The following is a 141,935-nucleotide window of genomic DNA, read 5'->3' as shown; positions in this document are numbered from 1 at the left end:
GCAGGGCTGGAGCCGGCTCCTGCCTGCCCGGGGCTGCCTGCCGGGGAGGCCAGAGGAGCCTCAACAAGGAGAGCTGGGGAAAAAAAATTAAAAAATGAAATCCCAGAAACAGTCAGGAGCACCGCGGCCAAAACCTGCACATTCAGCAAAGGCTGGATCTGGGATATCAGCAAGCGGATCCCAGGGTGCAGGGGCCCTTATCTCCCCCAGACCTGCTGAGTGACGGAGCAAACCCATGGAAAATCCCGTTCCCGCTGCTCACACAGCACTTTCTCCTCCGAAGGGGGGTCCGAGTCTCCTCCCCGTGGCCTGTGCCGGGCCCCGGCAGCTCCGGCAGATGTGGGAGCCAGATGATGCTCCCGGCTCCTGCCGCTCTCTCTGTCCCCGTCAGAGGAAGAGCATCCCTAATCCCACTCGCAGATGGTGCCGGCGCATTCCTGCAGTGGGGCTGGCACCTCCCGGGGTGTCCCTCCTTGTCACAGGTCACCGGTGACTGGGGAGGTGCTGCCGGAGGTGCAGGATGGTGTGGGGGGGTTAATCCCGGCCGTGCCTCCCGGGATCCCTCTGGCAGCAAGGGCTGGGAGATTAATGTGATTCTGGGGGGGCCTGGGGTGCTCCCACCTCCCGGGGGGCTCATCCTGGGGAGGAAAACACCGGAGTCAAAGAGAAATTGGGTCATATCCCCCTGATTGTCTGAGTAAATGGGACACTGTGTACATTTTATTTACCTTCCTACAAGGCAGATGTAGTGAGCATGTAATAAATCACTTGTGCAGCTGCTGGGCAACCTCCTGCTGCAGACCCAGCAAAATTCACACAACCAAACCTGCCCTAATTACAGCTCCCTCTGCTCTCCACTCCTCCCAGCTCCTCATGCACAGCCACTTATTCTCCCTCGTGCTGTCTCGCTCCTCCTTTTCTCCATCTGCTGCTTCCTTCCCTTTGCTATTTCCAGAGAGACTCGTGGTCAGCACCACCGCTGCTCCTGCCCTCAGCTGCAGCTTGGATAATTCCAGGCAGGATGTGGGTGATTGAATCCTACCGTGGGACACCTCCTGAGTCCCTCTGGAGGGCACAGACCAGCTGACATCCAAACCTTTCTTTGGAAAGAAAGATTCTCCTTCGGGTTTGGTTGACCCGAGGTTTCCTCCTCCTCAAGGCAGAGCTGAGGAATCCCCCTGGTTTAGATTGGGAAGGAATTGTTCTCAGTGAGGAACACAGGCTGCCCAGAGGAGCTGTGGCTGCCCCTGGATCCCTGGAAGTGCCCCAGACCAGGTTGGGCAGGGCTTGGAGCAGCCTGGGATAGGGGAAGATGTCCTTGCTCATGGCAGGGGGTGGAAGACAATGACCTTGAAATGTTCCTTCCAACCCAAACCATTCCATGGTTCTGTGGTTCTTTGGGATGTCAGCAGGATGGGGGTGACTCCCCAGATGCCTGTGGGAGCCTGGGCAGAACCAGACCCTGTTCAAACCTCAGGTTTTCCCAGCTTCTCATCCATGAGAGCAAAGCAGCTGGGGCTGCCAGGCTGGGACCTGACAATGGTGTGAGATTGCAACAGAAAAGATCCAGATTTGTGTTTACAAATCCTTTCTAAGGATAGAAATGCACTGGAGCAGATTGTCTGGGGCTGTGCCAGGGTTCCCAGGGCTTGGATCTTGTGGGAGCTCAGACAAATAGCTGGGAATCAGCTGGGAGGAGCTGGTCCTGCCTGGGAGAGGGAAGCGGGACAGGATGGGGGAACCCTGTGAACCCCAGGACACAGCTTGGAGTCTGTCCCTCTGGGACAGGCTGGGGAGATGGGGCCTGAGGCCTCATAGTCAGAATGATAAAATGGTTTGGGTTGGAAGGGACCTTAAAACCCATCCAGTGCCTGCCATGGCCAGGGACACCTTCCACTGTCCCAAGGTGTCCCAAGTGCTGTCCCAACTGGCCTTGGACACTTCCAGGGATCCAGGGGCAGCTGCAGGTTCCCTGGGCACCCTGTGCCAGGGCCTGCTCACCCTCACAGGGAAGAATTCCCTCCCAGTATCCCATCCATCCCTGCCCCCTGGCAGTGGGAATCCTGGGACACAGCCTGGAGTAGCCAGGGGTGCAGCAAGCATCGCTCTCCCAGCGGAAATGGAACTGCTGAGAGCCCTTGGTCCGTCAGGACACAGAGGAGCAGGAGCAGCACATCCAGGCAGGCACCGGGACCAGGGGGACGTGACCTTCCCCATCCTCTGCCATCGGAGCTGCTGGAGAGGGAACACCCATGCAGCACATGGAGCTCCTGCCTCTGGAGCTGTGGGGACCTCGAGGTCCTTAAAATAATCCCAAAGAAATAAACAAACAAACAGCCAAACGAATGCCAAGAGCAAATGGAGAACAGACTTTTCCAGTGCTTTTCTCCATTCTATTCAAAGCTTGGAGAGAGGATGACACGCTGGGCCAAGGCAAACAGCCCTGCAACACATCCCAAACAATGGCTTCCCAGAGCATGGAGCCAGAGGGAATCTTGTGGTCATCCCCTCGGATTTGCTGCAGAACACATGCCATGGCTCTTCCCAGAAGTCATTGTTTAAACTTGACAAAAAAATCTTCCCTCTTCAGCTTTTCCAGGGAGGGTGGATGCTCTGGGATGCACAGGGAAGAGCAGGGGGGGGAATTTCTTCCTTTAACCAGTCTGGGGACTGTGTGTAACTGGAGTGAAGCCTCATTGACTGGAAACAGCAGTTCCAGGGAGATGGAAACTATTTGCAATTTTGGGCTAAGACCAGACTTAACTGGGACGGGCATTTTTATCACAGACTGCTTGGACTTCTCATCCTGAGTTTAATTCTTCTCTGGAGAGGAAGAGGGACAAGGGAAACTGCCACCACCTAAAGTGAATACTGAATATGCTGTTTGAGTTTGAGGGTGCTCCCTCCCTCCCCTTCCCTTTTATATTTCCCAATCTCCATGGATTTTAGCCCGGGGCCAGGGAAGGGCATTCGACTCACTGGAATTACTCTCCTTGCTCTCCATGTCTCCCCAGCAAGGATGCCAACTCATCATTCCTGCTGCACCCTGCATTCCAACACCCCATTTTCCAATCCTCTTCCTTGTCTGTTGTCTCTGGTCAACAAATATGGCAATGCCAGAGAGGGGAGGATCCCCTTTGGAATTTCTGCCATGGAAATCGAGACACTTCCCAGAGTTATCCTTGCTTTGCCTTCTCTTTCAGAGAGTGTTTTAATCCAAAATATTCCCTAATTTTAGGGGGTAGAAGGATTTTCCCTGCACCTCAGGAACCTGGACATGGCTCTGCAGGGCAGGGTTTTCCCAGGCAGAGCCAACACCAGAGGAGCACCACATGGAGCAGAGGGAAGGCTGAATTCCATGGGGGAGTGGTGCCAGAGGGGCTGTACCCCCAGGAGATGCACATGGAGGTTTCTGGGATGCATTTTGGGTCTCCTCCTCCTCCTCTGAGCTGTGACAGGGATGAGCAACCTGCTCATCCCCCACTGCTGCACAGCAGGGTCAGGGATGGGACAGGAGCCAATTTCCCTTCCAGTGTGTCTGGGCACAGGGAAACTAAGGAAAAACAGAGGAGAAAAACAGAGAACGTGGGGAGGATCCAAGAAACAAAAGGGCAAGCAGTGGGCAAGGGGAGGGAGCCCAGGGAAGGAGTCCTTGCCAAACCCCTGCAAACACAGCGACGAGATTACACTTGGATGAGGCTCCTGGAAAAACCAGCTGAGGGAGGGAGGTGAATGTGGCCAGGGATTAATGAGCTGAAATCCACTTCCCGTGCCAGTGCCCGGTGGTTGTGGAGATGCCAGCCCTGCCTGAGTCAGTGCCCTTGGAGCGGTGCAGCTCCTCAGCCAGGCCAGGCAAGACACCCAGACATCATCCAAACCACGGGATGCCCACCAAGCCCTTTCCCAGAGCAGCTGGGAACCTGCAGCTCAGCTGACCCCAAGACCAGAGGGAAGGGGAGTGGGGGGGTTTAAATCTGGCAGGAGCAGAGCCAAGAATCCTGCTCAGCAGGAATAACCTTGGGAATAACACAGGACTTCACCCAAAAGAAGGTCAGAGTGTGGGTGCATCCGTGTGAGGACAGAGAAAGGGAAAAAGGGGTCAGGGGGGAATGTAGGGAGTTCTGGACATCCAGGGCAATGGGGGAGTCCCCACCCCTGGAGGTTCCCAAAGAATGATTGGATGTGGCACTCAGTGCTCGGGCTGGTGACAAGGTGGGATCAGGCAGAGGTTGGAGTCAATTACCTTGGAGAGCTTTTCCAACCCTGATGATTCTTCGTGAGGCTGGGGGTGGAGCCTGGGGTGTCCCAGAAGAAAGGGATGCACTGATGGGATGAATATTCCTGTTTTCTCCCAAAGCAGCAGCTCTGGGGTCCATGTGAAAGCCCCTCTCCCCACCACTGCCCAGATCCTGCTCCAGCCTCTGCAGGAGTGGCATCTTTGGAAGGACAAGCAGGAACCAGGAGCAGGCCTTGGTGGAGGCCAATCTCCAACCGGGAGATGGCTCTGGCAAGGGAATTCCTGAGGTGAATCCCGGGCTGGGGCAGGACCCTGGAGAAGCTGAGCTCAGGAGCTCATGGCACCAAGTTCTGAACGATTCCAAGTCCAAGCCCTGCAGCAATTCCTCTGCAATGACAGGAAAATCTCTTTTATTAAGGGCAAACCACTAGACAGAAGCCCTGATTTCAGATGAACAACCATTCCAAGCAGAGCCAGGGAAGCCAAAGGCTGTCACCACGAGCCCTGGGCTACTTCCAGGGGTCTGATGGGTGTCGGCTGCGACCAGTCTGAAACACACTGGATTCCCATTTTAGTGACAGTGATTCCTGAATTTCGGGTAAGAAACATCCCCATCGGCGCTGCCGCCCTCGCCCTGATGAAAGGGAAATAGATCCATGACTATTTTGTCAGTAAATGTTTTTCCTGGCAACGGGACCTGCTGGCTCTTCAAAAGCAAGTGAAAATGTGGTTCCATCCAGCTGTTCCCATGTACTGGGAGCAGGGCTGAGGTGGGAAAGCAGGACTGGCTGGGAGCAGCCAGCCAGGGAATGACGGGCTGGGGAACAAAACTCAGCAATCACTGCTCAGGACCTTCCCTGCTCCCAGATCTCCCTCTGGGAGCAGGCTCTGGGAGCAGTTGCAGCAGGGAGGAGCCCCCGTGGGCCCTACATGGGCAGGGGGGTCTGGGCTGACATTCCTGGGGAAAGGCTCTTGGGGGCCTCTTTATGGACACCCCAGTCCAGCCAAGGTCCAGGATTAGTGCTGAATGCCTGGGGGAGATGCTGCCCTTCCCAATCTCTCTGGGAAACAAATCCTGCTGGTGGTGGAACCTTACCTGAGCTCATTCCTGCCACCTGCCCTGGAGAGGGACTTTGGGCGTGGAGTGATAGGAGAGGGAGAGGCTTCCCACTGCCAGAGGATGTTATTATTATGTATTAGATGGAATATTGGGAAGAACTGTCCAGAGAAGCTGTGGCTGCCCCATCCCTGGAAGTGTTCATGGCCAGGTGGGTCAAACCCTGGGATAATGGAAGGTGTCCCTGCCCATGGCAGGCTTGGAAGTAGATGGTCTTTAAGGTCACTTCCAACCCAATCATTTCACAACTTTATGATTTTTCCCTTCCTGGATGAACCTTCTCCCATCACTCATCCGGAGACTCGGCTGTAGGGAAATATAAAGATTTCTCCCAGGGAGCCAAAGGCTGCCTTGCCCGGGAAGCCACGGGAAGCCAACGGCAGCAATGGAGTCAAGATCCAGTGAGCCTTGACTGCAGGAGCATCCTGGATGCCTCTCACCGTCCTGAATATTCATGGAAAATCAGTGTTAACAGCTCAGCAGGGAGCACGACCGAGCGCTGCCCAGACACTTTGCATCCTGGCCCGGGAATCCACATGGGGCTGCTCGGAGAGAGCCAGGAAGAAAATGAACTGAAACCTCAGCCGCCAAACCTGACAGTGGCTTAATTTGGGAAGGCAACTTGCCCCAGGCCCTGCCTGCGGGGCTGCGAGAGCAAACGGCTCTAAACGCTCCCCAAACCCCTCCAGCCTGCGCCTCCGCCCCTGGAGACTCAGCCTCGGGAGCGGCTCCGGTGCTCTCCAGCTGGGAATGTGCCGGACCGAGGGAGCATCTCTGGGAGCTGTCACTGCCAGCAGGGCATCACTCCCAGCTAATTGCTCGGGATGACTCTGCAGGGCCACGGCTGGCGCTGGAAAAACCGATCCATCAGCCCTTCCCTTCGGGAGGGCGGCGGCGCGGAGCTGATCTGCATCCCCTGGGACGGTCCTGGAGCAGGTGAGGAGCCCGATTTCCCTGTTCCTTCTGCTCTTGGCCGGTTTGGCTGGCGCTCTGCAGCCCCTGGGTGTGATCTGCCAGCTCTCCTGCCATCCATCCGCACATTCCGTGTCCTCCCCGTGCCTTTTAACCTTGTGCAGATTTTAAACGATGCCGTTTCCTTTGGCTTGCACAGCACTTTATTTGTTCTTTATAGCCCCAGCTCACACAGGGGGGATGTTGCTCCAAGAAAAATCCTTGCTGCAGGGAGCAGAGGACGGGCTGGCTCTCGGGGTGTGACCCTGCCTCTGACATTGGCTCTCCACAGGCCAAGTGTCCCCTCTGCCTGTAAAACACGGCCGGTGACATTCACCTGGCTGCTGGAGGAGCTGGGAGGGGGCATTGACCACCCCAGATAAAAATCAGGTTTTAAAACCCTAAAAGTGCAGGGAGAGGGGAATTATAAATCATGGAATTGTTAAGGTTGGAAAAGACCTTTAAGGTCACCAATTGCAATCATCAAACCAGCAGCAGCAGCAGCAGCAGCAGCAGGGTGTTGTGAGTTCATACTGCTCATGTCATGAGCACATCTGGGGTGACAATGCTCGTATGCCTCTCAGCCATCTCTGGTGCAAGATCCAGACACCACCCACAAAGCCCAAGGCAGGGAGGAGGCTTCTCCACTTTCAGGGATTAAGGAATTTGGCTGAATTCAGCCCCAGCTCAGCCTCAGTCCCAGTGCTACTCCCATGCCAGAGAGGATGAGGAACCAACAAACTTTCCTGGCACTTGCTCTTTTCCCTGCCAACAAAGTTGCAAGAGGTGCTGGATGCTGCTTTTCCATGCTCAAAAGGTGAGGAAAGGTGGGTTCAGCATTTTCCCACATCCCAGGGAGCTGAGGGAATGCTGAGGCTGGAGCAGGAGGGATGGGAGGCACCCACCAGTGAGATCTCCCACATGTGGGGCAAGACATGAGCTCACACCCAGCTCCTGGAAAGCCTCTCACCCCTGGACCATTGTTTGGCATCAGCCAGGAGGCAGCCTTTTTCATTAGGCTTTGGCCGTTCTGTCCCAGTTATTCCCTTTGTCCCTCCTCCTCCCGCCAAAACCCATTCCCAAGGGATCTCAGGCCAGATTTTTCAGCAGTGGCAGCCCCCAAAAGTAGCTCTGGATCTCTGCTGGGTAGAGGAGGAGGAAGAGGAACTGATGGATCCCAAAGGCTCCCACTCAGCATCAACCACAGCGATTAACTGGGAAGTGGGAGGGAGTAATTGGGCATTTAACTCAATGCTGGCACCACAGGTCTTGTGCTGGAGCTGGAGAGAGGGAAGAAAGATCCAGTCCAGAGCTGCAGGATCCTCTCCTGAGCCCTGGGATGTAAGCAGATACCCCCTGGTCACATCCCAGCTTTCAACAGGCGATTCGTCCCCAAGGGATGCTCATATTGCTTGGGGGAATAGAGGAGAGAGGAGCTTCATGGAAGTTGACATGGATAAAAACACTCCCCAGCCTGGTTGTGTTTGTATTTTTTTGTGAGCTTTTCTTCTGTTTTTTTGTGTTTTTTTTAATTCTCAGAGAAAAACAGGTTTGGAGAGATTTCAGCCCTTCTCACAGTGCTCCAAACACAAATGTGGCAGCTTCAATTGTCTCCATGTAAACAAGCAGAGAGCCAAGGCCACCAGACTGGACTCGGATGATCCGAAATTCCCTGCAAACTGCTTCCTTTTATGTCACTGCCCGTTAGTCAGGGTGAGGCAATGGCTGCAAACACGGGAAATCCATGGAAGCTGTAGAGTCACGGCAGCTCCTCCAAGAACAGAATTCCAGAACTGTTTGGGTGGGAAACAGCCTTAAAGCTCAGCTTATCCCTCCATGGGCAGGGACACCTTCCACTATCCCAGGTTTGTCCAAGCCGTGTCCATGGACACTTCCATGGATGGGGCAGCCACACCAAATGCCACATGAACCATCACATCAGCCTGACAGTCCTGGACTGGACAGTTCCCAAATCCACAGGCACTGTCCTGATAACCACTCCAGCATTCCCATCACACATCAGCACTCAGGAGAGTCAGTGTTTGTGTCCTTTGCTGTCCATCAGCTTCACTATTGAATTTTTATTAGAGCAAACGAGCTTTTATCTCATCCTCCCACAGGGCCCTTCTTGTTGGCCACATCTTCCCCCAGACCCATTTCTGAATTCCCTGCTCCCCAGGGAATTAAAACCTCAGGAGTGAACATGAAAGCAAAACCTCTGGGCTGGGATGTCCCACACCAGCCACCTGTGGGTCCCCTGGCAGGGACATGGAACTGTTTCCTGAGGGCACAAGTGTTTGCTTTTAACCTCAAATATCCTGAGCAGCAGCATTTTTACAAACCCCAGATGGAAAAGGAAGGGTTAATCCCACCACAGCCCCAAAAAAAAGAGGTGGAAATGGAGATACAGGAGGATAAAAGGGCTCTCAGAAGGGATCAACCTGAGAGGAAGAGAAACAGAGGAGGGAAAAGGAATTTGCTTCCACACAAACCCCAAAGGGTTTGAAAGCATTTGTGAACCAAAGGGCCAAAAGGATTGGGACACATCCTGAACGAGCTGGGATGTCCCCAGGAGGGGACGGGCAGCACCACCCACACACAGCCCTGGCTGGGTGCTGGGACAGGGGACAGCTATTTCCTGGGGGAAAATCCTAAATGAGGAGGAGGATTCCAGCCTTATGGATGGGGAAGGCAGGAGGCTCCAGCAACACCTGAGCAGCAGCAGCAGCAGTTTTCCCTTTGGCCTGGGATCATTAGGCAGAATATTGGCTCCAAACTGAACCTGGGGGCATTGGTATGCTCCAGCTCCTGCCTTTCCCTCTCCACTGAAGGCTGGCTCCTGAGCTGGTTGCTATGGGGAGGAACGAAGCAGTGCCCTCATGGATGGAGGGGAGATGGAGGAGATGGAGGAGATGGAGGAGATGGAGGAGATGGAGGAGATGGAGGAGATGGAGGAGATGGAGGAGATGGAGGAGATGGAGGAGATGGAGGAGATGGAGGAGATGGAGGAGATGTGCTGTGCTCAGGGACCGCTCTTCGTGGCAATGCTAAATTTGGCCTGATGGATTTGGAACAGATGAGACTCCGGGGACACGGAGCCTGGCGTTCAAGGTGATACCTCTACCCTTGAACACAAAAGTGCCTGGAAATATCCTGCTGGATGAGGGAGCTGATCCCACCCCATCATTTGGGGCATGGCTGAGAAACAGGGAGAAAAAACGGGGAGCAGAACTGCAGGGAGAGTCTGTGATGGATGCAGCACCTCAGTCCAAGCCCAGCTGAGCTCTGTGGGCACAGGCCATGGGTTATTCTGGCACATCTCCCTCCTCTTGGCACCTCTGAAGCACATGGAACACCCGGCAGAGCCCTGGAGCCGTGAGCCTCCATGCCAGGCAGCCGCTCCAGCCGCCGGGAAGCGATCCCTTCCCTGGCACAGCCACAGCTGAAATATGGATTGAGGAGAGAAACGGCTCCAAAAGGAAAGACAGAAAGACAACTTTGTTGTCCTGGCCAAATCCGAGCTTGCCAAATCCCACTTCTCTAAAATGCTGCCTGCATTTTCAATAAATAAGGAGAAATCAAAACAAACCCCCAATCCCTCCCGCTCCGGCGCAAGCTGATTCCCAGACACCTGCCACATCCAGTGCTGGCATTGTCGGGAGAATGGATCTGCCCGTATCTCTTGCACATTTGTCTGTAAAGCTCATTAAGATCGGGCGAGATGAAAGGCAGCGCCGCAATGTAAGATCATTATCGTTATCAAAAGGAACACAGCAAACTGCTGCTCGAGAGGCAGATCTGTTTCCGTGTAAGAGCTGTTCAAAGTTCGCCCCGACGCTCCCTAATAAGGTGCCTGTTCTAGGAATCAACTTCAAGAGCTTCCCTCATGCTGGGGAAAACTTCCAAGGACCCCTTTGCCTCTTGCGTCTGTCGCACCAATTCTCCGAGGCGTTTCTGACATAGCGGAGGCGGTTTGGATACATGGAAGGGGATCCTGTGTCCCAGAGCTCCCAGCTCGTGGTGCTGGTCACGCATGGCCACGATGCTCTGGTGAGAGCAGGGATGGGATGGACATCCCATGATGTGATCATGCACATCTTTGATGTGGACACATGTGATGTGGTCATGGAATTAATTGTGTGATGTGGCCGTGGATTTGTGTAATAGGGAATTGCGTGACGTGGCATGGACATGTTGGACCTGATTGTGGGCATCTGTGACTTGACCATGGGCATCTGTGACGTGATCATGGATGTGTGTGATGTCACCATGTGACATGGACATGGTGACATGATGTCACAATGGAATTGTATGACATCACCACGGACATGTGTGATGTCACCATGAATGTGTGTGATGTCACCATGTGACTCGGACATGGTGACATGATGTCACAATGGAATTGTGTGACATCACACCATGTGTGTGATGTCACCACAGAATTGTGTGATGTCACCATGGACATCTCTCAGCTCATTCCCCATCTGCCTCCCCTCATTCCATCCCCGTGGAATGAGCATTGGCAGAAGCTCCCATACGTGGGATGGAGCCCAGTGCTCAGCCCAGCCCCCACCAGATGCCTTCCAGAAAGTTCCAGGTTGGGTTTCAATACACAAATCCAACACAGAGTGGTCTCCCCAGCTGGAATTCCTCATGGAATCGTCCTGGTGGGCACCACAGAGCAGAGCAGGGACCCCCACTGCCATCAGCAGACAACACCACCATGTCCCACCTCCCACCACTGCCTCCCAGTCACGCTGCCAGAGACTCATCTGTGGAGTCCTGCCTGGCACAGGTGATCCAGGAGCTTCCAAGGAGGGGTTTCCATGGGGTCACAGCCGCACCCACAGAGCCTGAAAGAGAAACTGGCCAGTTTAAATAGCCTCCTGTGCCGGGAGATTGCCAGAGCCAAGCCTCAGGCTCGGAGCTGACTGATGGGAATTTGAATGCAGAGAATCCTCTCCTGCTTGGAGGAAGCAGAAGAGTTAAACTCGCTCAAGGCACCATAATTTTTCCAAGAAGAAAACCGTTCTTCCCACACAGGGTCAGTTCTTTTTTGAAACCAGCCTCCCTTTTATCCCCAAGAAAATCTGCTCATAATTATAAAGCAGGGAAAGAGAGGTTTCTGGAAATATTCATTTGCAGCTGAGCCATTTTCACCCTGGCACAGGCGGAGCGAGCCTTCCTCGCTCCCATCTGTCGCGTTCGCGGCGCCGCCGATGCCAGCCAGGCTCTGCCACCCAGCGTGGCACACTCGGCAGGGACAACGTGACACCGAGCTGGGAGGGGGCCGGGGGGCCGCCAAGAAAGCGGGAAGGACTCGGAGCGCACGTCCTGCCCAAGATGTTCTTCTTACACATGAACAGCTTGGCAGCAAGAGGGGCTGGGAGCGGGGGAAGAGGAGGAGGAGGAGGAACAGTTCAGGCATTGTTGGGTGCTGTTCGGGAAGAGATGAATGGAAAAGCTCACGGAGCCCAGTTTGATGGAGTCGACAGAGTCCAGACCATCTCCACCAGCATCGTGCTCTGAAATGGAGCACCAGGGGCCACTCAGCCCAGATCAGGCATCCCACATTCCCTGTGTCCTCTCAGCACCTCCACCTGCCTCCAGGTGATGGGATCCATGCTCCTTCTTCAGGGAAACTGCTCTGGCTTCTCCCATCCCTCTTCCATAGCCTCATCTCATTTCCACAGCCACAAATAAATCAATCTGCTGCTGGTGCCTCCACCTTCAAATATTTATAGAGTGTTATTACACTTTTCACTCCCTGCCTGCACACACGCGCCCTTTCCTTTAAACATCTCCCCACCCAGCTCTGGATATTTAGTTCTTTTAATCCCTCCCCATAAATCTCCCCTGATCCACTCCCGGTGCTGTATCCATTCATTTCTCTGGATGAGAGGCCCTGTGATGGATTGGCACGGCAGAGCTGTCCAGGAAGGGGCTGTTGTCACCTCCCTCCATGGCACAGTGCCTGGGGACCATGGCTCAGAGGGTGTTGGACACCTCCAAGCATCTCCTGGGCTCCTCCTGTAATTCCTGGCTCCATCCAGACTTCAGATTTCTGCCCTTGTTGGATTTTACATTTTCTTATTTCTCCCTTTTTTCCCTCCCCCCACTCCCCCCCTTCTCCCAACTACAAATGACAAAATTGCCAGCAGCTCCCAGACAAGCTGCAAACCCAGGAATCAGCTATTTGTGGAGACGGAATTTTAACTTCTTTTCTTGATTTGCAAATTGCTGGGGAGCAGCTTGCGAGGCCCAGGAAACCGGGAGTCAGGGAAGGCTGCAAGTTCACACATCACGTGGGGCGAGGTCTGAGCCCTCAGGAGCAGCATTCCCTGGGCTCAACATCAGCTTTAGGGAATCAAGGAATTGTTTGGGTTCAACTGGCCCATTTCATTCCCCTCCTTACCACAGGCAAAAACACCTTCCACTCTCCCAGGTTGATCCAAGCTTCATCCAACCTGGCCTTGGACACTTCCAGGGATGGTGCTCTTGCCCTGCAGCACCCCCATGGTATCATCCCCACCCTCTCCAAGCTGGGATGGGGATGGGATGTGCAGGGAAGGAATGTGCCCAGCCCAGCGGCTCTGCCACGGCCAGCACAGCTCAGGGAAAGCTGAGGAATGGAAAAATAAAGTTTATCTTCAACAGGGAAGCAAAGAGGGAAATGGGAATGTTCTTGCCAGGTGGGCCCCAAGCAGAGCTGCAAATTCTCCTGGAGTTTATAATTTGCTGGAATAAAGCTGTTTCAGGCAACAAATCCCAGGTGGCTGCGACTGATGGAGCCGGTGACACAGAGCCTGGGATTACAGCCCGCCACGGAGCCCTATCCCTGCCAGGATAACCCCCAGATAAGCACAGAATTGCCCAATTAAACAGCCTGGGTGAAGCCATGGGAAGGGCTGAAGGGATTTAGGGAGCTCAGGGTGGTTTTCCAGTCAAGGGCTCAGATGAAGGCACTCAGCCCTACAGAAAGCTCTGTGGGCACACAGAGCAGGCAGGGCTGGAAACAGGATGCCATCACTGCTCAGTGAGGCACAACAGGCTCAGCAGGGACACAGGGTAGGAGTTCTGCAGGGAATTACAGGGTCAAAAGCACTTGGATCATCCCTAAGCCTACAGTGGAACATCCTCCACAGCTTCACCAGTTTTGGCCCAGCTCAAACCTTCTCCAGTGCAGGAGCCATCCCAGTCCTCTTCCCTGAAATCCCAGCCCTCACTTCCACAAGCAGCCTTCATCCCAAGCACAGGGGTGTCCTTGCTCCCAAAAAACCTGGAGGGAGGGCCAATCCTTTATCACTGTGGGGTGAGGGACTGAGTGGAGCTGAGTTCCTGGCTGGGGTTAAATCCCAAGCCTTCAGCTCCTTCATTTCTGAACCACCCAGCTCCATTTCCCACCCATCAGGTGCTGCTTTTTTTTGGCTGAGCAAACCCAGCTGTGCTGGAAGCCCTCATGCCATTAATCCAGCCTCAGGCCCCTCACAGATGTTTCTGTGACCCTCTACAAATTTTGGTGTTGGGCAGAGCCCTTGGCAGAGGAATTGTGTTCACCTGCAGGGGTTTCTTGTGCTGTTGAACAAATTCCACGTTCCTTCTGCCATGGTGAGCTGGGATGTCTCAGCTCTGTCCCAGTCAGCTCCAGTGAGCTGGACTGGTGTCCCCAAACAAGGGATGGTACCCCTCTGTGCGGACAGGAGCTGCTCCAGGTCCCTGATCCACGGGAGCTGTAATTATCCCTTGGCTCTGGCACAAATGGCTCATTTGACTTTGAACTCTGAGTGCTGACACGCCGGCTGGGCTTGGAATCGGGGTTTAAATCAAGGAGCTTCCCTCCAGGGAGCAGGGGGAGAAGGAGACAATTAGATTTGAGCCCTGAAGTTTTACAAGTCTAATAAATTTCCTGGTAGCCTGCGGCTGCTGGGGAGAGCCGGGACGGAGCCCTTGGTGAAGGAAAACCGGAATTTCTCCAGGCAGGAAGCCACAGAGGCACCACACTGCCCTGCTGGTCAGGGGGGTGACTTCTATGACCCCCCCAGTGCCACCCGTGGCTGGGGCTGAGAGGTGGGGATGGAAACACCACCTCCTCAGGAATGGCAATCCAGCATTCCTGCTCTGCCCATTCCCGGTGGCCTTGGGCTGCTCCGCGGCAGAGGAGAAGAGGAAGGTCAGAGCCAGCAGAGTGCAGGGAAGCAGCTGCTGGACACAGCAGGGAAAAGGCAGCGTCCTAATTGTGCTTCACTGCTGGAAAAGGGTCATGGCAGGGAGGCGATGAGGTGTTGGCACCAGCACAGAAACACCTGGCAGGGACAGGGCAGGGCAGCCAGGGAAGGGAAGCAGGATCACCCCCGAGCTGCTGCAGCCTTTGGGAACCCAGCCTGGCCTGCGGCTGCTCCTTAACCTGCCAGAGCTGCTCTTCCTCCAGCCAGGACCTGACACTTCTCTTCAGCAATGCTAATGGAGGAGGATGGAGAAGGAAGCTCCTTTCTCCAGGAAATGCAGCTTCCCAGAGCCCCTGCAGCCAAGGCTGCTCCCACCTGGGCTGGCTTCCATCTCCTCCCACGGGCAGGTGAGAGGGAGCAGCTGGATGAGTTGCCTCTCTGGGCTGATCCCAAGGGAAGCACGTACGTGGCACAGTCACCTGCCTGCCTGGACTCTCTGGGGGCTCTGTGCCACAGGATCATGGAATGCTTTTGGTTGGAAGGTTAAGGCCCATCCAGTGCCAGCCCCTGCTGTGGGCAGGGACACTTTCCACTACCCCAGGTTACTCCAACCTGGCCTTGAACGCTTCCAGGGATGGGGCACCCACAGCTGCTCTGGGCAACCTGTGCCAGGGCTTCACCACCCTTGCAGGTGGTGAGTATTTCCTCCTAATATCCCCTCTAAGCCCGACCTCTGGCAGTGGGAAGACATTCCCCAGCTGGGGTAGCACAGGAGGGGCTGAGGCAGAGACACAGCCCAGCGAGGAGAGGTCCAGGTAAAAATAAAGAGCCCTGGGAATTCTCCTCCTGTGCTGCTTCACCACAGGGGCGATGCCCTCTGTCCCTGCCCTGGCACTGCCAGGTGCAGCTGTCCCACTCCCAGGATGTCGCTGGGGAGGAGCAGGAATGCCACTCCCAGCTGATCCCTTTCTCCATGCTCCGGAGAATCCCCCATTGCTGCCCAAAGGGAAGCAGCTCCTCTGCTCCATCTCTGCTCCCGTGGCCGCCTCCGGTGTTTGTTTAACATCCTTTGACTGTAAATTACATATTCCTCTGACATGATGTAAAATATGTTTTATGCTCTCATTTTCCCCTTGTCTTCCCACTAAACCTTTTCCAATTTGCGCTGGATACGCTGTGCCGGGATTAGCTGAGCTGTGTTTAAGCAGCTAGTCAAGCCTCAAACGTTGCTCGTAAAACCTGGAGATCTCTGTGAGTCCTTTGCACTTGTCCCAAGTGACCATAAATCCCCATTTCCTGGGGACCTGTCTCTCCCTCCCCTTTTCTTTCCTCTTTCCCACTCCAGGCAGGTGAGGGATGTGGAGTGGCCGGAGTTCAGCAGCGCATGGAGAAGGTTCCAGCAAGGACTCAGCTCACTGGAAAGGGGCTCAGGGCTCATCCCCCCGTGGTTTTCCAGGGTGGAGGCCCAGGTGGATCTGGGGGTACCTCCAGGCATCAGTGAGGAGCTGAAACTTCTCCCACCACATCCCACCAGGATGTGAGCCGTGGGATTCCAGGAGAGACGCAGTGATGCAACACTGAGGTCATCCAGTCCAGGCACAAAGTCTGGGGGAGACCTGGCACAGCCTGGAGACACCCCCACATTGCAGAGGACAGTAGCAGGGCTATGGCATGAGCTGGCCACTGTCCCCTGTGCCACGTGCCACTGGCAGTGTGCAGGACACTGGGCACAGCCTGGTCATGGTGGCAATGGGGAGGAGACAGCTGGGCTGGGGACTTCTCCTCCTTTAGAGCAAACTTTTCCTGGCAGGGGCTTTGCAAACCCCTCATCCCAGGCTGAATTCCTGCACTTATCTCCAAACACAAATTTCACTCCGGATGAATTCACAGCACCCGCTCCAGGGCTGGGCTGAGGCCGCCTGAGCTTTCCCCACTTGTGTTTTGTCTTGTGTTTTTGGATGGAAACGAAAGTGTTGGAGCACTGACAGAGAACAGCATATCCTGAACAAGCAGAGCCTGGGCTGGGTCCAAATTCTCCGGCCAGGATGTGGGGGAACAAACACGGCCCTTTGCACAAGAGGGTTCTTTTTCCTGGGGATGGCCAAGGATGGCCAACCTGGAGCTGAAGGGACACCAGCAGGGCTGTTGGCAAGTCCTGCCTTCCTTGAGGTGGGCTTTAAAATCCTTCCAACCCAAACCGTCCTGGAATTCTTTGTTGATCTTCGACAAGAAATCCACTGAAGCCATAAGGACTTAAGGGAGTCAGGCATAGGAGGAGATATCTCTATATATGGAGATATTTATAGGAATTTAGGTATTTATTTATATAAATGGGTAGCAGGACCCCTCATTTTCACCTGGAGCATGGTTGGGTCCTGCTGCAGTGTAAAAAAAAACAGGGAAAAGGGCTGGCACTGTCCAGAGGAGGAGAATTGGGACAGACGGTTCCAGGTTTTGCTTCTTCCAGGCAGGTTTGGGATTTTCTATTTCTTTTCTCCCCAAAGGTGGGTGCAGGTGGGGAAGGAGCAGGATATGCGAATTCTCCTGGGCAGCTTGACCTGGCATTGCCCTGACAATGCAGAGAGCGGGGTGCAGGCAGTGGGGAGCACCCACCATCCCTCCAGGGAGGACACAGGGGCTGCTCCCCCCAGCAAACCTCCCGGTGCCCCCTTGGGCACCCCCGTCCATCCCTGGGGATGAAGGGACCAACACCCTGGGATCAGAGGGCAGCCGGGAATGAGGAAGCTTTATCACCTTTTCCTTTTAATTTTCCAAGTGCTCCATTTAAGAAAAAAAAAACCAAAAAACAAAAAACTTGTCCCGGGGACATGTGTAACTAATTAAATGGTACAGGGAGAAGAAAAACACGGCTTTTTTTTAAGAGCCTTTGAATTATGGCTGGAGGTGAAGGAGGCGGCAGGCTCAGGGGATAATTAATCACCAGAGGTGAGATGGCCTGGCTCCCTGTGCCAGCGCTCGCTCCCGGCTGCCAGAGCTCATGGCCCCAGCGCTGGGAGCGGCCATGGAGCTGGCATGGGGAGCTGGGGGAGCTGCAGAGCCCTGGGAAGAGCCAGGAGCCTGCGGAGCTCAGGACTCTGCACCTCCACCACATGGGAAAGATCTTTCCCAAAGAGCTCCGAGCAGGCTCTCGTGGAGTCCATCCATCTCTTACCATGCTCCCCTCCACTCATCGCGCTCATCCCAATTCCCGCTGTGTCCCAGCAGGAGCACAGGGAGCCAAACATCTGGATTCTGCTGCTGCATCCCTCTGCTGGAGCCTAGCCTTTCAAAAGCATCCCAAAACTAGAATGGTCCAGGTAGAGAGGCTGAGAAGTTTCTAAAGGGAGAGAGAACGTTGTGGCACCTCTGAGCTCACCCCACCAGGGAGATTCCCATCTCCTGCCTGAGCTGAGGAAGCCATGGAGGTGGCACTGCTGCCTCAGACCCGAGATATCCTGGGTGGGTACCTGGAGCAAGGAGGGTTCATCCCTCTGACCCCCTGATATCCCACTCTGGCTACTGCCTGTGGAGTGGAGAAACCTGGTCTGATCCAACACATTTTGGGATCCCAACACAGCACTGGAATCTTGGGAGAGCCTGGGAGGGAGTGGCTGGGCAAGACAAGGTGTCCCCAGCTTGGTAACAGCCCTCAGCCTTCTGCTTCCCAGCAAGGAAGGAAGTTAAAATTATCTACCTGAGCTTCTCCAGTATTTCCTTCCCTCCCATCCAACGTCCTCTGCACAGAGCTGGGGTGGGAGCAGCAGCCTGGGTGCTCCAAGGAAAAGGACAGCAGGGGCAGGGTGGGTACGATCAGCTCAGAGAAGGCATTTTTGAGAGGTGACCAAACACTTTCCAGTGGAATGCTGGAGTCAGGAAATGCTGATTCCACACTCTAGAAGGGCTTTGTGGAAACATTTATATTTCATCGACGTGTTTGGTGAATAATTATGAAAACACTGCAAGGTCCAGGGGTCCCAGTTCAGTTTTAGCATTTTTTCTCTGAGTTGAAACATCAAAATCAAACCAAAATGCTTCAAAAAACACTTCCAAGCTTTGTGACTGAGATTTTTTTAAAGACAATTCCTTTATTTATTAAATGACAGTTTTTCCAGCTTTATGTTCAGGTGAAATTTGTGGATTTGAACTCCTCCCTCTCCCAGGGATTGAATAAAGAGGCATCAAGGCTCCCTGGCTTCACCTTTGCTGTGAACCTGACCCTGAGCTCAGCGAGACGTGGGAATGCCAAGGACTTGTGGCCTGGTGTGTTTGAGCAGCAGCTGGGTCAGGGTCCGCAGTGTCACATCCTGCATGTCCCATCTCCCTCCTGGCTCTGTCCCTCTCTGCTGGCTTTGACCCTTCTCCCGGTGGGATGTGGCCCTTGCCCAGCAGCCTGGGGCTTTCCCCAGCTTGGTGCCGTGTCCAGGGGCTGGCACTGGGGGGACATTTGGTGGCCATTTCCCCGTTGTCACCTCACGTTCCCGCAGCTCTCAGAGCAGCAGCAAGCAGGGCTGGAACTTTGGACCTTCCCAATTAACACTTCGCTCAGCTGATGTGAGGTGTGAGCAACCGGCACCTGGCCCTCCCAGCCCGCCTGGACAACCATTTCCATCCCTGCCCGGAGTAATTGATGTCCTATTTTTCCTTCATTCGTATGCGGGTGGCATGGGAATGCTGGAGCAGGCAGCGGGATGGCGCAGGGCTGTCCCTGCACCCCTCCCTGCTGCCCACGGAGCCCAGCCCATCACGCTGGAATTCCTGGGGCTCTGCTGGCTTTTCCCTGCCCCAGTGCCACCCCCGGAGCTCTGCGGGGTTTGCGGTGTGGGGGCCAATCCCGCAGCCGCTCCATCGCGCAGGGAGGGATCCCCAAGGCTGTTTTAACATTCCGCTCAGCCAGGCGGAGCAGGAGCTGTCTGCCAGCCCTGCGGGGGGATTGTCCGATCGCTCCCGGTCCTTGTCACAGGTCCTGGCAAGGTGTGTGTGCTGCGCTGGGGGCACCAGCGGAGCAGGGACCCCGCTGCCAGGACAGCCCCACGGGGACCCAGCCAGGCACAGATCCTTGCTCACCTCCAGTGCTGGGACAGGCTGGGTGGGCAGATCCCACATCCAAAGGGACAGAGGCAGGAGCTGCTGGTGCCAGCTCTGTGTCCCTCCAGCTCTTGGTCAGGCCAGCCCTTGCAGAGGGCTCTCCAAGGAGATGTGCTGCCCACGGCAGAGAGCCCAGGCAGGCTGGATGGAGCAGGGATGAGCCACAGTGCATGGCAGGACAAGTCCCTGGAGACCCTTTCCCTCTGCCCCCAGTGGGCAGTGGCTGAGGGATGTGCTAGGATTGAAGGAGTGGAGGAGAACATGTGGAACAGGGCTGCTCCAGCGGGATGGACTCATGGCAGGGAGTGAAACTGGGTGAGCCCTAAAATCCCTTTCAACCCAAACTATTCCATGAATCTATGACAGCACAGATGCCCCCACTCAGCTGTGGATCAATGACATGAGACAAGGACACTGGTGACAGTGGCAGCTCCAAAGCAGCACTTTAGGAGAAGGCAGAGAGGGACACAAGGATGAGCAGCCTGGATGCTGCAGGGACCCTGTGCCATCCCCAGCCCCTCCCTGGGGAAAATGCTTGGCCAAGAGCTTTAGTTCTGCTTGACCCCTGTCTGTGTGCAGGTCCTGGGACTGGTCTGGCACTGGGCAGGTCCATGAGTGCCCTGGGCTGGCCACAGCAGGGTCTGGGCAGGTCCATGAGTGCCCTGGGCTGGCCACAGCAGGGTCTGGGCAGGTCCATGAGTGCCCTGGGCTGGCCACAGCAGGGTCTGGGCAGGTCTGTGAGTGCCCTGGGCTGGCCACAGCAGGGTCTGGGCAGGTCTGTGAGTGCCCTGGGCTGGCCACAGCAGGGTCTGGGCAGGTCTGTGGGTGTCCTGGGCTGGCCACGGCAGGTCCAACAGCCCTAGACCCCTCCTGCTGCCTCTTGCACAGCTCTGAGTCACAGCCAGCAGAGGAGCAAGAAGGGCAAGGCTTGTGTTGAGTGAAAACAAAGGAAAAAAAAAACTTTTCCAGCTGCTGAGGAAGGGAGGTGTTTGCTCCTGAGGGGTCAAGGCAGCTCCCAATGGCCTTGGAGCAGCGGGGTCTGTGCTCCCATGGGCTCTGTGCTTGGGCATAGAGCAAAGTGTGTCTGCCATGGGGCTCAGCTGGGCCCTGCCATGGATTTTCCATGTTTTTCTCCTTCTCCCAGGTCTCAGCAGGCACAGGGTCTCCCTCAGATCGACCCCTTGTGCCTGTGCCACAGGAGACCAAAGGAAGGCACTCCCAGCTCACCCTCCTCCTCCTCCCCATCCCCATGAGGAGACCATAAATTAGATTCCCAGAAGGAAGGGAGATGGAATATGAGCCCGGAGACTCTGGGGCACCTCCTGCCAAAGCTCCCAGAGCATCCCAGAGACATGGTCTATATTCCCTCTGAACTTCCCACAGCTTCTTGGGGCTCTCCTGGGAGAACAAATTTATTTAATGCAATTTCATTTTGTGGTAGTATTTAAGTAATTAAAAGAGGCGATGGAAGAAAAGGCATAAAATCAAAGGAAGGATTAGCAGGGCTGTGAAGGAATTCCCCAGGGAGGACGTAGCCAGTGCAATGGTTTTAAAATCTTCTCCAAGCACAAGTGGCTCTGCTGAACCAGGGGTGGAAGAGTTTCTCCAAGGCATCAGGCACAAGGTATTGCCAGAGCTTCGTGTTCCTCTCCTCCAGTGGGAAAGGGAGCAAATCCTGCCTGCAGGAAAGGTGCCAGGACTTGCCTGGACTCCCTGTGGAGCTGAGGAATGGGAACTGAGACAGCAATCCTGGTGGGCAGCAGGTCACTGTGCATGGTGAGGTTGGCTGATCCACTGGAATTCAGCAGGATTGCCCGGGAACAGCGAAGTCTCCCCACTTGGCCGAGCGTCTGGGACGTGCCTTGATGGAAATCAGTGCCAGGATGGCTCAGACAAGCTGTGCTGGGGTCACTGCACAGTCCAGGGCAGTCCCTCGCCCAGGGCTGTGTGCTGAGGAAGCAGAAGTCCCTGGCTGGGCTCCAGGAGCAGATAAGCTCTTTGGTTATACGATAACCGGATTAACCAGGCTGTGTGGGGGCAACAGCTCCCAACTGCTCTGCCAGAGCTGTGGGGCTGATCTGCCCCTTGGCCTGCAATGATAAGGCAGCAGGTTCCACCTGGAGCAAAAGGAAAGGTGGGAAAATCTGGCTGCAATGCCAGGAGCAGCACAGGCACCCAGGGATCCAGCTGACACCTTCTGTGACAGCTCCCAGAGAGGTGGGGTTGGTACATGACCCATTCCATGACATCCCATCCCCTCTCCCTGTCCCTGCTGGGCTGCTGGGATCACATGGAGCTCCTGAGGCTCCAGCTGGGCCAGCCTTTGGAAGCCCCAGACAGCAGCAGTGCAGGTAGGAGGGTGCAATGAAGGATCTGTGGCCACACTGACGTTAATTCGGCTCTAACCCCAACCTTCCTCCCTTCTTCCTCCTCCTCCTCCTCCTCCTCCTCCTCCTCCTCAGTCCCCCAACTCCAACCTCAGTCACCAGCTTTCCCAGACTGCTTCCCAGCTTTGTCCCACCTCAGAGCTATCCCAGCCTTTGCAGTGGGAGCTGCCACATCTCCCTGGAGGAAGCACAGGGATGGGAATTGGTGGCCCAAGTGACCCAGCTGGTTTCACTGCTGGCCTTGGATACGGCGTTGAATGCCTTTGGCTCAGCTCATCCCAAATCCTGGAAGCAGAATGACAGACTGGACATGACTGACAAATTAATGCTTGGAGCCTGCTCAGTAGGCACCATTCACAGGAGTTACCTGAAGGACAAGGCTGGGGAAAGACTTTTCTGACTCATAACAAGGGAATCTGGGACGAGGAGAGCACCTAAAACTTCCTACAGTTGTAACAGCTTCCCTGGGATTAGCTGGGGAAGGGAGAGCCTGCTCAGCCCGGGAATGAGCAGCTCATTTGCTAAATTAAAGGACTGAGCAAGAAACCAATGTTTTGGGGTGCAGTTTCTTCCTCGGCTGCAGGTGGTACTTCCCCTGCTCATTCCCTGTGCCCAGGGTGAGCTGTGTGGGATGTGGTCCCAGCCCCCAGCTCTCTGCTGATCCCTCCTGCATGGAGGAAGGGCTGAAGGTCATCTCCTTCCCCAGGAGACAGGAGCATCCTGCCCGCTGAGGAAGTGCCTGCTCCCAGGACATGATCCAGACAGTTCCCTCTTGGCATCCACACCTGGGCATCCATCAAGATGTTTGCTGGGAGTCTCTTTTTCCAAGCCATCTTTGTCCCAACTGGCTCTCCCATGAAAGGGTTGTTATGAATGAGGATGATTTCAGAGCCTGGGGTGTGAGGCTGGGCTCAAACCCACAGCCAAATCCTCTCCCCACAAGAGGCAGCAACTTTTCCACAGTCCTTCGAAATTCCTCCAGAGGACCTGGCAGCTGTGTGTCCATCCTCCTGCCCCAGGCCTTTGGATATCCTTCATCCCACTGGATTTATCCTTCTGGTCTCACTCTTGCTCCAGGCTCGCTGCATCCAGGACTCAACCAGTTTGTCCTAACTTTGGCCTCGACAGCGGAGCAATCCCTCACTCCACAGGAGACGCTGCCCTGTGGAAAACAGGCACTTCCATCCTCCAGACCACGGGATGCAGAGGAATGGACTCCTGGAGATGGAAGAGGTGTGACGAGATGGGCAGAGACACAGTGCTGGCTCGGCTGGTCCCTGCTCCGTCACGTCCTGCTCAGTTTTCCCGGTGGGTTTCCCCTCCCAGCCTCCCGGGGTGTTTTCCTTGCACCGAAGCCGTCTCCACTTTCCCCACAACACGAACTGAGGCGACCACACAAACCAGAGGCTGGGAGTGGGAGCGGCTCCGAGTGCACCAGGCAAATCTGATCCTGCCAGATTAGGGAAGGTTTTAACGAGGCTTTGAGCCCTTGCCTGGCTCTGGGGTTTATGTATGGCCACGGTCACCGCTCCGAGAATGCCACCACCATCCATCAGCCCCAGCACCTGGCACCCGGCCAGGCACCGGGAATTTTGTGCTGAGTGATATCAGAAGCCAAAACGAGCCCCACATACTTTGGGTAATTCCCAGAGGCCGTAAAACACCTCGGCCGTCTCCCATCCAACATTTATGTGTTTGGCATTAAACTTCCCCAAATTAGTGCTAAGTGCATTAAAGTTGTAAAACTACGCGGAGTAAAACCCCGTTAAATGCTCAAAGGGGCGGATGTGGTGCACCCCCAAACCCCTGGAATTCGGGTTGAAATGCAGGAGCCCCGTGACGCCCAAGGCTTGCACCAGCACCAGGAGCAGCCGGGAGTGCCGTGGTGGAAGGGATGAACCATTCCACCACCAGCTCCCGGAGCAGCTTTTCACAACAGGGGATTCCTTTGAGACGTCAGACATTGCAACTCTATTAATACTTGCTGGAGCATCGGATGCAGACAAGACAGGCTGGGGGAACAGGAGGGGAGGATGCAGGAAACATCCAGGCTTGGATTGGTGTCCCAGCGTCCCCGGCATGTCCGGGGACAGCGGGGTGGCAGAGAGCCCCAGGGGCTGAGAGCTGGCCGGAGCTCTGCTATTGTTGGGCTGCAGGAACCTCGGTCCTGCCCCAGCTGCTCAGGATGGAGCTGCTGCCACATTCCAGGAGGAGCCCAGAGGGCTGCCAGCATTTTGGCAGGAAGTTTTGCATGGATCCTCTGCCCCCAGCTCGGGTTGGAGACCTCCCCAGGAAGGCTGGGGGACCTGGGAGACCCAAACCACAATCCCCAGAGTTCCCCAAACCCTCCAGGCATTCCCTGTCCCCCCAAACCCTGTGCCAGCCCCAACCTCCATGTGCCACTGGGAAGCTGGCACGGAGCCTGTGCTATTCATTCCACCCCCTCTCCTCTGGCAGCCCTGTGTGTGTTTGGTGTTTACATCCCGGGATCCCTGGATACTGCCGACCACACTCGTGGTGCTTCCCGTCACTGGTTGACATCTTCCTCCCGATGCCGCTTCCATGGGCAGGAAGCGGCTTGGCTCCTGCAATTCCTCATATGCCAGACTGTCCATGTGAACCCAGTGATGGCAAGGATACAGCACCAAGTCTGGGAAGGGAAATATCCCACAGAATGCCTGCAGAAGGATGGAAGGCAGGGAAATTGCCGTGATTGCCCTGGGTGAAACCAGCTCACCATGGGCAGGGGTTGCTCACGCAGCGAGGGAAGGTCATATCTTTGTTTGTTTTTCCCACATATTCCCAGAAAGGTGGGGATCTCTTCCGAGCTTGCTCCTGGCTGACGTGATCCAGGAATTGTGCAAACAGCCATAAAATCCCACAATCTGAGGAGGAAATAGCTCTGCCTCCCTGTTGGATTTTCCTAAGCCTGCAGATGAAGGAAAGCACTGCAAGGGTCAGGGACAGACATTTGTCTTCTTTGATCCAAGTCAAACTCCAAAGGCTCTGTCCTGTTCCTTCCAGAACTCCAGAACTCCCATTCCTTCCAGAACTCTGCTCCTGCCTCCACTGCACATTCCACACCTCCCACCATTTCCAGAGGCCCAAACAGAGCCGAGCTTAGTAAAGAGGCTTCCCAGTTTCATCCCATCCCATCCCATCCCATCCCCTCCCATCCCATCCCCTCCCATCCCATCCCATCCCATCCCATCCCATCCCATCCCATCCCATCCCATCCCATCCCATCCCATCCCATCCCATCCCATCCCATCCCATCCCATCCCATCCCATCCCATCCCATCCCATCCCATCCCATCCCATCCCATCCCATCCCATCCCATCCCATCCCATCCCCTCCCATCCCATCCCATCCCCTCCCATCCCATCCCATCCCATCCCATCCCATCCCATCCCATCCCATCCCATCCCATCCCATCCCTTTTCCTGCTACCCTTTTCCACCCTGGACCCTCTCTCCCTTGCCCTGCTCCAGAGGCAGGAGTAGGATGCAGGGCCAGGTCCATGTAGCCCCTTGGCCATGACATCCCATTCCTGCTCTCCAAGGTACCTGTCCAGTTTTATTACTGTCCCTTCCCAATGCTTTGGAAACCTTCCCAAGATGTACTTACGGAATTACTGTTCCTGCTCTGAAGAGAGAGGAGCCAAAGCCTTGTTTTAATTCCTTCCCGTTAACATCTGAAAGGGGGATTATCCTTCCCACAAAGGGCCAGGGTTTGGGTAAAGCTGTTTTCACTCATTTAAAAGTGAATTTTATAAAGTCTTTCCCTCCCCCTGTCTCCTCCTTCGGTTCTTTCCATCCCTCCATCCCATCTCTTGGCATATGGAAGGTCCCAGGGTGGGTATGGGATGGAGAGAGCTGCTGCCGCTGATCCAAAGAGAATTCCAACATCAAGAGGAGAAGAATCCTCAGGTCAGGGTTAGAGAACTGAGCCCAGAAAGGATTTGTGGTGCCCTCACTATTTCAGTGCCAATTCCAGCAGTGCCGACAGGATCCAGCCTTCATCCAGGCAAGACAAGGACGGGAGCACGTCAAGAACGGATTTCCCCACAGTCAGGAACAGCTGCACAATCAGCTCCAGGACACAAAAAATAGGGGGGAAACAGGAACAAAATTCCAGCTCTGAAAAGCTTCCAGCACACTGGAGTGGCTGCCGACATCTCCCACCCTGAATCTCTCCATCCCTCTGGCACCAGGCACGGAGCCTCCGAAGCTTCCTGATCAACGGTGTTGTTCTTTTCGAGCAGCCACGCTATTTATAAATGGTTGGTAAAATATTTATGTTAGGAGCCACTTTGCCTTGCTGCCTTAAAAAATTAATACGACATTAACTGGGCTCCAAACATTTTGGGTTTTCAAAATCGAGCTGAAAATTAAACAATCCTTGGATCTGGGGTGGGAGCAGCAAGGCAGCAGGAGGATTTATCACATGGAAAAGCAACGGGGCCACCACTTCTCTGCCAAAGCCATCAGAATTCAGGGGTATTTTTATGCCTTGAGTAAATATTCCTCTTTTATTTTTTTTGAAACAGTTAAAAAAAAAAGAAGAATAATAAAACCTGGTCGTTAAGGACAATCAAAGCCAAGCCGAAGACGTTGATGTCATATTTAAAAAATACAGGAGGCTTCAAGATAAACTTTTACATTGGTCAAATATAGAAACTAATTAGACTTTCCCAGTCCCTACAAGGATTTCTCTGGAAGGTCCCTCTGGTTTTGTCCTCTTTAAAGAACTGCTGGTGTTTCATGGAAAATACAGATAAACAATTTGTTCTCAGCCCAGCCTGGCTCTTCCCTTTTCCCTCTTTTTCTCTTTTATCCTCTTCTGTTGAGCTCAATGATGGAATCAGAGGCCAAACTCATTTTTGGTGGAGCTGCTCTTAAGGGGTCATTCCAAAACTGTCCCACCACAGCCATTCCCAGGCAGTTTCTGCATCCCCTCCTTTACCACCCTCACCAGGCCAAGGAATGCCAGCAGAAATGTGTAAAAACTCAGGAAAATACTGCTTTTTCCTCTCCTTTCCAGGCCCTTTCCAAGCCCCAGGAACCTGGTCTTGCCAGAGGTGCATGGGCAGGTGGAGAAAGGGCAGAGTCAGAGGAGGAAGATGAGGAGGAAGAGGAGGCTCTTGGATGGTTCCCTCCTGCCCTGGAGGCAAATCTTTCCCTTCAAGATGGGACATGCCGGAACCTGCAATAAATCTTGGAGCTGGCTTTCCCAAAAGAGTCAGGAAGGGTGAGTGAGGAGACAGAGCTCATCCTATAGGGATGAATATCCAGTTGAGTAACCCTCATTTGAGTAACCCTAATTAAGCTCTTCCATCAACGCGAGCTGAGTCACTGGGAGAGCAGCAGAATCTTCAGGAATAACCAGGGATTTGGGAGCCCAGCTGGAAGACGGCACTTAGAAAACAGTCAGTGCTGTGTGCTTGTCTTCCCGACCTCAAGAGACTGGAAAAGGTGTGGGATGGGCACCCCAAAGAGCCCCTCTGCTTTAAACTGCCGAGGAAACGCTCATGGTGAATCCAAGGAATGTTCTCGTGGAGCAATTGTGCAAGAGCGGACTTGTCCATTCACTGTTGGCCCTGCCCATGGTTATAAAGCCGGAGGTGAAAGGGCTGGGATGGGGAAAAGGGGGATAATAAACCTCAGGGAACACCACAAAGGAGAAGGCTGCCCCAAGTACCAGGGATCAGCTGAACCACCACGGGAACCAACCAATTCCTTGGAGAGAAAGGACTGAATGGAGAAAGTCAGGGTGGATTGTCATTCCACGGATGTGCTGAGGTCAAGGAGAGGGAAAAACAAGCCCGAGCAAGGCGTGGCAGCAGGGAAGGAGTCACCAGGCTCCCCTACTCCTCACATTCCTTGGATACTTAAAATAACACCAACCAAATCCAAACTCAGCTGAAGACACTGATGTCATCCTAGGAAAGATTTTCCAGACCTGCATTTTTTATCCTAATAAAATAAAGGCAGCGATTAATTAAATCCCAGCAGGCCTTAAAAGGCATTTCTGCGGCCGGCATGTCTGGAGGCCACGGGGTTGGTGTGCAATGGTGGTGACACAAGGAGAGGGAACAGGATTATCCTGAAGGAGAAAGGAGGTCACGGAGCTGCGGAAGGGCGAGCTCTGGGAAAAGGAGGTGAGAAAAAGTGGGAAGGCTGTGTGGCACAGGAAGAAGGGAGCAAAGCATGAAATCATGGAATCATTCAGGTGGGAAAAACCCTCTGAGACCAAGCCCAACTATTCCCCCAGCACTGCCAAGGCCACCGTTAACCCATGTCTTCAAATGCCACATCCACACCTTTTTTTGGACACTTCCAGGGATGCTGATCCATCATTGCCCTGTTCCAGGATTTGACCACTTTTCCTATGAAGATCTTTCCTAATATCCAATGTAATTTTCCCCTGGCACATCTTGAGACCATTTCCTCTTATCTTGTCCCTGTTCCCTGAGCAGATCCCGATCCCCACCTGGCTGTCCCCTCCTGTCAGGGAGTTATGCAGAGCCAAAAGGGTCCCCCTGAGCTTCCTCTTCTCCAGGTTGGAACCCCCCAAGAGAGAGACTGAGACCCCAAAGTGAGCAGTGAGAAAACCAGCAAGGGACAGCTCCCACTCCAGGTGTGCGGAGCCAGGGAGGCAGCCAAGGTGTCCCTTGTGCCACCCTTCCAACCACCCAGCACTGCTCATGGCTGGGACAAGAGCTGAGTGGTTGGGCCACCCAAGGAAGCCCAGGAGGACGTGCTGGGGCCACCACCAGTGCAAGGACGTGTGGCATCATGTGTGAGGGTGGACCTTGTCCCCACACCTGCCCTTGGAAGGCAGCTCCACCCTGGCCGAGGAGCAGCTCCGTGGGGCCGGCAGGGCAGAGGAGCCCGTGCCGAAATTGCCTCATTGACTCCATTGTTCAGCGGACTCCGTTGAAAATGGAGCATGTAATTGTTTCCCTGAATAGAGTCGAACACCATCAAACGTTGGGCTGAAGCTTTGCCATCCAAAAAATATTCCAGCTGGCTGGCGATCCTCTGGGATTGGCTCTGCATCGCCATGGTTACGGACTGGCCACAGCTTTATTCCTACAGTTAATTAAAAAGCCCCTTTTCCGAGGTGGATGTGCCCGGTGGTTCGCTGGCATGACGGCGCTTCTGGTGCCCATCCATGAATTCTGTGGCTCTGGGAAGGCACCGGACACCCACAGAGAGCTGGAGATGGACATCCCATCCACAGGGATGTGAGCTTTCCAGAGGAATTTGGGAGGTTTGTAAAGCCAGGTGAAGGATTGCACTGTCTGTCCCGTCTGCTTGTCCATCTTGCACGGATTAGACAGAGGTGGTCCTTGAGCAATGTGAGAGCTGCTCCCAAAGGATGGGGACTGAGGGAGAAGTGGCTCTGAAGGACCTTTGTCCTTCCACAAGAAACTGAGGTGGAAGCACAGCCCAGCTGCCACAAGGGGGTTGTGATGTCCTCAGGCCCCTTTTATCAGCAGAGTTGTAAGATCAGCCTTGCCAGCAGGGAGTGCAGCCCAGGGAGAGTCTGGATTTCAGAGAATCATGAATAGCTTGGATTGGGACATTTGTTGCCACAAAGCTCATCTTGTTCCACCTCCTGCCATGGGCAGGCACCCAGGTTGCTCCAAGACCCATCCAACCTGGTCTCGGACACTTCCAGGGAGGAGTCAGCTACAGTTTCTCTGGAAAAGCTATGCCAGAGCCTCTTCCCTGTCATTGTGACCAGCTTCTTCCTTATATCCCATATAAATCCCCCCTTTTTTAGTTTAAAACCACCACCCCTTGTCCTGTCATTCCAGGTCCTGCCAAAAATTCTATTCCCAGGTGGAATTTGGGAGCCCAAGGCAGAGATGATGCCAGGATGGGAAAGGAAGGGGAAAATCAAGAAAGCAAGAGAAAGGAAGGGAGGGAGGAAGGGAAGGAAAGGAAGGAGAGACACAAACATTGAAGGAAAGCCTGCACACAAATGAGCCTTAATTATCCTAATGACATGGAGCTGATTATCAAAGCCAACATTTAGGGCTGGGGATCGGATACCATCTGGTGCTCTGCAACAGCCTGGGAAGGGCTGGGACTAAACAAACTCGGGTTAAATCCCTGGAAGTCTGACTAGGGGGGGTGCTGTGTCAGGGGCTCAGCTCCCAAACCCACCCTCAATCCCTCCCTCAGGGGTTGAACACCACCAGCCCCCCAGACCACCATCCCCAGCTCCGGGGCTTTCATCCTCAGGTTGTTTCCCAAGCAGAGCCTGCCCTGCATGAGGAATTCCAAGCTTAGATTCTGGGAGTGAGCCTGGCTGCTTTATGAAAGAGAATTTTTGAGTCCTTTTGTCAGCAGCTAAATGTTGCAGTTGACAAAGTCAATGCAAGATGCGATAGTATAAATATTAGATTAATTGTATTGTATGGGATTTATAGCACCTAAAGATCCAAGGAGTTATTTTTACCTCTGTGAAAAATAAAGCAAGAGAGTTAAAGTGATTTGTTCAGACACATTCCTCTAAAAAACTTTGTCAGAACCAGCAGATTCTCCGGGAACACTTTGATTTCCATAAAACTGCATTTCTCAGTAGGAAAACCAACCTGTCAACAATTTCAGGCTCAGCCCTCCCACAGAACCAAGCTGGCTCCAGAGAGATGCTTCCCAAACTGTGGAGCCTGTTTTCCATCCCCGGGGTGTGGGGGTCCCCCCAGGCTGCCCTGTGTCCCTCAGGGGTTACACACTGTGACAAAGCCATGTCCATCCTGTCCCCATGCAGACAAAGATTTGGAAGTGCTGCTCATTGCTCTGAAACCTTGGTGCAAGTTCCCACTGGGATGGGATGCAGCAGCCAGGGGCTGATCCCACATCCCAGGAGCTTCCCAAGCCCTGAGACCCCCCCAGGGATCTGTGCACACCTGAGGGGAGAGGTGGTCTTGGGGTCCATCCATGCATGGAATGGGCAGGAATCACCAATGTCATTTCACCAGCTTTGCTCTCCCAGCAATAAAAAATAACCTACCTAAAATTCCAGGAAGTTAGGGATTAGCTCCAGCCTGGAGAAGCTCATGTGCCCACCCTGGTGCTGTCAGGGCTCTGCTGTGCCAGGCTCCCCCAGCTCTCCCCACACCCAATTTCTGCTCTCCATCCCAGCCCAGGAAACACTAATTGGATTCAAGGCACATCCTGGGATACAGCAGGTTGTGCTTGGCAGCGCCGAGCCTCCATTCCAACAGGCACAGGGATGGGATGTGTCCTCCTGGGATGCAGAGGGATGTGTCTGCCAGCTCCTGAGAGCCTCCAGCCTCCACTTCAGCCATTTAGAGGTGCCAGACCTCCGATCCCTGAGCTGTGTCCCTCTGTCCCTGGTGATGCTCTCAGGCAGGTCAGCTCCCTGAAGGGGCACGATGTGCGTGTCCGGAGCACCTCCAGCTCCTTGGATGCACCTGGAGCACAGATGATGGTGTGTTTGATGCATTTCTGAGCAACCACTTTGCTTCCCGTGCTGAGCCTTGGGCTGGTGATGCCCCAGCCCCCTCTGCTCCCACCTCATCCAGGTTTCCCAGAGCCCCTTCCTGGGGCTGCTGGGGCCATTTCCCCTCCACTCTCTGCTCTGGTGGCTGCTGCTAAATTTAGCAAGGAGCTTCTGTCCATTCTAATACTAATAGGCCCATTTTTAATAATGATGTTTTCACAGCAATTTCAGCCCATCACGGTGTCACAGGGGGATTGAGGGAAAAAGCCTCTAATCCCTGTTAATAGATTCCATTTGACAGCGAACGTGTCTCGGGGTTCCTTCCCAAAGGCCCCGCTGGGTTCGGTGTCACTTCTGGCTGACCTTGGAGGGGAACAAGGCCTTCTCCAGAAGAATGGCCCAGTGTCCATCTGGAATGGGGCTCACAGCCCCCTGATTCCCCTTCCCCGTGTCTCAGATTTCTTGGAAGGTCTATTTTGGGAAGTCCCATAGGGTGGGGGTCTCATTTGCTTTTTCTTCTTTGCTGGACACAAAGCTGGGTGCTTCTTCCTTCACAGATCAGGAGATAGGGAAATTCTCCTCAGCCTTGATGCTAGGAAGAGCAAAATCTTATTTTTGCACACTAGGAGGAAGAAAGAAGAGCCAGGAGTATCAGAGTGGTGCCTGCTCAGAGGAACCAGCAGGAGCTGCTGATCCCTGTGGTCCCAAGTCACTGCTGGACAGACATGAGGTGGGTGTCGGTGACAAGGAACTCCCTTGGAGCCCCACAGCCCCCCCAGAGCCAGTCTGCCTGACCTGTGGACTTAAATATCCCAGGAAACACCTGCTGGAAGGTGTCAGCCAGCACCTCACCAAGCTGCAGGTCCAGAAATCCTTAAACAGGGAGGAATAATTGGCAGTTCCTCTCCAAGCATGGGGAGCTCAGGCAGCACCTCCCACCTGGGAGTGGGCCCCATTTTTCCAGCTGTGGAGGGGTAGGATCCATCCCCCAGCACCTCCCAGGATGGACAAACAGGGAATGCAGTGTGGTGGAAGTGCCCCGTGGCCGGACACCTCCTGCTGCTCTGTGATGGGCCGTGAAGGTGTGAGAACCCCCCCACCCTCCTACACTGCCCCTCTCCCCCCTCTCCGAGGGTTCCTCCAGCTGGAGGTGGTCTGGAAAGGGGCAGGTCAGCGACCCCTGACCCCTGCCAGCCCCCAGCCCTGACCCCTGCTCCCCCTCACTCTCCCCTCGCTCTCCGCACTGTCCGGCTCCTTCCCCTCCTGTCCCCTCCTTTCATCCTGCCGGGATGGAGCAGCAGCTCCGTGTGTGTCCAGGGGCTGCAGGCAGGACCCTGGGACCCCTGGCAGTGTTTTGGGGGGCAGGAGGAAGGGCAGAGCCCTGCTGTAGCTCACAACTAAATGGTGCCTTTCACTCCAGCATTCCCGGGGAAAGTAATGAGAATAATTAAAGGTAATTTCATTTCTTTCAGCTCCAGCGTGTAAAGCAGACGGGGTGGGGGTTTCCAGCCTCTCACTGAAGGAGGGGAGGGCAGAAAGCAGAGCCCCAGTGCCGAGCTGCCTTCAGGGATAACAGGGAAGCCCTTTTCCCTCCTGAGACCACAGTCCCTCTCTCCAAACCCGGCTGTTCGTGCAGCTCACCTGGAAGAGGAGATCCTACGGTGTCGTGGGGCCACTCGATGAGTGGTTTTAGCAGGGGGAGAGATGGTCCCAGAGGGAGCCTTCCCTTTGAGAGGCCTGTGCTGGATAAACCTGTGGAATTACCCTGGAGAGAAGCACGGAACAGGGAGAGTTTCCCTGGAGCTGGGCTTTCCCCATCCTATGCCCAGGGAATGCGGAGTGAGGCTCAGCCCAGCCTGGCAAGGTGGAGCTGTGCCTGGGAGCCCCGCTCAGAGCAGGGCCCGTGGTTCTGGGGAGCCAGAACCCCCTAGAAAGGCATCAAGGGCACTTCCACCATCCTGATTCCAGCGAATCTGCACTGGGATCCGGGATCAGGGCTCCAACGGGCTGTTAGTCACAGAAATGCCCTGTGTGGAGGGACCTCACAAGGTGGTGATGATGCTGAGCTGGGTCATTTGGAGCCCATAAAGCAGTCAGCGCACAGCTCCTCCAGCAGCACATTCCATCCCTGCTCCAGGAGCCAAGTGATCCTCCTGAACCCTTCTGTGTCACACGCAGACATTTCTGGGGATTACAGCAACTTCATCCCGAGACTTCATCACCTACCGCATCGCAACAGCATCGCTGGGTGGCTCCAGCTGATGGCAGAGCAGAGGAAACCCCGCTTGCCAAGCTGTGGCTGTGTTCTGATGTATTCCAGCACAGGGATTTGTATTTCAGAGCATCCCAAAGTACGTCCCTGCAGGTGGGGACAGGGTGACAGCGCTGCTGGGTGCTGGAGCAGCCTGAGCAGAGACACCCACATCCCACGGTGCCTGTTGTGACACAGGGATTCTGTGACTCGCATGAGCTCCCGACCCCATTGTGTCTCTTCCGCATGAATTCTGCACACAGGCTCATGAAATATAAATTGGATCCTCAAATATTCAACAGCAGAGTTTGGAGTGGCGTGTTTGGGTGCGTCTGGAGTGTTCCCTGTGCCAGGGAGTGACAGGAGCCACCCAACCGCAGGAGAGGAGAAATGCCAGGCCATGCTCGCAGCTGAGTGACAAGGATGAGTTTCTGAACATCTGCTCTGCAGGGACTCATGGCCAGGGATGAATGTCAGGGAGAAATTTGTAATTTCATTCCTCACAGTAAATGTGATTCAGAGAAGTGTCCTTGTCACTGAGTCACTGAGTCACTGAATCACTGAATCACTGAATCACTGAATCCCACAATCCCGGGATGGTTTGGGTTGGAAAGGACCTTAAAGCTCATCCCATCCCACCCCCTGCCATGGGCAGGGACACCTTCCACTATCCCAGGTTGCTCCAAGCCCTGTCCAACCTGGCCTTGGACACTTCCTGGGATGGATCAGCCACAGCTTCTCTGGGAATTCCATCCCAGGCCCTCACCACCTTCACAGGGAAGAATTTCTTCCCAATACCCAGGTCTGAAGTATCATTAGAAACCAAAGAAAGGAAGAAAGGCAAACATCCTGGCAGAAATGCTTTCCTTGCCTTTTACTGTCTTCACATCACCAAACCCACATTGTGGCTTTCTGGCCTGAAGGCATCCCTGGAGTGGGACATCCATGTCCTGGGAGCGCATCCAGGACAAGAACCGGCTCTTGCCACTTTTGGATACTTGTAGCTCCTCATCCCAGGAGTTGTGAAGATCCATGGAAGCTCAGAGGGCACCACCTCACCCTCCAGCCCCTGGTGCTGCCGCTCACCCTTCTCCCGCTCCCAATTCCCGAGGCGACTCCTTGAACCCGCTGCCCTTTCCCGGTGCCCCCAGCCCGGGGGAGGGTCTGTGGGGGCCGAGGGCTGGCAGGGAGCCCACGAGTCCCCTCGGTCCCAATCAGCTGTGATTGAAGGCAGCCCTGAACCCCCCGTCCCTGCGCGTTTCCCGACGAGCATCCGTGGAATCTGCAAGCCATTAGCTGTGTGTTATCTTTCGGGAGATGCTGAGGTGAGCCATATGGAAGCACTTACTCGTCAACAGCCTGGGACAGGGTTTGGTGGGGTGGCCAGGACTCAGCCCTTTGTGAACTGCAGAGAAGCTGGAACGCGTCCATTGACCCATTTAATGAGCTCCGGCAAGGGGAATTTCACACTGTGCCTGGAGCAGCAGTAACCTTATATGTAGGGAGAGGGGGAGATAATTCCTAATCTTGTCAATCACTCCGTTGTGAAATCCGCAGCAGGGTTTCTGGGAGCGGGAGGGCCAAGGAGAAGGCAAGGGCCTGATCCAGCTCCTCGCAGAGCGGGACTGCACAAGAAAGGCCTTTCATTATTTTTCTTCGCAGTCTCCTCATTTCCTCGCTGCAAAAAACAACAATATATTTATTAACTGTACAAATATTTGACTGGGACAACATGCTGGAGTGACCTGCAAACGCCTCCTCGTTCCCACCAAGAGGGGTTCCTGCTCCCACCCGTGGCCCCAAACCCTGCAGGGCCTCCAGCAGCTCCGGTCACCCCCTCCTCCTTTTCCAGAGGAGGAGGAAGAGAGGGAAATACCTCCCCCAGGTATCCCACTAGCTAAATCCTGCTTGCCACTTGCCAAACTTTCTTGGAGGGGCTTGCAGGGGCTGCTCCGGGCCACCTCAAGGCACATCCTTGGGCTGGGGGCACAGCTGGACCTCAAGGAAGGCCAGAGGATAAGGGTTTGTATTTAGGGAAGAGCAGTGTTACCCCATCCAATTCCTCTCACATCACAGAATCCCAGAATTATGGGATCATTTAGGTTGGAAAAGACCTTTAAGCTCATGGAGTCCAAGCATCAGGACCTTCTGATGCCACAGTGCTGCTGCTCCATGGTCTTCACCACAGGGAACAGCTCCAAGATTGAGCTCCAAGCTAAAGAAACAAACAGAGCCTTTTTTCCCTGTTGTTTTTCCTGTTTGCCTAAGAAACATAATCTTGCCCCAAAATGAAAAAAATAATAATAACTCACAGGAAGGCCCCGAGCATGAGGCACTTTCTGTGCGATTTCAATCAAAACAGGCTTTAAAAAACAAATTCCTTCGATATTCATCACATGTGTAAAACACATTAAAGGGGGACGGTGGCCTAGGCCAGAGCAGCAGAGCCCTCAGACTCCTGCCCATGCTGGAAGACCTGACCAAGCAGCACCCAGAGCTTTTCCAGCCTGGAGATTCCCTGTCCTAGGGAATTTAGAAAAGCTCTCTGAGTTCCCTGTGCTGCCAAGGCCACCACTCACCCATGTCCCCAAGTGCCACAGCTTTTTAAATCCCTCCAGGGATGGCTCTGGACAAAGGGACAAGCTGCTGCTCCAGAAAAACACCTTACAAATCTGTGTGAGCAGAGAAAAGGAGAGATCCATGTTTTCCTGGCCTAAGCAGAGCCCGGGAGATGGAAGATTTTAATTCCACATTTTGGGAACTCCACAGAATAAATGTTAAAATTTCCATCTCATGTTCTCCTTTGAATCCCTGACTTCCAACAGCCTAGTGGCTCCAAAAATTGCCACATTCCTGGATTTCATCCTGGCAGAAGCCACAGTGCTGGGCTGTCCCTGCCCTCCACAGGTCCTCGCAGGTCCCAGCTCTTGTGGCCCCATGAGCCACCTCAGTCACACTCTGGGCCACATTCCCAATTCTGCTTTGTTTTTCCCTCTCATTATGCTGTATTCAGACTTATTTGCACATAAACCAAAGCGAGGGACACAGAAAGAAGCCCCCATGTCCCCCTCAGGTCCCGCTGCCTCTGGCAAGGTCCCTGTTCCCCGTGGATCCACAGCAGCTCCGTGCTGGATCATTATCCTGGAGCAGCCCAGCCTGGGTTTGGTGGGTTCCCGTTTTTATGAGGTGTGATGGGGAAGGAATGCTGTGCAGAGTTTAATTAGGGATTGAGAGCCTTGGGGGCAGTGGGAAGCTGCAGATACCCCGGGCACAGGTCATTAACTGCCCCTTTGATGTCTGCAGTCCCAGGGTCCCACCGCGCTCTGAGACCCATGGCAGGAATTTGGGAATTTGGAGGCTGCGCTGCCCAGCAGGCCTTGGTTTGGTCCCTTCTCCAAGAGGTTGAAGCTCCATTTCCCCCCCACTTCCTGTTATTTTGTCCAAACACCTCTGGGAGTGGGAACCAAGAGTGAGGACAGACAAGTTCCAAAACATCCGAGGATAGCAGGATGTTCCAGCCAGAGGCTCCTGACTCCCAGGAACTCGGGGCTGGGTGCTGCTCTTTCCTGCTTGGGTGCCCCCATTCCCTACGTGGGCGCCCCTCTTTTCTGTGTAATGCCAAACAGTGACAAAGAAATGGGATTTAAATTCCCAACACCTCCCCAGCAGATCCCTGGCCCTTCCAAGGAGGCCCCTTTTCCCCCTGCAGTCCCTGCAGTGAGGGGTAGCTCCCAATGTTTGCCCCACCTGGAGGCTGCCCAGAATCCCAGTGGGAGCCAGGCAGTGCCAGCATCCCACCCAGACTGGGAGTTCTGCTCCCACATTCTGGGGCAAAAGCTGCCCCTCACTCCATGACTGTGCTGGGTGCAGGATCCCAGGAGGCTGAATCAGCACCCCGAGGGCAGCAGGGGGCCCTTCCCTCCCCCTGCTCCCGGGAGGATGCGGTGTTCCGTCCGTGTTCCATCTCCCGACTCGTTGTGGGCTGCAGGAGCATGCTGAGGGAATTCGGGATGTTGTGTCAGTGGTGGCTCACACTGGACAGGGAGTGGGGATCATGGGGAATCCCACAAGGAGAAGATCCAGGTGATCCTGGCCCGTGCCAAGGGGCTGAGGCCTTTGGAAGCAGTGAGCTGTCCCAGCAGAGCAGAGGGGCACCAAATCCCTTGGCAATGGCTTGGGATCTGTGCTCCGGGATGTTCCCTGGGGTGCAGGACACATTTGGGATGGGCTGAGGGTGATGGTGAGCTGAGTGAGACCCTCCTTCACCCCAGTGTGACTCCCCCCACCACAGCCCTGCCTGAACAGATCCTGGGAGGGGCTGGGAGCTCCTGGTTACCCACGGGGTGCCACACTCAGCTCATCCCATGGGAAATCTGTGACAGGAAAGGCAACTGAGCTCAAGAATCCTGTCCCTGGTGGGCAGGGTGTGCACTCCTCTTCCTCCTTCTCCTCCTCTTCCAGGCACAGCCACCACAGCATCCCAAATTTCAAGGTGGCTCCAGTGTGACAGAACAGAGTGAGAGGAGTCAGGGTTGATTCCAGCCCCCCTTCCTCATCCTCATTGCTCCCCATCCCCACGGGGCTGTTCCCAGTGCCCTTCCTGCACAGACACCCAGCACTGCTCCCCTGCCTCCTCCTCCTCCTCCTCTCCCTCGGTGTGACTCCTCCATTGTGTAAATAATTCCCATTTCCATTTCCTAGCGCCAGGGTGACACATGCAAGTGGAGATGTGAACTCAGCACACACACAAATGCCTCCCCTGATTAGGACAACTTTTAAGTAGGTCAGAGCCTGGATTGGAGCTGCCTGACAGCTCCCCTATAAAACATCCCGACTTTAATGCCCTGGATATTTTTTGTGGTGTGGAATAGGAGCAGTTTGCAGGGGCAATGTGGGGGAGCAGATGTTGCTGCCGTGCTGGGGGAGGGCAGCGCTGGGGAAAGTGACTGCTGTAAATGGACTGGTGATAAAGGTCGTTAAAGAATCTTAACCCAGGGGCATTGGGGGGACAGGGAGGGGACAGTCGGGCTCCATCAGTACTAACAAGCCACTCGCCAGCCATCCCATTCCAGCCGGTGCTGGCAGCCACAGCTTCCCAGAGTGCTGAGGAGTGTCCCCACACACCTCTCTTTAGGTATCAGTGGGCACCTTCTGACTCTATTTATAAATTCCCTTAAATCTCCAGCTCCCAGAGCCCTGTGATTAGAGGAGAAAGGTCATTTTTAGCACTGACTTTCCCTTCCTATTTTTTTGGGAGTAAAAGTAGTAGGTCACCTACATTTGTGGCTGGGAGAAAAATACATTTGGGAACAAGATCCCTCACCTGGCATCTCCCAGCTCACCCTGCAGTGCCCACGGGCAGCTGTCCAGGGACTCATCCTGCCACCCCCAGCTCCCCCAAACCTCTCCAGCCCCTCTCTGCCGCTGTCACTGATGAGAAAGGAAAGAGGCACGATTTAAACGTGACCTCTCACCCCAAGCTGTGTCTGTAATCTGACGAGCAAACTTTAATAGACCGAGCCAGGCAGCGGAGCCCAAAGCCCAGATAAAACCCGGCCTCGCCGACAATTCAATTTCCTTCCATGAGATCAACTTGCAGCTTTAGCAAACCCACTTGTGCGGGCGCTGGGCTGAAACAATCTGGGCTGGCAGGCACGGCCACGCTGCCTTGGGCTGCCACCACCTAAGCCCAGCACCCTCCCAGGGCTGCAAACCAGCCCAAACACCCTCCTGGGACCATCCAGCACCCTCCCAGGGCTGCCAAACAGCCTTGGCACCCTCCTGGGACTGTCCAGCACCCTCCCAGGGCTGCCAAACAGCCCTGACACCCTCCTGGGACCATCCAGCACCCTCCTGGGGCCATCCAGCACCCTCCCAGGGCTGCCAACCACCCTCAGCATCCTAAGAGGGCTGCCCAGCATCCTCCTGAGACTGCCAACCACCCCCAGCACTCTCCCAGGGTTGTTCAGCACCTTCTGGAGCTGCCCAGCACCCCCAGCACCCAGCACAGCCCAAGGACACCAATCCCTTGGAGCAGGAGCACACAGGACTTTGTGCCTTGCAGGGCAGGGATTTATTTCCAGGAAAAGCTCTTCCATGCCCCAGGGGGTTTGTGGACTGCCCCGGGGGGGGATCCAGGCTTGTCCCCCTCCCCAGAGGAGCCATGGGCATCATCAGCCAGGTTGGCCGAGGTGGGAGGGTGGGAAGGTGCTCCTGGGGCTGGGACAGTCCTGCCTCCAGGCTGGCCTTGCTGAGCTCTCCACAGGCACGCAACCACCACCTCCTCCTCCTCCTCCTCCTCCTCCTCCTCCTCCTCCTCCTCCTCCTCCTGCTCCTGCTCAGCCCGGTGTGGAAAAGCTGAGCCTGAAGTGCAGGGGGGATGTGTTTTCCGTGCCGAGCAGCAAATAATGTCCGCATGAAAGGCGCGCTGCTGGCTTTTGCTTTCTCTCCTCTTTTTTTTTATTGCTGTTGCTAATCTTTGACCTAGATAGCAAAGGAACTTGCTGGGAGAGGAGGAGGAGGGTGCAGGGGCTGGGGCACAGGCAGGGCTGCAGCCGGAGCCTCCTGCCAGGGCACGGCGTGGGGGGCTGCATGGGGGAGGCCCCAAAACCTTCGTGAGAGCAGGAGCAGCAGTTTCGGAGAAAAAGCAAATGAAAAAAAACCCTCTCAAGCCAAATGTTCCTGAAGAGCGTTCACATGGATGGAGTCCATGGAGTATTGCTGTGTTATATCATTGCAATGCCAAGTTTTCAGTGAGAATTGGAGTTTCTTAACGTCTTTGTGTGTGTTCATTGATGGAGCTCACATTTATAGAATCACAGTCCCAGAATGATTTGGATAGGAAAGGAACTTAAAGCCCATCCAGTTCCACTCCCTGCCATGGGCAAGGACATCTTCCACTATCCCAGGTTGCTCCCAGCCCTGTCCAATGTGGCTTTAAGCATTACACAGATTCATTTTCATTTCACATCTCATGCACAGGAGCTATGTGGGCAGGAGGCAAATCTCTGCCAAGAGCCAAAGCCCCACTTTAGGCTGAGGGCTGGAGGCTGCAGCATCACCCACCTCTCCTTTCCCAGCCCAGCCTCCATCCACACCCAGTCCCCCCCACTCCCAGGTGGAATTGCTTTGATTTCTGGCATGTGAGCTCTCCTAGATGCCTCCCTTTACAACCCACTGCCGCCCATTTCCAGCCCACTGGCACCAGTTTGGTCCCTATTTCTCTCGTCTGAGAGCACACAGGGATCCTTTATTAACAAAGCAGATCTGCAGGAGGAGGCTTTTACTTTAAACGTGCCCCTCAATAACCACAGAAAGACCAAATGTAAAACTCATCATCCCAAACCTCAGCCCTGCATCTTCTGCATCGGCTTTGCTCAGCGATCCCAAACTCCCTCGTGTGCCGCATGCACAACTCCAGCAATCCCAGTCTCAGGGAAAAGATTAGCTCTTAATTCCCTGAAGCCAAATCAGGACACGACACAGCCCATATTGTTCCAATTTACACCTCCTTATGAGCTTCCTCAGCTCCCTTTATAGTCTCAGTCTCTGTGCTGTGAATCTTCCCCATTTCCAGTCGTTCCAGTCTGGGGGCCCAGCAGCCCCAGGGTCCCACAGCCCCGGGGTGGGGCCACTCCAGAGCCCCAGAGCCTCCATGGGCTGCACGGGTGGGACTCCCAGCAGCTCCTGGCCAGGTCCTGGGTCCCCCATCCCCTGCACTCATCCCAGGATGAGCATCCCAGACAGGGAGATGGGTGAGCACAGTCATGTCACAGCTCTCTTGGGGACACAGCTGGCGGTGTGCAGGGGTACCTCAGGCATCCTCCCGCAGTCCAGCACCCAGAGCCCCGTGGCCAAGCTGTGCTGGAGGGCCCTGCCCGAGCAGAGCTGGGGTTCAGCCTTGCCCAGGGTGCTCCACACTGGGAATCGCAGCTTCAGGCACAGAGGGGTTTCTCCTACTCCAGGCTGTTGCTGTTCTGAATTGGAGGATTTCTTAATTTCTTTTAATGAAACATGAGGATCTGATGAACGAGACAGCAGCCTCAAATAACCTCTAGCTTGGCGTGAAGACAAGTCACGGCTGCTTGGGATAAACACAAGCCCTTTCCCAAGGCCAAAGCAGGGATGCTGTGGGAGGGGACGCTGGGGAAGTTGGGATGGAGCCATCCTGCTGTGGGCTGAGGAGTCCTGGGCACCCAAATCTGCTCTCACAGCACCTTCCCACCTCCGTACCTGCCAGCAGGTCAGGTCTCTGCTTCCCTGTGCTTTCATGGTCCCCACACAAGGTGGTTGCACCCCCATGGGTGCTCCCTGCCTGAAGTCCTGGTCCCCTCTGTGCTGGGGACCCTCCAGCCAAACCACGGGCAAACACCGTGAAACCCCTCTGTGGGAGAGGGGCAATTCATTCCCAGATTCAGCCCTCTGGCTTAAGGGGTCTGATCTGGCATTTTCCACTGTTAAGCAATGGGATGAGAATAGGGAAAAGCAGCAAAGATCAGGAAGTTTTGGTGAGCCTGGCTGGGCTGAGGGCAGAGCCTGGTGTCCCTTTCCCTGGGGGAGAAGCTGATGGTGATCCCCATGTACACGCTCTGCTTCCCACAGCTGCCATATTCCCACGGGATGGTTTTCCCCATGACCTTTCTCTCCCTCCCTCCATGTCCCAAAACTCACCAGCTGCTTCCCACAGCTGCAGCGCCCTGGCCAAGGCTCTCAGCAGAGCCCTGGGCTTGATGTGGCCATGCTGGGGTTTCACCCTCTGTGGTGCATGAAGGAGTTAACGTGCTGAAAACCCCACATCCTCCTCCGGGGGGTTTCCAGGGATGTGGAGCAAATCCTATTACAGCAACACTTACCTGGGGAGCCGTGGGGAGGGCAGCCATGCAGCAAACCTCAGTGGTTTGCTACTTGATTTGTTCCCCAGGAGCGGAGAGCTGGTGGTGGAGCAGTCCAGGAGCAGCTGGAAAAAACCCTCACAACCCCTGGGAGCTGCTCTTCTGCTCCAAATCCCATAATGGGAGGCTTGGAGGTGACATCTCTGGACGGGCATCACTCTCCTTGAGCCAGGGAGCTGTGTACAGTGGGGGTTGTGGCTTGTTGTGGCTCACAACCACCCTCGTGCCTTAATTTTGGAGGGATCTGGACACCAAACTCATGGTTCTGGCTTCACCTTACCCAGCCCCATCGAGGAGCCACATCCTGGCCCAGCCAAGCAGGGAGGAGAGGAAAAAAAAACAGGAGAAAAGAATGGAAGTGAGAAGAGGAAGGGGAAGGCGGGAGCAGCCTTTTCTACAACCTGGAGACAGCCGGGAAAGAGCCTCGGCACGGCAGCGACTGCCGGGCTGTCAGAGCTCGGGATGGAGAGGGCTTGTTTTGGGCAGGCTAATAGAGACCTAGCGGGATAATTGGCAGGAGTGAGAGAATGACATAGCCCTCTTCCGGAGCACCGAGCCCTCCTAATGGGAGCCAGGTGGCAATGCCCCTCCAGCCCTGACCCCGCAGCGGAGCCTGAGCACGACCCCGGCCGCGGGATGAAAGCGGCCCCGCCTCAGCCGGCCAGCGCAGACAGGTGTGGGGTGGCCGTGTCCCCCCGCTCAGGCTCCCCCTGACACCGGCAGCAGCTGTGTCCCCAGGCCGTGGCACGTTTCCTGATGGCCGGCAGGACACGCCAAGCTTCCAGCGGGTCACAGGCGGAGAGCGGCGGAACGGCTCTGCTGGAATGTCAAGGACGGAGAGGACAGATGGTCCGTGTCCATCAGGGAACGGAGAGCTCCTTGGCCCTTTCCCCCCACGCTGCCGGCAGGGATTTGCTCTCGGCTCGGGGGCAGCTGCCGGGGAGTGGCAGGGGATGGGATCCTGGGACGAGCCACCCGCCACAGCCACCGCCACCTCCGGCCAGCCGTGTGGCATCCTGCTCTGCTGCTGCCAGCAGGGACCTTTTTTGGGAAAGACGGGTTTTGGGATCAGGTTTTCTGTCTGGATAACCTACCCAGCCCTCCCAGGAGCTCTCTCCTGGCATTGAAACAAGAAATGGCACCAAACCAGCCCCTGTTCTGCTCCCCAGCCCTGGGAACAGTGGGTGACTGGGAAGCGCTTTTCCTTTAACCACTGTTTCTGGAGGTACAGCGATCCAAGAATAGAGTTTAGGCATTAAATTGGCCTCCTCAGTGAGGGTATGGAACAGCAGCCCAGCCACTGGCCCATAAATCATGGCTCATAAATCCCCGATAATGCAGAACCTGCGTGCTGGCTGCAGCCCAGCTCCAGGTACCTCGGCTTGGAGAGGAACCAAACTCGGAGCAACACGGAAACCAGGAACAGGACAGACCCATCCCATCCCCCCCAGCCCCACCACACCTTACACTCAGAGCTGCTCTGCTCTGACCTGCCCCAGCTGCAGCTTCTGGGGACACTGACAGCAGAGATGGCAAATGGGATGTCCCTGAACTCAGGCTCCTGAGGTCAGCACTGACTGGAAATGCAGGGAAGGGCAGGAGAGTCTTCCATAGGCAATTCCCTCTTATTAGGAAAAAATTCCCCCCTGTGAGGGTGGGGAGGCCCTGGCACAGGTTGCCTAGAGAAGCTGTGGTTTCACCATCCTTGGAAGTTTCCAAGGCCATGTTGGATGGGGCTTCGAGCAGCCTGGGATAGTGAAAGGTGTCCCTGATGAAACAATAGGATCTTTAAGGTCCCTTCCAACCTAAATTATCCTGGCATTCCACAATTCTCCATCTGGTATCACCATTCCGGCTGGTGAGCAACAGCCCCTGGTACCAAGGGAGTCTTCAGACGTTTGGTTATAGCATCCAAAGGCAGAAGTTTTTATCCAAAGTTTCTCCCAAGCACATGTCAGCTTTCCAGCAGAAATCTCATGAGATTCCCATTAAACCAGATTCCCATGAGGATATTCTCCTCACAAGGCATTTCCGGTTCTGTTCATGATACCACACTCCAAACTGCTCAGGAAGTAAAGGAGCCACTTTATGCCTCCATTTGGAAAATACAAGACCCCTCTCCCATCTGATCATCTTAGGGGTATAAGAAGCACCCTCCTAGCAATATAGGGAATTGCCATTTCCAGCCCAGGATTCCTAAAGTATTCCTGGGAAAACTGGATGTACCTCCCACTGGCCAATAGGCAGGAGTTGGTTATCAATCCCTCTCAGTGGACCACATCTGCCCAAATCAGGGTTATCTTCCCATGGAACACATCCTGCCCAAGTCAAGGCTATCATCCCATGGATCACGTCCTGCCCAAGTCAAGGCTATCATCCCATGGATCACGTCCTGCCCAAGTCAAGGCTATCACCCCTTGGAGCACATCCCACCCAGATCAGAGCTGACTTCCCAGCAGCTGGAGTGAGGAGGAGGATCCCAGACATTTCCTCTCCATAACTGTGCAGGGGCAGAAGCTGACTCAGCCTCACCATTTCCATTGGGAAGGAGGAATCATTCCAAAAAAGCCATGTAATGCCAGGCAAATGCTGTTTCCAGCCTGTGCATGCCTGTCTGTACAGTGGAGTCAGAGAGCGGAGCTCCCAGCACCAACATCCCAGACGGAATTTTCGTTGCCCTGCTGCCTTGCACGTATTTGTTGGGTTTTATAATATGAGGTGAGACTGTTTCCATCCTGGCTTCCAAAAAAAATCCCATTAACATTATTTGCTTCTCACCAGGGACAAGCAGAGCAGCGTGGCTGGCAAACAGCTCAATTGAAGCTTCCCAAAGTGGGAATGGTCACATGGGCAGAGCTTCAGCCATGGCACCTCTTCCCAAGGCCCTGGATTGTGCCAATCAGGCATTACTTAGATCCAGCATGGTGCCAACAGTGCCCTATGATGAGAATCCTGAGTGCCCCAGCAGAACCGAGGATGTGGGTTTTATTCCTCCACCAAATGGACACCACTAGTGCAGAAATTGCAGCTCCTTTGCCAGATGTGCCCCACTGCTGTTATCATGGAATATTAATCAGCAAAGCCTGCGTGTGATTTTGGAGTTTTGATTAGAGAAATCTCCCTTACAATAATAATCAGGCTGGGGCCTGGATAAATACCAACGGCCCCGGGGTTGTTGTTGGGATAAAGTGGCACGTTGATTGCTCCACTCGCCTGCTCATCAATCATTCACATTGCCCCCACCTCTCCATCCTCCTGGACAATCCCCTTCTTCCCAGCTCCCCCCAAGCCTGTCCTTTCACTAAGAGCCACCTTCCTCCTCCCCTTCCTCCTCCAGCCCCGCCGCCGTCCCCTTCCTCCTGGCCTGCTCCCTGATCCCAGCATTCATCTCCCATTATATAAAGTTTGGCTGCCTTGAGTAAAATAAATTGCAAGTTTTTGAAGGGCTGGGTCTCTGTATATTTTTACGGTTAATGAACCTTCCTGTTTGAGTTTGGGAGATGGGAATGCTGCTTTTCAGCTGCCATGGGCAGCTCTGGCCAATTGAACCGGCAGGGGCTGGACACTTCACCCCGGTGCGGGAGAGTTGGGTCAGAGCTGGGTGGGAGAACAGCAGGTGGGAGAATGGCAGATGGGAGAGAGTTGAGTGGAAGAGAGTTGGGTGGGAGAGCATTGGGAGAGAGTTGGGTGGGAGAATGGCGTGTGGGAGACCATCAAGTGGGAGATCCCCTGGTGCAACATCTGCCTCCTTCTCCACTGGTCCCTTGACCACAACCCTCCACCCTTGTGACCAACCCACAGCCGCACCAACACATGACCCCAAGCTAGACTCAGGTAAAAGAAGACCAGCCCAAAAAAAGGATGAGGAAGAGGCTGCTCGTGGCCACAGCGATGGTGCCCTGGTGGCAGCCACCCAGGGTGCCCTGCACAGGTTGCAGCAGCTCCTCCTGAGCACAAGCTGCTTTTTTTCACCCATGCAAAGCCCTGAAGAAGCAGCACAGAGCCTGCTCAGCCCCCGGGGCCACCAGGGAGAGCTTTGGCTCGGAGGAAAAGCGAGCTCTGGGCGAGCTGCGTGCGTGCCGCGTTTCTCCTCGTCGGCCTCTCCGAGCCGCCTATGGGCAAACTGCTCCAGCCCCTAATTTATTCATCATTGCAACTGATTCATCATCTACGTTTTCTGTCTGGTTCCTTGGCCTGTAGATTATCCGCCAGCAGTTTGTTGAGCATATTTGACATGTGAAACTCAAGCTGTGTTTACTTGTAGTTCATGTACCATGGCGTTTGCCTTGGCCGTCTGCCATCAGGCACGTGGGGCCTGCGCCGTGCCCGGGTTGGCGGAGCGCGGCTTTTCCATGGATGCTCACACGCACCGGCTCAGCCCTTCCCGGCTGCAACATTCCCTGCTGCTGGTAGCACTCTCCTGGCTCCTCCCGGCTCTCCCCCGCTCCGAAGCCGTGTGTCTGCCAGTGCTCAAATGCATGAAATCCCATCAAACCTGGAAGAGGAGCCGGGGAGGACCTGCCAGCCCTGGAACAGCTTTCTTCCTCTGAATTTTCCGAGCTATACAGAGCACAAGGGAGTCTCTGAAGGTGAATTTCCACTCTTGCTGCATAGCCATGACCTCAAGTGAAGGAAAGGAAGCCTGTCCCGGTGCTGGGTCCCAAGAAGAGCCGGAGGGGGGCCTTGCCCTGGTTGTGAACCCATAAGGGACTCCAGTTCTCTCCACAGGGCTGACCCAGACAGGGGAAGGGGACTCGGTCCCCCGTGTCACACCCTGCCACAATAACCCCATTAACGTCTCCACACATCAGAGCCAGGCACACGCCGAGGGAGAGGCGAAAAAAAGGAGCCTTTTCTGTCTGATAGGCTTCAGAAATATGTATTTGATTTTCAGATGTGAAGCTGGAATTGCATCCAGATGGACTGGGGGTCACCCTCCCTGACACTGGCTTCCCATTACATTGATATTGGATGCAGATATGTTTTATCCAGATAGCTGACAAATACAACGTGCTGCTGGTTCTCCTGAGTTTTTTAAAGCCATTTCCCCTGCCAGTGCCACCATTCCCAAGTCTCTGGTTCCCCGTCACTCCCTGCTTGGTGTCCCAAACCCGTCCCAGCTGGAGCAGGGAATGATTCCCTTCACCATTCAGCCCTCACAGTCTGGCTGTTTATACCCCCTTGCTTATTCCCCTCCATCACTCTGGAGATGGGGCCCAATTTTCAGGGACAAATCTGACTTCCCTGCCACCGGCATCATCCTAAACACAAACAAACCCAAAGCAGGATGAAAAGCAGCATTTAATAATATGGCAAGATTTGTGGGATTAATGTATAGTGTTAAATGTGGCCATAAAAGTATACAGCTATTAATTGGGTCGTTCCAGCTCTGAGGCCCCCAGGCAACTTCAATCCTTGCTCCTGTGTTTTACGGTGTCCCCGGGATCTGTTGATGGAATTACTGCCGTGTTCTAATAGGAATAGTAATAATAATAATAACAACAATAGCAGTAATAATATAATTCCGTGCCTCCTGCCTCTCCCAGGGTACTTTGCAATTAGATCCTCGGAGAAGCCACAACTCATAACCATCTCTTCAGCCTGATTTCCTCGGGAAGGGATGAGCCGAGCGGCGGAGGGAGCAGCGAGCACGGAGGATTTGCCCTTATCCATCCATACCCATGACCTGCCTTTCCCAGGAGCCCCATGGATGGAAGGGGATGCGTGGGCCCAGGTTGGATTGGTCTCCATGGGAGGTGTCTCATGTTGATCCCTATCTCTGTGGGAGCTGCAGCCATGAAGAAAAGGGTGTTGTGTGTCCCTCAGCTCCCACCATGTCTCCGGTGGCCGGGGAGGAGCAGATGTGGAGCAGGAAAGATCCACTCAGGTTGTTATTTACAGCCTCTGCCTGTGCTCCGGGAAGTTCTGCTCCTTTTTTTCCGCTCATTGAGTTATCTGGGAAAGGATCGCTGTTTTCTCCAATGTATTCATTATCCAGAATTATTTGGGGCCTAACATAGGGGGATCTTTCCACTGACTTAGCTGGGTTTTGGATTAGGCCCTTAATGAATAATTTCTGCACATAATTCTTGGCCTGTGTCTTGTTCACAGGCAGTTTACTGAGAGAATTCCAAAGTCAAGCTGCTTTATTGGCCCTATAGGTCAGCTGGGATTATTTCCCTTCCCTGAGTAGATGACTCTGAGCACCAGGGCTTCAGCACACACATTTTGTATTAATTCAAAATTTGCTTTCTATGAATATTTTACAAGACGGCCTTAAAATTCACTGTTTCCATGGCCATTCCTCCTTGTAACTCATTCTGTTTGCTTGAATATTTGAGAGCAAACAGATCAGGGCCATGTGGGGATTGGAGCCAGAGGAGCGGGCATGGAGACTGGAGGGGAATTCCACTGAGGAGCACTCCACAAATGTCAGTGCAGATGAAATAAATAATCCTGACTGCTCCAGCCCTCACCTCAGCTCCCTCCTGCCTCTGCATCCCACCGGTGCTCTCTCCAGCAGAAAGGGAAACAATCCATTCTCACCTGGCAATTCCGGCTGTCCTTCCTCACCGGAATGCTCGGAAGCACTAATAAAGTGTGGGAAACGGGGAATGGTGATTGTTTACCTGGCAGAGCATCTCCCTGCAATCCCCACCACCCTGCACACTCAGGGTGTTTTGTTCCTGGGATATGTGTGCTGCTAGGGAATGGACAGGGCCACCCATCCAGCATCTCCTGCTGGCAGCGGACCCTCAGGCAGGAGGGTGAATCCCACCCATCTCCATCTCCAACAGGATGTCCAGAGAAGCTGTGGGAGCCCCATCCCTGGAAGTGTACAAGGTTGGACAGGGCTTGGAGCGACTCGGCAGAGTGGAAGGTGTCCCTGCCCGTGGATGACCTTTAAAGGCCTCTTCCCACCCGAACCATTCTCGGATTCCATGATCCTGTGCTGTGTTACTGGGAGCCAGCAGGGAGAGGAACCAAAGCCGCTGACACCCCTCGGGGTCGCATCTCCGCTGGGCTGTGTCTGCAATCCCAAAAGCAGCATTGGAAAACCAGTGGGAATAGAGCCTGCTGGTGCTGGCTGGAGGGGCAGGCAGGTCCTGAAGGAAGAAGAGCCCCTGGAATGTCACCCTGGCAGGCCAGAGTTTTGCAGCATCCCCTCCTCTGAGGGAGCCAGAGCTTTAGGGTGACATTCAGCTCCCAGTAAAGCGAGGAAAAGCCAGAACACCCCAGCTGTCCTCAACCTTTCCAGTGCCTATTTTCACCAGAGCTCTCCATGGGGGAATCTGGCCAGCAGCTTCCAGGCTGTCAGAGCCATCCTCTTCCCAAGAAGCCGGAGAAGAAAGCACATGTTTCCTGGCTGTCATGGAGTGAGGAGCCGAGGAACGGGGAGGGCTCTGCCTGTCGGAATGTGCCTTGCATTTGGGCTGGGATTCTAATGGATTCTGATGCGATTTTTTCCCTGATTTGTACCAGGCCATCTGGATTTGTTTCTGCGAGATGCTGCTTTAATACACTTCAAATTTCCCATTGAGTCTCAGGCACCAAAGAGAGGGGGAGGGGGGTGAATGAAAAGCAAATTTAATAACAGAAAGACCTGAAATCTATTAAATCTACATTAAAATACATTTGGTTTCCCAGTGGGTGCAAAGTGCCATAACGTTTTACTGGGTTTATGACGCTGGCAGAGGCTCTGGATGAAAATGGAGGAGCGAGTCCAGGGTCCCTGCTCAGTAGTTCACTGAGGTGGAGAGAAGGAGTCGTCTGCAGTTTGCAAACGCAGCAAAAACGGAAAAGCCTTCTCGGGTAGATCCGCAGAGAGCTCGTTCCACATGTGTTTCCGTTAAGGATGTTCACAAAACCTGAACAGCGAGAGACGGTCAGGTTCTCAAATTATTCGGGACTCTCGTTTTCCCTCTCATGCTCCAGCTTTGGCAGGGCCCCTCCACACGGCCTCCCCCCGGCTCCCTCCCGCTGCTCCACAGCCGTGGATTTGGAAAGCTGTGTAGGGACTCAGGAAAAGTGCCACATCCAGACACAGGGCTGGATCCATGGGCTCAGGTTTTCTCCCCCAGCAGGAGCAGGGAGCACAGGCAGGAGACAGCAGCTCCCTCATCCCATCCCGCTCCGTAATAACAAGAGTACATGGCATACATGTGAGACAGCCTCTGGAACCCTGAGGAGTGTTGCAGCTCCATCAGCAAACACATTTTCAGAGGATTATGGCCCCTCTGTGCATTGCCAGGAGGTAAAACACCAGCACAGGCTGCCAAGAGAGGTGGGAGATGCCTTATCCCTGGAATCATCCAAGGTCACATTGGGCAGGGTTTTGAGCTCTGTGGTCTAGTGGAAGATCCCTACAGGTCCCTTCCAACCTAAACCATTCTAGGATGGCTCTCTATGGACCCAATGTGCATCAATCCCATCCCCACAGCATCCCACTTCCCTGCTCCTGCTCCCACCCTGCTCCTGGAGCACCTCCTGCGCAGGTCTGTAGCCAAAGGCGCTGCTGGTTTATCCTGCCCTGCTGGTCTGGCTGCTCCATGTCCCACCCCACTCTGTGCCTCACTGGTCAGGACCAGCTCAGGGGCTTAATTCCTCCCTTCACTGATCCAGGCTCTGGCACTGTTATCCAGAGTGTCTGACCTGCACGGAGCAGAGTTTGTCAAAGGGCTGAGAGGAATCCTTGGATCTTTCAAGGCAGGATGAAGTGATGTCCCAGGTGAACAGCCTTCCCCTTGTAGGCCCCTCCATGTATGCTGAGTCCTTCTGCCCCACATCCCAGGCTTTGCCTGCTGTCCCAGCCCCAGGAACGGCAGGGCATGGCGTGGGGAGGCTGTGTGTGTTCCTGTGTGTGTTTGTGTGTGTGTTCCTGTGTGTGTTCCTCTGGATGCTCCTGTGGATGTTCCTGTGGGTGTTCCTGACCACCCCACGACCGTGCCAGCTGCAGCCCCGCTCCCGCCAAGCCAGCAGCAGATGTTTAGGGCAGAGCGAGTCATCCCCCGGCCAAATTTCCATGCTGGGAGGGAGACTCCTTCTTCTGCCAAAGCCAGGCCGAAGCTTCCCCCAGGATGGGGTTAGCCAGCAGGCCGGAGATAATGGGAAGATGTTAAGGCAACACAGCTGGCAACCATCAGCAGCTGCTCCGGCTGCTCCAGCCCCGGCTCTATTGTTCACGGGAAAGAGGGATACCGACCTCTGGCTGGCGGTGGGTAGGGAACAGGAACAGGACAGGCTTTGGAAAGGAGGCCAGAGCCCAGCCTGGATGGGTCACAGATGATTAATCTCACAGGGAGCTGCTCCCACAGCTCCAACAGTTCCAAGAGTCCCAGCACTAACGAGCCAGCGGGTGAATCCCACCACGCTGACTTTTAACGACAAACTGGACAAATTCCAGCCCTTCCTCTCCTCCTCCCTTTTCCCACAGCCACCCCAAACAAACCCTGCTGAGCTCTGCTTGGTCTTTATAAATTCTACCTCGTGTCAGCACCAAACTTGGGAAACTGGGTGAAAAGGCCAGGATTCGGAGGGAGTTCTGTGGGTGGACACGGGCGGTTGGGTTCCCTCTGCCTTTCCCCTCCTGGGCAGCTCTCCAAGGCTCCAGCAGAGACAGGGGTATGTCTGGAACATCTCTGGTTCATCAGACCTGAAACAGCCGGGTCCTGCAGACCTGGGAAGTGCATCCACGGAGAATCGGCCGTGTCCCGCTCCTGTGACACCCGGAGCTGGCTGTGCTGAGGTCCCGTGGCCCTGCAGCCGGAGCAGCACAAATCCAGGCTGGGGAGAGGAGCGTCATCCTTGGCTGAGCCACAAAGGAAGAGGGAGAACCACCCCTACCAGGCCACATGGCACGAGGAGGATGCTGCCTTCAGTGCTCTCATCTGCACTTCCAACTGGAGCAGGAGAACTTGGAACAGGTTCAGGAACGAGCTGGGAGTGAGTCAAGGCAGTGGAAAATGTGCATTACAGTGACAGAGCGAAGAAGCTCCGGCTGTTTGGTTTATTGAGGAGACCAAGAGGTGCTTTGCTCACGGGCCACGAGCATATGCACGGAGAAGAGATTTCTGATAGCAGCCGGCTCTTTAATCTAGCAGGAAAAGGCATTACAACATCCCTCCTTGGAAGCTGAAACAAGACAAATCCAGATTAGAAATAAGAAGCACATTTTGAGCCGTCAGAGCAATTAAGCGTTGGAATGAATCCCTGGGGACAGAGTGGGATCTCCATCACTCAAAGGCTTTTCACGGAGACTGAGGATCTTTCTCAAAAATGTGTTTCAGTTTGAGCACGAGTAATGGGGCTTCTGCCAAGGCTGTGGAATGCAGGGGGTCAGCCTGGTTGGTCACAGCAGTCCCTTCTGGCCTGGAAATCCATGGATGGGGTTAGAATTTTCTGAAAGAGGTGGAAAATAACCCGGGACAGGCTGGAGCATTTCTCACTCTGGGTTTTGCATGGAAAGCCTCAGGGATGGAGCTCAGTCCTGCTGCCCCATGGCAGAGATGCCCACATTGGGAAGGGGAGAACGAGCCAGGACCGGAGCACTGATGTGCTGGTTTTGCAATAATTGATTTTTGGTGAAGAGGGAAAAAGTCAGTTGGCAACATACAACTGGTATTCCTGGGATACCATAGCAGATCACTTCTGCTCTGCTGTGCCCCCATGGCCAAGAGCCATGGGAAGTGTGCATGCTGGGGACAACCACCATTCCCCAGGACATCCCTATGGAAAAAAAACCTCCGCCAGGCAGCTCTGGGAGATGCAGGTTCATACCCAGCCCAAGGTGAAGCAAACCGAGATGGAAAATCTGTCAGGGCTAGAAGGAAGCCAGCTTGGAATGGCTCCCTTTTCAATTAATTTAATTTAAATTTTAATGATTATTTTCAGGCACTTTTAGTCCTGAACAAAAGGAGCTTTAAATTCTTCAGGAGCAGTGACTGTTCCAGAAGGGGCGAGGGAAGGTGGGAAGCCCACGGGACTTCGTTAGGAACGCTGGAGCCGATGGGAAGAAGTGGCTCAGCACGGCACAGGCCAGCATGAGGGAAACCTGGCAATTAGTCCGGGCCTAGCAAAACCCCCTTGTCCTGTCCTGGCCCTTGAAAAGGCTCAGGAGCAGATCCAGGAGATACAGCACCAGCAGACACAGAGGCACCGTGTCCCACTCTGGGAAGCAGCCTGCTCCTGGTCGGATACAGCAAACGTCAAGCTGTCAATCCCACAGCGATTTGGGACCACCAGTGATCCCCCTACAGGATGACAACACTGCTCCAGCTGTGAAATAAATGTCCTTGGCTTTTCCAGCTCCTCCAGGAGCCAAGTGAGTTTGGCCATTGATACCACCGCAGTCCTGGGCACTGCTGGGGATGCACGGTTAAGATCACGTGGAATCATGGAATCAAAACAGTTTGGCATGAAAGTGATTTTAAAGCCCATCTCATTCCATCCCTGCCATGGGCAGGGAAACCTCCCACTATCCCAGGCTGCTCCAAGCCCCATCCAACCTGGCCTTGGACACTTCCAGGGATCCAGGGGCAGCCACAGCTTCTCTGGGCACCCTGTGGCAGGGCCTCCCCACCCTCACAGAGAACAAATCCTTCTTCATGGCAAAGCGCTTCTTCCAGCAGACCACTGGGCCTTCCCAGGGGTGGGACGACCAGTTACTGGATGTCCCATCAGCAGCTGGGATGAGGCTCAGCCTGACAGGATCAGCTGAGCAAGAGCACACGTTGAACATCCCTCTCCAACAGCATGGGAAGTTAGAGGACTTGGGATTGTCTGGTGCTGCAGCTCTGTGCTCAGTGTGGGTGAGAACCAAGGCCAGGATTATCCAATCCCCACCAGGACAGGCAACAGAGGGACAGAGGGATGGGACAGGAGCTCTGAGGGAAGAGGTGACTCAACCACACCTTTCCCTCACCTATGGGAAACCAAGAGAAGGTCATGAATCCACCAACTCAGAATCTCCAAGCTTTGGTTATTTTATTCAATTTAGTGCTCCTCTTTCTCTTCCTTAATTGCATTTATCGTCATTAAAATGTCAACAGAAGATCCTGGCTCTGGCCCAGACTCACTGGTGCTCCTAGGAAGTTTCCCATTTATTTGATGGATTCAGCCACCTGCTCTTGGCTCTTCCCTGCTCTGTTTGCAGAGGGCAAAACCTCTTTGGGAGTAAAGCAAGAGCCAAAAAAACTGGAAAAAAATCAACATGGACACAGAAATTCAGCCATTTTGGAGCAGTTGGAGAAGGGGTGGGGCAGGATTCCACCTGGGATTTGCAAACCTCGTCCTCGCCAGCTGAGGGGATTCTGGTGGCATCAGTCCATCTCTCTGGATATTCAGTATTCATGGAGCAGTTCCTATCTTTCAAAAGGAGGAATAAATAGGAATTAGGTCTCGAGACCACTTTGGCACTACTCAGATGTTCCAAATGGCAGGAATTAAAGGCAGAGCAGGAAGTGGCTGATCCCTTGTGGATGAAGGCAGGGATGAGGGCGAGGGAGGTTCACACCAGCATCTCCCAACACCTGGAGCTGCACTTTCTCCTCTCTTCTGGGATCTTCCTTCAGCTGCTCCTCTCTGGACTCCCACAGATGGGCAGCAAGGGTCTACCCAAGCCCGGAAGTCAGGGAGTGATGGGGAACGGCTGCCTCATCCTCCCTCTGGAACCCAGAGTGTTCTCTGTGTGTCTCCACAGTCCCAGAACTTCATCTCCCAGACTGTCCTCCGTCCACACCAGGGTGGAACAGCCTGGAGTGGGGAATCCCAGCAGCTGGAGAGGAGCAGGGAGAGATCCCGTGGATGCACAGTAACGGGATACCTGGGGAGCTTGGGAAGGCTGATGTGGATCTGATGGTGTCCGTGAGCAGGAGGCTCTGCCTGCCCGAGGAATGCTCATTACACCACTGAGGTGACACCAAGGACACAGCCAGTGTGTGCTTTGCTGTGGGGAGATAGGAAAGATCCCATGGAAAAATCCTGTGTCCTGTTTGGGGATGTCCTCAGAGAGACAGATAATTCAGAGACTGACAGAAAGAGGCCTAGCTCCCCCCTTCCCTTTGGGTAGGGCTTTGATTCACTCCAAGTCCCAAGTCAGCTGCTCCCTCCTGTTTTCTTCCCAGAAGAAAGACAATCCACAGCTTCAGCTTTCCAGTTCTGCCGAGGGCAGCTCTGGCAACCAGAAAATGGGAGGCACAGGGCTGCTTTGGGTTCCAAAATGGAAGCAAAACCCAGACACATTTGCATGGGAGCATTTTTGCCGTCTCTGGAGCAACAGAAATGCCTCTCCGTGGACTTGTGTGGTTTCTCTCCGGGTGTGTGATGAAACGTGTGGCACGGGGAGGGGCTCATTAGCAAAGCCTTGGGTAGGTCTTGTGAAGGCCTCAAGTCCTCCAAGTTGTTACCACAGGGAGAGCCAAAGACAAGTCCTTGGCTCCAGTTCAGGACTGTCTTTATTGCAGGAGGCCTTGGAACAGGGCAGGAGGAGCAGAGCTGCAGAGCTGCCGAAATGCAGAGCTCTGGCAGCACCACGTCCTGGCCCCGTGGGTCACACAGCCGTGGAGGAGGAGCTGCCCCCAACAGAACCTTCCCGGCATCTCCCAAGGGTGGGAAAGGGTCAAATGATGGTCCCAGCAGCCAAGAGCTGAACAATGGAGCCAGACATCCAGAGCACAACTTTTCCTGGCCAGGAGATCCCATCCTGTCCCACCAGCCCCACACACTGTCTGTGCTCGTGGGACACAGCTCCAGCCTCACGGGGTGGGATATGGTCTGCACCAACCCTGGAACACCCAGACCCTCTGGATATTGTTTGGCTTCATTCTGGCTTCCAAGCCTTTGATTCCTTTTAGGAAAACTTTAAGGTTTTGTACTGGTGCTGTTTGCCAGACAAATCCCCTCCAGAGAAGTTGTGTGAGGGAAACGAGACCCTCTGCCTGTGTCATCGATCCCTGCTGTGTGTGGAAACCTCCAGCCTCTCCTGGCATTCCTTTGAGGCTGAGGGAGCTGAGATGAAACTGAGGGAGGCAGGAGAGGGCACAGAGAGGAGGGGGTTGGAGGTCACAGGCCTGGTGACCCTTCTGGAGCAGAGGGAGGATGGAGAATGAGCCATGTAGGAATGAGCTCAGTCAAATCCATGGCACAGCACAGCTGCTCCTGGACATGGCACCTCCCCGGAGAGAGGCTGAGCCCACCCAAATCTTGGCAGCAAAGTGGGGCGGTCCTGGATTTGAGGTCTCTGCTCCAGCCTGAAGCTTGAGGATGAAAATTTAAAACACTTCAGCACAGAGGAGCCTTTGGGCAAGAGGCTGAGTGTCAGCTCTTACAGCTTCCAGCAAACAGGTGCTTATGGCTGCCCCATCCCTGGAAGTGTCCAAGGCCAGGTTGGACGGGGCTTGGAGCAACCTGAGACACTGGAAGGTGTCCTTGCCCATGGCAGGGGTGCAACAAGATGAGTTTTAAGGTCCTTCCAACCCAAACCCTTCTGGATTCTCCAACTCTGAGCTCTTTGATGTCTCAGGTCCCCTTGCACCAAGGATGGGCCCATGGGAGAGCTCTCCTGTCACAGACTGGCAGAACAACCCAGAAAAAAAATGGGATAATGCAGCATCAGATGCCTCTGTGCCTCTTCCTGAGACACAAACAGAGAGCAGTGCCTGGAGCAGAGATTCCAGAGGAGATCTGGGCTCCATCAAGGGCCTCCACCAGTGACACAGGGCAGCTGCGTGGCAGGGACACCCAGCAGACAATCGTGTGCCACACAGGCAGATTCAGCCCTCCAGATGGCACAGAGATAACTAATTACTTGCTAATTAATAATCAGTTTCCTGTGATTTTATCTTAATTGGCTCTTTCTTACCCAGCCTTCTACAGCATCTCCCTGGTTTGGTGCAAGCAGTGCTGAGCTCTGGTCCCCTGGCTGCCAGGGTCCCCATTCCCTGTCTGTGAATAAAGGGAATATTCCATTCCCAGTGTGGGAAGGGGCTGAGTGGGGCAGTCCTGGGAAGGCCTGGGAGCTGTCAGGAATGATGACACTGATGGGAATGTTGTGCCTCAGGGCATCACCCGCAGGCTTTGCTTGCCTATAAAAACCTGAGCACTTATGGAGGACTATGAATAATAGATCCATAAAAACAATCCATAACAGGAGAATTCCCGGGTCAGGGCTACCAGGCACATGTGACAGCATCTTGCCTCTCCTCCTCTCCTTGTTTCTCCACTGCCAGGCTAAGACAGGACATCTCACTCTCCCCAGTGGAGCTGACACTTCCCCACCACCCCATCCTGCCCTTCACACACCTCAGACTCCCCAAACTCCCCAGATCCTCAAACCTCCGGATCCCAGCTGGAACGGGCTGAGCCAAGCAGCCCCTGGCCACATGATGACTGTCCCCCCATCCCTACTGGTCCCCTGCCAGCTCCAGCCACTCCTGGAGGGAGCAGCCAGCCCCAGGTGAGCAGCATCGCTGCCCTGGCTCCCTGACCTGGAAAACCCAACCACATCCTCATGGACTGCCAGGGAAGGGGACACAAACCATGGGCCACTGCTGGGATTTCCTCCTGGGAAAGGAGCTCGGCACAATTAGCACACATGGGCCAGAATGATCCCTTCCATAATTGGGGCTGGGAAGGAGGTGTGTGGAGACAGGTGTTGAGCACGCTGGGCTGGGAGTGACCTGTGCCACAGGGCTTTGTCCTCCATCCCTGATTCCAGCAGCTGGAGGGGATGGAGGGGCTGGGAAGAGGAGCTCCAGCTTCCAGAAAACACCATTTGTGCTCAGTCCTGCTGCTGCCTCCAGGTACAGCCATGAGGAAGAGGATGGTGAAGGGTCTCAGCAGTTCTGGGCTGGGAAAGGGTGGCAAATTTCCCACTGGGTCCTCCCTAACTTTCATGTCAGGATCTGCCCAGCCTTGGCTTTGCCCATGGGCATCACCAGGATGTGCCAGCACCCCAAGGCTGAGCTGGGTCCCACCAGGACCCCCTGTGCATCAGCAAGGTGGGCAGAGCTTGGGGCAGAATGAATCCCTGGGAGGAGCTTTTCCATGGTTTATTCATATTCCAGGTATTTTGGTGCGTTGGCTGTAATTACAGTTCAACATCTGAGGCAGAACAAGAGCAGAAATCTTCCAACCACTTTAAAGAGCAACTTTGAGTGAGGAAAGCAATAAAACACCCCGTGCTTAAACAAATCCTTCCCACCTTTCATCATTCCCCTTCCCATTCCTGGCTAATTATCAAAGCTATCCATGTTTTGGGAATGGGCCCCTTTCCCCCTCCACCCTGCCTTGCAGTGTCAGTCCTTCCTCTGGGGTGTCCCAGTCCTTCCCAGTAAGCAATTTTAGGTTCTGGAGGGAGCTGAGGGGGTCCCAGCCCATGGGGTGCAGTCTGGGGTCCCTCCAGCAGTGCAGGGGAGGACAGCAGCTCTCAGGGAGGGGACATCCCCTCCACAATGCAGCAGGGCAGGGTGCTCAACATCCCGGGAGCTGCTTTGCCTGTGGCTGCCCCTCATCCCCATGGAATAATGAGCTCTTACATCCCTGCCACGGCTGGGCTGGCATTGTTCACTGGCATGGAATTCATCCCAAAATGATTTATTTTTAAAAAGGGAACAAAGCGGGGGTTCTGGCTTGGCTGCGGGGCACGGCGAGGAGGGACAGGGAAGGAAGGATTGAAAGCTCCCATTGAGTGCTCCAACCTCGGGAGAGCTCTCGGCCGTGGGGAAGCTCAGGGAGCACGTCTGGGCACTCTGTGCCTCCCTCTGCCTTGCTGGTTCCCAGGCTGGAGGGCTCCTGCCCCCCAGAGCAGCTGTTTTTTCCCAGGAGAGCAGCATCCTGGGGCAGATGCCACTGTCCCACCCATCCCAGGGCCCCCACACTCCTGTTGTGGACCCCACAGAAGGAGAGGCAGCCCAACTCCACAGTGGGAGCTCAGCTCCGTCCCCTGCCCCACACAGGGGGATCAGAGTGGTGGGATAAAGGGACGGGAGAGCAGCTCCAGGGTGACAGAAGTGGCTGTGGGGCACTAGGAATGCCATCCCTCCAGGGATCTGTGCAGGTGTTGCTGGAGCCAGTGGTCCGTGCTTCAAAGCATCCATGTGATCCCAGCAGCACGGGAAAAGCTGCTCCCACACCTGCTCCCAGCCCTGATTTATCTGCTGAGGTTTCCCCTCAAGCCTGGCAGGAAAACAAAGAGGGAAATATGAGCACGATCACTGAAATAACAATCGCTTTAATGCATTATCAGGCACAATGATTTCCTGGTGGCAAAAGGATGATGGAGTGAGGCCGGCAGGGATTGCGGGAAGGCGGCACACGGCATTCCAAGAGGTAATGGCGTGGCCCCAGCAGCCTTGGGAAGACCTTGGGGATGGGAACTACATTGGGGCTGGCTCTGGGGAGGGTGCTGCAGGAGGGGCTGAGCCAGCTTTTGGGAAAGAAACGCCAGGAAAGGCAGTGAAGTGAATTCCATTTGGAAAGCGGGAATATGGGTGGAGAGAGAGACCTGCTCCCTTGGTCTCCATACAGAAGATTCCCACAGCCAGCTGTGTCCTCGGGAGCAGCAGCTGCTCACCAGCAAATGAATGCAAAACCATGGAAAGAAGAGCAAACTCCCCAAAAGCCCCGGAGTGCAGAGCTCCCTGCGCTCCTGCAGCAGCCTGCAGAGCCCGGGGATTTCCCTTCCTGTCTCCAAGCCAGCTCCTCAAAGAGCTGATCCCTGCCTGAGCGTCTGTTCCCGCGAAAAGCTGGATGTTCTGCGCTGGAGTGCTTGTTGGAGGAGGGATGAGCAGCCTGGGAAGGGCAGGGCACATGGAGAGGGGAACCTGATGCCCCCTTCCCTCTCTTTCCTGGGACCAGCAGCACAGAGGATGGAATCAGGGATGGGAGGTGTCGGAACCTGCCTGTGGGTGGGATCTGTCCTGGTCCCCTTGGCTCGTTCAGCATCCTGAAGCCCTGGGATGTGCCAGGAGTCAGGATGGGAGCTGGAGAGGGAACACAGGAGCAGAGAGGGCAGCCCAGGGAGGGTGCCCAGTGCCAAGCTGGGAGGTGACCCTGGGGGGAAGACACGTGGTGAGAAACGGCACGTGGCTGTGGGGCACACAGAGCTGCTCTGGGGGCACTGCCAGCATTATCCCATCCGTGGGGACACTGCACCAGGACACTGGAGCTGTCTCCAGCAGCTCAGGATGGGCAGGGAGCTGGGATCCAGGCATCATCCCAGAAAAGGGTTTGGATGTGATTGTGGGTAAGCTGGGTTGCCCAGAGAAGCTGTGCCTGGCCCTGGATCCCTGGAAGTGTCCAAGGCCAGGTTGTATGCGGCTTGGAGCAAGTTGGGATAGTGACAGGTGTCCCTGTCCATGGCAGGGGGGTGGAACAAAATGAGCTTTAAGGTGTGTCCCAATCCAAACCATTCTGGATTCTGTAACTTCTCCCATCCCGCTCCCCCATGGATGGATCCCTGGATCCCATCCCTCCCCACATCCTTGCTAAAGCTGATTTGCTCCTCTGTGGTGCCATCACCCACCCTGTGACCCTCACACATCTCCCTCCACCTTCCCACCTTGGCACGCCCCTGCCAGCTCTGTCCCCTGTCACTGGGTCACCTGCACTGACTCCCTGCCCCATGGAGATGCTGCATTCCCAATCCAGAGCAAAGAGCATGGAGCTGCTCTCCAAGTCACCATGTTTTTGGTGTGGATTCCTTTTTTCCCTGAATCCAGCCCTGAGAGGCTGTTGGCAGGTTAGGCCCAGGCCGTGCCAGCCCCACCAGCCCCTTGCCAGCTGCCCGCTTGCCACCGGCTGCTCCTGCTTTGAGTTACCCGGCTGGGCACACTCCAGTAGAAAATGCATTTTTTCCTTCTTTTCCCCTTCCCCCTTCCAGGAGCCCCCTTTGATGCAGTGAAAAGCCGTGGGACATGGCCCCAAGTCACGGTTCAGGTCCGGAGCAGCCGAGCACAGCACAGATTGCTCGGGATTAACCTGCCTGGGAATGGTGCCCGGGTGTCCTGGCCATGCCAAGAGCTGCTCGTGTCCGGGTACCCAGCAGAGAGCCAGGCTGGGAGCAGCAGCACCTGCTTCCAATCCCATGGAAAAGGGTCTTGGACACCTCAAATGCAGCTGTGTGGGGAAAGGCACCAGCAAGGGAGTGGCAGGGATCCCCCATCCCAGTGGGGACAGAGGCTCTTCCTGTCCCAGTGTTGCAGTTGGATGTGGACCACATCCAGGGAATGTTTCCCTGCTTCAAGCCTCATTTTCCCAAAATTTTTCATTGAGGAAAACCTCCCCAGAGCCTTTTCAAATTCAGGAAGGGAATAAAAGTCAAATCAGCTACACCTGCAGAGACAGAGGAAGGGACTGACTGCCAGGCTCTCATCCAGAATTCAGGGGGATCAGGTCTGGATTTGGGAAAAAACCCAGGAAAGCTGGGATCTGAGAACTGCTCTGAGTGTGTCCCCAACCTTGCTGAGGCTACAGATCCGCCAGAGCTGGGAGCTCCCATATCCAGCTGCTGGGATGGGCAGCAGGGCAGGGAAGGATGTAAGGCAGGAGCATCCCTGGAGTTCCATCCCTGCCGTTCCTACTCCTGCTCCACTGCTGCTGCTCCATCCCTGGAGCTCCATTCCTGCCTGCCTCAGTGTCCCTGCAGCTTTGTCCTTGCCATCCATCCCTGGGATTCCATCCCTGCCTCTCCACCCCCGTGGCTTCATCCCTGTGCAGTCTCCAGCCCAGCTCTGCAGCTCGGCTGCCTGGGGACACTCCTGAAACAAAGGCACACATTGGGACGATGCTTTGGAGCGTTTGAAATTTGACCACTGCGAAGGAAAAGATGAGGGGACAAAAAAAAAAAAAAAAAAAAAAAGAAGGGTTAATGTGAAAATAATAAATTGCAAACATTCCTGTGGTGGAAGTGGATTCTCTCCTCCTTTTATCCCTGCACATTGTCCTCGCAGCAGCCGTCTGTGAAATTGCACTGTTATTGAAGTAATTCTGGGGGTAATTAGAGTTAATAATTCAGTATTTTATTTCTATTCTCCAGTTACTGCAGGGGGAAAAACACACAGATCCATAATCCAGGGAGCAAAGGCGCAGTTTTCCTTTTCATGGCAAAAATAGCTTTGATTGGGTCCAATCCTTCCCTGTGCCCACCCACAGCCCACGGCACCGACTTCCTGCTGCTCCCTGCCTGGGGAATTCCAGCCCCACGGACATTCCAGAGCCTTTGGAGCATCCTCGGTGGGATGGAGCAGGGAAAGAGGGGATTCAAGCACTCACAGAGCACGGCCCAAGGGAGTTGAGGTCCCTGTGAGAAGCTGTGTGATCCCAGGATCCCTGTGACAATCCTGGGATCCCTGTGAGGGGATGCCCGATCCCAGAATTCCCAGAAGGCGCTGCCCACTCCTGAGATCCCTGCGAGGTGCTGCCCAACCCCAGTGGGCACCCACAGGGTGCCAGGGCCCGGTCACCACCTCCTCACATTTCCCCCTTTGAAACATTAAAGGAGTTTTCCGTTCAATTATTTGGAATTAAGTTTGGCAGCGGAGCCCTTTGGGAGGGATCAGATTGATTTCCTCAGTGAAATGACTTTGGAGAGGACTCGGGCCGGTTCCTCGTGCTAATTATCCCAGGCAATAATTAAGCCGTCAGCAGTTGTGGGGCTGGGGGTTTATCTGGGGAGGGAAGGGGAAGGTGAGCCCACCCCAGGGGCTCAGCCCAGCCCAGGGCTGGGCTCAGCCTCTCCAAACAGGATTAGGGCAGGAGACAGACCCAGCGCAGGAGTTATTAGAGCAGGAAATTTCAAATTATATGGAAATAATCTTCGGAGTGCGAGTTTATTTTGGAACTTTAGACTTAATAATTCAGCACTTCTGGGATTTGGCATGTGAAGTGACAAAGATTAAAGGCGTATTGTCAGCTTCACAATTCCGGGTTTTCCAGCGTCCTGGGCTTTACCTGGGTTACAAACACAGCGGGATGGGATGATCCTCATGTATTCCCTGTGCCTGGAAGTTCCTGGGCTCCCTGCGGAGCTGCAGCGATTTCAGAGCCCGGACAATGCTGGAGCAAGGGCTCAGATTACCAAGATGAAAATATTCCTCAGAACATGTGCAAGCACATTATGAGGTCTAATCATAAATAATTAAAACTTAGCTACACTTGTCAAATAAATGAACAAAGTACAGTTTGTGCTGCATTATCCTCGCCTTCCCCCGCCACTGTTTGTCACCAGCTCCTCGAACCGGGCAGACTATTTATAGCAAACAACTTATTCCAAGCATTTTGCCCTTTTTTTTTTTTTTTTTTTCCCTTTCTTCCTGCCTGGGAATTGTTCAGGAACAGCCTCTGATTCTTTACTAATTTCTCCGCTCTCCATAATTGCTCCAAATCCGTTTCATGTGCATTGACTCCAGCGCTGGGGTTGATTGCAAACAGCTCCCAGCACATCCCAGCGCTGGGTTTGCTGCTTCCAGCTTTGGAATTGCTGTTTCAGGGAGGGACCAGAGCCGGGGTTTACCTGGAAGCTGGAGCATGCTGGGGGGGATGGAACTGTTTGGTGTTAGAGAGGTTTTCATTTTGTAGAAGCGGCCCTGCTGTGACCCCACGGGTATTGGAGATGGGAAAGAGGGGAAAGATGATGTGAAGAGATCTCCTGGTTTATTGCTGAGGTGTGTGAAGGAAGAGAGATGCAAATTCATGCATTTATTTTTTAATAGTGGTGGAGATTGGGAGAACAAATTCCCACTTCGTGTCATGTTTTGTAACAGGGAGGAACGGAATTCATATTTCAGTGTTTGGTACGGAGGAGGAGTTGGAGGGTAAATAAGTCTGTTGATATTTTAGACTTTGGAAGGAAGATCTCAGAAGGGTTTGTTTATAGAGAACCATGGAATCATAAAATGAATCACAAAATCCTGGAGTGAATCACAGCAGGGGTTTGGTTGGAAGGGACCTAAAAGCCCACCCAGTGCCACCTCCTGCCATGGACAGGGACATCTCCCATGGACCAGGTTGCTTCAAATCCCATCCAACCTGTCCTGGAACACTTCCAGAACACAAACCCTGTACCTTACAGGTCATACTGGCCTCCACTCACTGTTGGGGAGGTGGACAGGGCTCTCCATCCCCACCACAGGATGGCCGGGGATCCAGCTCCGACGCAAATCCCTGTTCCAGCAGCACCAGGCTCAGTCTCTCCACAGGAAGCAGCATCTCCATGGACAGGTCTCCCCTGGGGGGAGAGGTTCAGCCCCCCCCAGCCCAGTCCCCATCCCTCTGGACTCTCTGGGCTGTGTGGCAGATCCAGCCGTGCTGTGTCAGGGAAGCGCTGTCGGCTGGGATAACGCAGCTCAGGGCATGGCTGCTGCGGGCTGTGGCCACTGGGGCAGGATTTTACATGACCCAACAGCTCTTTGTGGCTGCTTTTATGGCAAATATGCACAAGGAGACACTGGAGATGGGGAGAAAAGGAGTTCAGAGCCAGCGTGAGCCTTCAGGTGGTTCCTCATTCCCGGGCTGGGTTATTTTCCTACGGAATTACATTGCTTTGGTTGGGGATTTTTTAATAAAGCAGAAATCACCTTCAAAGCAGCGTTTCCGTTAACCCCTTGCTGCCTGTGAGCCAGAGCCAAGGGTGGTTCTGGCATGGAAAGAGGCGCTGGGGTAACAGAGGTGGCTTTGACAGGAAAAGATGAGGGAGAATCCCTGAAAACATCATCCTCCTCCAAAAAACTCAAATGAACACCCCAAGCCTCCACACCGGCTTCTGCTGCTGGGGGACCGTTGGAGCATCCAAGAGAAAGACAACGAGAATCCTGGCCAGCCAAGGTGGAATGGGACCATGGGGAATTGCTGCAGTTGTAGTGTCAGTTTTCAGTTTGTAAATAAAATTTAGTAAAAGAAAACAAAATTAAACCGCTCAAGGCACTCTTCTGAGAAGTCAGAAGATGAACAAGGTGGCGGCCAGGGAATAAACCTCTTCCACCGCCGTGTTCCAGATGCTTCCCTGTTGGCAGGACGGGGCGATGTGGGATGAGGTGGCACTGCCAGCTCTGCCCTGGCTGCTGCCAGCGCCTCGTGAGCCTGGAGTGACTCAGGGGATGGGAGCCAGCCGGGCTCACCTTGCCCGGGGGGAATGTCTGGGAGCTCAGCTCCTGCAGGGAAATGTTGAGCCCATCACCCCCAACCAGCGGCACCGAGAGCGGCGCTGGGGGTGGGGGAGATGAAAGCGGGGTACGGGAGGCACCCCCAGACAGAGGGGACCACACCTTGTCCCTCCCTTCCGGCCCGGGGCCACACCCTGCCAAAGACAAAGAGCCTGAGCAGGAATTTGTCCCGGGGCTGGTGTCTCGTCAGGGCTTCGTCATTCCGGCCTCGTCTGGGGTGTGCTGGGCTCGCGGGAAGTTCCCAGCCGGGTCCCGGGGGGAACGTGGCCCCTCGCACCTCCCTCATCCCGCGGGATGCTCCGTGCCCGCTCCGCAGCAGCTCTCCCCAGCTCCAGACAGGCAGCTCCCGGAATTCTCCTGGCATTTCTGCCCCGAGGGCACCGGGGACCTTCCAGCTCTCCGGTTCCCGGGGGGGTTGGTCAGGAATCGCAGCCCCGTCAGCGCGGGGAGTCACGAACCAGCTCCCAGCGCCCAGCGCCGCTCCGGGCTCAGCCATGCCAAGGGATTTGGGAGGATTTCAGGCCTTTCTGTGTCTTTCCTAAACGCAGAAAATGAAGAGGCACTTAAGAATCTGCTGCTTATATTGAAAGCCAAAATCCCTTTAGAATTTAATCTCCCGGTGATGGATTTAATACTGTTACAGACAGGCGAGTTCTTTTTATATCACGGGGGTGCTGGGAACTCTTTGAAGCAGGATTTTGTTGCAAACAGGGTATTTGTCCCCAAGGCCCTGTCACGGTGATGTCTGGATCTGTGGGTGACAGTGTGGCCGGGAGGGCAGGTCCCACAGGGGACATTCCTGCACTGCCACACCCGGAGGTCACGCTGTGGCTGCCTGGGGTCTCGGTGTCACCTCGGGGTGCTCGGTGTCACCTCGGGGTGCGCGGTGTCACCTCGGGGTGCGCGGTGGCACCTCGGGGTGCCGTCACTGCCAGGACCAGACCTTTGCTCTGCCCAAGGCCTCCTGGAATTCCAGTTTTCCCGGGGAGGTGGGTGATGCTCCGGGCTCAGCAGATGCAGCCCCGGCACAGGGAGCTGCCCAGCGCTCCCGGGGCTGTGCTGGGTGTGTGGCTGCTGCTCTGGGATTCTCGCTCCCTCTCTAACATAAAAGCAATCCTTTAAACTGTAAAAAATACCCCATCCTTTACATTTCAGCGAAAAGGGGGTGGCCCAAAGGCCGGGCCTGCAGCAGCAGAGCTCCCCAGCCCTGCTGAATCAGCCGTGGCTCAGAGGGAGCAGCCGGCACCCTCTGAATCACCGGCCCGGTGCCGCGAGTGCCGGCCCGGCTCCCATCGCTCCCATCGCTCCCATCGCTCCGGCTGACCCAGTTCCCACCTGAGGAGCCGGGGAGATTTTCCACCGCGGCCACCGCTGCCGACACCGCGCCCGCAGGCGAGGGAGGGCTGAGCTCATCCTGACGCAATGGGAGGCGAAGGATGAGGGAAAGGGAAGGGGACAGAGCCACGGGGTGGTCCCTGACCTTGCTGCGCGCACGGGGCCGGGGGATGCTCCCCGCCACCACCGTCGAGCTGCGGCCACGAGGCTGGAGGAAAACAAACACGGAGGGGTGGAGAGGATAAAGTCACCTTCAGCCCTCCGTCCCAAATCAGCCCCTCGCAGTGCACTGCTCGCCCTCACCCCGGAGCGCCCCGAGCCGGGGAGGGCAGGGCCGGTTCTGTGTGTGCTGCGGGAACCTCCCGGCAGCTGGAGCCGAGCTCCCGGCCCTCCTCGGCAATAAACCTGCCGGCAGGAGTCACTGACCTTGTCCCCATCTTTCAGCTGCTGTTGCAGGAGACCGAGAGGGGACACACAAGGTCGCTGTCTCTCGCCGGCAGCGGCTGAGTGGCCGTTTCATCACCGAGGAATAGGCTGGTGCTGAAGAACGCCCGGGCCGGGGAAAGGAGCTGACAGACGGGCGGGGGGGCTGGGGCAGCGGGGAGGGGGCTGCGGGGGCTGCGGGAAAGCTGAGACACTTTGTCTTTATCCAAAGAGCCCGTTTAAGGTCCTGCCCCGTGGGGGGCCCTGACGCAGCCCGGCCGTGGGGCACAAGGGGTCCGTCCCCGCACAGCTCCTTTCCCTGCCCGGAAAAAGCAGTTTCAGCCTCAAATCCCTGCTGACGTTTCCCTGAGCATTGGAGCTTCCCATCGGAAGCTGCCTCGCTACCATGCATCTGTCTCGCTGGAGACTTTCTGGAATGACGTGCTCGAAAGAGCTGTCAGATTTGGTTAAAATTAGGCAGCAGACTCCAAGTTATTACTGGAGGACAGATGGACACTCTGGGGGTGCGGCGTGTGCCCAGCAGCGCTGGAAAACCGAGCCCCAGCCACCGCCGAGAGACGGGGCTGGGAGGGCCGGGGGCTGAGGGGGACTGTGAGACACGCCGGGCTGGCCCTGGCAGATGGTGTCTGTGGCACAGGGGCTGGAAATTGGGCTAAAATCTGTCCTGGGGGGAGCTGGCCCCGCGCCGGCCCGGCGGAGCCTTGGGCTGCTGCTTTCCCCAGCCGGGGGAGCCGAGCGCTGGCTCCAGCACGGAGGATGCTCCTGAAATCCTTCAGAGAGGAGCAGGAGAGGGAGAGCGGCCACCACCCAGCCTGGCAGCCCTTCAGCAGCCGCCCTCAAGGAGAGAACAAACCGCTCAGCAGAAAAGCTGTCATTTGAGAAGGAGACCATCACCTCCTCCCCTTTCCCGAAGGACAAATCCCGTGTCCGGCAATGCCCTTGGACAGGCAGCGTGTCCCGACCATCCTCCTCTCCTGAGCAAAGCTGCTCAGGAGGCACAAGAGAAGAACCAGGGGAGGGTCGTGACAGCCTGGGAAAATCCCTCCCTGCTCTGGAGCTGCCGAAAATCCCGACACTCCCCCCACGAGGGACGGCAGGGGTTCAGGGCCTCAGGGGTCAGTTCTCCCCTCTCCCCCCGTTCCTGAGCCCGTTTCCATCCCGGTGAGCATTCCCGGGGCCGGCGGTGCCGCTCTCCCTGGCAGGCAGGTAATTACCATGTCCCCGACTCGGCTGTAATGAGACCAGGTGCTCGTTTGCCATCCAAGCAATTTACTGGCAGATCCTCCAGCAAGAGCCGAGTCCCAGGGAAGGGGCCGGGAGTGTGGCTGTGCCGGTGATGGATGCGCAGGACACGGGAGCAAAATTACCTCCTCCGGGGGGAAGGGAAACAGCAGCCCTGGAAAAGGGGTTGGGAGCGAGGGGAAGGAAGAGACAAAGGAAGGAAAGGAGTAGTGAAGGGGACAGGAGGTGGGGAAGGAGAAGGGAGGGCCAGGGAGCATCTATGGGAGAGGGACAGGAGAACCAGGATCCACAGTTGACACGGGGGTGCTCCATGCCCTGTGGCTGAAGGATGTGCTGACATTCCTGCGGGTGACATTCCCTGTGTGTGACATTCCCTGTGTGACATTCCCTGTGTGTGACATTCCCTACTGTCCCATGCAGACAGCAAACCCTGCAAGGCCAGAGCTCTGTTCACAGATTCCAGGGGTGAAGGAATAAAAACCCACTGTAGTTCACATAAAAACGAATCACCTCCCTCCAGGTCCTTCAGGCTGACTCAAATTCCTGATAAATTTCCCTGTGTTTGGTGTTTTCATGTCCAGCAGCACAGCTGCCTCCATGAAATTCCAGTCCTTAAAGGAGACCTGTAGGAAAGGCGGGGACAGTGATTTGGGCAGGGACTGTTGTGACAGGCCAAGAGGAGATGGCTTAAAAATAAAAAGGGAAGATTTAGAATGGATGTAAAGAAAGATTGTTTTACGATGAGGGTGGTGAGAGCATAGGCTGCCCAGAGAAGCTGTGACTACCCCATGCCTGGAAATGTCCAAGGTTGGATGGGGTTTGGAGCAACCTGGGATACTGGGAGGTGTCCCTGCCCATGGCAGGGGTGGAATGAAGTAACCTTTAAAGTCCTTTTTCAACCCAAACCATTCCTGAGCTTCTTTTCCAGACCCTGCCAGGCTCCTTTTCCCGGGGGCTGCTCCAAACTTCCACCCATCACTTGGTCAGAACCTTTCCCTAATTCCTGCCCTAAATTAATTCTTCACCAATTTAGAACCATTTGATCTTGCACTGATATAACACCTGGAGTTAAATGCCTTCCCTCCCTATTTGTATTTTTCTCCCACAGATTTCCGGGGAGTCATTCCATCTCTTCCCAAGCTCCATTTTGTGGAGCTGAGCAAACCTGTGTCCCTGCATCCCCTGTCAGCAGAGAGCTCTGGTGACACAGAGCCTGGAATCAGCTCCCTGAGCCACAGGCGGGCGCCTGCAGCAGCCCAGGCTCAGCAGGGTCAGGTCCGAAGTTGCTCTGAGCATTTACTGCCCTAATTCTGCTCTGCACATTTATCTCATTTACAGCTGGGCAGCTGATCCAAATGTGAACATACCCAAAACAGCCAGTTCAGCATCCCTGCTCCCTGGAATGGGGTTTTCCATGTGCCTGTGCTGCAGAACAAGGGATTGGAGCTAACAGAGGACTGGGGAAGGCCCAGGCAGAGATAAAACACTATTAAAAAAACCAAATGATCTAAATGTTAAGGGAGGAAAAACTTAATATATTAAATGTAAATCTATTTTTGTTACATCTGTTCAGATCCTTTAAGGAGCTTTAGGACAGCTGTTCCTATATCCCATTTAATCTTGATGTTATTGTAATGAGCTAAGGCTTGGGGGCTGAGCTGATTGTCTCTCCAGGCGAATTCCTGAGCACCAGTGAAAACGCTGCTCCCAGCCTGGAGGGATCCCAGCGATCCATCCCAGGGATGGCTGGGTTTTTCCAGGCCAGGAGGGGCTTTGTCAGCCAGCAGCCCCCCAAAGCCCAGGGGACATGGTGGGAACACCCCAGGCCTGGCTGATGGAAGTGGGGACCCCCCCCCCAGTGCTGAGCTCCAGCCCCACTCCCGTTCCTGCAGGCACCAGGGGAGGGGAGGGCACGGAAGGGAAGGCAGAGCTGCTGCCTGTCCCAGCCTGCACACCCAGCACACCCTGGGGGCCCGGGCTGAGCCCCCCTCCCCTCCAGGCTCCCCTCCTCCCACCCCTCCTTCCATCCCTCCCTCGTTCTGTCGCCCCTCCTGGGCCAAGCTGTGGCCGCCTCTCCGATTTCCTTGCCCCAAGTTGTCACATCCCCTTTTGCTCCTCAGCTCTTCCCCCATTTTGCTGGCAGAGTTATTCCTCTGACATGAGAGGCTTTGTTTTTAATTTCCTAAATTACAGCATAATTTAGGCTAATTATTGCTTTGTCCCTCTGATCTTATTAAACCTTTAATCCCTCGGTGATTCCCCACCCAGAGCAAAGTCTGCTTTTCTCACATTCATTCCTGCTCTGGGTCTGCTCTTGCTTCTTGCCCGGGGCAGCCTCACCTCCCAAACCGGCTGCTGATGCTCTGGATATTCCCTCCCTGGCTCCCTGTCCTTCCAGTGCCATGGGATGCCCTTCCACAGGCATGGAGAGGCTTGGCATGAGGGCAGGAACCCCTCGGGAGGGATGTGCCACCCTAGGCAGGCCAATATTCCTTTCACTGCAGTTTTAAACCTCCCTGGCTTTTGATCCCAGGCCCTTTGGGGTGGCACATCCTGCTGAGCACCACGGAGACCCCGCTCCTCCCATTTCCAGCTGGGTCAGGGCCAGGCTGGATGGGGCTTGGTCCAGTGGAAAGTGTCCCATGGCAGGGGGTGGAATGAGATGAGTTTTAAGGTCATTTCTAACCCAAACCATTCTGGGATTCTATGATGGGAAGCCTCTGGCAGGGATCAACCCCATTCTCTCCTTGCCAAGTCTACAAACAACTTTTAATAACCCCTTCCTGCCCCCCACCCAATTATTATTGACTTCCCAAAGTCTGGAAGGCTCCTGTGGGCACCATCTTCCCAAGCTGCCCGAGGTTTTTCCATGCTGGGATGTGCAGAGACTGTCACCAATCCGTGGGCACCCGGGGCCACTCGAGCCACTGCTTCCCAAGGAACAAGCCACCGGATGAGGGAAAACAGCCCTGAGCTGTGCCAGGGGAGGTTAATTGGGTATTGGGAAAATTTTGTCATGGAAAGTGTTGACAAGACCTGCCACAGGCTGCACAGGACAACGGGGGATTTAAGAGACCTGGGGATGTGGCACTTGGGGACACAATCAGTGGTGACCTCAGCAGCACCGGGGAATGGTTGGACTCGAGGATCTCAGAGAGCTTTTCCCTCAGGTGACCCCCAGATGGATCCAGCCAAGGCACCAGCATGGAATGCTCACCTTCATTTGCTTGGGCAAAACAGATGATGGAAATTTACTTTTTATAGCTACAAAGTTGAAGGATTTTCTGACCACAGGCTGCAAAAATCCCCTTAATGAAGCCCCAGAGCTCTCCAGGGCTTTGGGAAGAGCTCTGGCCCCCGGCCCCCCTTCTCCACTTGAAGTATTGTTTCTGTCTTGAGTCTCCTGCCAAGAATCTCTTCAGTTCTGCAGCTGGATTTGATACAGGGGTGGGGAGAGGAGCTTAATCACAGCACTAAAGAGAGAAGCAGTTCTGGGGGAGTCTTTCAAGGAGCAGAGCTGAAAGAGTCCTTGGGAGTGAAGGGGCTCCCGCCTGCCCTGCCCAAACAGGGGAAAAAACCCACCCCAGAAAGGCCAAACAAAACCTCGCCCAGGCTTTGCTGCCTCCGATTCATCGCAGGCCCTGGATTAAAAGTAGGTCATTAAAGCAGCTGCGGGAAGGGCTGAGGGCAGCCCTGCCCCTGGCACTGAGATGATGGTGGGAAATCACAGCCCCACCAAGGCTCCTGGGCCTGGACTCGCCCCCAATTCCCAGCTGGATGCCAGAGGCACCACAGCAGCCCCAAACCCCAAAGGAGCAGAGCCACGGTGACCTTCCGGCATCCACGGCCTGAGAGGATCAGGAGGAGGGTGAGGAGATGCAGGGATCAGCTGGGACTGAGCGGTGGAAGCAGGACAAGGATGCTGTGACCTGGTTTTGAGGACTGAGCTGGTGCTGGGGCTCCAGAGAGAGCAGGAATGCTGCTGGCTTCCCATCTCCTGCTCACCTGGATGGGGCTTGGAGCAACCTGGGATAGTGGGAGGGGTCCCTGCCATGGCATGGGATGAGCTCTAAGGTCCCTCCCAATCCAGACTATCCCAGGATTCTACAATTCTATGCCCTGGCATTACCTGGTGCCAGACAAAAGCTGCTGCCCAGAGCTGCAGGATGGGATGAGGAACTCTGCTCCCTCTTCACAGGATGCCTAGCACTGCTAATGATTTCCAGCTCAAATGCACTCCAGCTTTGGTGCTGCCACCACCCAGGGCCAGTGGCACCCAAAACCCAGGGAATCTGGCACAGAAACCCTTTTCCTGCCACCAAAATTGCTGCGAGACCGGGGCTGCCCTTCCCACAGCCACACGGTGCCTCTCTCCCAGCTCTGCCAGCTCTGTGCAGCCCCTTCTGAGGCTTCCCTGTGCCCATCCTGCCCCGAGGGTACCAGGAGGGATCCATGCCAGAATCCTGTTCCGGCACCATCCATCCTGGGAGCAGGACCCCAGCACCAGCAGGAGGGCAGGCTCTGAGGGTGACAACAGAGCAGCACGTGGCTTTCCCATGTCCATTATTGCTACCGGAATTTTTGTGTCCTGGGAAGGACTGTGATACCTTTGCAGCTTGAAAAAGCCAGGGGGGAACATATTCCTTGTGGTCCCTGTGATGGGATTGGCACCTTCCCCCTCAGGGGGCTCAGAATGTGCCAAGAGTGTCACAGCTCCTCTTCCTCTTCTCCCAGGATGAGCAGAATCCCAGAGAGCCCCAAAGGGAGAGGAGAGACAGGGGAGGGAGAGGACAGTGGGGGGGCTCAGCCCCAGATTAATAATAATAATAGTAGTAATAATAATAATAATAATAATAATAATAGTGATGATGAGCTGTTTGCCTCAGCCATAGAAGGAAGTGCCTTCAGCTGTGGCTCCCAGATTCGCTCCGCGGAGCTGCAGGGATCAGAGGAGAGGCTGAGATTCCTGGTAACGCTGATTACAGTGAGCACAGAGCTGTGGGAGCTGCCACATCTCTCAGGACTGCTCCAGGTCTCTCACCCTCCTCACCTCAGGAGCTCCGAGGTTTGCCGCGAAAGCTCCCGGCTGGATCTTCCCGGGGCTCAGGAAGCCACAGGAGTGGTGGGTCCTTGATGCTCCAGCTGGGATCTGGACCCACTGGCAGATGGATGAGACCCCACAGCACAGATGGGGACCACAGCACGAGGCGTCCATGTGGGAGCATCCTGCTCCTCACCTTGCCCAGGGATGCGGAAAAGGTGGGGTGACCCTGTCCTGGGACATGATTATCCCCCAAATCCCCCCTGGCAGTGCCAACAGGACCCAGCCCCCTCTCCCACCCCCATCCCAGTGCACGTGCAGACGTCCCAGGTGGGGAGACAGGATCCAACCCACTCCAAACCAGGCTGATTCCCGTCGTCTTCCAGGTGGCCGAGCCACCAGCCAAGGAGGATGCTGAGATCTGCAGGACCCTTCTGCTCCTCCCGGAAGGAACCCGCAGCCTCCCACCAGGCCCGAGCATTTGGAGGCCGTGGAGGAGGAGGGCTGTGGGGGCTCCCCATGCCTGGTGCCATCCCCCTGTCCCCACCGTGGGGGCACAGCCCCTTCCCGTCCCCTGCCAGCTGATGGCTTGTCCCGTGGCCAGCGGGAAGGGGCTGCCTCCAATGAATATTCGATGCCAAGTCCAACCAGGCACTGAGGATCTTCAGCTGGCCATGAGCATCCCCCTCACCATTCCAGCTCCCTGCCCCCGGCTCCGCGCCTGCCGCCAGCCTGGGGAGGGAGGATGTGGGGACAGGGAGGATGGAAATGCTTCCAAATGCTTCTCTGAACCTAGAATGGCTTGGAGGTATCTCTATCCCAGGCTGGGGGGTGATCCCTGCCTGGCTCGGGGGTCTCTCCAGACCAGAGCTGTGCCAGGGCTCCAACATTCCAGGAGCTCCGACAATAGCGAGGAAGAGCCGGCTCCGCTGGCGCCGCGAATCCTGGGCTGCTGGACTCGCCACCCACGGCACAAAAGCAATTAAAAGTTGCACACAGAGGCCACAGTGAGGAATGAGGACACGTAGCTGTGTCACCACCACTCCGTTCACGCCTGTCACACCAGCCCAGCCGGTCCCGGGGGACGCAGCCGGCACAGGGATGCCGGGGAGCTGCTGCTCCAGCAGGGCCAGGATCTGCCAAGTGGTGAGAAGCAGGGGAAAAGGAGGCCTTGGACAAGCAGAACTTCCTCCCCCACCATCCTCTCCCTCTGCCACGGCTCGCTGCTCCCATCCCATAAGGCCGGTGACCAGCATTCCCATGGAAAACCTTAAGGAGAGGAGTGGATGCAGAGCAGGATGAGGCACAGGAGTGTCCTTGGGGGGGTGGTGGTCCCTGCAGCCCCTGGGCCAGCACAGAACAGAACAGAACAGCACAGAACAGAACAGAACAGAACAGAACAGCACAGAACAGAACAGCACAGCACAGAACAGAACAGAACAGCACAGAACAGAACAGAACAGCACAGCACAGAACAGAACAGAACAGCACAGAACAGAACAGAACAGAACAGCACAGCACAGAACAGAACAGAACAGCACAGAACAGAACAGCACAGAACAGAACAGAACAGCACAGAACAGAACAGCACAGCACAGAACAGAACAGAACAGCACAGCACAGAACAGAACAGCACAGAACAGAACAGAACAGAACAGCACAGAACAGAACAGAACAGCACAGAACAGAACAGAACAGAACAGAACAGAACAGAACAGAACAGCACAGCACAGGACAGAACAGAACAGAACAGAACAGCACAGAACAGAACAGCACAGAACAGAACAGAACAGCACAGAACAGAACAGAACAGAACAGAACAGAACAGCACAGCACAGGACAGAACAGAACAGAACAGAACAGAACAGAACAGAACAGAACAGAACAGAACAGAACAGCACAGCACAGAACAGAACAGAACAGAACAGAACAGAACAGAACAGAACAGCACAGAACAGAACAGCACAGAACAGAACAGAACAGAACAGCACAGAACAGAACAGAACAGAACAGAACAGAACAGCACAGGACAGAACAGAACAGAACAGCACAGCACAGAACAGAACAGAACAGCACAGAACAGAACAGAACAGCACAGCACAGAACAGAACAGAACAGCACAGAACAGAACAGCACAGGACAGAACAGAACAGGATGGCACAGCACAGAACAGGATGGCACAGCAGAGGATGGCACAGCACAGCACAGGATGGCACAGCACAGGATGGCACAGCAGAGGATGGCACAGCACAGCACATTGTGTAACGTGGCCAGGCCGTCAGGACACATCTCATCACCCGTGGCCGCGCTCCTGAGGAGCCGGAGGCGGCGGCTGCCAGGACACATCAGGCAGAGCCGGCGGTGCCGAGCCAGGCACGGCGTGGGCAGGGACCCACGAGGGGAAGGGGAGCGGGGGACAAGGCTCAGCTCACACAGGAACCCCCCGTTTGCTCCCCGTGGAGCATCACCCACCACCCAGCCCAGAATAGACACAGAATCCTGGAATTGCTTAACTTGGAAAAGACCTCGGGTTTTTTCCAGAGCGCCCTGAGGTGGTGGAGAGGGACACATCCCTAGGGATCCCCTTCCCATGGCTCCCGTGGCCTCCCCTTGGCTTCACTGCTACAAAATCCTCCCAGTCTGGGCACACACACACCCTAAAAAAACCTAAAGAAAACTAAAAAACCCTAAAAAACCCTAAAACACACACCCCAAAAACAACCAAGCACCCCACTAGGGTCCATCCATGGGAAGAGATGCCTTAAATCCCTCTTCCTGATGCTGGGGAACGGGAAAGTGCTGGAGAAAAACCCACTGCAACAAGAGGTGTGAGAATAACAGATTTGGGGTTTCCTTCAGCAAGCAAATAACAACAAAACCCAAATCATTTCAAGGATCCCAGAATAAACAAGAAACACCACAAAAGCAAACGCCGTGGTCTGCACGAGGGTAAACAAACAATCCCACGTTAAATACAGCCAGAGAAAAGGCCAAGTTTGTTTGGGAAGGGAGAGTTAGGTTGGAAAAAATATTTTTAAAAGTGCTCCCTATGGCTTCACCTGATCTCCCAGCTCTGACTCCAAAGGCAAAGCCAAAATATTTGATTTAAAAAATGTTGAAGTGAGACATTTTTATATTTTCAAAAATCCATTCTTTTGGCCCCGAACCCAGAATGAATGAATAGCCCAGTCCAGTCCAAAACTGCATATTTTTTGTTGAGCGCAGCATTAATCAGACACATTTCACCCCACTCTGGTAGAAACAAAGAGACCACGGCAGAGTCAATTCCAGGTTTGGTGCTGGAACTGGGGAGCTGGGCACGGGACACTGGGCAGGACCGGCCTGCCCAGAGGACACAGGGAAGTGGGAAATGTTAATTAAATGACTTCTAGGGTTAAACCATTCCTTTAAAACCCTGCTGGAGGGGAAGGAATGGTTTCCTCACTTTGCAGATGGAGGGTGAGAGCCAAGCTCCCCCAGGCCCCTCCACTGTGGCTGCCCCAGCACCCCCCAGCTCCCGGGTGAGCTGGGAGCATTCCCAGCTGCCTGCTCCTGCTCCTGGTGGGATAAATCCCACATGGCTGAGGAGCCTTTTGCTCCACCAGCATCCCCTGATGCTGGAGATGGGAGGGGCTCCGAGGTGCCCATCCTGGCTGGAAAACCCCACCCGCAGCAGGAGCAGCCCCGGTGCCAGGTCAGGATGATCCAAAGGGTCCAGCTGCAAGTCCTGGTTTCCCAGGAATCCTCCACCTTCCCTTCCTCCAGAGATTTTCCTTGCCCTGGGGCTCAGCAGATGCCGCCGTGCTCCAGCTCCATCCTCCCCGCCCGTCCTGCCGTGGCCGTGGGGCCTCTCCCGGCTGCAGCCGCGCTCCGGCCGCGCTCCGTGCTTGGCTGCACTCCCTGAAAGGGCCTTTCTCTCGCATTCAGGGCAGGATTCTCCCTCACGACCCTCCCTGCCTCTCTCCCGAGCCAGAGCTGCCACGGAGAAGAGTGGAGGGAGCGCAGAATGTGGCAGGGCTGGAGTATCCCATGGAGAATCCCATGGAGCATCTCATGGAGAATCCCATGGAGCACCCCATGTAACATCCCATGGAACATCTCATGGAGCATCCCATGGAGCATTTCATGGAACATCCCTTGGAACATCCCATGGAACATCCCATGGAGAATCCCATGGAGCATCTCTGGGCAGGGCACGCCCCAGACCCACTGCTGCTCCTAGAGAGCCTTTTTGACTCCAGCCAAGCCCCCTGCCCATCCCCAGATGAATGAGGGGGTTCCAACATCCATTCCTGGTGGGAATTCCTGCGTTCCCCTCATATGCACAGGGGTTCTGTGCCTGGAAATCCACCTCCAGCAGCTGGGATCACTGGGAAGGTGCAAAACTGACTCTGGGAAACCCCTGCAGGATTTTCTTCGCTGAAGGGTGGTCAGGCCCTGGAACAGGTTGCCCAGGGAAGCGATGGAATCACCATTCCTGGAAGTGTTTAAAAACATGTGGAAGTGACACTTGGCAGTGCTGGGAGAACGGTTGGGCTCCACGATCTCAGCGGGATTTTCCCACCTTAATGATTCTGTGATCCTATGATAAGACATGGAATAAAATCCACCCCCAAGGCTTCGCTGTCTCTGCCTGAGCTGTGAGTGAGGTGTTCATAGCCTGGGATTTCCTGGGATTCGGGATGAGCCCCCTCAGCCTGGCTGCCCCTGAACGGCACACCCCACACCCCCCCAGCCCTCTGCACCCCCCAAGGACAGCCAGGCTCATCTTTCCCGTTTATTAACAGCTAATTACCCCTCTGTTGGTTTTGAGAGGGATCGCGGGATGTTTGGAGGCTCAGCCTTCCTTAACCCTTTCCCCCCAGGCTGGGACGGGTTTCCGGGTGACCCGGGGGGCCGCAGACACTGCGCCTTTGTTCGGCTGCTCCGGCTGCCGGGATATCGGGATATCGCCTTACGAGCCGAGCGCTCCGGCCCCACTCCCGCGTCCAAGAGCAGCAAAGCCCAGCCGGCACCGGGATTATTGTTGGAAGCCCAGGGAGGGCGAGGAGAGGTGTCAGGCTCTGGCAGGGCTGCGGCCGGGGGGAGGTGGGATGGACACCCCAGCAGGACCCACCTCTGCCTGCTCTGAGCTGCCTTCTCCCGCTGGGATGAAGCTCAGTCCTTCCCCATCCGTCCCTGGGAAACCTTTTTCTCATGATCCCCTCAACCCTCGCTGTGATCCAGCCCCTGCAGGTCCCTCCAGCCTGGCCTGTAAAGTTCATAATTAATGGCCAATCCTATTTTACATCGAGCAGTGGGAAGCCACAACTCATCCCGCATCCTCCTCACGAGCTGCTCTCCCGTTTCCAGCCAGGACAAAGTGATGGATGCGGGACGGGAGCTGCCATCCTTCCAGGCTCCTGCAGCCCCGGCACTGGAGCCAGCTGGGCATTGGCACAGCCGCAGCTGGGGGGACACCCGGGGGTCCCACAGGGACAGCAGCCATAGGATCCCTCCTCCCCATTTTTCCAAGGGCAGCTTTCCCTGCTGGGGCTGAGGCAGCAGGAAAGCTCCACTGTTGATGCAAAGGCAAATAACCCCACAGGCAGCATCTCTTGCTCCTGGCTGTGGGTTCACACACTGCTTCATCTCCTCAGATATTCCCTGTATCCCTCCCCATCTCCATCTGTGTCAGGAGAAGCCCATCTCCAGCTGGGGCACCCCGGGAAGCCCTTTTCCTGCTGCTGGGCAGGGCTGGCACCCCACAGCACCCCAGCCTCTGCCTCTGCCGCGGGGATGAGCCCATCCCAGCTCTCAGCAGGATTCAGGGCCTTTTCCACCCCACTCCAGACACCACCTGAACTCCCCCAGCCCCCAGGGGGAGGAGAGCAGAGCCCCCTCCCAGCCCTTTGGAGTCTCTAGCTCGCTTTTTCTTCTGGCTCAGCTTCCCTACAAAGACCCCAGAGCCACAGCCAGAGCCAATTTCCAGCAGGAACCTGGCGCTGGGCTCGCTGGGGAGGATTACACCAGGCTGCAGGAATTAGGGGGGAGCTGGGCTGAAACCGAAGCCTCGCTCGGCCCTTCCCAGCCAGGGCAGGTCCAAGGCTGGAGGCGATCGCTGGGATGGGGACAGGAGCTGCGGGATGGGAACAGGAGCCCAGCTTGTCCTGGCTCTGCCCAAATCCCATTCCTGAGCTCTGGGTGCTGTCCTTGGGAGCCGACAAAGGCTCATCCACACTCTTCCATGGGGTGGGATGAAGCGATGGAAGCCTGGATCACACCTCCCCCAGGTCACCTGCACCCTGCAGTCACAGTGTCCTCATTCCCTGTGCCTGGGGAGCAGGGGAGAGGCACAGAGTGACCACTGAAATGGGGCAACCTCCCAGCCAGATCCTGGCTCAGAGGAGGGATAACCCCCACCACAGACTCCTGGGATTAGTGAGAGGCAGAACAAGCCCCTGCTGGGATCCCAGGATTGCTGAAAAGCAGGACAAGCCCCTGTCAGGCTCCCAGGATTGCAGAGAGGCAGAACACCCCAGCACTAGTGGGATCCTGGGCTGGCTCAGCAGCAGCTCTCAGGGTGGCCACAGCACTGATATTTCCCATTTTTCTCTCATCCTCCATCAAAAACAAAAGGAAAAGCTCTGTGTTTCCTTCATACCCCCTTCCAGCAGCTGGGGGACCCTCTCCAAGGGTTGTGTTTCAGGAACATTAAAACCTTGCACATAATTAACTGATGTTTGCTGTAGAGCCATGTTCATTCCTTCCTAACGAACCAAAACCTACAGGATTTATCCTGAAGCTCCTTGTTTCACTGGGACAAAGTTTCCTCCTCGTACCCTCATGGTTTCCTAGCATGCTCCTTTGCCTTTTCCAGCCCTGTGACCCCTCCAGCCCAGCTCTTTCCTCACAGTTATCCCCATGGGTTGCTGGCAAACCCAGGGAGGTTATTCACGGCAGCCCCTGCACATCCCGGCTGCCTGGGATATGACCAGGGAAGAGCCTTTTCAGGATGCTGGAAGCGCTGCCAGGGGAAAAAGGCTGCAACCATCCCTGCTGGCTCCGGGCCTGCCTGTGGAGGAAAAACCTTGGCAGCGCGTGACGCTTTTCTCTGAGCACTTGAGCTCCGCTGGGTCCAACTGCGGGGCCTTTGTGCGAGCGGCGCCGGGCCCGCTCCACCCGGATCTGCTCCACCTCGGGCACAGATGGCTGCCCTGGCACAGGGATGGGGCTGGCAGTGGCACAGGAACACGGGGAGAGCTCTGGAGCCCGACCCGCTGCCTTGCCAGCACCAGCTGTGCTCTTTTCCTCCTCTTCCTCACCCTTCTTCTCCTCCCATCCCATTCAGCGTCTAACACAGAGACCACCATCCACATTCCCACCCCCATCCCATCCCATCCCATCCCATCCCATCCCATCCCATCCCATCCCATCCCATCCCATCCCATCCCATCCCAAACCTGTCCCTGTCCCATCCCATCCCATCCCATCCCATCCCATCCCATCCCATCCCATCCCATCCCTGTGACAAACGGCCCCCCAGTGCATTCCCGTTATTGCTCCTATTACGGAGCCCACGGGACTCGTTGCATTCCACGACAGCCTAATGGATCTTCCAGGCTCCTCTCCTTGGAAACCAGGTGCAGTCAAGCCAGTGGATGCAGCAGAAAGCCTGGCTGTGGGAAAAGCCCAGCACCTCGACCAGGAAAACCTGTTAGTTATTTTGGATATACTGCAGGGAAAACAAGGATAAACTTCCCAGTCCTGGCAGCCACAGCTGGTCCAGCTAAGGTTTATGAACAGGAATTGCTGTTATCCAGCCCCTTCCAGGCTGGGGGGTTGATATGCTCCCCTTGGAGTGGAAATGCCAGAGGAGCAGGCTGAGTGGGCTGGGAAGGGTGGATGAGGCCAGGAATGGGCTGCAGCAATGGAAGAATGGGGTGTGATACTGGAAAGGGAACCTGGGATACATTGTCCTGCTCACCCTCAGCCACTCAGATCCAGGGAATATAGCCAAGACTGGGAAGAGCAGAGGCTGGAGGCACTGGCGCTCCAGCTCCATCCCTGCTGCCTCCCAGGGCCAGCTCATCCATGGATGGGCAGCAGCAGCTGCTGCTCAGGGCCTTGAGAGGAGTGGGAAGCTCCAGGGATGGCAATGCCTTGGCAGTGCTGGGATTAGGAGGGAGAGGATGGGTGGGACAGGGACAGCACCCTGTCAGCACCAGTGCCACCAGCACAGCCCCAGCACATGGACCTGAAGTGCCAGGAATCCTGGGGGTGTTCCTGCCTTGTGCTCCCTGCACCAGAGTTCATCCTGAGCCCCACAGCAGCTCCAATGTCCCTTGTCCGGCTGAGCCGGGTCTCAGACTGGAGCTGGAAGTGCTGCAGATCCATCATTCCCTACTTACCTTCCTCCAAGGGGCTGTGAGCTTCCCATCCCTTAACCAGGCCATACAGGTGCTTCCCATATGGGCTTCCCTTCCCTGGGGGTTCCACCCTGGCCATGGCACTGCTCCTGCCCCTGAGGTAACCCTGGCATCCCCCAAAAGCTCCTGCAGCAGGAACACAGTGCCCCTCAGTATTGTTATCCCCCCAAACTCTCCTGCACCAGGGATATGGTTACCCCCAGCATCCCAATTCCCCCAAACTCTCCTGCACCAGGGATATGGTTACCCCCAGCATCCCAATCCCCCCAAACGCACTGGCTCTGCTGGCCTGGCAGCCTCCCCACTCCCGAGTGGGATCCAGCCAAGGGCGAGTTAATAAACTCGACAAAAAGCTCCTTTATGTGAAATAATTAAAATAACTCCTCCAGTCCTGATGGACATCCAAAACCATCAGCAGCTCTGCAGCTTTAATGAACTTTCCAGATCGAGAGGCTCCCGGGTAGGATCCTGCCGATCTCTCACTGCCAGCCGGCCCCCGGGAGCAGAGTGGAGCCACTGCACGGCCTCGGCTCCCTGGCCCTATGGGCACTGGCACCGGGTTTGATGTCCCCTCCCAGCACAGACAGGGACAAGGGTGCCCCCAATCAAACCTTTCCCAGCACGGGGACTTCTGCAGGATCTCACACGAAGGTGGGATCAGGAGGAGAAGCAGCTCCATCTCATCCCTGCCCTATGGGACCCCGTCTGCAGCTGCCTTGGGATACACATGGAGCACCAGGAGTGATCAGGGCCGGTAGGCTCTGCTCCCCCCAGTCCATGCTGGTCCCACCCGGAGCAGCCCCGGAGCCGGAGGGACCCTCCCGCACTCCCGCTCCCGGCCGGGGGTGGGTTCCAGGAACCTGTTAAAACACTTTTCCCTCTGCTGGCAGGTCCCAGCACGTTTGGCACTTCCAGTTCTCCCTGCGGGCATCAGGGCCCAGAGAAGCTGTTTAGAATTAAAAGCCTTATTTCATTCCCACTGGGATCAAAGCACGCAGGGAGGGAGGATTTTCAAACCAGCAAACCACATTTGAGCCCGGCTGGTGCACCCTGAGGCCCCCCCATCCCGACCCTCATCCCAGCATTCCCTGCTCACTCTTGGAATGGTCCCGAAGGTTCTGGCTGTGCCCAAGCAGCTCCGAACTATGCAGCTGTGTTCCATCTCCAAGGCTCACCTCACCCCTCCGGGTCGGATGAGTTTCCTGATTGGTGCCTCAGCCCCATTTTAACTCTGAGATCCCATGAACCAGACCCACCCCCTCCCATACCCCTGTGGTCATCCCAGAATCCAGCAGCCACAATTCCTGATAGGACAACCTGGACTGGAGCAGGTGTGGTTTGCACCAGGCAGGAACATCCATGACTCCATCCTCGCCTAAAGCAACACCAGGGTGAGGAGAAGCCGGCCTCACTCTCTGCTTTTCCCTGTCCCTGTCTGGAGCAGGCTCATTCCTGCCAGGAATGGGACATCCCTGTCCTGTGCCACCCACCAGCAGCTCCCAATAGGCTCTGCCTGCTCCGGAGCACAGGAGCTCAAGCCTGAGGGGAATCCAGTGGCTCCCAGGAGCCCCCGGCTGCAGGGACAGAGCCATGGAAACACAGAATTATTTGGATTGGAAAACACCTTTAAGATCACCAGGTTCAACCATATCCGTGGAGTGCCCAACCATATCCATCCATATCCAACCCTGAGTTCATCCAATCCTGAGCCCATGCTGTAAATATTGGACAAAAATCTCCAAACCTTTCGTGACCAAACCAAACCCACCAGGTCCTTCCAGGACCAGCCGGTAAGGATCTCTCCCAGCCATCTCTTCCCAGATCTCTTCAGCTCAGGCTGCAGTTTCAAACCTGGGGCAGGAATAAAGCACACGGGAGACAGCCAGGATTCCATAGGAAAAAAACCCTTTTATTTAACAATATATCAGGTTCCATCACGGCTCCATGGAGTTCAGCTGCCACAGAGCTGTTACCGATGCCGATGATATGCTACTGGGCGGGAGAGCTGGGAGAAGGCGAAAGGAATCAAAACCAGGAACATGACAAGAAGAAAGAAAATCTGCGGCGCCGGGAGCGCGGCCGAGGGGATCCCGGCACCGCCGGAGCCCCACCGGGAGCCAAGGAGGATCAACCAGCGCGGGGATACCGAGGCCAGAGCCAGGATGTGCCCCTGCAGCTGAGGAGGTTCCCCACATGGTGCCCAACCATTCCCGCTCAGCCCAAGCCCCATCCCGCGGGCCCGGCACCAGGAGCACATCCGGGCTCCAGCTCCGTATCCACCTCTCGGCTAACGGCAGTGGAGGGGGGACCCGGCTGCTCCGGTGGTGCCGTGGCACAGCGGTGGGGCAGCGGCAGCCCCGGCTGGTTGATGGCAGGGCCAGGCCCCTCGGGACAGGGACGGCGCGAATGTGACGCTGTGGGATATGGAGGTGGCACAGCTCTGAAATGTGGGAGCGCGGTGAGTTCGTGCAGGAGCGCGGCATTGCCGGGATGGAGAGAGGGATGTCCATCCCTGCTCCAGCACCTCTGGAACCTCCCAGGAACCCTCTGTCGATATAATGCAGGTTCACAGCCCAGCTCCTGGGAGCAGCTGGGAGAACTGGGGGCTCCCTGATGCCTTCAAGCTGCCACATGACACCGGAGCACAGACACAGCCACCACCCCTGGACAGGGACCTTTCACTGTGGTGGGCACAGCTCAGAAGCCACCCCAGCCCAGGCACCAAGAAGAGATGGGGCCACGGTGAGCTGGCAGCTGACAACCAAAATAGGCAAACAGAAAACAGGGATAGTTGGGAAAGGGATCTCCACCACAGGGCCAGTAAAGCAGAGCAGGATCTCAGGATGTTGCAGAGTTCTGCATCCCCAAGTCTGGAGTTTTTCGGTCAAAGATAAGAAAGCTGGTAAATCTGATGCTCCTTTTGGTCACCATGTGTCCACAACTCTCTGCCCATGGCCAGGGCAGGGCTCAGAGCTCTGGGACTCACTGGCAATGAGCCACAGATTCCAGGATGGACTAGAATCCCATATTCCTGCCTCACTCTCTGCTTGGAGCCCATTTGATCCTGCATTATATCGAGGGCAGGTCCCCAGTCCCGATCCCGGCAGTTCCCACACTCCAGCACAGCCCACAGGCTCCAGGCTGAGCTCTATGACAATGTTTTACACCCGTTCTTGTGGTTAAAATTTCTTTTTTTTTTCATCTTTTTTTTTTTAAGTTCTCATTTGTTTTTCTAAGAAAAAGCAACCAGAAAATAATTCGGAGTTTATACAAAACATCTTTACATTATTTCTTCCAAAAAAGACTAGTATTTACACAAACAAAACAGGGGGGGAACAAAAACATAAAAAATAAAAAAAAAAAAAAGGAAAAATCAACCAAATTTCAATGCTTTCCACAAAAAGAACCCGAGGGACACACTCTGATCCAGGACCCAGCATCCCGAGGTGCTCAGCAAAAACCAAGAGTTCTGATTTCACCCTTTCTTCACATATTTACAAGATTTTGCAGCTGTTCCCAGCAGCAGGAGTGGGACTGATGGAGACCTCAGCTGGGGACAGCCACCAGGAGAAGCCACCGGCACTGTCAGATCACTTCTGGTACAACCCGTGGCCAGACTCTGTCCCTTCTCCACCAAAACCAAACCAAAACTACACAGTCCCCGCATTTCCCCCTCCACTCCTGTCACTATTCCTAACGGATTCCACTGTCACTGTCACCGTCACCACTGCCACCACCACCCAGCCGGGACTCTGCCTGCTTCGGGAAACACAGGCTAAGGTTTGGCAGAGGAAAGAGGGGAAGGGGATTTTTTTAAGACACAATTCTCTGGGATTTCCCCATCGGAGAATGGGTGGGGGCAGCTCCCAGGCCAGGATGGGCAGTGGATCCCACAGAGAGAGAGATGGAAGGTGCTACATGGGGAAGCAGCGCTGGGATGGGGAAGCGGGGGGAGCACCCGCTGGGGCATGTCTCTCCCGAGGGAAGCAGCCGGTTCAGGGCCCTGGAAGCAAAACCATCTCGGGATGCCAAGGGCAGGAGGGGAGCTGGGACACCCTGCTCTGCTCCAGCCCAAATTCCTGCCCTAAACTGCAAACCCAACAATGTGACACCACAGGATGCTCCCATTCCGCTCAGGGCCAAACCCCAGCGCAGCAGCTGGGCCACCGGATCCTCCCGGGACCACCGGATCCTCCCGGGACCACCGGATCCTCCCGGGCCACAGACCCCCAGTCCCTGCTCTGCCCCCGCCCCCGCCCGCTCCTTGTCAAGGCACTTTAGCAGAGCAGCTCCCTCGCTCTTTGGGCACTTCCTAATGCGGGACTCGGGGCCCTGGGGACAGGTGGGAACAGCCCAGGCAGGAACAGCCCTGCTGGCCCCACTCCTGCTCCCTGAGCAAAAGCAGCTACTGCTGGAAGGAAAAGAAAGTGAGGAAGGGGGGACAGCCCGAGGACAGGCAGTGCCAGGGCATCGCCAGCCCCGCTGGGCTCACTGGCATCAGCCATGGTGTCGGTGGCTCCTCCTGGGAAGAGGAAGCTGGGAATGATCCCACCAGACAGGCTCGACCCCTTCCAGTTTTGGGCAGGAGATGGGCAAGGCAAGGGCAGGGGAGCCCGGGCTGTGGGATCCCCGGGAGGCAGCAGGACAGGGAATGCTCCTGCACCAGGAGCAGGGTGGGGAACAGGCACAGCGGGGGCTGGTCCCCAAAGCAGGTCCTGCCAAGGGGCACTGGATTCTTCAGGTAAACCAGGAGGGTGGAAAAGCCTTTGGCTCAGTTCCCTCAGTTCAACCGAGCTAAGCCTGGTGCTCCAGCCACTCGGGGGCTTCCAGCCCCAAGCACCTCCTCCTGACACCCCTGGCACGAGCTGCAGGTCGGGAATCTTTGTTTTCCAGTTTTCCTTTCCAAGGACAACCACCTGCAGTATGCCCAGCCTGGGAGGGGGCTGCAGCTTCCCCCTGCCACCCCCTACCTTGCTTCCAGTAGGCTCAGCCCCAGCCCGATGGAAAGCCAAAGGCTTTTTTCCACAGTGGGATGCTCCAGAAGGGTCGGGAAGAGCTGCCAGGCCACGGCTGCTCCGCGTGGGGCGGGAGCAGTGTCCGGCCCCTCGCGCACTGAATGCTTGAGACAGGGTGGAGATAGAATTTTTTTTTCTTTCTTTCTTTTTATAAAGAGACTAAAACAAGAGTCAACAGCTACGAACACAAAAGTTTCCAGGGGCAGTGGGGGGAGCGAGATCTGCCCCGTGGCCGGCGGGATCGCGTGCTGGAAGGAGGTGATGGCGTGTGCCCGGAGGCGGCGGGCCGGAGTCCTGCCCGGAATTCACAAAAATAAAAATGTTACAAAAAAATTAAAATAATTATAATAATAATAATAGTAGTAGTAGTAAATCGGGTTTGCCAGCTTCCTCCCTGCACAGTTGTCTGCATCTTGGCACCTTGGCAAAGCATCCTCCTCCTCATCCCCCTGTGTGCTTGCTGCTCCTGGGACCGAGGCCCCTGCGTCGCTCCAGGCTCCGGGACCCCACGGCGCTGGCGGGCACTTCCTGCAGGGCCCGAGGGGTGACACGGGGAAATCCCAAACCACAAAGGGATGGTGGAGTCTCCGGGTTTGCCAGCAGTGTCCCGAGCATGGAAAGGCACGGCACCCGCCCCCGCCACAGCCGGACACAGTCTGGAGAAGAAGAGGAGGAGGCTGAAGGTTCACCCTCAGAGTCTCGGGATTACAAAAGCTGAGAACTACAAAACTAAATACAAAGGGGAGAATCAGCACGTGAGCGTTGAGCCCTCCGCTCCCCGGCGCCGCTCCCGGCGCTGCCCGCGCCGTGCCTGGGGGGGGCGTTTCGCTTCCTCCCTGCGGCGCCAGCCCCGCGCCCGGCGCTCCCGCGCTGCTGCATCGGCCGTTCCCAGGCTGCTCCTCACACCTTGTAGTAAATGTTGGCTGGGCTCTGCGGGGGCATCTCCTGCACGATGTAGACGGGGTGCCCGTAGTCCCCGCTCACCTTCTCGTAGTGCGGGCAGTAGTTGTTCTCTGTAGTCCGTAAGGGGATGATGATGTCGCTGGGCTCCGAGCCCGCGTTCCCGCTGCATTTGGGGCTGGCCAAGGTGCTGAGGGACAAGGCTGCGGCTCGCTGCTGCGTGTGCTTCCGGTGCCGCTTGCGGATCTTGATCAGGAGCACAACGAGGAAGATGATGATGAGGATGAAGATGACGCAGCCGGCGCCGATGGCTGCAAACACGGCCACCTTGGAGCTCAGGAAGCCATCGCTGGGACCTTGCGTCTCCTGGCCGTCCTGGTTGACAGAGCCTGCAAGGCAAGGGGAGACAGGGGTCAGAGAGGCAGCCAGGTCTATGCTCTGTCCATGCATGGATCACACCTGTGGAGCAGGGAGATGAGTTTCCCATTGGAGCCCCTCTCTGCCCCCCAAACTTAGCACATTCTCCTACCGTGCTCCCAAGGAGGGGAGGCACTCACCTCCAAGGTGATGGCACTTGCTCCCCACCTTCCCATCCCAGTCAGACCCACATATCCCTAGGAAGGGCAGGCAGGGCAGGCAGGAGCCCCAGGCATCCACAGAAAGGGCACCACACACCCTGTCCCCCATCCACCACCACTGCTCCCCTTCCCATCTTCCAGCCTATGGAGCAGAGTGTTGATCTTGTCCAGGTGACACCACTCCAGACCTGGGGAGCCTTCGCTCCCCACAACAGGGTGGGATGCCCTGGTGAACGTGGGCTCTGACACCCAGATCCCCCCAGTCTCCAATTACTGACCCCTGGGCCGGGGCAGCTGCAGTGCCTGCAGGGGCAGTGCTCAGAGGTCGATCCAGGCAGGAAGAGAGACTTTTCCCAGCTTCATCTGATTCCACTCTGCTCTCAGAGGGGTCAGGAACTCAGGAAACCACCTTCAAAGGGCTCTCATACCCGAGGACCTCACCTCCTCCAAGCCCTCTCAGATGTACTGTGAGGAACACATGGGAGGAGGAGGAGGAGGAGGAAGAGTGCTGAAACAGCACTTCCTTGCCAACCTCTGCCAGAAGCTGGGAAAACAAACTCAAGCTGCTCTGCACCCTGGGCTTGGGACAGCAGCAGGACAGCAGAGACGGGCACAACGCTTATGGCAAACCCATCCAGATCCCGGATCCGGAGAGTCTGGTATCCCTGCAATCCAAGCAACAAGCTCAACTTGGAGGGGCTTCATTGGCCCCACAGCAGGCAGAGCCCCATCCCTCTCCTGGGGATCCCTGGAATACCCACCTGGCTTGCCAGGCTCCTCCACTGCCGGGACCTTGCTGCGTGGGCTCTGCGTGACGACCTTCACGGTGTCATCTGACTCCTTGCTCGGCCGACTCGTCGTCAGCTGCTCTGGGATCACCGCGTTTGGATCTGGGAAAGGGGAGGGATGGATGAGAAGCCTTGATCCAACCTGGAAGGCAACGGCTTGTTCCCCACTAAAGAAATGCCCCCAGTTGTCAGTCACTCCTGTGGGACACAGGAGCCCTGGGAGATGCTGAGAGCAACAGAGCAAGGCTGAGCTGCTCCAGGGCTTGTGGGAAGCAGGTCCCCACCCTAATTCCCTGGTTTGCTGTTTTCAGAGCTCCTGTGCGTGGGCTGGGACAGGTTTCTTGCTCGGGCAGCGGGAGGAAGGGAAGGGCAGGCAGGAGGCCAAGGCTGCAGCACAGCTTTGCCTGTTTATTATAAATATTGGCCCCGACGTGCAAACACAATAATGAGAAGCAGAACCAGGAGCTGTGCATCCGAGTCAGGGCCAAAACGAGCCTGGGGCATTGCTGGGGCTGGGAAGCAGCTTGGGATGGAGGTGGTAGGGAGCAGGAGCTCCAGGAGAAGAGCCTGTTGATGATCTCCCTGGTGTCCCACTACCACTGGAGTCCTCACAGCCTGGTGGCCTCCAACTGAGAGCCACCAAGCCCAATCCCTAATGCCTGGCCAGCTACAACCCCCTCCTGGATGCTCAGGAAGTCACAGGGGCACTGTCTGTGCCAGCTCCCCCAAGGCACTCACAGGGCTCACGGGTCCTGTGCCGAGCTCACTTCCCGCTGGGATACGGCCCACGAGGTAACCGGGAACAATCGCTCCCTTTCAACCCCAGTGCTCTGCACATGCGCCATGTTGGCAAGAGAAAAAAGGCAGGAAGAAAGATCCTAGAAATTAAATTCTGTTGAACTAACCCAGGAGTGCTCCCAGGAGCAGTTGGCCTGGCCTCAGTTTCCCTGGAATCTTGCACGCTCACACCCCGCAAAGGAACAGGGACCCTGGTTCAGGGAGCAGCAGGAGACCCCAGGGGACAGGAGGACTCACCCTGCCCCACTTTCATGACAATCTTCATGGAACGTGTCTGGCAGACCCCTCCTTCCCGGTTCTCCAGGCCATCCAGCGTGCCGTTGGAAGTGGCTGCAAGAAAAGAGAGGGAATGTTAGGTACCTAGGAGGTGGAAGGGCACTGCTGAGCAGCTCTTTGCTGTTCCCTGGCATTACTGTGCAGGTCTCCACTGACCCCTGGCATTGCCAGGCAGGTCCTCCTGCCCATCCCCAGGCAGGTCCTCACTGTTCCCTGGCACTGCTGAGCAGATCCCAGTTATCCCCTGGCACCTCCTACCCCAGGGATTCACTCCTGACCCCCCATTACAGCCACATCTTCACACCCCAATCCAGAGCCCACCAAACTCCCAGCTCCTGCCCCTTCCAAAGCTGCCTGCAGCAGTAAGGACATGATCCCTGCAGCTTCCTCTCACTGCCACATCCACACAAGTGAGCCATTCTCCATGCCTGCACCCTCCTCCCCCTTTAATTCCTGGATAATTTCCTTTGCTCCTGGTGCAGAATGGGAACACTTGCATATGCACAGTTTAAATTATACATCTCTAATTACACCCTGTGCCTCGGTGAAGAATGTAAACTCAGAGCCCCAGTGGGCTCCGGGGGCTCTAATTGCAGGGCAGAAGTCACTTAAATTCACATTAACTTTTTGCTGGAGCCAGCACGGAGTTTTCAGCCCTTGGATCCCATGGGAGCACAGGGAAGGTCCCCCATCCTCCGGCCCTCTGTGGGGTTCAGGGCAGGGGGGACACAAGAGAGAATAAATCCAAACATGAGGATTTCAGGATAAAGCACCTAAATGGCAGATTCTGCTAAACAGACTCAAAAAACTGGTTTCTGACCCAACCACTGGATGTAGCCTCTGTGCCTGGCATGGAGCTGGATCTACCCAAGGACCAGGATGGTTCCCACCCCATCACATCCCTCCATCGTGGCAAACACAAATCATCCCAGTGCTCCATCAAATCCAGCCACAGGGATGAATTCACCCAGGGAAGCAGGGAAACCTGGGAGGAGCTCAGCAACAGCTTAGGGAAGGTAATGCAATGGAGAATCACGGAGTCCAGGGATAATTTTCCAGACACAAGACAGGACTTGGCCAGCACAGCGCAGCCAACACCTCCCCGAGCCTCAAGGCCAAAGCTCAGCCCCAGGGTTTCAGGTTCCCTGTGCAATTCCTGCCTCCATCCCACATAAAAGCAGGTCTGGGAGGGCAGGTGACTGACGGAAATTTGGGATGAATCCATTGGATCCTGCTGGGTGTTGGTGAGGGGACAGGAAGAGGCTGGAGTATGGAGCAAGGTCATCTTTCCACATTCCCCTTCCCACAGCAGGACGTTGGGTGCCTCCATGAGCCTCCCCACCGGGATACTCTGGAAAGCACACCTGGATCCTGCCGGGAAGCAGGATCCAAGTCCATCAGCTCTTTCTAAACACCTCTGTGCAATCAAGGCTCTCGCCTGAAACCCCAGCAAATGTTTTCCTAATCAGAAAGTCTTTGGGCCATTTGCTGAGTTATCACCTCTCCCACAGCAGGGTCCCCCCTGCTAGCAGCTCCTGGGATGGAGCTGTGCATCCATCTGGGATGGTGCATCCAGCAAGGATCCACGGGCAGCCGTTCCAACAGCAGCACTGTCAGCACCAAGCCCCACGCAAATGCCTGGGAATGTGGAGAAACGCCCCTGACAGCCTGCATGAGTTCTCTGGAATCCAAACAGGATGGACCTGAGCTCAGACTCCCCATAAAAACACATCAGGAGCAAACTCCAGCCCGGTTCTCCCAGGCCGGAGGCGCCGGTTTGGGGGTGAAATCAGCAAATACAGCCCAGCTCACAGCCCTGAAGCAGTTCCTTCAACAGTTTCCCAGCTCCATGCCATGGGCTGCTGCATCCCGAAGAGAATCATCCATCGAGGGAGAAGGCAGCAGTCTGTAAAAACCAGTCTGTGTGAGGCCTCATGAGGTCTGATTTATAAATAATTAACTAATTATAACAAAATGAGGTAACAAGCAAGCGTAGTTCAAGTGGGGAAAACTAGAAGATCCCACAAAGGCAGCAGTTCCTCCAAATAACTATGGAGACATTCCATCCACATACAAAAAAAATATTAAAGGTACAAAGAGGACAGAGGGAGCAGCTGGAGCCATGGGGATGGATGGAACGACACAGCTGAGCATCCTTCTTCCCACCCCACACTTGGACACAAAGTTTTTTCTTCTGGACATGGAAATGATGAGGGACAAAGTAGCTTTGAGAGGAAGCCACAAGGAAAAATGAAGCAGTTGCTTGAGGGAACAAAAAAAAAAGGAAAAACATTTGTAAAACCCACAGTGATGGTCTTGGAATGGCCTCTGGAAACAAGGACATGAGCTTCCACATTCTGTGTAAATCCAAAACGGGCTGGAGAGAAGCTGGATGCTCCACGCAGCTGGCTGGGCTTCCAAAATCCTAAATCCCCAAATCCATCCAAATGGTGCAGAGTCCAGAGAGTTTGATGTGAACACGTAGGGCAGGGTGATGTGAGAGCAGCAGGTCCCTGATCCATCAGGAAAGGCTCCTCCAGTGCAATTCCCTGTGAAGCTCAGCGATGAAGAGCTGCTCCTCCCACTCTGTTTCCTGCTTTCCCAGCAGAAGGCTCCAAGCTCAGCTCAGCCCAGCTCCAGTGGATTCAGACTGGGATCCAGGTGGCACTTGATGGACTCCCCAAGTACCTGTGCCACTCACTGCCACGGTTAGGGTGAGCCGTGGTGACACCACCAATCCTCAGCTGCCGATGGAATCCAGTCAGCAACCCACAGAGGAAAACGTTAAATCCACAGGCACGGCAGCGGCTGCAGGAGAGCTGGGAGAGCCCCGAGCTGCAGAGAGGCAGCTGCAGGGCAGCAACAGGAGGCAGAGCTGTGACACGATGAAGGAAGCCGGGCAGGGAGCTGGAATTACCCATGGAATAGGAAATGGCAGGTCTCAAACAACACTGTCACCTCCCCATGCCCCACCAGCTCAATCCAGCCCCAGCAACGCTGAGTGTACAGGAGCATTTTCCTGCCCTGTTCCATTTTGGATGGATTCACAGGTTGGCTGTAGGACTGGGAGAGCAAAAATAACCTCTGGCCAGTGACTTCCAAAGGCTGACTTCCAAAGGCTGCTCCCAGCCTGGAGAGCCGTCAGATGCCTCTGCCCTAATGGAGCATTAAGCCCAGGGCTGCTGAGTGATGAGGATTTAACAGTGATACCATTAACCATGTAATTGCTTGTCAATTTAGAGGAGATGCTCAGCCACCATGGAAAGCAGGCAGGACCTCCACTCCTGGAATCCCACACGCCCATCCAGCCCAGTGACAAACACCACAGAGCTGGGACAGATGGCTTAGACCTCCAACAACCCATGGTCCTGTCTCCAAGCCAGCAATGCCATGTGCTGTCCCTGCTGCCTCCCCAGCACCAGCACTTGGTGTCACCACAGCTTCTCTCCCTCCCCTAAAAATATTTCAAAGGAGAACTCAGGTTTTGGCAGATGGGAGACGCTGGAAGTAATACCTGGCAAGAGATGAAGGCAAGGGTCTCTTAAATGGTCAGTCTTGGCCAGAGCGAGATGTTTGGTTTCTCTGCTGGATTCCCTCTAGCAGGGCTGCGTTATGATTTGGGCCCCAAAGCACAATTAATGTGCTGAGACTGTAGCGAATCCAAGTCTCTTTCCTTTTATTGCTCTTAATCACTCTTCCATCTGTGCAGCTCAGCCCTGCTCCAGCCCCAGCCAGGCACGGCGTGGCCACAGCCCGGCCACAGTCCCCACCACCCCCCTCACCCCCAGACCTGCACAAGGTTCGTGTTTCCGTAACTTCAGGAGAGGTGGCAGCATCCCACTGGTGCCCCACAGCCTGACCCCGATCCCGCTGGAGCCATGGGACCGACCCTGGCAAAGGGCAGCTGGTGCAGAGAGCAGCCTCAGCCCAGCCTGGGCACCCCTGGGCTCACTTCAAATAAAATCCCAGCTCCTGCCACCTCCCCTCTCCAGACCTTTCAAGCTGTTTTACACCCCCTCGGTACCGACACAAAGGTACACACCAACCACCACAGGCACCGAGCTCCTTCCCCCCCAGCCCAGCCAGGACTGGCACCCCAGGGGCACGGAGCCACTTCCAGGTCACAGAGCAGAGGCACCAGCCTGCTCCACTGCACACCAACTCCCTGGGGCCTCTGGGGAGCACGGCTTGCTTACAGTCCCTGCTCTTCCTCCTCCTCCTCCTGCTGCTGCTCCTCCCAGGCATCAGTGCCACGCAGCTCTGGCTCACGGCATGCTGTTATTGGTAGTGTTGATATTAATATTGGTGTCACTTCCTAGCCGGCCCCACTGTGGGGACACGAGCTCCCCACCCAGCACACATCCCCCAGCCCCTTCCCTGAGCTCCAGCACATTGGCTGGGGCTGCTGCCAGCACCAGGGCAGGGGCTGTGTGGAGGGAGCCCACCCCATGCTGTCACACTGCCAGAGGAGCCGGCAGCCTTCTTCCAGCCTTCTTCCAACCTTATTCCAGCCTTCCCGAGGCAGCTGCACCGGGAAGGGGCCCTGCAGCCCCTGAAATGCCTGTGTGAGCCAGCCCGGCCCTGTCTCATCCCCGCACGGTGCAGGAGGTGCAAGGCTTGGGTTTCACAGCCACTCCTGCCAGCTCCAGAGCTGCTCCACCAGCGCCACAGACGAAGGGGGGACCACCTCTGCTCTCCTCCCTGGCATCAGGACTGCCAGGCCCATGCCATGAAGGCAGCTGGGATTGCTGTGTCCCTCCCCACAGCTGCACAGGGCAGGTGTGGGGCCTGTTGCTGCAGCCAGCCCATGGAGCACCGGGAATCTGGCCATCCCACCCCACACTCCCTGCTCCAGCAAATAACAGTGGGAAAATCCCCAGTTCAAATGCACTGCTGGAAATAGAAATGAAAGCCACCACATGGGGTTTGGCTGGGATGGGGCTTGGCTTTCCCTGGCCAGGATCAGCACCCCCAAAATCAAATTAAAGGGTTAAATTAGCCCCATTCCTTATAGAGAGCAGAGGGACAGTCATACACTTACACCTGGAAGAAGGGAGGGAACCACCCACCACACTCATCCTCACCACCCACAGCTCCACTCTCTCCCATTCTTTCCTGGGGCAAAGGGAGAACAGGCAAACACTGAAGTATCCACTAGAAAAAGACACTTTAACCCAAGTAATGCTTAAGTGAAAAGCTAATTTCCCATTAAAACAGATTTCTGGTGGAAAATTATAACCAACCCTAATTAGTATCATAATTAAGAGTCACTGCTGGATTGCAGGGAACCTCATCCAGGCTGGAGAGCACATCTTGGCTGCAGGACCACAGCTTGGTGACTCACTCAAGCCCTTTATCATCAACATGTCCGTGTGGATGAGCTGTGAAAACTCCCAGTGTCCCCATCCTGATTCCTGCCCAGCTCAGTGGGACCACGGCCCTAAAGAAATCCTTTGTCTTCAGGTCTGTCCATTCCTTCCAAAGAAAGAGCACATCACTGGGAGAGGAAGACGGTTTGTGCAGTCTCTGTAGTCACTCCAGGCAACTGGAGACAGGTCAGGATGAAAGTGCCACGTAATTCCCCACCTGATGCTCTGCCAGAGTCATTTGTGGGCCCCGCTGGGAGCAGAAGGGGAGGAAAGCACTTACTGCCTTTTAACAGGGTGTAAATCTCTCCTGCTAGGTACCAAAACACCTGGGAGATGACAGAAATCCTTTGGGAAGGGGATGGAGACAGTGCCATCCCCCAGATGCAAGGCAAATGCCACTTGTCCAGCTGAGCTCAGGCTCCATCTGCACTCCCAGGGGCTCAGAGAAAACTTCAGGTTATCAGGGACAGAGAGGCTGACAGAGGGACAGATTCATGTGTAGATCTTCTGGAAGCTCCAGGTGCCAGGCAGTGGGGAGGGACAGCAGCTCTGGGTGCTGTGGGACAGCCAGAAGGAAACCCCACTGCAATTACAGGCAAACTTTGCATAACCACCAGGAACTTCTGGAACTGGGGAGGTGACACTGGTGAAACTCTTGGCCCAGAATTGCAAATAATCCCTTGCCTGCAAGAGGAGGCAGCCCAGGTACTGCTCCCACCGTGGCCATGCACCCACCAGAGCCTGGCTCAGAGCAGGATCACCTGCAGCTCCCAGTCCCACAACAGCTGGAGCAGGAGATGATGCATTGCTCCTGGGGATTGCATGGCAGGACCTCAGGAGCTGGTCTCTCTTCCAGGCAGACAGCAGTGCATGCACCAAATAGTCCCAGCAACACCCTGAGTTACAAGGTTTGGAAATTTCCAATAGATGCCATGTAATCCCCTGGCTCTCCAGACAAGGATTTGCCTCCTCACTGAGTAATGGACAGAGGAAGGGGACTCCACCCCCAGATCAGAGCTGATCTCACTGCAGCCAGCCCCAGATCCCACTGCTCCTGCAGCCCCCTCTCCATGAGGTGTGTAACTCCCACTCCACACTACCAGGCGGGATCAAAGCTCAGACATCATGCAGCTGCAGCAAAAACATCAATCCCCGGGGAACGAGACTTTGAATGGATAATGACACCATTCCACCCCAGAAAGGGGACCTGCTAAAGGTGCCACACACCACCTGGGCTGGCCTGGCTGAGGGGTGGATAGACACAGATCCATAGAAATTAGGGATGGAAAAAGGTGGCATGTCACAGTTCATTGATGTCAGACTCTCTGCACCCTGCACATCTCAGGGTCCAAGTGTGGTGGTACTTCCTGGAGCCCCCAGTGAGCTCTTGGTCTGACAGCACCCACCACCAGCAGCATCCACCACCACATCCCACACCCACCATCACACACACAGCACCCTCCCTTACAGACCCCTCCTCACCAGTTTGGAGCTGCAGTGATGCCAACAAGCCTCTTCCCAGCACTACAGCAGCAGTGGATTGCAATAGTGATCCCAGGAAAATAGCCCAGATGTTATGGTTATTTTAAAAAATATGCCAAGGAAGTAGCTGCCTGCAGTTATCCATGCACAGCTTCCCAGACACACTGGTATGCCAGGATTTGTTTCAATTCCTCATCAAGCTGAAAGCTCCTTCGGCCTTGAGAGTCTCCTACTCAACGTTTAATCCAAAAGCAGCCAAGTTTAATTTCTTCCAGTGACCCAGAGGAAGTCCTCAGAGTTGACCATCACTGAAGAGCCAGGTCCACCACAATCCATGCAACTGCAGCTTCAGGAAATGCCCTGGGATTTGCTGCAGACATGGCAGGAGGAGCAGGGGCTGGAAGAGCCAGGATGAGGAAAGGGAAGATAGGATGCACCAAAAATCCTGCTTTGGTGTGAACCTCTCACCACAGCTGCCAAGAGAACCCTTTTGGGGGGGACAGGCAGATTCCCAGTGTCTCAGGAACAGGGGGGCAGAGCAGGATCAGGCACGGGACGCAGGGGGAGATGTCACCTCTTCACTGCCATCACCCCTGCACACCATCTCTACTGTCACCTGTGTTCAGGAGCACTGAGGAGTTAAACATGTTTTGTTTTCTCCTAATGGGTCGTGACAACGCTAAAGGGGTCGTGACAATGCTAGAGATGCTCTTGGGAATCATTTCTCCCAGGGAAGAGCAGCCTGGGATGCAGCCAGCCCGATTTCCCAGGCAGACAGCACCCAGTGCCCAGCTCCAGAGCCCTTGGCTGTGCCAGGGCCGCAGGCAGAGCTGGGCTACCCAGCAGCCAGGGAGTTGAGCGGGCATGGGGACCCCTGGGTGGGTAGTTATGGCAGGCAGGGACCCCTGGGCAGGGATTTGTGGCAGGCAGGGCCCCCCTGGCCCCAGAGCAGATCAAAGCACGGGGTATTTACCTCCCGGCCGGGCGCGGGACACCGGCCCTTTCTGAGGGGGCTTTTCATCCCTATTAGGGCCGTGAAAGGCTGAGCCATGAGATCAGCTGCCAGGGGCTGTCCGGGGACAGCACTGAGCCGAAAAGGTCAGGAGGGAGGAGGAGAAGAGAAAAGAGGCAGAGGCTTAAGGGACAGGGCTCAACAAAATCACATTTACTGTGGTCACGCTCTTCAGACAAGCCTGCAAGACAAGGAACCGCGTGTTGTCTAAGGGCCATTATTTGGGTTTGACATGGCCAGGGCCCGAGCTTTGAAGTCAGGAGCAGGACACCGTTAGAGCCGTTTGTGTCCAGCCACCGGCTCCCATGTGGCATCACCATCCTCTGTCAGCGGCTCCCAGCGGGATGGGGATGGAGGAGCAAAGCCCCAAAACCAGATGGATGCCACCAGGCTGGCTCTGCTTGGCCTGGGTGTGTCTCAAGCTGGGCCCGTTTGGGTGAAGAATGAGGAAGCCACTTAATTGGGGTTTTATCAGCAGAAGTTCACAGCTCCCATCATGGCATCAAACGGCCCCTGGCCTTTCAACTCCTCTCCACCAAACAAGTTGTGGGAAGGAGGATGAGGAGCACATGAAAGTGGCCACATTCAAATGGCATCAGCAAAGAGCTGGCGGGCTGACAAAGCCCCCCCTGGCACAGCCCCCAGCCCAGGGAACCAGGGAGGGAATTATCAAATCCCAAGGAACACAGAAAGGGGCGCGAGCGGCTCCGCACACACGCATTGGCACGGGCTGAAGGCTTCCCAAACCAACGGAAGCTGGAGGAGCACAGCCAGAAAAGCGAGTATGGCAACGTGTCCCAAAAAAGCTCCCGAGGAGGAAGGATGATCCTGGCAGCTGGCAGGGTATAGGTGACCCCCTTCCCCACGCTGAGCTGCAGGAAAATGCTGACGGAGCGTGGCCCAGGGACGAAGCCGCATCGCAGCAGCAGCGATGGTTTACAACAAATAACTCTTGCCAGGTTAAGACTAATTGCATCTAAAAACAGAAATGCAAGACAAGGGCTTTAACACAACACTCAGGGTAATAGATCCGCTCTCACTGCACCCCGCTGCCAAAAAGTGTTGGATTGGATTACGGACGTTATTACATCAAAAATGGATTGAAGGGCTTAAGGACTAACAATAAACAGCAAACGCTTCGGATTTATGAGGAAACATCTACTAGGACCTTGCTTTTCCTTCAGCATTGTCATCAAACAAGGGCTCTGTGCTTTAAAGAGGCTCATGGGACAGGTCAGACACTGAGGAAGAACACCTGGAAGAGCACCTCGGCACCACATCTGCAAACAGCTGCCTGGAGTGCACCCCAAGGCTGAGCCAGGTTTCCTGGGGTCTCCACACCCCACTGAACACAGAAGGGGCTGCCAGGACCACCATCAGCCCCAAAAAACAGAGAAAGAACTGGGAACTAAGGGAGTCCATCCAGTTCATCCCCTGCCATGAGCAGGGACACCTTCCACTAAACCAGGTTGCTCAAGCCCCATCTAACCTGGCCCTGAACACTTCCAGGGATGGGACATGCCAGGAATGGACTAGGCAACATTTAACAGTTCCTTCTAACGCAAACTATTCTTTGATCCTCTGATCCAGAGCTCTGGGATAGAAGGGAGCCACTCCGGGAGCTCCTCCTCAAGTCACCCTGCTGCCAGGACATGGGGATTAATGGATCTCTATCCAGGCACCTCATTACCAGAGATAGTAAAACTGGAGCAAGTTCAAAGAGGAGCAGCAAACGCAATTAGGAGCTGGAGTGAATTAGGAGGGGAGGTGGAGGGAGCTGAACCTGCAGGGCTGGATAAGCCGTGGTGGGGCCGGAGCTGCCCACGACATCCCAGGACTGCAGGCACCAGGCAGGGGGGAGGCTATTCCAGTGGGGAGTATTTTGTAGGGAGGGGACAGGGCACTGGGGACAGGGAATCCCACCAAGGCACCAAAGGCAAGCAGGGAAACACCCAGGAGAGCAGGGATGGAAGAAACCACAGCACTTCATGATATAAAACACACAATTCCCAAATTCCCAGCTCTTTCACCCTCTCAGCACTTCATCCTGGGGATGGTGCCCACATGCTGCTGGCATCCCACGTGCCCCCCAGCGTCTGTCTCCAGAGTTGAACTGCAGGCAGACGCTGCTGCATCTTGTTCTTTATGGAAAGCCTTAGGAATAAGCATTACCTTTCCTTATCCACCCCCAGGAGCAAAGATGCTTTTAAGGAAAGTCTGGAGCTGGTGTGGAGGGGGTCGGTGTGAGGCTCTGGAGAGGACGGGGACAGGGAACAGCAGCTTTCAAAAGCCTTTTCATTGCTAAGCCGAGGGCTGGGGCCATGTCCCTCCATGATAAAAGTGTCCCTAAACAAGGCTTGGCATATCCAAAGTGATGGCAAGGAGCAGTCCTGAATAGGAGGGACCCTGGGAAGCCCCCAGGTCTGGTGAGGAGGTTTTCCAGCTGCTGAGGAAGGTGGGGGATGAGTGGCACACGCCCTGCTCCCCTCAGCTCCAGCATTGCTTCCCCAGCTTAGAAATGAAAGGGGAGAAAAAACCCTTTTGTGTGTCCAGGCAAAGCCTGGGGAAAGGGAGGGGAGAAAAATTGGGGGGGGAAAAAAAAGACAACATGTGGGTGGTCTGCTCAGGAGACTTCTGACTTTGTTTTTTGGCTATTTTATTTCTTGGCAAAAAGAACTCCTGGGGTTGCTCAGCAGAGGGTATGGCCAGATCACAGGAGCATCCTCAGCCCACCCAGGGGCCAAAGTTCAGCTGGCAGCTCCCAGCTCTGAGGGGTTTTGCATCAAAGCTTGGAGGAGTCAAGAGAAATTAAAGTCAGAAACCGTCCAAGGCAGGGGCAGAGGCCACTGCTGGCCCCCTGAGGAGAGGGGGGGAATCCCATAGGGATGCTCCAAGCACCCCGCTCTCTGCATCTCTATACAGCCTGAAACTGGGAACAAGAGGATAAATAGGATTTTACATTAAAAAATAAGCTTAAAAGGCTCAGCCCAACATCCGACGGGACGCACAAGCCGGGATTTCCCAAGCTGGGCTTTGCAAAATCCCGGCTGCCATGTCCTGTCAGATCCACAGCGAGCTGGAGCCCGTCACCTGCAGTGACCCAGGTGTGCTGGCAGCCTTGGAGAGGAGCTGGCATCGGCCCAAAGCCGCGGGGGCCCCGCGGGAGCCGCGTTTGGAATCGGCAATGCACCGGCGGCCGCTTGTGAAAGCACCGCACCTCCCAAAGCTCCGGGAGGCTGATTTTCACTTCAGTTTTCATGTGAAATGCAAAACAGCTCCTTAAAATTTGGGTAATTCGGAGGCTGGTAAATCCTTCTGCCTCCACCTTCCTGATGGACTTGGTTACCATAAGAGGGTATTTTTTCTTTACATTTTCCTTTTTAGTGCGTTGTTCACCTCCTGAGCTCGTTTTGAGGAACCTATTTGTCTTTGAGGGCTCTCTGCAGCCTGAGTCCCAGGGCTGTAGCTTGGAGGACCCCAATTTCAGTCCTCATTAGCTCGATGACTACATCAGTGCTTGAACTTGACCCCCAAACACAGAGGAGCCACTGACCGAGTGCTTCAAGATGTTTGCCTGACCCAAACCTGGCACTTTGGCCTCTCTTCCAAATTTTTGCCCGCTGCAGGCAAAGCCTGTATTCAATCAAGCTTTCCATCAGCTGAAGGACAGCAGAAAGGCTGAACTTCAGGGTCCCCAGAGCTACCAGATTGGTGCCAACTCTGGTAAGGGAGATGGGAGCCTACATGGGAGTTGTGCCAGGGCATTTGGTATCCCCAGCCCATCTGGAGTATCTGGGCTGGAAACAGGGTGTCCTGCCCCCAGTGTCTTCAAAGCTGGTGCCACCCAAGTGACATGGCACAGACATCCCCATGTCTGGACAGTGACAGTGACCATTTCTCTGAGAGAGCCCGGCCCTGCCACAGTGACTCAGCCCTGCAGAGCCTGGGGTCACTGCCAGCGCCCAGCCGAGCTGGCTCTGCAGGTTGTGGCGCCAGGTTGTCCCTGCTGTCACCCCTCCTATTAGGGAAACTTCCCTGGCTGAGCATCTAGGAGCCACTTTGGTATCTCCATGGCCACACAGGGAACAGAACCCCTGTGAGCCCCCGTCACCACCCAACAAAATTTGCTGTGACTGAAGTGATGAGGACTCAAGGCTGACCTGCCAGAGGAAAGCTCGGTTGCTTCTTCTGCATCAGATTTATTCCAAATTACTCTGCAGCAAGATTCCAACAGCCCCAGCCAGGCTTGCTGGGGACATCCAGACCAGCAGCCTCACAACAGCACCATGTTACAGCGCAGCCCCCCTGTCTCCACTGCCCACCACGGCCCTGCTGCCCCCTCCCCAGAGATTCCAGGCTAAAAATACCCTGTTTCCAGCCAGAACACACTGCTCCCACGGCCAGGCGCTCGCTCCCACACAGGCAGTGACCCCTGTGCCGGCCGCTCGCCGCAGAGCCCACGGCACACAGCGAGGGAAGCTGAGCCGTGGCCACCGTGCCCTTTGTGGTGCACCCAGCCAGGCAGGGACAGCCAGGCTGAGGAGGAGGGGAGAGGACAAAGAGAGAGCTGGCACCACTGCTCAGACACAGCTGAGCTCCCCCTCCATCCACAAAAGAGCAGGCACAAATGGATACGTTTCTGTGCAGCAATCCCCTGCACGCACAGACCACAGACTCCGAGAAAATTCCAGCATCCTTCTCTCTCCCCTCCACAAAATGCCATGGTGCACCAAGACACAAACAGAACAAGCCAGTGTGCAGAATTTTTCAGCCACTTTGATCACATCACATCACACACTAGACACCACCAGCACTTCACGGTGCTGGGGCTGCTCTTGGAGGCAACACCCAGGAATAATGACAAGCATCACCATTCCTCCTTCTCCCCAGCCCCAAAGCAAAGCCCTGCAACACTTTCAGCAAAGATGGCAGCAAAAAATAGGCTCCAGGCATGACAGCGCTCCAGGGCTGACCCCAGATGGGGATGTGCTCCTGCTCCCAGCCATGAGCAGGGCAGGGGACCCAGCACAGCAGCCAGATAGGGACTGGTGACCCACTCGGCCAGTGACACATTCCTCCCCCTGCTCCCATCCAGCAGGACATATTTTCCATCCGTGTCAGCTCTCTGCACCGGCCAAGTCACACACAAGCGCCTGGTGACATTCTCCAGGCGCCCGAGCCCTCCCAAGCCAGGGCTGGCAGCGAGGAAGAGGAGGGCGACTCACATGTGATGAAGTAATCCTGTTGCCGCTTGAATTCCAGGCCCATGTAGTTGGGGCTGAACTCCTGGAACTTGATGGTGAAGCGGATCTCCTGCTCGGGCCGGTTGCACGTCACCAGCACGTTGGGGTCCATGACGGTGCTGCAGGCATCCGCCTGCTCCTTCCTCACCAGGTACAGTTTGTAGTACTCGTAAGGCTTGGACGGCTCCGCTTTGGGGCAGATAATGTCCAGTTTATCCCCAATCTCTGGGTAGATGACCAGCCCCTTCCCAGTCATGAATCTGGAAGAGAGGAGCATAAGAGGTTACCATGTGCTGGAGCAGAGGCGACACCAGCCCAGCCCACCCCACTCTGACACCATTTATTTTGTGTTTCAGCTCTGCTGCTCCCCCTCTGTAAGACGGGTTTTGACACCAAAACCAAGCTCTCTTCCCTCACCATCCCAGCCCGTGCATGGAGCCAGCACAGGCTCCTGCTGACAAAACCAGGGCTGGCTTGGGTCAGTCCCGCTCGCCAGCCATGATGAGGGCGGGCACCCTTCCCAGCCCCAAGCCTGGCATCCAACCGGGAATGAGTCTTCCCACACAGGGCTGGGAGACGCCGCGGCTCTGCCCGACGGCCAGGCAAGGAGCTTCCTGCAGGGACAGGCAATAATTAGGCATAGGGAGAAGTCCTGACAATGGGGCACAGGGAGGGATCCCGTCCACACCCCGGCTCCCTGAGGAATTCCTATCCTTAAATGGAAGGGAAGGAAGCATCCTGCAGGACAACTTCTACTGAGCCAGGCTCAACAGCGTGCCCAGGAGCGTGGGAGGACCGGATGGAGAGGAGCAAGGAGGGAGCAAAGCTATTCGGGGCTGGAAGGCAGGGCATTGGGAAGGGTAGGAAAGCGAGATGCTGATAATTAACATTCGGATATCGTTATGGTGGGGCAAGGCACTGATTAGGTTTTTTCAGCGTGAAGGAGAGGATTAGGGCCGCAAGGAGGGAAGCAGCAGATCATCTACTTTGATGTAGGCAACTAAACGCGTCCCTGATGGGAGATAAGGTGGGAATGGATTTTCCTGCAGAGTTATCTCTGCTGCAACTCCCTCACGTAATCTGGGCACGGCAAAATGCAAAGAGAGCGCTTTGCCAAGGCTGCACGGCCATGCTTCCCCTTCCACTGTCGGACACAGCCCATCCCTGCCCCAGCCCACCCCGGAGATTGGATGGGGGCCGGGATACCTTCTCCCCCAGCCAGCTGCACCAGCTGGAGCTGCAGGCTCCATGGAAGGAAGATCAAACACACAAGACCAACCTGCTCCGTGGCTCCATGCAAGTCTTAGCAAGAAGCCACAGAGCTGGAACCAACACCAGGGCTTTGGCTGCAGGAGCCCAGCAGATTCACAGGCTGGGCTGGGAGCAGGCAGGCAGAGCCAGAGCCCACGCACCCCCAGTGCACTTGGCACAGGCTCCGGAGCTCGGTGCCAGCTGTAGTAGCAGGGCAGACACACGGACATCATCTGCACCTCACTTGCAGCTTGCTGGGTCAGAGAAGCATCCCAGGCACCCAGGGCATGGCACAGGGATGGCGGGCACAGCTCTGTCATGGAGCTGGATTTAGAGGGGTTACAGGTCCATCCTCCCTGCCTGGCTGCAGCTCTACCACATCAGCTCCAGCAGTACCCAAAGCAGCACAATGGGGCAGTTGGGATCATCCCAACACCAGCACCACTGGCACAGCATCACCTGGGCCACATGAGGTTGCAGGGAGTTTTGTACAAGTCGTGATTCAGGCAGGTGACCAAGAGAGAGTGGGAAACTTGGCCTCTGGGGGGTCTCTAGGGACACAGGTGGGATGCAGAGCCTGCCTCCATCCTGGCACTGCCGGCAGGTGAGCCATGCTTTGCTTCACACTACCAAGTAGGTCACCTGGCCAGTGGCCAGCACGCGCTCCCAAAGACTCGGGAGCGATAAAGGCTTCCCCACCCACGGCCGGAGCCCTGACGCAAGGCCGGAGCAGGAGCAGGAGGCAGGAGCAGCCCCTGTCCCTCCCTCCCCGCCCGGCCGCAGACACGCAGCGCAAGTGAACACTTGCACGGGTTCCCACCCCGAGAGGCAGCTGGATCCCACACTCCTTTCTCCACGGTTGGGCTGAGTCAGAGGCTTCCTGGCACAGGACTCTGGAGTGACTCAAGCTCCCTCCTCCAGCCCCTGCCAGCTCCCTCCTGCCCAGAAGATGCCAAACAGGAAGCCACAAACAAGTCAAGCAGATGTCTTGCACCGCCAGAGCAGGAGGAGAAGGCTCCTATCCACCCTCATCTCCATACCAGGAGGACCTATCACACCTCTGTGGCCAAAACCTTGGCCAACACCTGCAAACCAACCGGTCCCTGGGCCACCAGCCTGTTTAGATCAGGCCAAACGGATTTGTAAGCAGGGGAGGGGCCATGAAGCAACCAAGGGAGCTGAAAACCTCCCAGTACCACATCCTGCTGGCACCTCTTCATCTCAGCAACTTCAGGACCAAGGCCTACCTTTGGTTTAGGTAAGGATAAAACAGAGGCAAAGCTCTTCTACGAATGCTCAGCTCCAGAAGCACACAGCTGCTGTCTGGGAATTAGCCCAGGAACATCTTCCAGATCCACAAAAACACAGAGCAAGACAGAGCCACTTCCCTGTGCGTGGAGCTTTTGCACTGCTCCCTCCAACCGCTGTTCCCCACCATCCACATTCCCACCTGCACAGAGACCATTTTCCCTTTGTCTTCCAATTTTCCTGATTTTTTTCTCCTCCATTTCCCCTCTTCTCCAACAGCAGGGCTGTATCCAGATGACAGCCTGGGCAGCACTGGAGAGGAGATAAACCTGAAGCATGTGCCTCGAAACCATCACACAGCTCTTCCAGCTTTTCACCACACACAGAGACCTTTATTTCCCCAAAAAATTTTGCTTTGTCACAAGAACAGCTTGTGATGATCATCCTAGGGAAGACCAACAACAGCTCCCATCATGCCAGAGGCTAGTTCTCCAGGAAATTCTCTGTTAAAATACACAGTGAAAAGCAACATTTATCGCAAGAAAAGGAGACAAAAAAGAATTCCAAAAATTGTCACATGTTGCCTGAATGCAGTATTTCAGCCAGTTCTAGAGATGAGGCATTTTAGTTTCAAGGGATGGTTGAAGACAAAAAAGGAATTACACTCTTGACTTGTCTTCACAAGGACACGTCTTCAGATTTATCTTAACCTGGAGGAGTGAACAGCACAACTCTTAAATTAATAGGGAAATTCATCGTGCCCTCAGAGCACTCGCTGTAATTTCAGGGAAGGAAGGGGGAATCTGCTGTTCCTCTGGAAAATACAACTTGATTTCCCTGTTTTAAGGTGACTTAGCTCAACCTTAAGGCTGAAACAACTCTCAGCACTAGGAATCACTCTCCCCTACCTTGCCTACCACACAGGAGGAGGAGCTTAATGGCTCCAGCTTTATTCCTGCCCCATTCCTGAAGCATCCAAGGCCAAGTTGGATGGGGCTTGAAGCAACCGAGGATAGTGGAAGGTGTCCCTGTCCATGGCAGGGGGTGGAACTGGATAAGCTTTAAGGTCCCTTCCAACCCAAACCATTCTGGGATCCTGTTATGGGCACCATCACAGTGTCCTTTCTCCTGGTGTCCAAGGGGGTGGGAATGATTAACTAGAGCAAACAGAACTTAAGTATTATTTTGCCAGCTGAGCAGGTGGAGAGGGCCGGCACCTTCATCCCTTAAAGCCTCTGATTTTTGGGTGGTACCTGTGGCTGCGCACCTGCAGAGCCATGGGACCATCTCGGCCATCCCAGCCAGGCATCCCCATCCCTAGCGCCACTCCAGGCCCCCAGCTCCCGGCCCCACAGGTTCCTTGGGAGCGATCAGGTGGCAGCATCCAATTTCCTCATTGTTGAGGGAGGTGTTTTCTGATGGGAAAGGTGAAAAGGGGATTTGTGAGCCTTGTAAACCGATTCCTCTGAGTTGGGTAAACAACGGGAGCTCTGTTGGCAGCAGGATGCCGGGATGCCGGAGCAGGGAGATGGGATTAAAGTGCAGCCTCTCCCATGCCCTGAGTTGGGGGGCTCCTGGTGGGGCCCCCAATCCCTTGCACAGCCTCCCTCACTTCCCCTTGGGGGTTCAAAATGCAGGATCTGATGGAGTGACATGGGGCTACAGGTGGGACCTGCTTGAAGAGCCATGGACTTAGCCAGGGCCCAGTGTCAGAGACATCCCAGAGAGGGTTTGCTGGGAGAGGAGGATGAACACAAGCTAAGGAGGAAAACAGAGCATGTTTGGCCAGAGTAAGATCAGGAATCATATTGGGAATGATATCCCACTCCTCCACACCCCCCTCCCATGCAGTCATCTCTCCTCCATGTGGGCACACGTGGATAGACATGGATGAGCCATGATTCCCAGCAATCCTGCAGACACAAGTGTCCTGCAGATAAGTCATCCAGAACCTTAAAATCCAACAGTCTTTCAGCTCTTTGTTAGGGAAGACCAAAAACTGACTTAGAAATACAAATTTTTAAGAGAATGGGTTGACATGTTTTCCAACTTCTCTCCCCCTGGCTCCAGGCATTCCTTGCACCACATCAACCACAAAATCTCCAGGGTAGCCTCACCTTTCCCCACGTCCACAGCATACAATGCCACTCACCTAATTTCAGGCTTGGCAGAAACAGAACAACATTTCCCAAGAACCTTCTCCTTGGAGAAGATGTTCTAAAGCTGATGCTGACATACATATAAGATGACATATGCTAAATGCTGTTTGCTTCAAAGAAATCCAAAAATAACTGGATCTTACATGGAGGACGTGTATGTCTGGCAGGGAAGGCTGACAATGCCCGGCAGAGCGAGACCTGCAGGAGCTGGGAGGTTTTCCTGGTGTCTGGGCAGCTGAAGCCCCCATGGGCCCTGCTCTCCACACCAACAGAGCATGTGAGTCCTTCCAGACAGATCACAGCTCCCACCCACCGGGAGTCTCCTCAAGGAAGGGACGGGAAAGGGCCAGATCCAGTAAAAAACCCAAAGTTGTGTGTTCAAACTGGGTGTGGGATCCTGAAAAACACCCCTGAACTCTGCGATTTGCTGGTGCCCAGCCACACACAAATCCAATCCTGCCCCCTCTGCCTCCCTCGTCCAAGCTTCCCTGGGACACAGCAGCCATGTCCAGGCACTGAGGACTCTCTACCATCGGCCAGATCAGTCCTGTCCCCAGAGGTGTTTTCCAGACCCCAATGTCACAGAGCCACATCACACTCCTGCCATTGGAGGGTCCCTGCACAGCTCATCCAAAGCTCCCTTGGTGACAAACAGGCACTTCTGCCCTTGCCAAAATCTGCATTTTCACCAAGAAAGAGAACTGAGAGGTCAGTAGTAAAAACTGGAACCTAACTTAGGTGAAGTGAGATGTCACACATCAAATAGCATTACCACATAAGGACAACCATATGGTCCCCAGGGAGGACCCCCTGTCACGGGGAGAGGTTCTCCTGCTGACACCAGGAGGTATCAGTGAGACAGTGCAGCCTCCACCTACCTCACTTCACCTCTCCAGAGCCGAGGACAAACAAACCAGAAGAATTACACCCTAATCCCAAAGGCCCACCTGATCACAGCACACCAGCAACATCCACAGCCCTTCCCCAAAGTGGTGCCAGTACACAGAGGCACAGCCCTTTCTCCTATTTGACTCCCATTCTGTTCTTGGGAACAAAGATACTCCGTGGAAGGAAGTTAATAACAAGTGGAATGAAAAGGTTCCTCCCTCTGTATCTGTCGCCTTCTCGCTTGTCCATCGCACCGCTCATCACCACAAGAGGGTAAATAGGAGCACACGAACCCCCACGCTCTCAGATCCCACTCCTTTCATGTGCTCCTCTATTATTAGTCTCCTTTAGAAGAGCCTGCCATCTTTTTTCCCCCTGCTAATCTATGGATAATTATTTTCCTTGCCCTTCGGCAGCCCTCTTCTATTTCTGCTCTATCCTTTGGAGCCGAGGTGGCCACACAGAGCCAGCAATTCCAGGTATCTGAAAGCAGCTCATATCTCCTCCACTCCTTTGGTCTCCACTGTTCAAGGAGATATTTTTCACTTTCCAGCCCCCCAGCTCCTCACCATGCCTGAGAGAGGGAACAGCCTCTGCTGAGCCCCCCCGGGGCCGTCCCATCCAGTCCCCCTCCCAGATACACTCTAAGGCCCCTTTTTTTTCCTCATCTCGGGTTTAATGAGGCCCATTCAACCCTCCCAAAGACAAAAGGCCCTTCTCGTTTCCAAACGGATTTACACGACGCATCAGTGAGGCATAAACGGGTCTCCATGGCAACATTCACCGACCCCCCCCCCCCCAGCTCTGGGATGCCATTTTCCAACTCTGCTGCTCCCCAAAACCCTTTTGTTGCTTCCCTGCCAGCTGGGAGGCTCCTCACAAGCTGGTAACCCACCCCACACCCCAGGGCACCAGGGGTGACATCTTTTGAGGTGAAGTTACGAGATGCCCAAGCCAGCGTCCCCCTGGCACAGACAACCCGGAAAGTTCCGCACTGTGACCGACTCCAGGTCACAGTCAAACCAGGGCTGGGATTGAGTAGAAGGGATAGAAACACCAAGTGCAGGGGAAAATGAACCCAAACTGCCCCTCTCTGCCCAGAAACAGGGGTGATGCCCAAGGCAGTGTAGTCTGTCCGTGCCCAAACACCAGCCCCAGTCACAGCGTGGCTCCCAGCACCTCTCCACAGGGAAACCGGTGGCTCTGGGGATTCCCATGGCTTTGGCAATGGCCAAGAGGCCACTCCAATGCTTCACACAGAGGTTTGGCAAACAAGAGCCTCATGTTCATTACTTTGGACTGTAACTCTCCCCAAGCAGCCTCAAACAATGAAGGCTGAGAGAGCACCTTGCTTCCCCTGAGCAGCCCTGGAAGCAGGGAAGCTGAGATGCAGGGAGGGTAGGACACAAGGAATGTGGGACACAGGGAAGGTCTCACTATAGCTCCTGAGCTTTGTTCACATGTTGCAGTCACTGCAGTAGCTCTGAAGACCAAGCCCTTACCCAGCATGTGGGGGACACACCAGAGAGCCCACTTTGCCAGGAAAACACCCACCATTGCTGAGTTTCTCAAGCAGGAAGTAGGGAGCAGGATCCTGGTTTCAACTGCAAACCTGCATCGTGTGGACAGGTCTGCTCTCCTCTCTGCAGTCCAGACCCCTTTTCCAAGGGAAGGCTCACACCAAGGTTACCACCAGTCAAGAGCAGAGGAGGGTTCCAGCCACCACGATGCTGGGAGAACAGGTCAGCAGGCTTCAGGAAAGTTGGCATGGATGCTGTGAGATGCCAGCCACACCTCAGCACTCCCAGCCAGCAGCTGCCACCACAGCTGGTGACATCTTGGGCCCCAGTGACTCAGCCCTCCTGTGCCAGAGCAGGGCTGCAGGAAGGGCTTTCTCCCTGAGCTATCCCCATAATTACAACATGGTCAGGGAGAGTATCCAAGTGCCAGACTCCCAAGGAGGATGACAGATCACCACCACCAAAGGCAACACCCACAAAAGGAGAATGTTCTCCTTTGTCCCATCATGGGCTCGGCCAGGATGTATCCTGATGCCAGTCCATCACTTCCAGGGACAGCTGCTGACCACCCTCAGGCCCCAAGGAGGAGGAGGAGGAAGAAGAGAAGGGGGAGGAGAGGGAAGGCTCCCAGCCCTCACAGCAGCCAGGCCTGCCAGAAGCAGCCATGTGCTGATCCATCCTCCCAGGTCCGCGCATACTTCATGCACTCTGTGCCCGAACAATCTCCGTGCAAACCTAGTGAGGGGGGGAAACAAAACCTGCTGCTAATTGAGGGATTTTGGAGTAGATTTAATTAGGGCCAGAGCACTGGCGCAGGCTGCTGCTGCCACCTGCAGCACTCTCCACAGCCGCTGGCATGGGCTCAGGGGACCCCGGGCTCCCGCCCACACCCGCCTGGGGTTCGGACAGGGAATGTGGAACACCGGGAGCCCCGCAGGCTCACCCCTGTCGCACACCCACCCCCCCAAACCCGTTATTTCCCAGCACAATAACCACCTCCAGCAGCGACAGAATCAAGGGCTTGGCCAAAAAATAAAGAGGAAGAAAAGCCATATTTTCTCCCTGGAGTCAGATCGTCCCAATCTCCCCTCGAAGGAATCAAGAGGGGCCGAGTTATCTAATTAATGCTGGCAGAAGCGGGAGGCCGAGGGCCGGGGGGCGGCGGCGGCCCACAAAGGCAGCGTGGGGAGCGGTCTCCCCGCCGCCGCCGCCGGCATCCCCCGGCAATGGGGCCCCACGCTGGGAGTGAGGTAAGAGGGGATTCAAAGGGGGGTTTGTCAGGGGTTTTGTTTTTGGAAACGGGGGAGGGGAAGGGGACAGGGCTTGACAAGAGCTGACAGACAACTGAACAAAACCATAAGGGCCATGAATGGCAACACGGCGCTTTAATTGGCGTAGGAATGGAGAGAGAAGTGAGACAATGAGGCTGGGTGGTGGCGGCAGGGCTGAGGTGTGGGCAGTGGGCACTCACCTTCTCCTACCCGCACTCCAATCCCAACAGAGGTTGGCACCTGGATGCTGCACCGTGACCCCCATCCCAAAAACCGCCACCTAAAACCCACAGGGAGAACATGGAGGCAGAACGACAGAACCCAGCACACGTCAGGCATCACAAAATCCTGACGGCACCAGGAGTGGCACAATCCCAGCCCCGGGATGCTGCAGATATTAAATGATCCATCGGAAAGAGCTCATGTTCCCGCTCGGCTCCGTGTGTTTTCCGGCTTTGGTTTGGCCACTCGTGCCCTGGCTACAGCCCCGCTCATCCGGAGGACAGGGGGCCGGGAGGGGGAGAGAGGGAGAGGCAGGTTAAAAGGGAACACGGTTGGATCAGCGGGGTTCCCACTCCTTCCCTGACCCCTCCGAAATAAAACGGAGGAGATTTCGTCTCCCGGTTCCAAAGCAAAGAATTACTTTGGCAGGGGCTGCGGCGGCGGCCGGGCGCCCACTTGGAAGGGAAAGCAGCAAGAATATGCCCAAGGAACCTAAGACAAGCCCTCCCCGCCAAGCCCTGCTCATTCTCATGCAGATCAACCCCAGTCGGGACAGAACTGAGGCAAACTGCAGCCCCCCTCCTCCCCAGAGCAGGGCTGGGGGCACAGGGACGGGCGGGTGGGGGGCTTAGCACACCAAACCTGACACAAACCCCGCTGTTTTCCAAGATCCCCCCTCTTCCCACCTCTCACTTTTCCAGCTCAGCTGGAAAAAAAAGAACTGAAAGCTAAGAGCCAAGAGCTGAAGTTACAGCTGGTAGCTGGGCCTTAGGAGAGAGTGAGCCCTTCCCTTCCTGAACCCCAGGACCTGACACCCCACCTAACCCTGCTCCCCACAAACACAGTTTGCAGCTGGGAATCTCAAATCTCCCCATGGAACAGTAACTGGGTGCTCCTGCTGCTGCATTCCAAGAAATCCCTCCCCAAATCCCTCAGCTTCCCACTTCACTGGCCACCTCCAATGCAAGAGAGAGGAGCCACCAGCCTCCTCCATTTTTCTGAGAAATACCAGAAAAATAAAGCCCACACATGTGCTGGGGAGCAACAGAAACTGCAAGGTCTCCTGGATTTCCCCTGGCTCCCAGGAGCCCCTCACTGTGTCCCAGGGCTCAGGTTTCCATCCGTGAAGATCCCACTGGGGGCTGGATGACAGCTCCAGAGCACCCACCCAGGTCCCTGGGGCTCTGGCTCAGCCCGGGGATGCAATGCTGCAGTTTGAAGGATTAATTCCAATGTTAGGAACTGGGCAGGGAGGAGCAAACCCTGCGGAGGGTTCCCCATCCCAGCTGTGGGATGCCCTGCCCTGCCCCGACAGGTCTCCCGGGTTTCGCCAGCCCTGCCAGCCCCTGGTCCCAGGGGAGCAGCGTCACCCCCCACCGCGCCGCCCTGACTCACACCGGGCCCTTTGATCCCCCGGCTCCTGGAGTGGCCAAACGAGTTCTGGCATTCCAGCTCCGGCTCCCGTCTGGAAGCGCCATCTTCCCAGGCAGCTGCAAATCACCAGCCCTCAGCCCTGGCGTCATTACTGGGAACTTGTTCGGCTGCCACTGACACTGGGAGTTATTAAGAGCTTCCCAACCCTCCATCCCAACATAGGCCATGTGCACATCTGCCCACAGCTGCCAACCCCAGCTACAAGGGACCTTGATGACCATCCAGTTCCAACTGCCCATGGCAGGGACACCTTCCCCTATCCCAAGTTGATCCAAGCCCCATCCAGCCTGGCCTTGGACACTTCCAGGGATCCAGGAGCAGCCACAGCTTCTCTGGGCAACCTGTGTCAGGGCCTCACAATTCTCATGGGGAAGAATTTCTTCCCAACATCCCATCTAATCCTGCCCTGTGGCAGTGAGAAGCCATTCTCCCTTGTCTTGTCCCTCATCCAAAGTCCCTCTCCAGCAGAGGGACTGTCCTAGAGCCCCTTTAAGCACTGGAAAGGATTCCAAGGTCTCTCTGGAGCCTTCCCTTCTCCAAGCTGGACCAGGTCACCCCATGTTCCTCACTCCCACACCAGTCTCACCACCGGCTCACTGCACTCAGCTGCCCCAGACCTTTGGCTCTGCTCCAAGGGGGTGGATGGGACTACATTAGGTCAGGGAGAAAAAAGCTAAAAATGAGTCATAGGACCTCAAAAATTTATTTGTTCTCTTCCCTCTTGTCCTGCTGCACAGAACTGACCCATCACCAAAGCGTGGAGAGCCAGCTCTGCAGGAAAGCTGGATCCAGTCTCCTCCTCCAGTCCTGCTCTGGGTGTCACTCAGCAGGGCAGAATCTGCCCCTTTCTCCCCAGAACCTCTTCCCAGTGCTGCCCACACCCCTCTTTACCGCAAGGTCCTATTCTGGCACAACAGGCTAAATTTTCTCCACATCTACACCAAGAAGACCCTCCTAAAAGTTTCACCACTGGAAAGAGTTGGGACATTCCTGTACTCCCCCTCAGCAGCCGTTCCACTGCACCCAGTTTACCCAGCTGAAGGCTGATGGGAAGAGCAGCAGCTGAAGGAGGGGCCAGGAGAGAGAGCACAGGAGTGTCAGGTTTTAATCCCTCCTCCAGTACAAAGAGATCTGGCTTGTACTTGCTTTTATTTTTAGGCCAGATTTACATGTACAGCTGAACTTCAATCCAACCTACAACTTCCAGCTGGGAATGGGAGAGGAGAGGAACCAGAACCCAGCACTGGCTCTGGTGTCACAGACACTGCCAGAGCTCTCAGGACTGGTGCTTCTTTCCGTCCCCAAGGATGCCACCAGACTCTGCCAGGACACACGGCTCCCACTCCCAGAGGGAACTTTCACAAGGCACTAAGCAAAGCTCATGTTTAAACCTAAAAATAACCCAGCCCTTGGGCCTGGGGAGGAGGAGGAGGGCAGAGCACCCAGCCTGTCCTGCTCCAGCGCCAGCAGTTTCCAATTGCCTGCGGACGGGGAGTGTTCCCAATCCTCCCCCCGAGATGAAATCCTCCGCCTTGCCACCCACACTCATGGAAGAAAACTGGCGAGGGCCGCAGGAGAGACCAAAGTCTCCCCCAACCACATCCTGCCCCCCTGCTTTGCTGCCAGATGCGATCCCCCAGAGTCTTGTCCCAAAATCCCGCTAGCTCCAGCATTCCCAGCGGCGGTCCTTGCCCCACTCAGTGTGTGCCACCGAGCTGGGGCTGTGTCCCAGCCATGCCACCACACTGGGAGCCTGAGAGGGCTGATGCCACCAATCCAACAGGAGTTTATTCCACAGCTCGTGTCTGTCTGTCCCACTGACTCCCCAGGCAGAGCTGATTCCCACTCCCCAGCACAGAGCAATCCTCAAACCCACAGAGCTGTGAGAGCAGAGACCAACCCCCACCTTGGAGTGATAGTTTTGGGGTGCTCCCTAAAAAAGGGGTCCTTTATCCTGGCTTGGGAAAACCCCAAGTGAACAGCACCAGTGCTATTGTGGGACCTCCCTGTCCTGCCCTGCAGCCCCTGGCAGGACTCACCCACACAAATTCCTCACAGACTCCAAATCTCCTTCCCAACCCTCAGCTCCTCCATCCTGCCCTGCAGCTGCCAGCCCCTGTCAGGATTCACCCCACAAACCCCTCACTGGACCCCAAATCTCCTCCCTGACCTCCACCCCTTTCCTGCTTCCCTCTCCCTCTTCATGGGGCTCTAGCTTCCAACTATGCCACTTCACTCCAACTCCCTCAATCCATTTAAGTCTTTCTTTGCATGTAAAGTGTTTTTTTCTTTGCCTTTCTCTTTTTTTAACTTATTAGGGAGAAAGTTCAAACCGTTGGCAGTGTCTGCGACGCACTAATTTGGAACTTAGTGCGGTGTCGACATTGCATTAAGTATTTCTGTCAACCATGAGGACACACCATGTCTGCGTAAGAAATTACACCAGCAATTATAGCTAAAGAGGCATGTAAAATTTAAAAAAAAAAAAAAATAATTAATGTATTCAGAAATGATAACTGACATTCTTATTAGGATTAATCTAATTTTAGTAGACTCATTTATATCCTGCCTCTGGATAAAAAATGAGTTTCAATTTTAAACCTGGATAAAAAGTGGCATTTTTTAAAAAAGTACTTTTAGAAGTCACCCTGCATGATTAAGCGGGATGATAATGCGAGGAAGCTTAACAAAAAGCTGTGCCATTAAAGGAGATATTTGTTAAACAAAACCAAAGCAGAGATACTTATCAAGCCCAGCAGATTATTCCAGGGTAACTCTGGACCTGGCACTGTCGGGTGTTGCTTGCGGTTGCAAGTTAATGGAGAGAAAACTGGGAATGGTAGATAACGGGGAAGGGGCAAGAAATGGCAACACCGAGGAGAGCCATCCATAGCCTGGATGAGTCCATGCCCCATTGGACATGGACAGGCATAAGGCACAGGAGTCATTCACAGACTGAGAAGAAAAACCCCGAAACCAGAGTCAGTTTAACATATCCAAAAAAGAAGGAACAGGAGATGGAACACTAAGGTCCTTCCCGAGGTTCGCCGAACACCAGATGGGGCTCGGCCCGTTCCAGCATCACCCTGCTCCCCCTACAAGGCACTGCCTTAGATGGGCTGTTGGTACAAAATGTGCCCTTGGCCCCAGGCTCTGGTGTTGGCATGTTTTAACTCCGTGGCAATGGATGCTTTGATTGACACAGGTCCTGGCAGGACACAGGAGTGTCTCTTCTCCCTGACCTGGCCCAGCACACACTTCCTGCTACGTCCATCTGCAGCAACACCTCGCCAATGAAAAATCTCCTCATCCATTGAACCAGCCACCCCAGATGAGGAACCAGCCAAGATGCCTCCTCCAGGCTCATCCGTTGTTCCATGTCCCCACATCCACATCCCCGTGTCCATGACCACCACATCCCATGGGACGCTGATGAGATCCCAGCTATCCCAAGGTGCAGGACACCGAGGCAGGAGGGCACTGGTAGCCTGCACAGCCAGGATCAGAGCCGAGGTACCCACAGGGCCGGGCCCCCTCCTCTCACCCACATCCCCCCCTTACAAGGGAATTAAGCATGGAAGCAAAGCACCACAAGATTTAAGAATGTGTGGAAAGAGTCAAAAGCCGAAGAGGAAAAAAAATCCCAGGCTGATTATTTTATTTTCTCCTGACAGTTTGAGCCACAATGGCCAATAAATCCCAATTACGGATTTTAAAAATGCTTCCTGCAGACACTTGGACCATCAAGGCAATTCTGGGCTCCCATAACTCCTGGTTTATGATGGTCATACATGTCAGTTTTCCACAGAGCCCAGCATTTCAATAAAATGACCATAAACCTAGATTAGAGATTAAAGGACTGACTCAGAAGTTGTCAGAGGAAGAAACAAGTTTCCCTGCAATTGCTTTGCCATTTTTACCGACCAACAGTTTGGCTTTTTGATGGGTTTATGCCAGCAGTAAATTTTGGGCTGCTGACAGCTCTGTGTGTGAGATGACTGAAGGCAGCAGCAGGGAGGTGCGGGGAGGACAAGAGCCCAGCCCCGGGCTCAGGCGACGACTCCAAGATGAGAAGTGACAGAGCTCCTCCTGGGCTCCCCAGCACCGGCACAGGGACACGGATGCCGGCTCCAACCGACCTTCCTGGCCCTCCTCCCAGCCCCCCGACCTGTCAGACTTCTCTCCAGGGAGCATCTCTGTCCTCGTTTCTCCTCCTCCTGCCTTGGCAGGGTCAGGAGCTGCCAGCACATGGGAAGGTGACCCCCCCGAGGGCTCCCCGTGGCCAGGCAGGACCTGGGGACCTTGGCCCTGGAGACGATGCACAGGGGAGCATCCCCGGGCCGCACACCAGCAGCTGCCTCTCTCCCCGGCCTGTCACAGCAGCAGCAACAGCTCAAGGGAGACGCCTTTGAAAGGATAAACGGCAGGCGTTTGTTGTGCTCCCGTTTCCTGGATGAATGCGCTGCTTCCTTTTACTAAGTGCTCTCTTAGGAGAAGGGAAAGGGAAAAATAAAACAGCAGCAGAAAGGAAGGAGGATGACTCACGGTGAGGCCACATCTCCATCGACACGCGAGAGCTGCGAGCCGGTGCCAAGGACAAAGGCTGGGATCAAAAGCACGGGAGCGGATCAAACACGCGCCCTCCCCGGGGAGGGGGAAGGTTTCAGGGAGCTGCCCGGGGGGAGGAAGGTGGGATGGGGCCGGGCCCTCCTGGCCGCCCATGGGCTGCAAGCAGCCATCTCCCTCCCTTTCCTGAGCTTCAGCCACTGCTTTCACCATCTGAACAGGAGCTCTAATTGTTGGAGTTCATTAAGACACGCACACAGAGCTCCAGGATGCGGGCAGCGATGTGGACGGAGAGGACCAGGAGGAACCGTGGCTGCACCCAACAGGAGGTGAAAAAATGCCCTTTTCCTGAGGAAATGAAAGAGCTGAGCCCGGAGCTCAGCGCGCAGAAGGGGGCCGGTGCCCTTTCTGCCGGTGTCTCTGAAAGTCTATCAAAAAGTCCCATTTACATCAAAATGCCCTTCCAGACATGCTTCGATTTTACTTTTCCCCTTTCATCTCCATCCCCCTACCGCCCCACCTCGCAGCCCCATTGTCCTCGAAGCTCCAGGAGAGGGCCGAGCGCGCTGCCAGCGGGAAAGGAACAGGAGAGAAAGAAAAGAGCTGGAAGCTAAGAGAGAAGCCGGAATCGCTCCTGGTCCCGCTCCAGCGGGAGCTGTGACCCCATCTCCTCCCGCCTGCTGCTTGGCGGCCGCCCCAGGGGACAGCGCTGGCCATGTCCCCTCTGCAGGGACGGGGACTCGCTGCCACGGCCTCCGCTGTCGCCCGGGGCTCCGCTCAAGCTCCGGTGGCCAAAGATGGTTTCAGCGAGCTTCAACAAAAGCCTCGGGCAGGGGCTGCAGGAGCCACCATCCTGCTCCGCTGTCCCTGGCCAAGCAGCACTCTGCACACCCTGCTCCCAGCACGGAGGCCACTGGTGGCACTGGGAGACCCCGACAAAGTGCTCCGCGCTTGGTCATGACTGCCCATCCCACCTGGCAACAAAGTGGATCGAGCGTAAGAGCTTCACTCTGCAGATGAGTCTTTAAAATGCCTGGGGAGCTGGACACTTCCACAGGTGCCAGTGCCAGACTCCACTCTGCCCCCGGCCCTGGCCCACCTGTCCTCCTCCAGCAATTTGGATTTACTGAGCTGTTTCCCTCCCCAACCCTGGCCCCAGCAGTGCCACATCCTTCCCTCACTTTTCCAAGCCCCTTAAAAGCAGAAGTGCTTTCCCCAGGCTGCCGAATAGACATGCAAGCCCTAGACTGAAATCCGCTCCAGGTTCCAAGTGCAAATGAGGTTCAACTCCAGTTTAACCCAGTAAAGCCCAGCTCTAGCAATGCACAACCCCAATGCTGTTCACCAGGTTCTGTCCACCTTGCCTGACACGGAGCTTTTCCAGTCGTCCCTTCCTATTGTCAGCGTCTATTTTTAACCCCCAGCATTATTTCTCCCTGCGTGACTTCAGACACTCTCTGGGGACAAGGTGGAATTGCTGAGCTGGTTCCAGGCAAAGTGACTCAACTCTCACCTTCAGAAGCCACACAGGAATCACAGGAGAAGTAAATTTTCCTCCATTCACATTTTCCTTTCTCTTTCCCTCCAAGCTCTGTCTGGGGCTGAAAGCAGGGAAAGCTGCAGGGATGTAAAGCCTGTGTCCATCAGAAAGAACATGCGGCAAAGCCATTTTCCTCCCTTTTCTTCCCTGGTACCTTTATAATCAGCTGGATTTACCACTGTGGCAGCTACCTTGGGGAAAATCCTGCACCAACTCCTGGTGTACATAAAGGTTAGAATGGTAACCTTAACACAGGTGTTATGAGCGGAGCTCTGAGCTGCCAGGCACAGGGAATCTCATGGAGAGAGGCACCATCCCAGAAAGGAGGGAGCAGCATTCCCCTGGCGGGGCCCTGGGCCGAGCACCAGTGCCGACGCTTCATTGCTCCCTTTGAGCTGGTCTTGCCGGCGCCGCAGAGCAGCAATTAAGGAGAAGGTCAGCAGCGAAGCCCTTCAAGAATCTGTCCCTTTAGGGGAGTATCCAAACAACCCCACCATTTGCTACCTTCTAATTCCTAAAGCGCACAAGCCCAACGCCAACCCAACGCCGAGCACTCGGAGATGCCTCATGGAATGAGGGACGCGTGTGCTGCGTCAGCCAGATGTTGACATTATTTGGCATTAGGAGCCAATAAATAATCATTAATGCTGCAGCAGCAACCAGGCTCTCTGCAAGAAAGCCCAGATGCCAAAAACGCCGTGTTTATGGCACAAGGGGAGGCAGGATCTGGGAGAGCCGCCTGCCGCGCACAATGCAGCCGGCGCTGCCAATTCCAGAGCGTATCCCACTCCCGCAGCACACAGCATTCCTCCGGAAGCCCCAGCTCAGGGGCTGGCAGAACTGGGAGCGTCCCTGCGATCCGACCTGCTTCTGCAGCCACACAGGATCACACAGACCACCAGAAGCTGGGGTGTTATCAGGAGTCGTTGCATTCTGAGCTGTCTGACATTGCTCCAGCCAGCCTTGTTTTTTGGGATGACTCCTTGGTTTCGCTCACTGGAGCTGGCAGGACGCTGGAACACACACAGCCCCGGAGACAAGGGGAGGCAGCATCTGGAAGCAATTATCCCAGCGCTCTTGTATCTGTCACCCACTCCTTTTGTACGGGACCATTCCCAGTATCAGCAATCTCTCTGTCAGAAAAGACGAAAGGGATTTTTCTCCCTCATCCCAACAAGGCAGTGGAGACTTTCCTGATGGAGGGCAGGGTGGGCAAGGTTCCTCCTGCCAGGTCACAGGAGAACTAGGCACAGCAGGGACAGGCACCTTAAGGAAGAAGCCCACCCAGATAAGGAATACAACAATTTGTCTCCTTTGTCTGTGCTCTGGTATGATGCTGCAGCACTTCAAACACTGTATTTCCAAGTTTGAAGCTCCAAAAACCTCCAACTGTTTTACAGGCATGGATGAACTTCTGGGAGCTCTGTGGGATGGTCCCCATGCCTCCAACGCACCCCATGCAATTCCATCCTCAAACCATGTGCTTCATCCTAAACCAACACGCCTCCAGCCTCAAACCATGTGTTTCCATCCTCAACCCACGTGCCTCCATCCTCAAAGAGGAAAAACAAGGAGGAACAGGCCTTGTCTAGGAGAGCAGGAGGCAGGAGGATACCACAGCCCTTCCCCACCACCCTGAACACCCCCTCCCCAGGGTAGGTAGTCCCCGCATTTTTCGTGGCATTCTCCTCATCCCACACCGTGCTCAGGGACAACATACAGTTTGCATCCCAAAAGGAAAACTCAGCCAAGAAAGGCTGGCTGATGGGCACCAGCACTTTTCCAGCTGGCTGGCACATCCAGCAAACCCCCAGCACCTAAAACAGGGACACCCCCACCCACCCTCCCAAGCCCACAAACTCCACACACAGCAGAGGGAGGTGGCTCGTGAAGACTTTCGTGCCTCTCTTGGATGTTATGAAACCAGGCAGGGAGCATGAAACTGCCTGCCGTGGGTGGGAACACCCAGGGCTATATGGAGAGCCTGGAGGATTCCTCCGTGGTCTGGGAAAGCACGTGGGCTCCCCCGCCCCGCACACGCCCTCGCAGGGTGGGTTTTTCCTCTGGAGAGACTGGGTGAGCACAAATACCCAGCACAGCCCCACATGAAGGGGGTAATTAGGGAACAGCACCCAGCGCTTACCAAGTCAGGGTACAGATGAAAAGCAGAAACAAACATTAAACCTCACCAGGATTGGGAGCTGCTCCTGGGAATGGACTCCTGTGGGAACCACCCCTCCCCATCCCTGCATCCCAGAACCATTCACTGCAGGTAGGGAACACTAAGCCAAGGCAACACAAACATGCCTTCCTCCATCCCCTACTCCCAGCAAGTCTTCCTGTAGCTCAGAGAAATGAAAAAAAGAAGGAAAACAGGAAAAATCTCTTCTACTGCCATTAAATGAGCAGCAGGCATGAAGCTGTGAAGGACGAAGTGGTGGGAGAGGGCTGAGGGTCCAGGAACCACAAGGGACCCTCCTCTCCTTTCCCCTCCCTCCACTGCTTTGCCAGGATGTTGCTGCCTCAATTATTTCAGTAATTAGTTGAGCCGAGGCACTGCTAATGGGGGGCAGGGAAGGGGGGAACAGGGAAAGGGGGTTGCAGGAAAAGGGGGCACAAACCAGCCAGGAAGCACAGCCAGATCTCGGCCTTACAAAATTTCCATGAAAGAAGAATAATACAAATCTTAAACCCAAACACAGCTGAAGGGGAAATTCCAGCTGCCTCCAGCCCTTCACACCTCCAAGCACTTTCTTGAAACCCCACTCCAGCCAGGCCTTCTCGGCCCAGTGAGAGGGAAGGGGGCTGTGCATCCCCAATGGCACTGGAACAGCCCTTCCCACCTCCTGGGAAAGCATCTTCTCCTCCTCCTCACATACTGCAAAGGAAGCTGGGAACAATGGGACGCACCAGTGCCAGCTCCAGCAGGGATGGACACTCATGGACCACCCACCTGGCTGCCCAGGGACAAGGGACAGGCTGAGAGGGACAGCCGGGTGCAGGGGGCACAGGCAGCTGCCAAGACCCCCTCCCTTGCTTGGTGTGAGGGGCAGCTCCCTGTCCTGGTGACATGGGGGGACAGAAGAGGGACCTGGGGAACTCAGTGACTGCAGGTTGTGGTCACTGAGGGAGGGGCTGTGCAGAGCTCCCTCATCTTCCTCCACCCCAGCTCTTCCCACAGAAGAGGGTCTGCTGGCTGAGCCATGGGCCAGACCTTCCCTTACAAAAATAACATTTCACCTTTTTTTTTTTTTTTTTCCCTTTTCTTTTTAATTTCTTCTTTTGAAATAATTGACTAATTGGCCAAGCCCCAGGTCCGTGCTGGGAGTGAATCCCAGGTCTGCTCTTGCATAAAGCATTTATTAAAGACATCACAGTAGGACAGGAGAGGAGGGGAGGGGGGGCAGGCAGAGCCCGGCAGGCCAGGGCGGTGCCCAGAGCGCGCTGGAAATTTCCCATCGCACCCAGAGGGAGGAAGCCCAAAAATTAATCCCGATCATCCCCCGCAGCACAGCTCTGCCCCGAGCAGGGCCTGACTCAGCCGGGATGGGCATCACCCGGGGCAGGCATCACCCAGGATAGGCAGCACGCAGGGAGGGCATCCCAGCCCCAGCACCCTCAGAGCAGGGCAGTGAGTACGTGAAAGGGAGAGGATCCCCCTCCTCCCTTTAATCCCCAGCCCCAAAGCAGAGCCCTTTCAGGGGAAAGTGTAACGCAATACCTGGAAAATTTCTCCCACCCATTCTCCGCTGTTGGCTGCCAAATTTAAAACATATTTGCTGCCTGGCCTTGAAGAAACGTAACCTGCTGCCTAATTCCAACACGTTCATTCTTTGGGGGGCAACGAAAAAATTCACAGAGCTAATGGCGGCTCCTCTCCTTACACCCTGCAGCCCTCGGGGCTGGGAGCTGCCAAAAAGCTGCCTGGGAGCCTCGGCCAGCACACACCAGAACGCCAGGAAAGAACGGGAGGAAGGGAGCCACTGCACAGCAAGAGGTTTTTGAATCGATGTCCATGAGCCCCGAGAATCAGCTGGGGGTGCCACCAGTCAAAAGCCCTTGGAACATGTGACATCCAGGGCAATACAAAACTCCAGAGCATGGGGAATAGGGACCTGCAGGGAGAGGATCCCCACTCAGCAGCGGAGCCACCCCATCTCCCCTCACAAGTGGAGAACTGAGGGAGCAGGTGAATGCACACACAGCCCCATCCCTCATCCCACCACCCCAGCTTCTCACCAGGAAGAGTTTTCTGGTAGGCCGGGGTTTTGAGGGGAGGCTGGAGCAGTGGGAAAGGGCTGGGGGAGGGCACAATGTGTTTAGCAGACTGAGCGATCCGACAGGACCCATTAAAGGAAACAATTTGTAATACAATAATTATTATGTCGTTTCTCTGGCCTCTTTCCTAAGCCTCCCTTTAAACAGTTTGAGGCTTGAGGGGCCTCTAGAAAGCAGGGCTTTCTTGTGGGGCTGAGGGTGCTCCATGTCCACATTGGCCAGGATGAGGAAGATGGGATGGACACATGGAGCAGACACTCACTTGAAGCTCTCCATGCAACAGGAGCTCATCCTGGTTTGCTCACAATCCTCGAGAGAACACATGGAACAAAGAGGAACTGCTGCTCCCCAGCTGCAGGGGATCATCAGCAGATAAGGGTTCTCTCTGGGAACACCACCGGATTGGACCCATGCTTGCTCCTACTTGGAGCAAGGCCGGGCCCCACGGCCACTCCAGCTCGGCTTTTCTGTTCTGAAGTTCTCGGCCACACATCTGAAGAAAGCGGCAGTAGCGAACAACAGAGCGAGAGCAAGCAACACAAATCCCTGGGATAATGAGCCCGGAGGAGGGAGACGGTGGGCTCTGTCTGAGGAGGGAGCCGTGCTTTTATTGGAGAGGCCTAAAAGGGCTATAAATCCTCAGATTCAAAGGCGAACTCAAGCTCTTTCAAGTCGGAGGAAGGCCTGGGATGTGTCAGCTGGGAGGACTAACCACGCCGCGTCCCCTGCTGAAGTGGCCTCTTCAGCAAAGCCGCGGAGCAGCCCGGGATATTACACCCAGATCCTTTCCATATGCTCCTGGCCGGCCGCAGGCAGGGCATGCCGGCATCCCTGCCGGCACCGGACCCACCCGACCCCCCCGCACAGGAACACCGGCCACCCTGCCTTTGTGGGCGAGTGCCTTTCGCCCATTCCCCCTCCAAACCCCACTGAGGATCTGTCCCCCGATATCCCAGTGGGAGCAGGGGGCTGCGTCCCTCCCTCTCGCGTTTGGCTGCGATACTACAGCAAGCCCAGACAAAGAGCGCGGAGCCCAGGACCAGCACGTCCCTGCATCCCTCCGCATCCCGAGGCTGCCAGCCCTGCCTGCCAACCCACACACCAGGCCACGCTCCCACGTTTCAGAAATCCATTAAAAGGGAAAAATCGGTGGCAAAGGAGACGGCGCCGAGCCTCAGCCCCGTGTAAGTGACCGCAGACACTTCCCAGCCTAATGAGAAGGAAAACGTGGACACACTCTGGGATCAATGAGGAGTGGCGTAAGGGGTTTTATAGATCATAAGCCATGAAAACACACTTTGCTTTTCCCCAAGTATCTACTTGGAAGAGGTGGGATGGCAAAAGCCAGGCAGGGCAGCTGGTACACAGGGCTGGGCTCATCCTGGCAGGATGTCAGAGACAAGGAAAGGGATTGCCGGGAAGTGGGATGTTCCTGTCCCATCACCAGCAGTGACACAAGCCTGGGTTGCCAGCAAAACCAGCCATGAACCCCAGCTAGGGAGGACATCCACTCCAGGGCTTTGAACTTCCCAAACTACAGCCTGAAGGTGCTCGGACAGAAGAAATTGGGACAGCTTGTGTGGCATCTCCTAAGTTTCTCAACCCAGCACCTCCATGCTGGCACCAGCAAGGGCCAATCCACATGAAACCAGGTGACTCCAAGCTTCTCACCACAGCCCAGCCCTAGCACACATGGCACACATGGATCTCTGTGCAGGCACAGCACCACAGAGGGATAGAGCCTTTGAAAAACACCGAGGGGAGCTCATGGCTAGACACCAACCAAACCCCCAGCTCTGCCCTCACACAGCCCTCCTGGAAAAGCCCAGTCCCATGGCCTCAGAAAGGGCAAGCAGTCCACCTGGGAAGGGCCGGCTGCGGGTAGGAAAAGGTTATTCCCAAGCAGCCGAGCCAGGGTTATAAATAGCTGGCATTTTTGAAGTGCAGCTGCTCTGCTCAGCTCAGCTCGGCCGGGGCAGCACTGCCACGCCGGCACCTGAGCCGGCTCGGATCCCACCCGGGGGCTCCGGCAGGGAGAGCTCACAGAGAAGCCACTGCTCACTGGAACACCATGAGCAACCCCCCAAACCTGTCCCCTCATCCTCCAGGGAGGAGGGACTGGAGGCCCCCGAGCTGCGCTCTGGGGATCGCCCGCAGCCTCCACTCCAGCTCCAGCAGAACCTGCTCCACGGAAGGGCAGGGGCCAGGAAAACCCCACAGTGTGCACAAATCCAGCCTCGCCGAGCAGGACGCTTAGCCCCAGCTTGTCCAACTCCCCTGGGACCAAGCCTGGACAGGCTGGGGGAGCCAGGAGTGCCAGGATTCCAAGGCTCAGCCATGAGCAGAGCATTGGGGCTCCAACCAGAGATGGGATCCTGAGACTCCATGAGCCAAGCGCTGCTGCTCCAACCAGAGACAGGATCCCAAGGCTCCAGCACAGCCATCGGCTGAGCTCTAATGCTCCAACCAGAGATGGAATCCAGAGGTTCCAGCACAGCCCTGAGCAGATCCACAGAGTTCCAAAAACAGACAGGATTCTGAAGCTCCAGCACAGCCATGAGCTGGCGATCAAGCAAGAGACAACCCACAAGGGGCAAGAAAACCCCTCCCGAAGGATGCCAGGAGTACCCCAACCCTCTCCACGAGAGTAGGACCACTGCCACCATCCCCCCTGCTCTCCAGAGCAGGATTCTCTACCACACCACCCGATCCAGAGCAAGGGATGAGAAGGAGAAAAGCATGGGGAAAGAGCAGCAAGGAGCTGGGCTCTCCCTCAGCCCTACACAACAAAAGCCCCACAGCCGGACTGCGCATTCCTGCCCAGATGTGACGCCGCGATAGCGCTGAGAGAGTCCTGCTCCTGCTCCCCGATCCCAGCAATCATTAATTAGAGACAGAACGGAATCAGCTTTGTTTCTCCCCACCCTATTCCAGCTGCCAGACTCCAAGTAGCATGTGCTACTGATCGCTCCAAGATGTTTTCCCACCGGAGTCCAGCGCTCCTTGAGCAGACAGGATTCCCAGCAGCACGGCCACCGCTGTGCTGAGGACAGGGTGCCCTGCCACAGGGGCAGTGAGCACAAAGCTATGGGAAAGCCAGGGGGAAGCTGGGACACACAAATCCTACAGGGAAACAAGGGATCATCCCCACTGCTAAGCCTCTGGTTTACAGGGGACAATCCAAACAGCTCCTGACGGACGTCATGCAAGGGACTACTCGTGCATTCCGGCTCTTTGCGACCCCCATGATCCCTAAAACTGGGGACAGGGCTCAGAGGGGACCCGTGAGCCCCCAGTGAAGCTGTTTGGGGGCACCCCTAAACACCTTATGAGGCTGCTCAGGGGAACCCCCAGCCCACCTGGCCGCACCACCAAGGGTACAGTCACATCCCACCCAGCCACATACAGCCCTTCTGTGATAAGGATTCAAGGGAACAGCTTAGATCCCAAAGCGACACAGGAGCTCAGGTGCAGTGGAAGGTGGCAGCCCCCACCAGCCCCCTGCCAGCCCATCCCAGTCAGAAATAGCACAGAAGCCCCATGGAAGCACCATCCAGCCCCACTGCCACGCAGATCCAAGGAGCTGCAGCAGCTGTTTTGCTCCGGAGAAAGCTCAGGCTCCTTTTACAATCAATCAGCCACCCCATCACAGCTCTTTTTTTCTTTTAAAGGAAGCAGTTAAATCCATTTTATGGAATCCAGCGGTATTTACCCGGCTACTGCAAGAGCCGCAGCCCTGCCTTCTCTTTTTTTTTTTAATTTAAGTTAATGAAGTCATTCCCAAACGACCTGCAAGTAGCCCTGGGTGCTCCTTTCCCCCACCCTGGCACGAGGAGAGGGAGAACACCTCTGGTGAAAGTGGGCTGGGCACAAGGGGTCCGCCTTGTGGGGAGCAGGAGCTGGGAGGGCACCCAGCAAAGGGTCCCCCCCATTCCAATGGGAAATTCCAACTGGAAAGCAGGCTGTCCACGCTCACTTTGCCCAAGCCAGCCTTCAGAGGTGAAGCAAAGCCCTGGAAAGGTCAAGGTGCACATGGGAGCTACGGGATTATTGATGGGAACACAGAATCATAAATCCTGGAACGGTTTAGGTTGAGAGGGGACCTTAAAGCCCATCCAGCCCCACCCCTGCCATGAGCAGAGACACCTTCCCCTATCCCAGGTTGCTCCAAGCCACATCCAACCTGGCCTCAGACACTTCCAGGGATGGGGCAGCCACAGCTTCTCTGGGCACCCTGTGCCAGGGCCTCCCCACCCTCACAGCCAAGAATTTCTTCCCAATATCCAACTTAAACTTCCCACCTTTTTAGTTTAAAGCCATGCCCTACCTCTCAGCCTCAGGAAAGGGGAGTCTCTACAAGCCAGAAATTACTTTCAATAAAAAACAAACAGTGAGTTTTCCCTATTTCCCAAATCCTGACACCGCGAAGCGCCTCCTGCACCCACAGCTCCTGTAATTCCATTCCATCTGCTCCGACAAGTGCGAGCCCCCTGCTCCAGGCCAGCCTTTCCCCTCGGAAACAGCCTTCCCACAAGCACTTTGTCCCTCGTAAAACGGCATTAAAAGAGGCAAAGATCTGCCAGGCTTCAACCCCAGTGCTGATGGAATTCCATGGGACACCATCATGTCATTAAAGGCAGAATAAAAATACCACGAAGGATTAGACTTTTGTCTGGGGTTTTTTTTCCTCTTCCCCTCACCTTTTTTTTCTTAAATAAATGCATTTATTTGGTTTTTAACAAGTTCGGAGCTGAGCAAAACTTTCTGGAAGGGGAAGAGGGAAAAGCAGAGGCGAAAAGAGCCGTTCTCCGGAGCTGCATGGATGATGTGTCCCATTTCCCCCACCTCCTTATTAAAATACTTTCTGGGGAGGCGAATTCCAGCCTGAAATGAATTTTCCAAACCATATTTTATTAGGAATGCTTCCCTTTAACGGTCGGTACAGGAGCCCACCAGGGTCAATATTTCTCCCAAATTACAGCCAAGGGAGTTGAGAAAGGATTTAGCCAGAATTCCTCCGGCAATTCCCGGCTGTCCAAGGAGAGCACGCTCCCACCGACCCCCGGCTGCGCAGCAAAGGGGACGAGTAAATCCCAGAAGCACTTTTCCTAAAGCCCCCCTTGGACACGATAGAATAAATTAAAGCCATATTGCCACTCCAAGCACCCTTCCAAAGGGCTCTGCAGACATCTCAGGGAAAGCTCACTCAGAGTGAGCTCATCCCAAGCACAGGTTTGAGACAATTATCACTTTTTCCAACAAAACCATTCCTACACCTATTTTTTTTCCCCTTTCAAGACCCAGCATCCTCACAATGGGAAGTGGGTGATGATTTCACCGCTGGCTTTGGGACACACACCCAGGAGCCAACCTGGGCTTCCCAACCCAGCACACAGCTTAAGCCTGACTTAACTCGATTAGGAAATGATTCCATCTCTCAGATGTGTTATCAGCATCCCTCTGATAACACCAGGAGCCCCAAACCTGATGGTAGAGCTGGAGCCCACAGCTCCCAGCTGCCCAGAAAGGGCAGGAAAATATTTTCCTTATTTACAGCAATCGTGCTGAGGCCGGCCGGGCCCGGAGCGCCACGCTCGCCCCTCAGATCCGTTGGAAAATTCCACTTAGCCATGTTATTTTTAAAGGCTTTAGCTCTCTTTACTCTAAAAACAAGAGTTAAAGCTCGGCAGAGCGGGATGGGGGCTGGCACAGCCCTGGCATTGCCCCAGGAAGGGGCTTGGAAGCCCGAGTACAGTGGTGAAGGGTTTTGATGGATCTTGCTTGAAGATAATCCCAATCCAACCAAGAGCATGAGTTTTCCCCCAGCTGGAGCCGGACTTTGCCCAGCACACCGATCCCCAGACTGGTTTCCTCATCTGGGTTTGCCAGGAGCGGCCGTGAGGAGGCTCAGCCCGACGCCACGCAGCCGGCAAAGCTTGGAGCTGGGAAAGAAAGAGACGGATCCCAAAGATGGATCCCGGACATGAGGATCCGGGGTCACTCCACAGGGGCACAGACTGGAGGGATCTGAGTGGGATCACGGCCGAGCCCCGAAAGTCCCCACTGAGGTAAAACACTTGCATGGGTTTTGCCCGTGCATGTCCTGGAAGAGCCATTCCTGGGTGGAAACGCCGACATTTTGGGCGCTTCCCACTCTCTCCGGTCCCTGTGGGGATACAGGGATGGGGAAGCACCCATAGGAGCAGCCCCACATGGGATGGCACATTCCCAGAAAACTGTGTCCAGGGCGGACAACCTCCGAGCTCCAAATCCGCAGAGAACCGAGAGCAGACAACCCCCAAATTTGAAATTCCCGGAGAATGGAGAGTGGGCAATCACAGAGCTCCAAACTGGGGGAGAACTGGGGGTGGAAAAGCACCAAGCTCCAAACTGGGAGAAAACTGAGGGTGGAAAAGCACCAAGCTCCAAACCAGGGGAGAACTGCAGGCAGACAAACACTAAGATCTGAATTTGTGGAGAAGAGAGAGTGGGCAACCAACGAGCTCCAAACTGGGAGAAAACTGGAAGCAGACAAACTCCGAGCTCTGAACTGCGGAAAACCAAGGGTGGACAACCCCAATCCCTGAATTCAGGGGGAACTGAGAGCGGGCAACCACCAAGATCCGAACTAGGGCTAAACTGAATCCAGACAACCTCTGAGACCTGAATTACACGTGAACCAAAGGCAGAAACCGCTGAGCTCCAAAAACTGGGAGCAGAAAGCCACCAAGCTCCCAGTTTGGGAAAACCAAGGAACCCCTCAAGCTCTCCCTGGACACCTCACCAGGGAGGAACATCTCCAAGTGGGAAGTCCTGGAGTATCACCCCTGTGCCAGCCAACGGCCACGGCCTCCTCCCAACTTCCCAATCCTCAGCAGCTTAAGGAAAACCCAGGATAAGGAAGGGAAGAGGGGTGACATGGCATTCTCCACCACCAAGACAGAGCCACCTCCACCTCCAGCTGCCTTTTCCCAAATAAAATCTCTGTTTTCTGGAACCAATTTGCCTGCCCCTAGCCAAGCTCACGAATCCAGCGGGCAATTCCCGAGGGAAAAGGCTCTCTCTGCTCCCAGCCAACTGACACAACTCCCAAAGAAACGAAAAACACACCGAGGAGAACGAAGTGACGGAGCCGCCGTCCCGGCGCTTCCAGAGCTGGGGACACGCGAAGTGTGCCTGCAAAGTTCCTTTTTCCCCCACCAAGAAACCAAGGAAATAAACATTTAGTTGGAATACATGTCCAGGCAGGAAGGTTGTCCAAATTGTTTCGGTTCTTTCCAACCCTCAAAAACTCTTTGGATTATTTTTGGGTTATTTTTTGCCTCGGGAAGTGTGGTGGGGAAAAAAAAAAAAAAAACAACAAAAGCAGGGTAAAAGCAGGATTTTTTTGAAGGGAGAAAGGGGTAACATAAATAAACATTCCATGATCTACAAGATGAAGCTGAGGAAGGGCCACCGACCCATCCAGACCACCAGCCCCGGCATAGGGGCGACCGAACACCCCCCACTCCTCCTCCTCCTGGCCCTTCATATTGCTCCTGCACGCCAGCCGCGTCCACATCCACAGATTTATATAGGAATATATAAATGTATAGAATTTAGGTGTCTGTATAGGCGGAGCAGCCCCACCGCCCGCTTTGTTCGGACCCAGCCCGAGGTGGGGGCGGAACGAATCCCCTCGCCTTCCTCCGCGGCTGATTTCGGATGAGAAAACCCAGGAAAAAAAAAATTAAAAAAAGGTTATAAATCCAAACGCTGGAGGGAAGCGGCGATCCGGGGTAAAAAACAAAACAAAACAAAAAAAAAAAACACCGAGACGTGAAAAATTAAAAAAAAAAATTTAAAAATCAAGAAACAAAACGTGGTTTTCAAAAATAAAAACGGATTTCAAGAGAAGAAAAGCTGCGAGAAGAAAAAGCACAGTTAAAAACGGGGGGAAAAAAGGGAAGGAGGTTTTTTTTTTTTTTGGTACGAAAAGCAGCGCGGCGCCGCGGGTCCGTCCTCAGCCGGGGGTCGCTCCGTCCGCCGCCCGCAGCCTCCAGGAGCGATTTTTCCTTAAAAACCTCGCTGTTTCCGTTAAATTCGCATTTAGAACGCGGTTTCGGTGCCTTTTTCCCCGCAGGGGGTGCGAGGCGCGTCCCTCCCGACCCCCCCCTTCTCTCGCCGCACGTACTTGGGGTTCGCGGAGCTCCACGACACCGGCTCCAGGCTCTTTGCGAGCGGCGCGGCGAGGCGGCACAGGGCCAGCAGGACACCCAGCAGCCACCGCCCGCCGCGGGGCCGCGCCATCGTCCCCCCGCGGGGGGGCGGGCCGGGCGTCAGGCGCCCATCACGCTCCGCCGCCGCCTCCTCCCGCTCCGCTCCCCACCCGCCACCTCCGCCCGCCCCGCACCGACTGAGGCGCCGCCCGCCGCGGCAGCCGCTCTACCCCTCCGCGCAGGCAGCGGCTCGGACAGCCCGGACGGGCGGCCAATGGCTGAGCGGAGCGGGGGGGGCCTTGCGGGTGGGCACGCCCATTATGAGTTCTTAAGGGGAGCGCAGAGGGTTTGTGCTTTTTTTATGCCCCCCCCCCCGGTTACCGGCCGTTGCTACCGGGTTACCGGGGGGAGGATGAAGAGGCGACAGCGTTGGGGACGAGCTGGAAGAGCTCCGCTATGGGTGTCCCACCGGCCTGTCCCCATCCCCGTCGAGCCCGTCACCCCCCCCGCTGCGCGCCGCGCTTGGCCTCGCCCGCCCCTTCAGCCGCGATCCTACAGCGCCCCCCAGCGGCCGCCGCCGGCCACGCCCGAAGCGGCGACGGGGCCGGCACGAAACCGAAATATTCCACAAAATCCATGGATTGGGGGGGGTTTAAAGAGGTTTGAACGGTCTGGGACTTTTATTCCAGCGAATTGGAGGGTATTAAAATTTTTAATTTAAAAGAAATATATTTTATTTCGAATTTTTTTTTCCTCCAGCGTTTTCCAAAGGTTTTGTTCATTTTTTTCCCCATTTTTAAAAAAGATTTTCCACTTCTTTGACGTTTTGGAGGGTCTCTTAAAGATTTTTAAATATTAATATTACTGTTTTTGAAGGTTTCTTTAAAGATGTTTCAATATTTTGCGACTTTTTTCTAGGGTTTTAAAAAAAATATTTTACATTTTTGGGATTTTTTTTGAGGATTTTTCAGTTTTATTAATTTTTTCCAGGTCTTTTAAAGATTCTTCAATTTTTTTATTTTTTTGAGAGTTTTTAAAGTAATTTCTGACTTTTGTGACTTCGTTTAAAGATTTTTTTTCTAACCTTTTGGACTTTTTAAAGCGTTTTTAAAAATATTTTTCCTTTTACCATTTTTTTTTTTAGATTTGGGGTTTCTTTTACTTTTTTACAAGGTATTAATTTTTTCTCACATTTTTTTTATTTTTTAAACTTTTAAAGTTTTCCCTTTTTTATGTATTCTCAGTTTTCTGATTTTTTATTATTTTGAAGTTTTTTATTTTTTTTTAAGTCTTCTGAACTTTTTTAAACTTCTTTTTTTTAAATTTATTTTTCATTTCCAGAATTGTTTGGAGCTTTTCTTATTAATTTTCTTTTTAAACTTTTTAAAATTTTCTTCTTTTTTTGAGGGGTTTTGAGGTTCTTTAAAAAATTTATTTCAAGTGGATTTTTTTATTTTTGTGGCATTTTTTTTTTAATGTGTTTTGGACTTTTTGGAGTTTTTGTAATTTGTTAATATTTTCTTAGTTGGGCCATGGGGAGGGAGGAGCCAAAATCCAGAATTAATTTTCTTCCTATTAAAAAAATCTTTGGAGTCACTTTACTTTCTATTACAAGCAAAATAATAAACCCCTTTGGAGTTGGTTTAATTTCTATTAATAAAATAAAAACAAAATAAAATAAAACCCCCCTCCCCTGTTCACTTTTTATTAAGGAAATTAAAAAAAAAAAAAAACCCTCAAGTCAGTTCCTTTCTGTTACAAAAATAAACCAACAAATTTTGGCGTCACTTTCATTTGTGTTGAGAAAATTGAAAAACAAACAAAAAAGTCACTTTGGAGAACAAAAATAAACCAAAACCCCCCGAGTCCCTTCGGTTTTTTATTAAAATAATTCAAATTAAAGCTCAAAAATTCCAAAAAATGGCAAAGTCAGTTCCGTTTCTATTGAGAAAATTATAAAAAAAATTATACAATCAGGGTCAAATTGGCTCCATAGAAATAAAATTTATTAAAAACTCAAGGTTTTAAACCTGATTTTTCTGCCTTTTCCATGAAAACCCTGAGCTGGGGATGGCACGTGGGGTGTGGGGGCTCCCTGGGCACGGGGAGCAGCGGGATTTGGGCTCTTTGGAGCCAAAAGAGAGGGAAATACCTGAGGAAGGAGTAGAGAAAACATCCAAAAATGTGATTTTTTAATAGATTTGAGCGCCTGGCTGTCTCCTGGGAGAGGGGCCTTGGATCCCTGCCCGCTCCTCGCTCATTCCCTGCCCATTCTTTCTTTCCCTGCCCATTCCTGGGTCTCTCTGCCTATTCCTTTCTCTCTCCTTTCCCATTCCTGCTCTCCCTACCCGTTCCCTGCCCTCTCCCTGCCCATTCCTGCCTCTTCCCACCTGCTCCTGGCTCTCCCTGCCCATTCCCTGCCCATTCCCTGCCCATTCCCTCCCCATTCCTGGCTCTCCCTGTCTTCTCCCTACCCACTCCCTACCCACTCCCTGCCCATTCCCTGTCCCTTCCTGGCTCTCCCTGTCCATTCCCTGTCCATTCCCTGCCCATTCCTGCTCATTCCCTGCCCCTTCCCTCTCCATTCCCTGCCCATTCCCTGCCCATTCCCTGTCCCTTCCTGGCTCTCCCTGCCCATTCCCTGCCCGTTCCCTGACTGTTCCTTGCTCTCCCTGCCCATTCCCTGTCCATTCCTGCTCACTCCCTGCCCATTCCCTCCTTGTTCCTTGCTCTCCGTGCCCCTTCCCTGTCCATTCCCTATCCATTCCCTGCCTGTTCCTGCCCCTTCCCTGCCCATTCCCTGCCTGTTCCTGCCCCTTCCCTGCCCATTCCCTGCCTGTTCCTTGCTCACCCTGCCCGTTCCCGCTCTCCTGCCCCTCCATCCCTGCCGATGACATCAGGTCCTGTTGCCATGGCGATGCCGCTCTCCCGGCACAGGCTCAGGTGGGGATCCGGAGCTCGGGAATCCTTTGGAAAGGAGGATGATGACCCCACAGCTCCCCTGTGCCCACCCACCCACCCACCCCGCACGGCCAGGAGGGCTCAGGATCCCTTCACGATCACTTTGGGAACACTTTGGGATCAGCCCCCGTGGCCTCGCCCCGGTGGGGACCAGTTTGGTGCTGTGGGGGATGTGGATCCTTGGGATGAGGGAAAGGAGCAGGTGAGCCAGGCACGAGCTTCCAAAGGTCACCACTTTATGGAGAGTTCCGCGGGACAGCCGGGAAAAAACCCGGATTGTGGCCCCTGCCCACTCTGGAATGTGTCAGCGACACCAAACACTCGTAAGGGAGGGGCCCTGTGGAACGGGAACAGGTCCCATCCAGGGCAGTGGGACACCTTGGAGAGCTGGGACAATGGGAAAACTCCTTGACATCCCTTCTGGAGTTGTCCCACAGCAGGAAACACCTGCCCCGGGAAGGGGAGCTCCTGATTTTCCCACCCATCCACCTGGTGACCAACCAGGACCATTCCTTGGATGGTTTGGGGAAAAAAGAACCCAATAAATTAAATGGGAAATGGTTCCTTGCCTCAGGTGCACCATGACACCGGGATCTGGGCTGGGCTCCAGGTGGGAGAAGGAAAGGATCCATACCCCAGGGGGCTCTGACCAGGTCCAGGGGCCAATAAACCCCATCCAACCCCAAAATTCCAGGCACGGGGGTCATCCTTGTGTTTCCACAAGGAGTTACTGTGATTTCCATCTCCCTTCCCTTTTCCTGCCCTGCTCCGGCATTCCTGGAGCTGGCATGGACATTCCCATGTGGATGTCACGAGTTTTGGGGGGCTCAGCTCCCACACAGCTCCATCCTGGGGTGCTGATCCAGGCTCCCATTCCATGAGGGATCCCAGAGCCACACACAGACCTGGTGCTCCCCAGAGTCCTCACGTGCAAACGGTGAGGGACAAGAAAGGGCATTGGTGAATTTCCAAATTCTTCAACTTTCCGGAGCCCAGGAGATGCCTCGTGCCCTACCCATGCCCTCTTCCCACACATCCCACTGTGCCCTTCCCACCCGGGGTGGATTCTGGATTTTTGGCTTCCCTCACCTCCCTAAAACCTCATTAAAACAACATTTTTGGGGATGATCCGGGCAATTTTCCCCCACCTGCTCCATTCTAAAAAGACTGGACTGTTGATACCCGGCATCATTCCCAAAATTCCCGGCTCTCCCACCTCCCTCCCTGCTGGCAGAGCCTCTCCGAGCCCAATCAGCCCCTCATCAAGTGATGAGCTGCAGCCCAATGTATTCCACAGCCACTTCACATTTAAATTACCTGAGAAATTTCCGAGCAGGGAGGAAAAAAAAAAGAAAAATAAAAAAAGAAAAATTCGGCTGAACACCAGGAAAAAGTGCTTAGTGCAGAAATCCGGGGGATGGTTCCCCCAGGAAAGCGCTGGAGTTATTTAAAACTCACCTAAATAAAACATCGGTGGGGAATAAACTTCTCTCATCCCACAGGCACCGTGGGACCAGGGAGATATTCCCCCTAAGTGTTTTCTAGGATGAAAGGGATGAGATCCCACCGGGCTGGCACGTGTATCCCCAACACCCTGGCAGAGGCACAGCCCCTCTCCCTGGAAAATGCTTTTCCAAGGAACCCTGCACAGAAGGGGCCAAAATTCGTGATTAACTCAAATCTCCATAAAACAAAAACAAAAACACACAAAAATAAACCCCCCCAAAAAAAAAATCCCAGGAATTTTTGTTTTTAAGGAGACATCCAAAGAGCCTTGTACCCATGGAATAAGAGCCAGGCAGGCAGGATGGGTGCCAGGGAAGCAGAGAAATCAGAGCATCAAAACCAGCAATGAAGGTGATGTCAAGGGTTTGCCTTTCCCGTGATTTATCCCATCATTCCCGCGCTCAGGCTCCGGGAATCTTGCACCTTCTGCAGATGTGCTGCCTGATTAAAATGATGCAACATTTTTGCTGGCTGTGTCATAGGATTTCAATTATAAAAAGCCCCATTTTCCACCTGGAAATCCGGGCGCTTCCCACCTGCCCCGAGGGGAGAGGGAAAGGGGGAGCTGGGGGTGTTTAATCCATCGGGAAAGGATAGAACAGGGAAATGCAGCAGCACGAGGCCATGGGGCTCCAGAGGAACATTTTATGGGGCTGAGAAGTCGCTGCATAATAGGCTGGGGAAGGAAGTATTAAAATCTTTAACCGGTTTTCAGAGCCGCGATAATTAAGGTGTTGCAAGCTACAATTGCCTGGAAAAAAAAAATCCAAAGGCAGGGAATAAGATTTTTATCGCTTGCAGAAGTGGCCACTCATGGATTTGGGGCTTAAAAAAAAAATTAAGGAGAATAAAACCTGCAAGGAAGGGAAAAATTCAAAGGTGGCTGAAATGGGGTTGGGCTGGAGATGGAAACTGGGAGCTGGGGGAGCAGCTGTCGGCACTGGGGAAGCATTGTCTGGAGTCCAGCCCTTTAATCAGGAGCTTTAATGGAACTGGAGTAGAGGTTTAATCCCAAACATCCTCACTGGAGCAGCTCCCTTTCCCCAGACCTCTGCGAGGGGAGGAATATTGGCTTCAATGAATGAGGCCACAGAAATGGGTGAGAGAGGCTGAATTCCCTCCTGGCTCTGCCTTCCCGCTGCTCTCTGGAACAGGACACATCATTCCACATCTCCAGTAAATCCATGACTTTGGCTGTGCCCTGGGAAAGAGCAGAGCAGGACTGAGGGCTGGCAAAAGGAGAGAGAAGGGACAACAAAAACCACAAGAAAAATCCCTGGCAGGCAGCTGCTGCCACCTTAGACATGGAGAGAGGGCAACAGAGGGGTCCTGAGCATCCTGATATTCCCAGAAAACCTGGGAACACACCCTAAAAACCCCACCAGAAGTGAATCACCTCACTCTTGTAAGAACAAAGGTGACGGGTGAGACGTGCCAGGGAGCTGCCTTTAACTCCTTGACCATTATTGTGGAAAACGCCTCAAATTTGCTGGAGAAGGAGCAGCCCTGAACAGCACAGTGGGAGATTACACGAGGAATATGCTGGGAAAATAAATATATATATATATATTAATGTGTATGTGTATATATATATATATATATATATATATATATATATATATATATATGTATGTATATGTGGGGGGGTATATATAAATATATATATATGAAATTTTGTAAATAGATATGTAGGTATATATGCATTAGTACATATTTATATGAGGGTATATATGTATTTTTTATATTTATATATATAAATAAATAATCTATTATTATATCTAATATGTTATTATATTATATATATGTGTGTGTGTGTGATATAGGAAATTTTGTATTTTAATATATTTTATATGTATATTTTATATATAGAATAGATATAAAATATTTATATACATACATATATATATATTATATATATTTATATATTTATATATATGAGGTAGCAATGTACCCAGGCGTGCAGATGCTGGAGGAGGCGGGAATATCCAAGGGGACACTGCCTAGGCCATTCCTTAACATCTGTCTTAATGACCTGCAAAAGGCACCACCAGCTCGTTAATGACCTGGCAGGGAAGATAAGCAGCTTTTCCATGGAATTCTCGCCGCTATCCCGGTGTGCGGGGCCGGCCGTCCTTCCCCAGGCAGGGAGACATGAAAGGGCCCTAAATAGCCAGAAAGGAGCACAGGAAACGCCATGATTTTGTTAGCGGGGGGAAAAAAAATAAATCTAATCTGGTCTATCTGGGGCGAGTGATTAAAAAGTTGTTGGAGCGGGAGAGCGGCAGCGGCACCTCGGGAAAATCCGCGGGGTTTAATATGCAGCTATGCCGGAGCTCTCCTCATCCACCTCTCCCAGGGAAAACACAAAGTGCATTTTCAGGTCAGCGAGCCGGAGGAAGAAGGAGAAGCCCCAAAAAGGAGCAGAAGCTGGAGGAATGCTGTGTAAGCCGAGATTTTCAAACACATGGATCTGTTTTCTTTGGAGCAGCAGCGGCAGGGGGAAGTCGCAACTGCAGACAAAGCTCCCGCAGGGTTTGAACACCAAAGGAAAAGCGGTGGAGGATGGCAGAGGAGCAGGAGGTGACCTGGGGCTGTGTCGTATCCCAGGGGAAGTGCCGAGAGCCCGGGGCTGCGCCGGGACACGCGGCTGCTGATGGATGCGCCCGAGGCATCGCCGCTCCCAGGGCTCTTCCCTCGCCTGTCGTGGCCTCTGCTCCTTGGTCGGGGTGGAAAATCCAGGTGTTGGATCGGATCTGCAATCCCCAGAGTCAGACCCGCTATTCCCAGGGCCGGATCTTCCATTCCCAGCGCCACACCTGCCGTCCCCAGGGCCAGACCTACCATTCCCAGGACCAGACCTTCCATCCCTATGATGAGATCATCCACTTTCAGTGTCGCAATTTCCATCCTCAGTGTCACAACTTCCCTCCCCATGGTCAAGCTCACCATCCTCAGGGCCAGCCCTGCCATTCCCAGGGTCACAGCTTCCATCCCAAATGTCAGACTCGTCCCCCAGTGCCATCCTTAGGGTCACGCCTTCCATTCCTAATGTCAGACCTTCCATCCCCAGGATCAGACTTCCCATGTCCAGGTCAAACCTGCCATTCCAAGGGTCACACCTGCCTTCTCCAGTGTCCCATCTCCCATCCCCAGGGTCACACCTGACACCAAGCGTCGGGGCTGATCCTCAGTGTCCCACCTGCCACCCCCGGTGTCCCACGTGCTATCCCCAGGATCAGAGCCAGCACCCTGGCGTGACAGCAGGTTCTTGCCAGCTGGCTGCAGGGCCCTGGGGAATGCCGTGTGTGGCCACACGGGCACGGTGCTGCTGTAAGAGTGACCGGGAGGGAGAGGGCTTGGATGGGCTGAGCTCCTCTCCCAGATCCCCAGCAGCCCCCCGGGGCAGGGTCCCGCGGAGCTCCCGGCACGTCCCCACCCGCGAGCCCCGAACGAGCCGGTGATCTCACGTGAATGAGCTCAGAGCTGGCTGCGTCCTGCCAGGATTTACATGGGAGGCTCCAGAGAGTCTGTGTGTACTCACAAGCCTCCCGCCGAGAGCCACAGCTCTCCCCGAGGGGAGGAGGAGCGGGGCTCCCTTTCCTGCTTCCCCACCCTGCCCTGCCAGCTCCGGCTCCTGGCAGCCCGCCTGCTCCGGGCGGCCCGTGCTGCTTCTCGGGCAGCTGCGGCAGCCGGGACAGGGAGATCCAGCCCCTCTGGACTCCTCACTGCTGCGGTCCTGCATCCCTGCGATCCCGAATCCACGTGGCTCTGCATCCCTGCATCCTCTGTCCTGCAGCCCTGCAATCCTGTATCCCTGTGCCCCTTCATCCCCTAATCCCCTGCATTCCCTGAACACCCTGAACATCTGCATCCCTGCACTCCTCCCATCACCCCTGTGCCCCTGCATCCCTGCTTCCCTGAATCCTGCAATCCCCTGCATCCCCTCACCCTACAGCCCTGCATTCCCTGCCATCCCGCACCTTACATCCCAACGCCACTGCATCCCTGCATCCTCCCATCCCGACACCCAGGAGGGGATCCCAGTATCCCACAGAGCACAAGGCTTTATTATCCTCCCATTTAGGCGGATCATGGCTCCGTGATTCCCGCTGCAGGTTTTGGGGATGCAGCCCCGTGGTGCCGCTGATGGCTCCCGTTGTGGAGCAGGACTGGCTGAAAGGCAGAAGAGGAAAGTGGAGAAATTCCGTTTTATCTCTCAGCAATCGCAAAAAGGGATAAACTGAACATCCTGAGCAGTTGCAGTGCTGCTTTTGTGGGGCTGGTAATTTGTGACAGCGAAGATCACTGGAAATATCTTAATTAATGTTTATTTTGATGGCTGTGTAGGTTTGGGGTGACGTGTCCCTGAGTCTGGAATGGGGAGGGGGGCAGGGTGGCAGGGGGAAAAAAAAAGCAGATTTTTTTTGACTTGCTGCCCAGAACCACAAAAATGCCTTTTAAAGCGTCCCTCCCTCGCCCAAACAGGCTCGTCGGGAGCAGAGCAGAGCTCATGGAAAGAGGAGAGATAGAGAGATAGAGACTCAGAGGAAGGAGGTGAGGGGCAAAGACATGGGAAGGAGACAGACAAACACACACGGAGCAATTTGCATGGTTTATGAGTCTTTGATTCCAGCCTATTTACAACCTGGGCGCTCACACCCCGGTGGGAAGTTGGGAGATTACTGTACTTACCCTCGACTTCGCTTCACATCTTTATCGAGGGATCTCTCTCGCCTCCAGCCAGACTTTAACGAGCTGCAGCTACGGCAGGGACCGGCCCCGTGCGGCCGAGCCCCTTCCCCGCCTGCTCCCGCAGCCATTCCCTGTTCCAGCTGCCATTCCCAGCTCCAGGGACATCCTGGTGATCCACACCTCTGTGGGCCAAGGGACATCTCTGAGAGCCAAAGGACATCGCTGCTCTCCTTTTTTTCCCCACCAGCTTCAGACATGCGTAAAAGAATTTCTGGGATCAGACCAGGCAGTTTTGGGTTTGGCACAGAGGAAAGAGACCCCAAACCCGGAGTATTTGGTTGCAGAGGTGCAGGAGCTCCTGCCCTGCCAGCATCCCATTCTCCCAATTCCTTCTCATTTACCACCTCATTCTTCTCCCTTTTTTTTGCCATTTTCCTCCTCTTTGAGCCATTTTCCATCTGCTTTTCCACTGAAAAAAACTGAATTCCAGGGAAAGGGGATGGCTGGTGGAATTACCGGATACAGTGGAAAGAAATGCGTGACCCACAG

At 55.0% G+C, this 141,935-nt stretch overlaps 1 protein-coding gene across 1 annotated transcript; it reads right to left on the bottom strand.

Annotated features, from left to right (window-relative positions):
* Positions 1-87,631: 87,631 nt before the first annotated feature.
* On the bottom strand, positions 87,632-132,356 carry EFNB1 (ephrin B1). The gene is made up of 5 exons (XM_014255380.2): positions 132,203-132,356; positions 103,635-103,912; positions 90,508-90,600; positions 89,446-89,574; positions 87,632-88,495 (listed from the first exon to the last, which is right to left on the bottom strand). Exons 1-5 carry the CDS (start codon positions 132,316-132,318, stop codon positions 88,107-88,109), a joined length of 1,005 nt encoding a protein of 334 aa, XP_014110855.1. The 5' UTR covers positions 132,319-132,356; the 3' UTR covers positions 87,632-88,106.
* Positions 132,357-141,935: the final 9,579 nt, after the last annotated feature.

This window comes from Pseudopodoces humilis, chromosome 15 (assembly GCF_049639895.1).
Source record: "Pseudopodoces humilis isolate 2021_Gansu_Grassland_sample_001 chromosome 15, ASM4963989v1, whole genome shotgun sequence".
Taxonomy (NCBI): domain Eukaryota; kingdom Metazoa; phylum Chordata; class Aves; order Passeriformes; family Paridae; genus Pseudopodoces; species Pseudopodoces humilis.
The sequence above is the reverse complement of the archived record's forward strand: the minus strand, read 5'-3'. Positions and strand labels throughout refer to the sequence as shown.

Excerpts from the sequence above, each read along its gene's own strand:
- EFNB1 (XM_014255380.2), bottom strand. The coding sequence starts at position 132,318 with ATGGCGCGGCCCCGCGGCGGGCGGTGGCTGCTGGGTGTCCTGCTGGCC. Across the intron at positions 103,913-132,202 it reads TGGAGCTCCGCGAACCCCAA|ATTCATGACTGGGAAGGGGC; the intron begins GTACGTGCGGCG and ends CCTCTCTTCCAG. Across the intron at positions 90,601-103,634 it reads ACAGGATTACTTCATCACAT|CCACTTCCAACGGCACGCTG; the intron begins GTGAGTCGCCCT and ends CTTTTCTTGCAG.